The sequence below is a fragment of the Peromyscus californicus genome, unplaced genomic scaffold (assembly GCF_007827085.1).
Source record: "Peromyscus californicus insignis strain IS unplaced genomic scaffold, ASM782708v3 Scaffold_6__1_contigs__length_162567912, whole genome shotgun sequence".
Taxonomy (NCBI): domain Eukaryota; kingdom Metazoa; phylum Chordata; class Mammalia; order Rodentia; family Cricetidae; genus Peromyscus; species Peromyscus californicus.
This window is the reverse complement of record NW_026294584.1, coordinates 38664708-38808886: the sequence shown is the minus strand read 5'-3', so window position 1 is coordinate 38808886 and position 144179 is coordinate 38664708. Positions and strand designations below refer to the sequence as shown.

Genomic DNA, 144179 nt, shown 5'->3' with positions numbered 1-144179 from the left:
ACAGTGTTGTAATAGTGTAGTAATTTTTCTTTGAGGATCATTATAAAGATGTAAGGTACTTTTGTGGAATATGTATTTTGAACATGGTAAACTGACCTTTTTAGATTGTTTGGGTTGCCTATGTCACGAACTGCTGTACATGATTGAGGCATCATAGTTGACAGCCTTTCTTTAATGACAGTTTGGTAGTTTTCTATGATACCAGTGAATACTTTCCTATTACTTCTGAGATTAAAATGCTTTCACAAGAATTATTGTCAGGTGAACAGTTGCCTTGTGTCCATCTGTATTCATTCTGCTACCTCAGCATAATCCTCCTTTGCCCACCCTGTGTCATTACTTAAAAAGATAAGGCAGGGGCTGGAGAGATGGCTCAGAGGTTAAGAGCACTGGCTGTTCTTCCAGAGGTCCTGCATTCAATTCCCAGCAACCACATGGTGGCTCACAACCATCATTAATGAGATCTGGTGCCCTCTTCTGGCCTGCAGGCCTACACGCAAGCAGAACACTGTATACATAATAAATAAATAAATCTTTGAAAAAAAAAAGATAAGGCAGTTTTTCCTCCTTATTTTTTTTGTTTAGCACATCATTATTTCTGGGGGGATCTTATATGTTAGTGGATTATCTCTTCAATTACATATGTTAAAGATGCTTTTCTTAGCTATTGTGTACATTTTAGTTTTTTTCTGCTGATAGTGCCCGAGATGATATAGTTAATAGATCTGATCAGCAGTTTTTTGTTGTTTTATTGATGTTGTTTGGTTTTGAAAATTTAACCATTCAAGTTTAAAAAAATATAGAGAGTTTCCATTAGATTCGTACACACACACACACACACACACACACACACACACACACACACACACACACTGCTTTTATTGCAGTGAATAATGTGAGATGAATTAACGTTTTGTTGATAATTGACTTGTTTCAAAATCATTTGTTAGATAATACAGTGTTTAGTAGATTTATAAATGGTGATTTGATTAAGAAGAATGATTTGTTTTTAATAGGTGAAGGAATACAGTACAGTCTCATTCCTGTGCCCGGCCCTAGCAATCCAGTGATGCACATTGTCTTTCTGCAGGTTCTGGACTCTGCATATATATTCAGTGATAATCTGTGTGACCTTTAGCTCCTGGCTTTGACTTAGGAGAATAATGATTCTGAGGTCAATCTGTATTATAGAATGTATCAATGTTGTGTGTGTGTGTGTATATGTAGCAGGATGCATATGCCACAGCACATGTGCAGAAAACAAAGGACAGCTTACTGGAGTTGGTTTCCTTCTACCTTGTGGGGTCTGTGAAACAAACTTATGCCATCAGGCCTTGCAGCATAAGCCATCTCACTGCCAGCTCTCTTTTTTTATTTTTATTTTTGCTGAATATCCACTGTCTGGTTAATTTAAAAATTATTGTTGTTTGCTGCATTCAAGGATATTGTACTTAAAAGAAACATTACTGGTCTTAGTGTAGTTGTCTACAGGTTTGATAGGTGTGTCATCTGTGCTCTTTGGTTGTCTGTTGAATAGTATAAAAGATAATGATATAACTACTCCATTCATAGCCTTCATCTTGAGACAAATTTGTTACTATGTCATATGCCTAGGACAGTGAGGTATTTACACATCTCTTCTACTTTCCATGTCCTCTTGCAGTATAATTAAGACATGAAGGGCGATTATATGACTGCATACCAGAATAATTAAAGAAAATGTTCTTCTTTATACATTGTATAGTAAGTTTGCTGGTAAAGGAGGAAGATTTCCACATATAATGGGTTCTTTAGCCAGTGATTTTCCTTCAAAACTTTTATTTGAGTTTTTCCATAATAAGCTTGTATTTTGATGGCTGAATGCTGCTGAAATATTTATGGCATAAAAAAACAGTATTATAGATAAAAAGGAAATGAAAGTGCATTTGCAGAGGAATATTTCATGGATTATGTAATTTATGTATGCTTGCTTCTCTGATTAAAGACCTTCTTAGATAAGCTACCATCTTTCCCTTACAATAAAACTCCAAGGCAATTTACACTTAGTCATGCTGAGGAAATTGTATGAATTGCTCAAGATTGCAGAATAAAGAGCTTAATTCATCATTTGTTATCTTTTCAGATTTATGTCAAGTTATGTAAAATATTACTAAAGTGTAAAACTGGTTAAATACCTTCTCATCATTTTGAATCTGAAGTATTCCTGAAGTATTTAAGCATATACATATGTGTAATATATCCATGCATACTTGTGCTGTGTACTGCTTAAGTAAAGGAAACTAATGTGAAGTTCTTTCTGCTCTCTTCATCTTTCCTTCTGATGCCAGGTGCCAAGGCAGCAAACTATTAAATTACCTTTAATTCCATGTTTACACTTGGAAAAGATTAAAAAATAACAATAGGACCAATAAATATGTTTATTATTCTAGTTAATTTGTTTTGTTGTTTGGTAAGTCATTTCCTTAGAGCAATTATCAAAGCCTGTGAAGGCAGGCTCCTTGCTGGTCTTATCTGGTACACTTAGTCTTGAGTTGAAAGTGAGATATTAGATCTTTCTGGCCCTTGATTAACTTTTTGCTCCAACAGGATTGCCTTATTTTGTGTCGTTGACATTTTAATTTACTTTTTGAATAAGGTTAAATGGTTATTTTCTACCCTCAGTTCTTCTAGAAACTTCCTTTATATTCATAGTGAATTTTCTTTTCAGTGAGGTTAGCAGCTAACTAAAAGCAGCTAATTGAGATACCAATGAAAACTGAATGACATTCCTTTGTCATCTTTTAGTCTGTGCTTTCACAGTTGTGTGCCAGTTCTCTTTGTCTTGGCAGAATATTTTTAGTAGTAGGTTTATCTTCCTAAGATAGTGTCTTAGTTTGAGCTTCTATTGCTGGGACAAAACACCATGACCAAGCAACCTGGGGAGGAAAGGGATTATTTAACTTACATTCCATAGCACTGTTCATCATCAAAGGCAGTCAGGACAGGAACTCAAACGGCAGGAAACTGGAGGCAGGAGCTGATGTAGCAGGGCCATGGAGGAGTGCTGCTTATTGGCTTGCTCAGCCTGCTTTCTTATAGAACCCAGGACTACCAACCCAGAGATGGAATCACCTACAATGGGCTATTCTGTCCCTCATGAATCACTAATTAAGAAATGCCCTGCAGGCTTTCATAGAGCCTAATCTTATGAAGGCATTTTCATTTTTTTCTTTTGTCACATGATTTTTTTTATCTTTTATTGATTCTTTGTGGATTTCACATCATGCATGCCCATCCCACTTATCTCCCCAACTCCTTGCTTCTGCCCTCTGCCCTTGCAACCTCCCCCTGAAAACAAAATTTAAAAGAAATACCAAACCAAAAAAGAGAGAAGAATCACATTGTGAAAGCTGTAGTGTGGCCCATTGAGTCATACGGTTTAACCTTTAGCCCATTAATCTTGACTTGCAAGTGTTCATTGCCATAAGTCATTGGTTTAGCTGGAGGTATCTCAGTTTTGCCACACTATCACTAATGGGCTCTCTGGGACTTCTCTTGCATGTCCTGTTGTTGTCCTGTGTCATGAAGATCCTGTAGCTTTGGATCTGTAGATTCTTCTCCTTCATATGCTCCAACAGTTCATAATTCATAGATGAGGTAGATGTTGGGGTGGGCTAACTCATAGCCCTGGTTCTGAGCCTGGGTGTAGGTAAGAGTTTCTCTGTCCCAGTCAGCTCTATATGGCCAGCAAGCTTCCAAATAACCACATAGAGATTTACTGTTAATTATAAATGATTGGCCAATAGCTTAGACTTATTACTAACTACCTCTTACAACTTAAATTAACCCATATTTCTCATCTAAGCTCTACCACATGGCGGTACCTTTTTTCACCATGATATGTTCATCTGCTTCCTTTACGTCTGGCTGGCAACTCTCATAACCTGCCCTTCCCAGCCTCTTCTCGTTTGGCTTTTCATGCCAAACCTATCCCACCTAGCTATTGGCCACTCAGCTCTTCTATTAAGCCAATCAGAAGGCATCTTGGCAAAGACACATCTTCACAGTGTACAAAAAGATTGTTCTGTAACACCTGGGTAATAGCTGGGTTGGTCAGCCCACCAGCTTTCTTTCATCGCCAATAGCTGGAGAAGCTCTCCAACACTGCTTTGACTAGCTCACCCAATCCAGCCTACAGGAAGGAGCAGGACCAGTTCTCCTCTCAGATCTTCAGAGCTGGTTGTGGTGGAGGCATTTTCTGAATTGAGGTTCCCTTCTCTCAGATGACTTTAGCTTGTGTCAAGTTGACATAAAACTATCTAGCACAGACCGATTATAAGAGCATATGTAGGTTTACAAGAAAAGTGTGTCATGAGAAGCAGTAGTTGCTGTTTTGGCTGCCACTCCTTGCTAGCACTTAGGTAATACATTTTAATTATTAATTTTCATTTTATGTGTACAGGTGCTTTGCCTGCATATATATTTGTGTACCAGTTGTCTGCCTGGTGGCCACTGAGGCCAAAAGAGGCTGTCAGATCCCCTGGAGTTGGAATTACAGATGATTATTAGCCTTTATGTGTGGGTGCTGGGAAACAAATCCAAAGCAGTGAGCCATCTCTTCAGCTCTCTTTTAAATATTTTATTATTCCTTTGTATCACGTATATATTGTGGATATGTTCATGTGGGTGCCATTGTCCCCAAAGGCCACAGGTGTTATAGGCCATCTGGAGTTATAGGCCACTGTGAGTCATATGACTTGGGTGCCAGGAATTGAACTGTGGTACTCTGGAGGAAGAGTATGCTCTTTTACCACCGAGCCATCTCTCCATCACCACTAATGTAGCACTTAAGCATGTCAGCTACATGTAGTACTTATTTACTTGTCACAACAATCCTTTGATTTGAATACCTTCTTTTTCTGTTTGTTTTTCTTCAAGACAGGGTCTCACTATGTGGCTCTGGCCATCTTAGAACTCAGTATGTAGATCAGGCTGGCCCTGAACTCACAGAGTTCTTCTTGCCCCTGCCTCCTGAGTGTTGAAGTTAAAGATGTGCACCATTATGCCTGCCTCTTGGGATACCTTTATTACCCTATTTTTCCATATAAGAAAATTGAGGCAAAGCAACAATAAGTGTTTTTCAATGTCTTCCCTAGGCATCAGAGAGGGAGAAATTTTACAACTGCCTTATGCTTGTTGTAGGTAAAAAAACATGAGTTAATTTTATAAATTCTATGAACTGAGAAGACTTAATGTTAAATCTAATAGCCTATCTGTGTTTTCTCACCAAAATGTGTCTGCTTCCTGAACTCTTGATATTTCTCAGGAATCTTCTGTATGCAGTCACCACCCTGAAAAATATTCACTGCATTCTCTTAGACCATAAGTACATCATGTATGCATGTATAGCTTATTTTAGTAACATATCAGGCATCTTCACACAACTAAGGTATTCAAGTCAGAAACTTCTTTACCATCCTCTCATCTATAGAAACCTGGTAATGAGTACTTTGTCATCCTAAACTCTCAAATCTAGGAATTGATCAGTTGATCAGTGTTCCTGTTCTTCTGTGTAGAAGAATTGGACTTGTACAGCTTCATCTTTTCATAAGTCACATAGCTTAATTAACATTGTGTAAGCTGCTGAGTATGAAAGCAGTATTTATGACAACTAAGTTGAATGCTTTGCAAAGGTAATAAGCAAGCAACAGGCCATGTCTTTTCCACAGACCACCGTGCTAACATCTTCTTCCCCTTGACACTCATCACTCCTATCAAGTCCTGGAGAACTAGTCTTGCACTTAATAACCTACATCCTCTTTGTATTTCCTGTAGAATTTTACTTTTTTTCAGATGCCTCGTGAGACACCCCTTTGTTGATTCTTACCCTTTTTTGTTATATTAGCTTTTGAATCATTGGTATTGCAGTGTTTAGTAACAGTTTCAGAAGAATAAATTGAGTTTGTAATGATATTCTTTATTCTAAATTTATAGGTGAAACTTCATATTCTTCTGCAGTAAATTTACTGTATTTCCTATTTCCTGTCAGATTCATGAAATAGTAAATACTATAACACCATGGAGATCCAGCATAATTCATCTAGCTGAAAAAGGTTTGAAGCCTCCCTCACAGTTTTAAATTTTCTTTCTGTACGATTATTATGTTCTTAAAAGCATGCTTCATGGAGACATGAGCTGAATAGGCTAAGTGCCTCTCAGCTCTATCACCTACACGGTACTATGGCTTGGACACCTTACCTAGCAAGCATGAGAAATTGGGTTTCCTTGTTTCAAAATTAGAAGCAGTACTCTCTGCTGCATGCAGTTATATAGGAATTCAAGATTCTATGATTATATATGTATCTGTATATTGCTTAGCCTGTTGCCTTGTACATAATGAGCTCTTGATAATATTAACCCCTAAGTAATATAGGTTTTGCTCAAGTGGAGCCCTGGTTATAAGATGCATTGCTTAACATAAATAATGTTTTCATATCTGAGAAGTAGCAAATACTCAACTTCTGTACTTTGGAATATTATCAACTATGTATTTTATATTTTACTAGTTTTTATTTAGTTCTCTAAATCTATTTACTAGTGTCTAGTTTGCCCTGATAATTATTTTGCTCTGGACAAACTAGATTCAGTGGTCAAAATCTAACCCAATGCCTTTCTGCTCTCTGATTCTCGAACCTCAACTGGTCTCAAGTTTGTAAACAAGCAACCTTGTTTTTGTCACTTCTCTATAACTATGAGTGCTTAATTAATTCCTGTTTTAGGTTCTGTCCATGTGTGCCAAACTCAAATGTCAGCTCCCATTTATTTAGGAAAATGTCACACACATCATTAGTTTTGTCTTCCATTGTGATGAGTCATTGCCTGTGCACAGAGTGTAAATGCTGCACAGGGCGAGTACTGATGTAGAGTAGCCCTGCAGTGAGCACTGGAACCCTGGTTATTCCACGAAAAGAAACCAGCATGAGAAAAGTTTAAACTTTGTGGATGAGGCACCAGTCAGTCCTTATTTAGTATTCTCATTAAATGATGAGTGAAAAGTACTAGTTAGGTTCACTTAAATACTATTTTTAGAAAGTTGACTGGAACACTGTGAAGCAAAGCTATGCAATTATCACTGTGGAATACTAAATACTGACTACCATAATGGAATTTTACACAGTGAAGGAGAATGGAGAACATTCCTAAAGAAATTTAAATTTCACGTAGACTTACACAAACTATGCAAGGAAAGATGTTCCGTAAATGTTTAAGGCTGCATAGAGTGCGTTGTACTCCTATCATGATTTCAGAATTAAGACAATTTTACATGCCTGTGAGTTATTACTTATGAATATGTATGTACAGAGATAGAGGTAGGTTTTCATGTTTTGCTTTCAAGGGAGCTCTTGCTTTATGTAAAGAATTTTTCCTTCCTCTTTCTGGCCTTCCTATGTATAATAACAAAATCATGTCTGTAAAGTATTTAAGCACATGGAATGCCTCTTTCTTCACACTGTGACTAGAAGTCATAGGTAGTTGTCGTTATAAAAGAGAAACTGCACACCATGTTGGGAACAAGGACTTAGCATGCTGGTGGAGAAGATATACAGCACATGCTATACTCTACGCAGATATTGTCATTTAGGTGAGGCACACACATGGAGAGATTTCAGGCCTTTGGCCAAGTCTGTTGCTGCTAGAGAGTTTCTCTCTGACGTAAACCTGTCCCAGCTTATATAGCCATCTGTTTATAGGACTCGGGGCATACAGATAAAGTTTCCCTGTCACTTAGACATTCCCCAATCCTCAGTCCTGTACCAGACCTCCTATAGCAGCCTGTCTTCCCTATCTTCCTCCATTCCCTGTGGACTCCACAGATTCCTTCACAGACCCAGATATCCTCCCTCCTGTGGACCCCCTCAACACCCCTCTTCTATCCCATCTCCACCCCTAGGTGTCAGCTCCCAATACCTAGAAAGAAGTTCTGGCTGGGACCCCCCAGTGGCCACACCTTTTAAGGACTCAGCACTCCATACCATGCAATCCACTGTCAGTACATTCTTCTAAGATGTAGAGATCCAGAGAGGGCAAGAAAAATCAAGGAATGGAAAAATCCACTCAACAAAGACAAGACCAGATAATCAGTACGTAGAATTATAATTATCTCAGATGATTCTAATCATACCAAATACTTAGACACCAGTATAAAATACAGGACAGTATGTCTCCCCTAAAATTCAGCAGCCCTACTACAGTATACCCTAAGTTTTGCAACATAGCTTAAACAAAAGATAAGTGCTTCAAAATAGCATTTAAGTTTATATTCAAGAACCTTAAAGAGGATATGAATAAATTCATTAATGTAATCTTTGAAGACACAAACCAACATTGGAATGAAATGAAGAAAACAGTTCAAGACATGAAAATGGAAATTGAATTATTAACAAAAACCCAAACTGAGGTAAAACTGAAAATGAATAATTTAGGGTGCCAAATAAAATCTTAGAGGCAAGCTTCATCAACAGAATACAAAAGATGAAAGAGAGAATCTTAGGCATTGAAGTTAGAAGAAATGGATCCCTTGGTCAAAGAAAATGTTAAATCTAAAAATATATTAGAAGTTGTAAGGGAAAAAGACTGAGTAACATATAAAGGCAGACCTATTAGATTAACACTTAGCTTTTCAATGGAGACTCTAAAAGCCAGAAGGATAGATGTTCCACAAACTAAGACACTATAGATGCCAGCCCAGATTTCTATACCCAGCAAACACTAGATGGAGAAAGACATTACACAGTTAACACAAAAATTAAGCATTAATTTGGATCTACAAATCCAGCTATACAGAAGACACTAGAAGGAAAACTTCAACCTGAAGAAGTTAACCACATCCAAGAAAACAAGAAATAAATAATCTCGGACCAGTGAATGGGGGTAGAGGGAGGTTGAATTACATCACAACAGCAAAATAACAGAAATCAACAAGTACTACTCATTGATAACTCTCAACATCAATGGTCTCACTTCCACAATAAAAAGGCATGGAATAACAGATAAGATTAGAAAACAGGATCCATCCTGCAAGAAATACCTTAACATCAAGGATGTACATCATCCTAGAGTAAATGGATAGGAAAAAAAATGTTGCAAACTAAAGAACCCAAGAGGAAAACCAGTGTAGCTGTTTTAATATCTAAAAAGCAAAACTAATCAGAAGAAACAGGAAAAGACACTGTATATTCATCAAAGGGAAAATCCACCAAGAGGATATTGCAGTTCTAAACATCTATGGACCAAACACAAGGGCACCCAAGTTCATAAAAGAAACACTACTTGCAACTAAAATGACATACTAACCCTCACAAGTGATAGTGGATGACTTCAATACCTCATTCTTGCCAATAGACAGATCACCCAGACAAAATCTAAACAGAGAAATGCTGGAGCTAAATGACATCATAAACCAAATGGACCTAAGAAATATTTATAGAACTTTTGTCATAGATGCAAAAGAATGAACCTTTCCATCAGCTCATAGAACTTTCTCCAAAACTAACATGATATTTGAACACAAAGTACGCCTAAATAGATACAAGAGAATTGAAAGAATATTCTGCATCCTATCAGGCCAGCACAGATAAAAGCTGGATATCAATAACAGAAAACGTAGAAACACATGGAAACTGAAGAACTCACTACTGAATGAAAAATAGGTCACAATACAAAAAGAAATTTAAAATGTTTTAAAATTGAATGAAAGTGAAAACAACTAAGCATATCTAAACTTATGGGACACAATGAAGGCATGCTCATAATCAGTCAGTAGTTCTTAACCTTCCTAATACTGTGACACTTTAATACAGTCTCTCATGTGTTGGTGATACCCCAACCAAAAAATTATTTCTTTGCTACTTCATAACTGTAATTTTGCTATGGTTATGAATCATAATGTAAGTATCTGATATGTAGAATACCTGATATATAACCCCAGTGAAAGGATCATTTGACCTCCAGGGGGTCACAACCCACAGGTTGAGAACCACTGGGTTAAGTGCTTACATAATAAGGTTGGTGAGATCTTACTTTAGAGAATGAACTTCACACTGTGAAGCTCTATAGAACGGAAACAAGAAACAAAACAAAGAAAAGGGAGAACATCCAAAAGCAGTGGACAGCAAGAAATAATCAAACTCAGAGCTGAAGTCAACAAAATAGAAAACGGGAAACAAAAAAACATCACAAAGAATCCAGGAAACAAAAAGTTGGTTCTTATAGAAAAATCAATAGAAACAGTTAACCAAATTAACTAAAACATATAGAACATCCAAGTACACAAAATTGGAGATGAAAGGGGGTGGTATTAATAACAGACACTAAGGAAATTGAGAGACATACTTTAAACACCTATACTCCACAAAATGGAAAAATCTAAAAGAAATCAATAATTTTCATGATATATACCATGCACTAAAGTTAAATCAAGATCAGATAAGTCATTTTAACAGACCTATAACTTCTAATGAAATAGAAGCAATCATTAATATTTCCTATACCAAAAAAGTCCAGGTCCAGATGGTTTTCGGGCAAAATTCTACCAGGCATTCAAAGAAGAATTAATGCTGATGCTCCTCAAATTATTCTACAGAATAGAAACAGAAGGAGCATCTTCCAATTCATTTTACAAGGCCACAGTTAACCTGTTACCTAAGCCACACAAAGTCCCAACAAAGAATCATAAAGCAGTTTCCCTTATAGATGTAAACATAGAACATAGATGTAAAAATTTTCAGTAAAATACTTACAATCTGAATCCAAGAACACATCAAAAAAGTCATCCAGCATGATCAAGTAGGCTTCAGTCCAGAGATTTAAAGATGGTTCAATATACATAAATCAATAAATATAATCCACCTTGTAAATAGACTGATAGACAAAAAACACATCTCATTAGATGCAGAAAAGTCCTTTGACAAAACCCAACACCCCTTCCTCATAAAAGTTCTAGAGAGACTAGGGATACAAGGGACCTAACCTAAACTTAAGAAAGACAATTTACCAAAAGCCCACAGACATCATTAGATGGGAAGAAGTTCAAAGCATTTTCACTAAAATCAGGAACAAGACTATTCACTCTATCCATATCTATTCAATATTATACTTTAAACCTAAGGTAGAGCAATAAGAAATCTGTAGGAGACCAAGAGGATACATGTCTTAGTCAATATTCTATTGCTGTGAAGAGACACAATGACAACTCTTATAAAGGAATCGTTTTATTAGGGCTCACTTACAGTTTTAGTGCTTTAGTCCATTATAGCCATAGCAAGAAGTATGACTGTATCCAGACAGACATGGTGCTGGAGAGGTAGCTGAGGTTCTACATCCAGATTGGCAGGCAGCAGGAAGAGAGAGCTACTTAGCAAAGCCCAGCTCTGTGACACTCTTCCTTCACAAGCCCACACCTCCTAATCTCTCAAGTACTACCACTCCCTAATGACCAAGCATTCAAATATCTGAGCATATGGAGGCCATTCCTGTTCAAACCACCATAATATATATAGGAAGGGCACAGTCAAAATGTCTTTATTTGTACATGATATGATTATAAAGATAAGTAACCCTAAAAATTTCACTAGGAAACTGTTAGAGCTAATAAACACATTCAGCAAAATGACATAAAAGTCAGGAGCCTTCTTATACGCAATTGACAGATTGAGAAGGACGGAAAAAATCAGGGCAGCAATACCTTTCATTTTACCCTCAATAAACAAAAATAAAAGAAAGAAAAGAAATCTTGATGTAATTAGCCAATCAAGTCAAAGACATTGAAGAAAGAAATTGAAGATATCAGAAGATAGAAAGATCTCTTGATGCTTATGGGTTGGTAGGATTATAATAGTAAATATGGCTATCCCACCAAGAAATCTACAGATTTAATGCAATTCCCATCAAAGTTCCAGGACAATTCACATCATTTGAAAGGTAAATTTTCCCCTTCATAATGGAAACACAAAAGACCCAGGATAACTAAAACAGTTCTGGACAATAAAAAATTAATAGAGGTATCACCATCCCTGATTTCAAGTTGTGCTATGGAGTTAAAGTAATAAAAATCAGAGAAAAAACAACAAAACCCAGCATTATATGAAAACAAAGTGTTGATGGATGGACTCAGATGAAGACCCAGACATAAACCCAAACACATGTGGACACCTGATTTTTGATAAGCTAGAAATACACACTGGATAAAAAGATAAGATCTTCAACAAATGGTACTGGTCAAATTGGATACCTGCATGTAGAAGAATGGAAATAGATCCATATTCATCACCCTGAACAAAACTCAATTCCCAGTAAATCAAAGTCCTAAACCTAAATCCAGGTACACTGAATTTGATAGAAGGGAAAGAAGGAAATAATCTTGAACTGATTGGAACAGGAAAAGACTGAATAGAACACTGATAGCACATGTACTAAGAACAACAAGTAATAAATGGGATGTCATGAAACTGAAAAGCTATCAGTGTCAAAGAACACTGTCATTTAGACAAATCAACAGGTTACAGTATAAGAAAAAATGTTTACTAATTATACATCTAATGGAGGACTATCTCATATCTAAAATATATAAAGAATTGTAAAACCTTAACATCAGGAAAACAACCAAATTTAAAAATAGAGTACAGACCTAAACAGAAATTCCAAAAGAATACAAATGGCTAAGAAACACTTAACAAAACGTTTAGCATCTGTAGTCATCAGGAAAATGCAAATCAAAACCACCTTGCGATTTCATCTTAACCAGTCAGAATGGTCAAGGTAAAACCATTAAACAAAATCATCAGCTCATGCTGATGAGGATATGGAATAAGGGGAATACTCATCCAATACTTGTGAGAGTGCAAACATGTACAACCACTGTGGGAATCAATATGGTGATTCCTCATGAAACTGGATATAGATCTGCTGGAAGATCCAGATATACCACTCTTGGGTGTATACCCAGAGGACTCTACATTCTGCTACAGAGAAGCTTGGTCATCCATGTTCATTGCTGCTCTGTTCATAATAGCCAGAAATTGGAGACAGGCTACATGCCTATGAATGGATAATAAAAATGTGCTACATTTACACAATGGTACATTGCTCAGCTGTTAAATAAAATGAAACCATGAAATTCACAGGAAAATGGATGGAGCGAGAAAAATTATCTCAGTGACTTAATCCAGACTCCCAAAGACAAATATGGCATATTTTCACTTAAAGTGGCTGTTAGCCATTAAGCCTTTGACAAGCTACAATCCAAATAACCACAGAAGTTAGGTATAGAGCAAGGTACTAGAGGTGAGGATTTGATCTCCCTAAGAAGTGAACTAGAATAGATAGTTAGGGATGAACAAGGTGGGATCAAATTGGGTGGGGTTGATGTGAATGGGGCTGAGAGGGTGAATACTGGAAGAGACAACTAAAACTAAGGGCTATTTGAGGGGGTGTATGGAAACTTCATACAATAGAAGCCTCTTAAAATATATAAATATATGAAGGTGATCTAAATGGAGTTACCAAATGTCTTAGTTATGGTTCTATTGCTGTGAAGAGACACAAAGACCACAACTCTTACAAAGGAAAACATTTCATTGGGGCTGGCTTACAAATGAGAGGTTTAGTCCATTATCATCATGATGAGAAGCAAGGTGGCATGCAGGCAGACAATGGGCTGGAGAGATAGTGGAGAGTTTTTAGTGTGACAGTTTCTTGTCTACAGTTTTAAATATCAGCAATATTAAAGTTGTGTTTTTCTGTAAGCACCAATATTATTAATATTTCCAAATTAAAATGCCATTATTCCTCTTGACCCATTTATTGGTATATAATTTTATATATAATTTTATACAACTTGTGCATTTGTATTATATGTTTACTTTGACAGGCTGGGTTTGTAAACTGTCTGATCATGCATCTGTACAGTACAGATCTGACTTTTCATGTTTTCTGCATTTATATTTTTGGTTTCTCTCTGTCTCGTAACACTGAGGATTAAACCCAGGGCCTTGCTCATGTTAGGCAAACCTTGTTATTCCCAACTATATTTGTTTTACAAATCTTACATTATCTGAGTATATTCATCTCTTTCATGAACTTTGAAACACAAAAGTTATTTCTTCTCCAGAAAAATTATGTAGAATCTTCTACTTTGTTTCCCTGTATGTCTTTAAGGTTAATTTTTGTGGAACATGTCTTTAGATTAATTTGGCAGTGGTATAGAAAGCCAAAAACATGCCTGTATCTAATTTTTTTTCCTTAGAAAACTTAACAATATAGAAGAGTAAAATTTGTTTGGTATTTTTAAATAAGCAATTCTTATTTTATCAAATGCTTTAAAATACTTTAATTTTTTGTTTCCCAGATTATTGCTCAGTAGTAACAATTGTGGACCAGACAAATGTGAAGTTAACGTGCATGCTCTTTAGTGGAAACTATGAAGCCCTTCCGATCATTTATAAAGTTGGAGACATTGTTCGCTTTCACAGGCTAAAGGTATAATTCATACTTTCTGCAATCTGCATTTATTAGACAAGAAGTCTGTATTGTTCACTAATCGTAGTTAGTACTAATTATATGGCTGCCTTGTCAAAAAGTGACATTAAGCATTTCAAGAGATAAGAAATATAAATAGTATCAGGCTTCAATTAGTAACTAGACCCCTCTTCATTTAAATAAATTTTCTTTCCTCTTTCTCTAGATGAACATTAGAAGCCTTGATTCCAGCTGGTTTCAGTTTGTCCTGTCTCTTCCAAATATTGTTGATATTGTCATGTTTGCATATAGCATTTGGAAGGGATAGGATACATCTTTGTAACTTCTTTTTAATTAATTTTATTTAAGACTGGCTTCTTACTGTGTTGTGTAGCTGAAGTTTTTCTGTGTCCCGCCTGGCCCACGGTCATGACAAGTCTTTCCCACTTGCTCCCCCAAGTAAACACACAGAGGCTTATATTAATTAAAACTGCTCAGTCATTAGCTCAGGCCTACCACTGAATAGCTCTTACACTTAAACTCAGCCCATTTCTGTTAATCTATATATCACCACATTTTCCGTGGCTTTACCTGTGTGCCATTACATGCTGCTCCCTGGACGGCAGGCTGGCATCTCCTGACTCAGCCTTCCTTTCTCCAGAATTCTCCTTGTCTGTTTATCCTGCCTATACTTCCTGCCTGGCTACTGGTCAATCAGCATTTTATTTATCAAGCAATTAGAGCAGCACATTCACAGCATACAGAGTGATATCACCCATCATTGTTGCTCTGACTAGCTTCAGACTACTAAAGAAATGAGTTATTAGTCCTGGTAAGCTGAGGAAGGGAATACTGAAACTTATCTCAGTTAAAAGAACTTAACCAATATCTGAGTGTTTAAAGCCCACTCCATGAGATGGATCCCATCCCTGAGACTAGATAGGCTAGGAACCGAAGAGAAAGCCAAATACTAATGTTCTGCTATACTCATAGATTTTGCTCAGCCATCATCAGAATGTCTTTCTCATTCATCATCAGAGAAGCTTTCTCTTGCAGTAGATGGAAACAAATACAGAGACCCACAGCTGGACAGTGTGTGAAGAGTGAGAGACCTTGTAACACTCAGTCCTAAATGGGATGTCTCCATCAAATCCCTCACTCAGGGCTCAGGGAACTCTGGAAGAGTAAGGTGAAAGAACATACACAGCCATAACAATAATGTTATATAGAGAGTGAATGTGTACTCTGACTATCAGAAAAATACACACTAAATAAATATCAAGAATCAGAATGTGCTACCTACAAAATGCACTTTAAATGTGAAAACAAAAGCAAATTGGAAAACTATGAGACAGAAATTTTATAAGGCAACCAGAAAATGAGACAGTTATTTTACTATCAGACTTAAAGTATTACTAGAGATTTTAAAGGGGAGGAGCATTTCATATGAACAAATCAGTTCATGAAGACAATATTAAGACTAGATATTTGATAGGTGTACATTTGTAGATGAGCCCACAGACTTACACAGTAAAAGTCCTCACAGCGTGGTTCAGCACACTCGGTCATAAAGATGCCTTAACCTCCGATGTATTCATTACTTTACACATTTGTGTGTTCAGGATTTGACTAAATCACATAGATAACTGTCACATAATCTTTCCCCTTTTGAAAATGATGAGTAATAAAAACTCATAAATATAGAAATGCAAGTTTGATAGAAGTTGGATACTATTACTTTTTCAAAGTATAAATTTCTTTTAGTGTTTTACAATTTATATAATATGTATCTTACCATAGCATCAGTTGAATTGATTGCATTGTTTATAAACTACTTTGATAATAAATACTAAAGAATTACTCTGTTATTTATACCAGAAAAATTTGTCATTTCCAGTTCCTTTAATTCCTCAATTTTTTATCCTTAAGTATCTTAGTCACAGTTCTATTCTTGTGAAGAGACACAACGATCAAGGCAACTTTTATAAGGAAAAGCATTTGATTAGGGGCTGGCTTTCAGTTTCAGAGGTTTAGTCTATTTTCATGATGGTAGGGAGCTTAACAGCAAGCATAGCAGGCATGGTGCTGGAGAAGTAGCTGAGAGTTCTACATTCTGATCCACAGGCAGAGAGAGACACTGGGCCTGGCATGGCATTTTGAAACCTCAGAGCTCACCCCCAGTGACATACTTCCTCCAACAAGGCTACACCTCCTAATCCTTATAATCCTATCAGAGTTCTACTCCCTGGTTACTAAGCATTCAAATATATGAGCCTATGGGGCCATTCGTACTCAAACACCACAGTAAGCTGTTTTCTACTTTATCTCACTTTCTTAGATCCAAGTCTATAAAAATGAGCTTCAGGGAATCAACAGCTCTGGTTTTGCATCTCTGACATTTGAAGGAACTTTAGGGACTCCTGTCACAGCACGTACTTCAAGCAAACAGTTCAACTTCACTGCTGAGGACCAAAAAATGGTAGAAGCCTTGCGGGTTTGGGCATCCACGCACATCTCCGCTTCTTCAACTCTGGTGCAGCTGTGTGATGTTCAACCCATGCAGTATTATGACCTGACTTGTCAGCTCCTGGGCAAAGCAGAAGTGGATGGAACAGCCTTTCTTCTAAAGGTATAATTTAAATATTTGAAATCATGATTTAGTGCCATATAGCTGTCAATAAGGAGCCTGCAGCAGTCTGCTGCAGTGTTTGTAGACTCCATTTTACACTGAGTTAAATTTCACATACTGTTCTTGAAACACCCCCGCCCCCCCTTTTACTTACTCCTACTCCTGCATATTTCTGTGCTTTGCCTCCAGAGAAAAACAGTATTTACCAGGTATGAATTTCAGAAACAGTGTGACATTCATTTATTTTAATAACATTCAGAATTCTGTCTTTCGTGACACTTCTGTGTGAATATTTGTGCTGCTTTGTGAAAGTCAATTACGTTGTCACCCTTTCACTTTCTGGGTCTATTGCTATGAAGTTCTGTCCCCATGTCTTTCACTGTCTGGCTCATGAGAGTAGGTGTAAGTAACTTTGAAATGTTTGTTGTTATTTTTGTTTTGTTTTTAAGTCACCTAGAAAAAAATATAGTCACATAAACATTATGCAATCTTCATTTACTCCTACCCCACGAATAACCTGGGGAAGGTAGTTATTTAATCATTTTCCTTGCTTGACCATATTATAGAGGATTTTTTAGCAGTACTGCTTTAGCAAAGATCCTGTGCTTAAGTCTCTCTTGTCTATTTGGAATAATTAGACAAGAAATGGAATGCCATGGTACTTAGATAAGACAGGGCTTAGCATTACTGTTGCTGGCACATTTTAAAGGAACACTGAAAAATAGAAATCACTGGATAAAATACCAAGGTTTTGGAGTTGAAAGTAGCAACTTTATGTCAACATAGAGCTTAGAAAGTAAATATTTATTTTAAGGAAAGTTAAGTAAGTCAAGTAAAGCCAAGCTAAACCAAAGAAATATAAAATCATTGAGGGTTAGACAGAATCTTAGATAAGTAACTTATGTTTCCTGGCCAATGTGACATCCTTAACACATAGGACTACTTGTTAACTTTTGAACGTTACCAGGGACAAAGATGCTGGCTCTTTGCAGATAGCATCTGCTAACTGTTACCATGCTAGAAAAAACTGCAGTTCTGAGATAAAGCCTGCTGCCCTGTAGCTGATAGAGTCAAACTACTTTCTCTCTCTGAAGAACCCATGTAGGCCTATAACTTAGTTTACTAGATACCCTGTTTCCAGATAAGTCAGCCTTGGAGAAAGAGTTTATTTATTGTCTTTTAAAATTTGTTCTTTGAGAATTTAATAAATGTGTACTGTGAAATGTGATCATATCCACTTCCTGTTCCCCCCTCATCTTCCCCTCACTTATCCCCACAAAGCATCCCACTCCCACCTTCCTGTCCTTCCTTTCCTCATTAAGCCTGTTTAGTGCTGCCCATACGTGCTTGATCGGGAGTCCATTCACTGGGGCATGGCCACCCTCTCAGTGACCACACTCCCAAAGAAACATGATTCCTCCACCTCTAGAAGCTATTCACTGCCAATAGATCCTCAGTTAGGTGTGAAGCCTGGGTAGCACCTCCCACTTCAGGCCTGGACCTTAGCCGGGCTGAATAAGGTCAAGGAACTTAGTTGAAAATTCAGCACTGAGAAATAAAAATAAGAAAACTAATAAGACTTTTTGAGGACAGCTTGATAGATAGATTAAAAGTTTTTGAAAATCATTTAACAATTTATTTTTATGAATTTCCTTTATTGAAATAATTTTAAATGTATGAAAAAGTATACTTGAAATAATACTTTATTTCCAGGTCAAAACCTGGAAGAAAAAAAAGTGATTATTTGATTGCAGGAACTCTTCGTTTGTGATAGAATGTATTATGACTATATAATGAAATTGTAGACCTTAACTTGTTGAAATAAACTCTAACTATAGTCTGCTTATTAATATGTCTTCATTTATATACTAAAAATGTTCCTACAGTAGCAAATATATTTCGGGAAATATATATGGCAATGTTTTACTCTTAAGTACTTCAAAGGAATAAAATTATGATTGATTTTTTTTCTGATGTTGATTTTCTCATGTATCAGAAGTAACTTTTAATTAAACATTCAAAACAGGAAAATAGACATTAGTCTAAGTGATGCCTATTAGTATGCAAAGTATTTTTCCTTTTTCAACCTGAGCACAATGTAATGTTGGCCCCTTTTTCATATTCATGATATATCCATCTCAGTAGCAATGTGTTCTAGTATCATTTCTGTGGCTTTGAGAAGACACTTTGACCAAAATCAACTTAGGAAAGAGAAGGGTTATTTGACTTATACCTCCAGATCACAGTCCAGATGGAAGTCAGTATCAGCACTCAAGCAAGAACTTTCAAGTGTCCCTTTACAGCCACGTTATTTCTAAATGTAGAACTCATACACAGTCAAGGAAGTATGGCAGAAGTCAGAAAGGGCACTATTTGTTTGCTAGCTTATAGACCACCTTATACACAGTTAACTTTCTTACTTGGTTCAAGACCACCTGCCTGAGAATGATGTTGCTCTCAGTGGACTGGGCCCTCCTGCATCAATCAACAGTCAAAAACAAATCCCCCACATGCTGCAGACCGCAAGAATATGAAACAGAGACTCAACTGTATATGATAAAGCTATACCTTGAAGGATCAAGGAATATCAAGGAATATTCGATGTATTCGGCTTTTAATATATCAGCTGTTTCCTGCTATCAATTTCCTGTGCGCTCATATTCCTAGGCCATAATGGCAAACCTTATAAGCTTCTCAGAACTACTGCTGATCTAGGTAACACCCCTGCAGAGACAACACCTATTTCCTTGGCCTAGAAGATAGGTAGATGTGTAAATGCATAGCTTTGTTTCTTGTGCAAATGAAGCTCAGACCCTCCTTCCCCTCACAAGTCAAAAGGCATTCCAGAGCAATTGACTCAGAAAAAAAAAAAAAGGGCTTTTTGCATACCAGGTGAAGGAGGGTTGAGGGAGAATTCCTAGTCCCAGCAGAGTCTCATGGCCAGAGAAGAAAGTACAAGACAGAGTCTTTGCAGATGGTAGGGGTTGGATTAGGTGAGGAGAGTAGGAAAGGAAGGAGTGAACATGGCTGGAGGAACTGAGGGCGAAGATGAGATCGATAACAGAAGAGCTTAATTAGGGCTGTGAGAGGACAGGAAGTAAAGGGACAGAGAAGAGCTAAGCATGAGGGCAGAAAAGCTATGTAGAGAGAGAACTGACGCAGAAGAATAGTGTATGGACTAAAGAGGTTTGTGTCTTAGTTTCATTTATTATTGTCAAAGATTAGATATTCAGCTGGTTGTAGACTCTTCCCGGACCCTGGGAGAGGGCTATGGAGGGGCTGGAGCTCCCCGCCCCATAGTCCGCTGTACCCACAGACATGCCCATAGGCCAGTCTAAACTAGGCAGCTCCACAGTTGATGCCTTCCTCTCAGATGACTCTAGGCTATGCCAACACCATTTACCATTTAAACCATAATTAAATAAATCTTTTCTTAAGAATGCATTTATTTTTTAATTACATATGTATGTGTATGTAAGTGCCTGAGAAGTCCAGAAAAGTGTCTTAGTTCCCCTAAAGGTGGAATTACAGGAAGCTGTAAGATAGTTGACATGGGTGCTGGAAACCAAACTCATTCCTTCTTCAAGAGGGTATACATTATCAATTGCTGAGCCATCTCCCCAGACCTCCACTTTTCCCTATTACTCTATTCATACAATGTAGATGCTGAGAAATACTTTTAAGTTTAACTTTCCTTAAGCTTATTCTAGTTTCTTGATACTCAGTTTGAAGCAGGCATAATCTCATTGTTTTAATGTTTTGATTTTGTCTCATATCTTTGTTTTTTGTAGTAACCAGAAGTTATATATACCCAGAGATGAGGAGTGTAGATGGGGAGATAAAGAGAAGGAAAGGTGGATGGGGGAAAAACAGGTGGTATTTGAACACAGAATAGAAAAAGTCAGTGTACAGCTCCTTAATGTTTTGTTTGGTATCATAAAGTGACGTTTTATTTTTATATCTTTCTCCACTTTTTCTGCATATCACCAGTAGTTCACATTTAGCCTTTTTGCGGTCCCAGAATGGTACACATCACATTTAAAAGTATTAAAGATACTCAGCAGCATACATCAATTCATTTTTAGGCTTGCTTCGGTGTTATTGTATAAAGCTCATTAAGCCTGTCTTTACTGTCCCACGGCAGGTATGGGATGGGACAATAACGGTGTTTCCCTCTTGGAGAGTCTCCATTCAAGATCTTCCTTTTGAAGGTGATTTAAATAACATTCTACAGCTACGGACTCTGGTGATAGATGTTCTGGTCTATGATAACCATGTTCAAGTGGCAAAATCCCTGAAGGTGATGTTGAATAAAAGATGCTATTTGTTATTTTGTTTTTATATTCTTTCTAGCTTTGTAATTTTTGCACATATATTGTTTGTAGGTGGTATTTTGGGTCTAGAAATTAACCAGATTTGTCTTCAAGTTTAAAGTTATAAAATGTGTGTCTAAATTACATTTAAACCTCTGAATGTATTTTGTATATACATACATTTAAAATTACTTTTTATTTGAGAATATAACTACATCACTAACCTCTTTCCCTTTCCTCCCTTCCTGCACAGCCTCCCATGTACTCCTCATACCTTGGTTTCTTTCAAATTGCATTGCCTCCCTCTCTCTCTCTCTCTCTCTCTCTCTCTCTCTCTCTCTCTCTCTCTCTCTCTCTCTCTCTCTCTCCTAAATACGTAAACGGAACCTATTCACTTCTTATGTTACTTGTACGTGGTATTAGATAACCAGTTGGTGTGTTCTTCCCTGGGGAAGACTGTTTCTCCTGCCCTCAGCATGGTGCCTTCTGCCTGGGGGGGACAACAGCAGTAACCAGTGTTTTAGATGTCTCTCAAACAACCCTGACCAACAGCTCAAAAGAGGACTTCTCATGTGTTGGGCGTGTTTTAATCTATGGCTTCATGCATATTTTTTTCTAGAAATAGTAAAGAAAATTTGTGATGTGAGAAATGTTATTTTTAAACAAACAAAGATGCAAAAAATTATTAGCAACTTTTTAAAAAGAAATTTCAACTTTAATGAGGGATAAAAATAATAATATAGTTTTAACCACCAGAAAGCCATCAGTAAAGCAATATTTATCTTCACCACAGTAATAATGACAAATTATTTTATTTAAATGGGTGGCATTTGAACAACATGCATATGTAAAACTACTTCTGGTTTTTATTTGCAAAATCCACTTATAAGTAACTTAGAAGGCTAGAAACAGTGGAAATGTGTGACAACATGTATGATGCAAAATATTTGCCTTTGATAAAGTTTTCAAGTCATTATACAAAACAAAATTTCATGTTCAATAAACGAAAATCTTTAGGTAGTATATGTTCTTTAGAATCTCCGTGTATTCTTTTTTTATTTTTTCCAAAAGTAGATCTTGAGTTATTGGTTTATGCTGGAGCAGAATCTGAGAATCCGGAAGCAGATTCTGGAGCAGCTGCTCTGGCTCCTACTCGTGCTATTCTGCAGCTTCTATTCAATTAGCCACCATGCCAAGTTTCAGATGGCCAGAAAGAAGTCTCTATTCCTCATGGTTGTGGGAAAGCACAGGCTGAGGTCCAGAATCACCATAGGTCATGGTCTGTCCAGGGAGAATAAGGCACCTACCTCACAGCTGTTCCAGGTGAAGTTGTTCTCTGGATGGACATGTGACTGAGGTTCTAGCCTGGTTCCAGCACTCTGACTTTTTTTTTTGGTTTTTCGAGACAGGGTTTCTCTGTGTAGCTTTGTGCCTTTCCTGGAACTCGCTTTGTAGACCAGGCTGGCCTCGAACTCACAGAGATTCGCCTGCCTCTGCCTCCCGAGTGCTGGGATTAAAGGCGTGCACCAACACCACCGCCCGGCACACTCTGACTTCTTATCTTGAAACTCTGAATTGTTTTGATAGAGTGTAGACTTAACTTTCTGCATATTACTTTGAGAAAGTATTGTACCACCTCTAGTGTGCATAGTACTTTGGGTATGTTTGTGTGTATTGTATTGACCTTGTTTACTATCTAGGGAAATTTGGCAGTTCTTATGAAATTTAGACTTACAAATGGTAGAGAATAGTTTTTCTTCAATTTTATCCACATTTTTTTTGAAAGTTTCTTATAGCTGATACTGTTGTCATGAATAGCAGTACCCAGAGTAACATTTGTGAGGCACTGGAGCTATTTTGGATATTATCCCAAGAGAGAAGCACTGGCCTCATTCCATTTTATACGAGAAAGAGAGACATTCAGAAGTTAAATCCATACTTTTTCTGGGTCTAATAAATGTTGAAATGAAATGATCTTTGCTGTAGATCATTTCAGTCTATTTATAAGAAGAGAAAACACAGAAATAAAACTGCATATGTGCAGATTAGTGCTGCTCCCTTCTAGTACACAAATATCATAGAGCAGAAAACACTTCCACTCTTATTGTGTTACAAATTATCTTAGCTGACTTAGATCAATAACTGTGAAGGAGAGGGCCGGGGGTAGTGACAGTACTCTCTTATTCTCTATAAATGTGTGTACATTTAGGCACCTGTACTTGGCAAAAAAAATACTTTTAAAGATAGACTTTTGGAATTTTCTCTGGTGATGCTGTGTACACTAATTGATTTGCTTTGGAAACAAAAATAATGATAAGTTCAAATTTGAAAGAACTTTCATAATGTACAGGAAGGACTCTTTAATGAGGAGAAAGGATGTACACTTTTACTCAGCACTGTAATCTACTTTGACTGTTTGTATATTTGAATTCTCTTCTCTTTCCCTGTGCTAATGTCCTAAGTAGGCATGTTCTCTCCACCTATTCTGCTTCTGTTCCCTGAATCCTAAACAGCACATTCCAAAGGAGCTCAGGGCAATGAGGATTAAAGAATATCAGCTGGTTAGGGAGTCCAAGAATGCTATCTGTGAATGGGTTTTCAGCAATTTTAATGTTGCCAGATCCTCTGCATTGTCCACTAGAGGGTGACGTTAGCACACATAATTAAGAAAAAATGACATGTCATTTCTCTCAGACGTCATAGCATTATATATTATTTGCAGAGCAATAGGAAGATGCAAAGAATTCTCTTTGAGTGTGATATAACTTTACATTACTTACTATTCCTTAATACCACTTTTATTTTCTGACAACCTCGGAAACATTGACAATAGGAAACCTTCAGTCACATGTCATTGATGCAAATACCTTCTTCTCAGCACTTCAAGACAGATGTTCAGATTTGCATTTTAATATTAGCATGCATGAGATAATTGCATAATTTGTTGTGTAGAATCAGAAAAAATGTTTTTTAAATAATGACAATAGTTAATGAAATTGTAAGGCATATTATCAACTTCCATAAGTAATATACTCTTATCCTGCTGTAATTCTAAAAGTATAAAACATACATAGTCATAATCACATTTTGGCATTTAGTGACCCAATAACTGTAGTTAGCTATAGGGGAAAATAAAAACACTGTAGCTGTTTTTTGTTGTTGTTAATTGGAGAATAATTTTTCTAGAGGCATAGTGACTTCTTTCTAGGCGTATATTTTTAATGGTTATCTATTGATTAGACCTTCATAACAGATTAAAATACAGCTATCTTTTTATTGTAATGTCTTATCTTGTAGATTTGGAATCTTATTGCATTACTAACAAGACTAAACAATTTTATATATATATTAGAGCATCGGGCACATTTCATATTTACTCAAGCTTTACAAAATACAATGCTGCCTCCAGAAGGCATTTTTGGTAATAACAATTTGTCATCTTTCCTCTGTGATCTGCTCAGAGAGAGAAATAAGCTTTATGCTGGCCTGTACATTTTATTTACTAGTGCAGTGTAGTGAAGGAAACACATAGTAAGTTCCATGCATTCATCATTTACACTTTCTCCTGAAGATTGTACCACATTTATTTCAGATTGCTCTGCAATAAAGCTGTGCATGGGACCTTCTCAAGTCCTGGCTGTTCTCAGTCTCCTGCATTTCAAGTTCTCTTACTCTAGCACGTAGCTGTGCTCCCTACTCCTTAGGGTATATGTTATACTTTTGTCTTGCCCCACATGCTGCTTTTCAGAACAGTCTTGACCTTTTTCTTCCATACATATTTTCAGAATAAGTTTTCAGATGTCATAAATGACAGACACTGAAGTTTCTAGCTGAAATTAAAATGCAATGTAAAAGAAATTAAGCTTCATGTAGCTAAGCTGTTGTCTACTAATGGAGGTCTTTTTCCTGTTTCTGCTTTCTTTCTAATCCGTTGACAGTTATAGACATCTGCTATACTGATGTATAATCAAAAAGTAATAAACATTACAACAAGCATACAAAACAGACATTTTAGTACTTATTATTTCTAGCATCTCACTTTGGAGTCCTCTTGGAAAGTGTGTATTTACCTTGTGTTTTTACATGTTTTCCCTGAACCTCTGCATTCCCTTCTCCACCTCTGATGTAAAAGCAGGTAAAGGCTGCTGGAAGAGAATAGGCTGGGTACCTCCATCTGCCTGTCCTCAGAAACCCCGCAAGGACCAGGAAGAAATACCCTTGGAAGTAAAGTAGTAGTGCTGGGAATGTAGCTTTTTCTCCCTGACTTCCTCCCAACTCTTCCTGCTCCCCAGAGCTAAAGATTAACAAGGAGCTTCAAGAGTAGAACCTTGGTTTGCTTGTTGTCTCTCTCTCTCCCTCTTTCCCTCTCTCCCTCACTGTCTCCATTCTTCACCTTTCCTACCCCAGTCTTCCTCTCTGCTTCCCTCCTTACCCCCATCTCTACACCCTCCTACCCTCTCTCCCTCCCTACCCCCATCTCTACATCATTCTCCCCCCCCCACCCCTCCCCCCACCCCCATCTCCCTCCCTGCCTCTTTCCCTGCCTACACCTTCACCTCCCTCTCTCTCCCTCCCTGCCTCTTCCCTACCCCTTCTCTCCCTCCCTGCCTCTGTCCCTACCTGTCATAATATTGTGTTCCTCAGTATATTGTGCACCCTAATAAACTTATCTGGGGTCACAGAACAGACAGCCACTAGATATAGAGGCCAGAAAATGGTGGCACACATGCCTTTAATCCTAGCATTCTGGAGGCAGAGAACCATCTGGATCTCTGTGAGTTCAAAGTCACACTGGAAACAGCCAGGCATGGTGACACATGCCATTAATCCCAGGAAGTGAAGGCAGGAAGCAGAAAGGTATATAAGGCGTGAGGACCAGGAACTAGAGCCTGGTTAAGCTTTTAGGCTTTTAGCAGCAGTTCAGCTGAGATTCATTCTAGATGATGGTTCAGAGGCTTCCAGTTTGAGGAAACAGGATCAGCTGAGGAGTTGGCAAGGTGAGGTGGCTGTGGCCTGTTCTGTCTCTCTTATCTTTTAGCATTCACCCCAGTACCTGGCTCCGGGTTTGTTTTTATTAGTAAGAGCTTTGAAGATTCATGCTACACCTACCCCCATCTCTACACCCTCCCTACCCTCTCTCTCCCTCACTGCCTCCCTCTGTACCCCCATCTCTACACCATTGCTACCCCCTGTCTCCCTCCCTGCTTCCCTCCCTCCCTCCTCCCATCTCTACCTACCCCTCTCCATCCCTTTGGTGCTTTTCTAATACATTATGTTACCACAATTATACTGAATTTGTAGGGAAAGGAGAAAGGTAGCTTCTCACTCATCCAACACTCAGGAATGTTCTTTATATGCAGTTAAGTTAAACTGCCTTGTTTATTTTGTTTCATCCCATTTTGCTTATAAGTCTACATAAAAAGACATGCAGTTCATATTATATAGTGTGTTCCTTTGGGTAGATGACAGTGTCTTTATTTTATTAAAATGGAGTTGCTTGGGCTGGGTTTGAATGTGTGGGCACAAACTGTCTTCCCTCATAGCTGGTACTAGAGGCTCATACAACAGCACTTGGCACTAAATGTTAGTGTCTTTGAATACCCTACTGTGCTTTCTCATTTGTAATCTTCATCGAAAAAAATCTTAAATTCTCTAATTAAAGATGTTTTAGGCTAATTTTAGAAAAATAGCTGAGATTGACTATAGAATAGTTTGTTCAAAATTCTGGTTCAGTTCTATATTTGAATTTACAGAATGTCACCAGATTGTGATAAAAGTACAAATGCTATATTAAAACTTTTTTCCCATGAAATTTGTGGGATAAGGGAAAACAGATGGTGGCACAGATGTATAATACCAGCAATCAGAGGGCAAAGGCAGGAGCATTTCTGTGGCTAGCAAGAAAATTAACCTGTAAAATAAATCTGGCCATTGTGTTATTTTGATTAAACTAGATGATTAATTTTTTTCTAATGTCTCATAGGGGATTTTATGCCTCATTTTTAATATTTTAGACTAGTGCAAACAAGTTCTTTTCAGAATATTATCAAATAGAATTTCATTTAGGTCTTGGATTCCTTCACTATTATTTTATAGATGGACCTCTGAAATGGGCCTGCTTATGTTACATACTGTGCCCATGGGTATGTGCATACACATCATCCTGTACATGTGTGTCAAATGTGATATGGAATCCATGCTGCTGATATCAGGCACAGTGCTGTCTGTTTCCAGTATCCTCTGTGGTTGAACAGTATCCTTGGTTGTGTCTTTGGTTACTGCCTCATATTGATTGTGAAATTTTTAAATATCAGAAATTGTTTCAATCCCTTTTTTCTGAATAATATTCTTACTATTCTTTTAGGTCGGAAGCTTTCTTAGAATATATAGCCTCCATACCAAACTTCAGTCTGTTAATTCAGAAACCAACAGTTCATCTTTAAGGTTGGAGTTTCATCTCCATGGAGGGACCAGTTATGGTCGGGGAATAAGGGTTTTGCCAGAAACTAGCTCTTGTGTGGATCAGCTGAAAAAGTGAGTATATTTTAATCATATATAATATATATATTTTAATCATATTCTTTTCCCTTTCCTTACTCCCAGATCCTCCCCCACATCCCTACCCATTTACCTTCATGTCCTCTCTGTTTATCAAGAAAAAAGGAAAACAAATCAAAACAAACTAAAAAAGAAAACCAGTAAGACAAAAAACAATAACAACAGAACAAACAGAAACAAAACATGGAGGCCATTTTGTATTGGACTGTTATGAGTATACGGCCTGTCCTGGGGTGGGTGATATACTCAGTGTCACTCTTGGACAAACAGATTTTCCCTTTCTCAGGGGTTATTAGTTGCAAATAACTTTTTGGTTAGGGGTAGAACTTCCCCTTCTCAGTGCTGGGATTTTGTCTGGTTGAACCTGTGTAGGTCTTGTGCATGTTGTGACAGTGTCTGTGAGTCCATGTGTGTGTGTCAGTCCTTTTGTGTTGGGAAGATTCCATTTCTTTGGAATCATCACCTCCTCTGGCTTTTGCAGGCTATATGCCTCCTCTCTTGCATTGATCCCTGAGCCTTGAGAGAAACAGTTTGATAAAGACATCCCATTTAGTGATTTTTTTTAAAGACTCTGCACTTTGTCTGGCTGTGGATCACTTTGTTCACTACCATCTACTGTAAGAAGATGATGCTGAGTGATGCTCAGCCTTAAATCCAGTTTCTAATAATGGTTGGTTACTCCTTTAACGTATGTGCTGCTGCTGCACCAGTATATATTGGAGGAAGGTTTCTCTTGTAGGTGGCACCGGTGGTAGTTGGGTGAAATTGACTCTAATTCTGAGCTTGATTATTTTTCTCATCTCTTCTTTTTGAGTATTATTTCTTCTAGTTTTTCTAGAGCTTTCAAGTGTGTCATTACCTTATTTATGCAAGATTTCTCCAGTGTTTTGATATAGGCACTTAGTGCTATGAACTTACCACTTAGGACTGCCCTTATTGTGTTTGCAAGACCTGAAATTCTTGTTTTGATTTTTTTAATCTGTTGCTGACACTTACCTCTGAAGTTTTTGTTCAGCTTCTTTAGGTTTTCATTTCCAGTTTTATTCGGTTTGGGTTTTTTTTCTCTCTCTTTTTTTTTTTTTTAAAGTGATTCTATTTCTTTGTTAAACTCTACTTTCATGTCTTGAAATATTTTCATTATTTCATTCAGCTGTTTGTATTTTCATGATCTTCATTTAGGAATTCATTCATATTCCCTTTAAGGTCTTTGAGCACATTCATAACTGCTATTTTTAAGTCCTTGATTTGTGCTTTGACTTAATTGCTGTTCCCAAGGCCTATTATAATAGACTTACTGGCTTCTGGAGGAGGTATGTTATCTTGTTCTTCCTTCTTGTGTTTTTGTTCTGTGATATAGGAATCTGTAGTTATGACATTTGAAGTGTTTCTTGGTATAGATATCTGCTCTTATCTTTGTTAGAGGAGTTTCTGTTCTTTGGTTGCTTTTGCTTAGTCTGGTTCCTAGCCAAATATGGTAGCTGTGGTTTTGCTACTAAAGAGCTGTTCTGGATTACAACAAAGTGGTGGGTCTGGATCTGTGATAGAGGGCTGTTCTGCTGGTTGGTCACAAAGGAATGGAGATGCATAGAAGGAAAGGCTGAGAGAAGTGACTGAGAAGAATTAGAGAGACCCTGGATCTGCACCAAGATGTTGAGTCTCAAGGGAGTGGTTGTGACCTGGGAGGAGGGAATCAAACAAGCAGGCTGCAGCAGGACTAAGGGTAAGTGTGGAGAGACTAGATTGGAACACAGGAAGAAGAGTGAAGGCCCCCTACCTGAGTACCAGGCTAATGTGGCAGCAGTGGATCCCTGTAAGAAAGAGGTTCTTTGGGTCACGAAGTAGAGTCACAAAGCAGTGAACATGGATGGGCTTCAATGGAAGGCTGAAGGGGACTGTCAGTTAGAACTAGAGAGACCCTGTGTCCACATCTAGAGTCTTAGTCCCAGGAGACTGAGCTTATTGTTCCAATATTGAGTGACATTGTAACTGATAACATTAACCATTACATTCCCAGGTTTGTTCGTTTTTAGTAGTATTTCATTGATTGACTGTTATTCGTATCTTTCCGACCTCCTCGGCTATTTGAGGGCTTTGGAGCTCTCAGATAGTCTGATAAAAGCTCCAGATGATTGACTGGAATCATACCAAATTTATAATTTAATGAACTCCTGGATTTTGTGAGTAAAGGTAAAACTTACTCTGTTGACTTTGTTACACAATTTGGTTTCTATTCTTTAATTTTAGAGATTTAAAATGTGCAGAATTGGCAATCAATCAGCCCTCAAATGGTATCTGTCAATCAGAGAATGAGGACAACTTTTCATTTTCAAGTAAGGATAATTTATAACATTGATATTTTACTTTCTTGTAATTTAGAAGCACAATTGTCTTTTTCAGTGTTCTCTTCCCTGTGTCTTTTTTTTCCGTTCGTATACCTAAATGGTATGTATATGTATATGTATTAAAGTAACACCTTAACATTTATCTGTCCTGTGTACAACAAGCTTGGTTCACACTTAAATTTATAATCACATTTTCAAGCTTAGAGTGACAGTGTTTATTTGATTTATGATGTATGTGTACTGTTTTGTATTCATTAAAAAATCTATATGAATTTCCTAAACAACTGTTTTGCTTGTCAGTTTCTGGAAGGAACAAAAGGTATTGATGCTCCTTTATGTTAGTTAACCAGCCCAAGTTGTTTTGTTTCTATGTGTATTGGGTGTCTGATGTATAAACGTGAGTCATCCAAATCTCTCGAAGCTATTCTTATGTTGAACTGAATGGAACTGCTTTTGTACATACTGTGTTCTGAGAGTCCTCTGTCCTGGAACGTGTGTCAGTAGCTCGTTTCTCAATGCAGAGAGAAGTGGTGAGAAGGAGACCTGCAGTGGAAGCACTCTGTTTTCTCTTCATGTAGAGACTTTGGTATCTACCAAAACATCAAGTAACTGTGGTTTATTGGAGGCTTCCCGTGTATCACTTATTAGTATATGTCTAATGATGTACTCTCTTATTAATAATTTCTAGTGGTTGCAAAGCACTGTAGTCTCTGTGAATGACTTTCCTTCCTTTGTCAACAGTCAAATCAAAATGTGGGTTAATTTCCAAGCTTTCCTTGTTTTCTTGGTTTGTTAGTCTTTCTGTCAATACCGTAGTTTCTTGATTGCTATGCCTTGAAGTCAAGTAGTATAAATTCACTAAAGTTCCTCCCTGTCAAGATCTTATTCAGTATTCTAAATTCTTTATATTTCTCCTCAAAGAAATGAGAAAAATTGCCTTTCAATTTTTGTAATTAAGCCTGTTATTTTTGTTAAGAGTATCTGAATCTGCAAATAAATTTGAGGAAAATAGACATTTCAACATTTATTTAGGCTTTCCTCAGTTTCTCTGGACAGTGTTCTAGATTTTAAATTTTACATTAAGTTTCTAATGGACATTTTAATGAGCTATGTTATTGTGTGATTTCCTCTTCTCTTCCTATAGACTCCGGATCAGGATCAGTATCACTGTATGAGGTAGAGCGATGTCAACAAGTCTCTGCTACAAGTAAGACCACTTTCAGTACAGTAACCAGCATGCAGATGCCTTTGGTTACACTCTCCAACTAATGCCTTTGTACCATCGTTGACAGTAGATCTTCATTGTAGATGAAATTCTAAACGGTCTTATTAAAAAAGAAACACAAAGCCAAATACAGAGTTAAAAGTGATTTCCTCGTCACTGCCTGTCTGTTCAGACCTCCAGGTCTCTATGGTTCATACTGGGATTAAAAATTAGGGTTACTGCTTGGCTGTGTTTGTCTGTGCAGAGACTCTGCCTGCCATGTGATTGGGATTAAGGGCGTGTGCCACCAATGTTGAACTTCTGCTAAATGGCTTGCTTTTAGCTCTGATCACCAGGCAACTTTATTTATTAACATACAAATAAAGTCACATTTCAGCACATACTTCATGGGGCAGTCAGTATTTGTGTTTAACATTGATTCCCCAGCTTCATCCTACAGTGCTATAAAATAGACCCATGCAATAGCCCTATGTGGAATATGCATTTTAAGTTATGTATCAATACAATTTATAAATTTTATTACATTGTGTTTAGTTTAATGATATAAATTATACTCTGACATTAATTCAATAAAATTGTACGATGTATTTAACTCTACACACTTAAGAAACTCTATACTATGCTCCCAAATTTTAATATCAACAGTGATAGTGTACATCTACCACATACACTCCTGTTATTTTAACTAACTGGAAAAAAAAACTTTAATTCAGAAAAAGAAATCTGTAAGCAGAAGTAAGTTGTTTTTTTTTGGGGGGGGGTTTGGTCATTTCTCTTTGGGGGGCCCACCACCCAGTTCACAAATAAATCACACACAGAGGTTTGGTCTTAATGATAAATGCCTGTGGCCTTAGCTTACTTGTTTCTTGCCAGCTTTTCTTAACTTAAATTATCCCATCTACTTTTTGCCTCAGGGCTTTTCCCCTTCTCTTACTTCTGTAAATCTTACTTTTACTCCATGGTGTGCTGTGTAGCTGGGTGGCTGGCCCCTGGAGTCTTCCTCCTTCTCTGGCTACTTCTTCCTTCACTCCTTCGCTTTTCTTCTTCCTCCTCCCGGATTTCTCCTTCTATATATCTTCTCTGCCTGCCAGCCCTGCCTATTTCTCTCTCCTGCCTTGCTATTGGTCATTCAGTTCTTCATTAGACCATCAGGTGTTTTAGACAGGCACAGTATCACAGCTTCACAGAGTTAAAAAAATGCAACATAAACAAAAGTAACACACCGTAAAATAATATTCTACTACAGAAGTACATTAAATAATTCATTAAGTAGTTCATTAAATGTATAGTGCTGTAAAATAGGAGTTTCTCTTCTTGGAAGGACTATAAGTATGGGATGGGAGACTAAAGACATGTTTTAGTAGAACTGAAGATGCCCTGTACTCAGACTTTAGATGCCTGTATGGATACCATTACAGGTATTGCCATGCAGAGGCAATGACCTCTGGAAGCAATAAGCATATGTAATGCACAGACAGATGTTGACCTATAAAAAAATTCCTAGTATCTTTGGAGAAAAGGCACATTTGAAAATTAAGATGAGGAAATGAGGGATAAATCAAGAACATCTTGAATTGCTAAAAAATAAAGAAATTCTCAGCGAATAAAAAATATCAAATCTGGGACAATGTGATCATCAAAATAAAGGTTAATGATGGGTTAGAATTCATTGAGTAAAACTGGAATGTATGAACTTGGGTTGCTAATAAAAGTGATAGAAAACTCTTAAAAGCTAGAATGACACCTAATAAATGAAAAGAAATGATGTTTTTAAAAATTACCATTTTGCAAACATGATGCTAATTATTGGTTTAATTGTGAATCAGTCTGTTTTAAACTATTGGATTCTATGTTACCCCCTTATAATTACAATAGTGGGAAATTGGTTCAGAGTAGAGAGATGCTGAACATTCTTTACCCAGCTGCACAATTTCCCTCCTCTGGAGGGCCAGGTCCTCTCTCAGACCACTTCATAGGATGCATTGAGAACCAATGTCACATGTGCAGTCTCTGTGGCAGAAGTGCACGCTCTGAACCTGAATGTGAGGAAATACCACCCATACCTAAAATGATGCTTGCTCAGCAGAGTTTTTCCTTCTCAAGTCAGTGTCATGAAGCAAACACAGATAGGCTGGGGATCATTTGCATTTGGAATGTGAATGCTTGAAAGACAAATTTTCTGCATTGTTAGGGTTTGAGCAAAAAGGTAAAGACAGTTAAAGAGATTTGAGTATCTGATAATCCTTTAATAGTGTTAAAACCATGTCAATTGTCTTTGAAACAGACATTAGCTATGTCAGTGAGACAAACTGTTTTCATGAAATAATTGTTAGGAGAAAACAGGACATAATGTCTGGAAGCTGTTGCCAGTAATTCATTAAAAACTTAAAAGGAGAGAGAGATAATGGTAGATCAGAAAAACAGTATTTTACAATTGATACATCTTTTTAAAGCATATCTAGGATGTCTTTATGTTGTTCTCACAATTTTTCTTTAGGTTTGGAAGTAACACAAAGTTGAAATATTTTCAAACATTCCCTCACAGTGTGAAGTGAGGCAAGTGTTTTCCTTTAAAGTGATCAGGTCTACACACAGCACACGTGTTTCATTACAAAGCTTAGCCACTTACCACATGAAGGAAAATGTATTCCTTGAGAGTCTGGTTGCATTAAATCTAAGTACAAAAGTAATTCTCCTGATGGTTTGGGGTTTGAAGGGCTTGTGCCTCAGTTCTGTTTTCTAAATATATCATAGAATATCTAAGGAGCCGAGGAAGGGCTGTTTAATGTGAACTCATTCCAGCTATCCCAAACCTTCCATTTTTTTTTTGTTTCCCAGGCATTTCCTCCTACTGTTCTTTTCTTCTTTTGTAACTCTAATTGCTTCCTTTCTTCTACCCCCTCCTCTTCCTTCTCTCTCATTTCCCTTTTCTACTTAGAAAATGAATTCCTTTTCTTTCACACACTGTGCATGACTGTGATAATTGGGTTCCCCTAATAACCATTTCCATTCTCACATTCTGGCTCTTAAATGAAGGAGAGTTCAATAAAGTCTTGAATTTGAGATACCCAGGGTAAGAGCCTAGGTGGCAGATCATTTTTAGCAAATATGTTTTGTTAATATCTGTTTGGTGAAATCTAGTTGGAATGTAAGCTGTTGCCTAGTGAGTTGTCTCCAAGGTTGGCAGTGAACTGTTTCACATTTTATACAGGTAACATTTGTTTTCTTGTTGAAATAAACCTTCCCGTTTTCCATGAATTAGAAGTTTCCTGGAAATGTCTATTAGTTCCATATAAAAATGCATAAGGTACAGTGTTTAACGGTATAAAGGTGTGTAATCACATAGTATATAGTTAAGTCACATCTTGCCCCAGTTACTCAGCATTTGTTTTGTAAGTTTGTTGGGTACCTGCTCTGTACCTAGCACAGAGTCCATGGACCTTAGGTGCATACCTAGAAATACTAACTGTAGCTGAGAATGATTTTATAGTATATCTTTGCTTCAGGGAGACTCATACCAAACACAGCTAAGACACCCATACATTATTTACTCTGATTTAATGTAAAAATTGTTTACAGTACTTACAGATCACCAATATTTAAAGAAAACACCAGTGTGTGCCATTTTGAAGCAAAAGGCTCCTCAACAGTATCGAATCCGTGCAAAACTAAGATCGTACATGCCCAAAAGACTTTTCCAGGCTGTTAAACTTCTTTGTCCTCAATGTCACTCGTTGTAAGTATTTCCCAAGATTAAAAAATAAGTTATCATGCCATATTGTTTATGGTTCATATATATGTATGCCTCTGTGTGTGTGTGTGTGTGTGTGTGTGTGTGTGTGTGTGTGTAAAACGAGTTAATTATGATTTAATTGGTAGTGTTTTAAAGAATGCTGATGACTTAAAGGGAAAGTACTGAATTCCTACAAAGAAAATCCTTTTGAGTCATTCTTAGTAATAATAACTAAAAATAGATGCTATTTTCAGACTTGAAATTCAGCTTTTAGTAGGTGTGATGCACACAACTGAAAATTTTCTGTCATGCTTAATAATGGTAATGTAGTAAGTGCCGTGTCTTCATTGCAAACACCAGTTGTTATGTGACTATATAAATACATAGGACTTTTTGTAATCTTATTAATATGTATTTGAATAAAAAAAAGAAAGAAAAGGGAAAAGAAAGGACATGACTGCTCCTAGGTATGGTGGAGGAGAAAGTTTATTATAGGTATGTGGGAGAGCATAGCCAGAGGCAGGGACATCTGGGAGAGTCCAGAGTGGGCATGACCACATTGAGCTGGGCCATGGGAGAGAGAGAGGAAAAGGGAGAAGGGAACCGGTGCAGCAGCCAGTAGGCCGAAGGTCCACAAAGGGCAAGTGACCCAAACATCCGAATTAAATAGGGAAGAACCACTCAGGGGAGGGCAGCCCTGGGCTGGAGAATTCAGCTTAGAGGGCTAGAAGGTAGGGTATGTGAGTCACACCCTGTGGCAGGGAGGCACTGAGGGATGCTAGGAGAACCTGGCTGCCAGGTCTAGCCTTGATATTAAATGGACGGGTCTAGCCTTGATATTAAATGGACGCCTCAGCCATTTGTCCCAGGTTAGAAACATATATAGATAATGAGTTTTATCTCCTATTAGCCTTTTCAATATAATGTACCATCTTCCCTCAAAATAGAGAAAACGATACTTTGGAAAGTATAGGGAGTGCATGAACATGTACATTGGGATAGCATTCATGAGCCTGAAACTCTAGTACACTGTCATGTATAAAACACATGTACATGTCCACATAATTTGTGTTTGCATATTGTTTGCTAATATCTCTGTAGAACAATATATGCATGTTTTTCCTTACAAAAGCTGAGATTACTATAGTGTTTGTGAAGAAATTTGATCCTTTAATCTTATTTCATAAAACTCAAGGAGTCTGTTTTCTACCTACATAATCTTGAACTAAAGCCTCTTAGAGAACACAAGATGGCCTGACCTCACACTCAGCTGAGGACAGAGTCAGGACAAGGACTTGACCTTTTGATTCTGAGCTATGTCATGTCTACTCTGAGAACTTACGTGACTTGTATGATTTACTATTAAAGAGGTACCCTGTGGCAGTGGGATTAGATAGAGCTAATGGTAGAGGACAACAGATTGGCACTGGGAATAACTGTAACCTCAGACTCTAAACCAAGTATGGGCCAAGGAAATAGGTCAGTAGGTAAAGATGCCTGCTACCCAGCCTGATGATCTGAGTGCCCATGTGGTGGGAAATTGTCCTCTGACTTCTACACATGGCATGTGTTTGTCAACACAGGTACAGTCCATCTCTATTTAAAATAAGGATTTACCTAGTCATACAATGTTAAATATCTATTGAATAAAATGCATTAAATCTGTGACCTGTCTTCTGAATTTAAGAAAGCTTAGCTGATTTAATCTTCATATAAAATCGTTTTTTAAATTTGTTCTTATTTTATGTGTAGGAGTGTTGTACCTGCATGTGTGTATGTGCTCCATGTGTGTGCCTGGTGCCCACAGAATTCAGGACTGGAGTTATGGGTGGTTGTGCGACTCCATGTGGGTGCTGGGAAATAAACCTGGGTATATGTGACAGTAGCAAGTGCTTTTAACCACTGAACAGCCCCTAAAGTATTTTTTTTACTTGGAAAAATTTATTAACTTGGAATTTTGAGGAATATCCATATATTATTTTCTGATACTTCATTACCAATGATCTTAGGCAAGAAGTTCCGTATGAGGACAACGTGGATAAAATTTTGCAAGACGCTACAACTAAAGCTCCAGATAGCAAGCTGCAAGATACGGCACTGTACGACTCAGAAGTCTGGTCCACTGAAGGCCAAGGAGGACGGCAGGTCGCTGTTCACTTTGTGAAAAATGGTGGCATTCTCCCTATTTCAAGTGAATGTCTAATTTTGGTAGAAGGTGAGAAACTTGTTGTTAGGTTTTTAGACCGTTGTTTTGCACATTAGTCACTGTTGACAGTATCTTATGGGCACCTAGTGAAATACTGTTTATTTAAATTTCCCAAACCAGTACATCAGCTAGATTCAAATATGTATGAGCAAACACATTCACCTGAATTGCATTTGCAGATGCTGAATAACATTTGTGTTTATCTACCTTGTTGGATTCCTGTCTCTAATCGTGTTGGCTCTGAGCAGAATAGAAAGGCAGATTGCTCATGTGCAGCTGATACAGTCTTGGCCTCTGGATGTCACTGTTGTTTCATAAAAGTGGGATGAAAGTCCTCTGCTAATACCTAAATCAATGAAAAGAGCCCTGATAATGACAACTTTAAAGAATGGAACTGTACTATTTTTATTTCCTGTTTTTTATCTCATTTTTATGTAATAATTTTTTTATCCTGCCAAGTTTTTTTTTCTTCTAAATTTATAACTCCCTTTTCTTTGTCATTCTTTGTAGAATTTGCTATGTCTCATGTGTTATGTATATCCCATGCCTTTCTCTGATTATATTTGTGTTATTGAAGAATTTATTTTTTTAAAGGAGGAAGGCTCTGTGAAGTCTCTAAACTATCAAGCAAGTTTCACAGTGTTATTCCTGTGAGGTCCGGCCCTGAGGACCTGGAGCTGCTAGACCTTTCAGCACCATTCCTCATACAAGGAAAAGTGTATCACTATGGGTATGTGTTCAGCTCAAGATCTGGGTATTACAACTATGTCTTTATTGGTTATCCCCTGGGCTACTGTATTTTCAGTAGGTACTTAATATAGTTAGAACAGTTCCTGAGCTACGATTGTGTTAGAATTGTACAGATGATGCACAGGTTCAATAAACTGTTCTTTGAATTTTGAGTTTTGATCTTTCCTGAGAGTGGGTTGTGGTACAATACTCATGTGCTAGGGAGAGATCGCAAATTCAAGCTTTCAGTGCACAGCAGGATCATTAGGGTTAGCAACAGTGTGCTGAGCACTATATTCAGTAGGTTAGATTGAATTGAGGCAACCCCATTGTGGGTTCAAGAGTATCCATACTAAATTTTTTTTGTATATTTCTATTCTAGAATACACAGGTATTCACAGTGTGTGTGCATGGTAATGCACAGTGGGTGTAAGAATTTTAATATTTTCTTCCTGGGTCATAGGCTAAGCTTGTTTCTTTCACAGAATTTAGATGCTAGCTAAAGGGACAGTTTAGAGTTGCAAATCCAGTGAATTCCACAACTGCTGAGCCATTACCTTGTAGAGTTGCTGCCACTGAAAACTGGCGGAGAGTTGGGGGTCTGTAGATTCTGACCTGAAAGGAAGATGAAGTAAACACCTGTACTTCTGCAGAAACAGTCACCCTGAAAATGCTCCACCTTGAGAAGCCTTGTTCTGCAGCCATGATAGATCTTGTCTCATCTTCCCTGTCCTTCTCCCAGTGTGTAGCATTTGCTACTTGTAATTACTAATGAAACTAAACTTTGACTTTCATTAAAAAATTACTTCCTGCATTACCATACCTACCTGATTGTGGTCCTTAAAGTGACTAGGGCTTTGCCCTTGGTTTTGTTTAAGACACAATGGATGAAAACCTTCAGCAATGAAGTAAAATGAATTAGTAGCTGTTTTTGCTCTGACGCCCCCAGTGTCTTCATATCTTTTAATCTTATGCAATATTTATATACCACTTAATTGAACTATCCAAGCCCATCATATTCTGTGCTCATGTGAATCCAGCCATAGTTCAGACTTTATTTCTGACATGATCATCCTTTGCTCTTTTTCCTTCCTGCTTTCCATCTTGTCTTCCTAGTACAGTGTTCATTGTCAGTCTGAGTCAGGAAAGCAACAAGTAGCCATCAGATATTGCTAATGGAGCCTTAAATTCAAAGAGTTCCTGCAACTTCTCTCCTGTGTCTTTTCATTTTGCCAAGAAAATTCACAACCAAATTAATTTTGTCTAGAGTCTAATTCCTGATTTTTAACTTATTCTGAAGCCCATTGTCTTAGTTATTGTTTTGTTACTGTAAAGAGACACCATGATCAAGCAACTTTAAAAGAAAGCATTGAGTTTGGGGCTTGTGTATAGTTTACAGGGTGAGTCCATGACCATCACAATGGGAGCATGGCAGCATGGCAGCAGGCATGGCATTGAAGCAGTAGCTGAGGGCTTCCTTACATCTTACCTGCAAGGTGGTGTTAGAAAGAGCAAAATTGGACCTGCTGTGGACTTATGAGATTTCAAAGCCCACCCCCAGTGACACACCTCTTTCAACAAGGCCACACCTCCTAATCCTTTCTAAACAGTCCACCAACTAGGATTCAAACATTCATATATATATATATATATATATATATATATATATATATATATATATATATATGTATATATATATATATAAGGCTATTGGGCCTTTCTCATTCAGGCCACCACACCTATCATATCTTTTATTGCTTTTGTGTAGCAACTTAATCATAATTCTCTTGAAACAAGCACATTATAGTATAGGCAGTGTTATGCCCTTCTGTTTAATAATTGACTTTCAAAAACTGTCCCTACTTGAACAGTATGTAATAATTAAGTGGTTTGATTATATTTAAGTATTTACTGTTTTTTCACTTATTCATTTCAGATGTAAACAGTGTTCAAGATTGAAATCTATACAAAACCTAAATTCCCTTGTTACTGAAGGACTATGGATTCCTTCTGCTGTGGCAAAAGGTTAGCTAAATTTCAGTTGTCTCTGTCATTTCACCAATTTCTTCTTTAATATTTATGGATATTTTGACAGAACTAGCCTAACTTTCCTAAATGAAATCTGTTTACAATAATTATATTGAAAGATGAGGACTAAATATTTAAAATGTGTCTTAGTTAGGGTTTCTATTGCTGTGAAGAGACAACGTGACCATGGCAGCTCTTATAAAGTAAAACCTTCAGTTGAGGTGGCTTACAGTTGAGGTTATGTCCATTATCATCATGGCAGGGAGCATGGCAGGAGGCAAGCATGGTGCTGACTACATCTTGATCAGAAGGCAACAGGAAGTGCACTGTCTCACTGGGAGTAGCTTGAGCATAAGAGACCTTAAAGCCCACCCCCACAGTGATACACTTCCTCCAACAAAGCCACACCTCCTAATAGTGCTGTTCCTTTATGGGGGGCATAACTCTTACCTTAGCATTGGAAAAGGTATTGAGATGCCTTTTACTTTCCTCCCAGGTCTTTAGTTGGGACAAAGGAGTCTTTATCTTTTACACATATAACTATCACCTAGCCTTTGTTTACAGCTTCCAGGAGCAGGGCACAGCTTGCATTGTAAGGCATGCACTTAAAACTGTTCCATTAATTTTTAGATAGTTCTTAATATTGAAGCCAAGTCTGCTCTGTACAACTCTCATGGACCACATTCTGTCTGCTGGAGTTATTAAGTGTGTATGTCCATTTCTTCTTCTGTAAAAGGAGCTTGGTAGTTGGACAGTGTCTACTGTGCCTGCACTGCACTGTAGTTTCAAGCTGGCACTCTCCCTTCTTCTTCCTTGGTCTCTCTCAGTAAACATTCCACTTTGCCAGTCTTTTCTCAGAGTTTACCCTTCACAGACAACCAGAATAGGGTAAAAAAATACTATTTTTATGAAACTAATCACCCAGCTTTTGTCTACTAGATGGAAATTTTGTTATGTAAACATGTTTGTGTATGTGTGCACATGTGTATGTACCTGTGTGTGTGTGTCTCTTTTTCTTTTTTTCTTCCTAAATCTAGCTTTGTGATTTGACTATGTAATACCTTGAAGTCCAGTGAGATCCTGTGTTACTTTGGGCTGAGTAGTGCCATTTTGTGTTCTATGGCATAGTTTTTAAGTTCACCCTTCTTGGTCTTAGTTCTTGTAACCCCTTGAGATCTTTTGAAGCCCAAAACTCGGTTCCTGCCTTTCTTTCTTTCTTCCTTCCTTCCTTCCTTCCTTCCTTCCTTCCTTCCTTCCTTCCTTCCTTCCTTCCTTTCTTTCTTTCTTCCTTCCTTCCTTTCTCCCTCCCTCCCTCCCTCCCACCCTCTCTCTCTCTCTCTCTCTCTCTCTCTCTCTCTCTCTCTCTCTCTCCCTCTCCCCCTCCCTCCCTCCCTCTCTCCCTTCCTCCCTCTCCCTCTCTTTCTTTCATTATTTATTTATTTATTTTGGGGGGAGGTGGTCGACACTGGGTTTCTCTATGTAACAGTTGTGGCTGTCCTGGAACTCATTCTGTAGACCAGGCTGGCCTTGAACTCACAGAGAACCACCTGGCTCTGTCTCCCAAGTCCTGGGATTAAAGGCGTGCGCCACCACTGTCCAGTTTCTGTTCTTGTCTTATTGCTCTTGAATACTAAAATTTTGTCTGTGCCCAATTTGTTCTTCTGACTTTGCCTGCTTAATTAATTCTCCTACTGGAATAATGACTGCATGGATAGAAGGTAATATAGCATTCTGTACATCTATGCAGTGTCTTCAACTTCTGAGAAAAGGATGGTCACCTTAATGGTGAATTCTCAGTGATTTGATATATCCAATTTATTCATTCTTCTTCATCTTAGCCAATTATAGAATCTGAGTTTTGTTCTTTGAACCAAATAACATCTCTTAAAAAAATAAGGGACACTCCATACTCATAATACAAAGAGGAATAAACTTTTAAAAATATTGACCTGCATCTTGCTTTTTAGAATATTCTGTAATTTTGGTTTTACTTTTCATATGATTAGCATGTAACTTGTTAACATTTTATTAATCACTTTTTGTACTGTCTATCAAGTATTAGGATTAAGTTACTTACGTCATGAGTCTAACCCTGTATAAATACAGTGACCTGCTGTATGACTTTAATAAATTGATCCTGGAGAAGGAAGTTCCTATGTACACGTTTTCTTTCTGCTGTAAATAGTCCTAGTAAATGTCATTTGCAGCTGCATGCTAGAATAAAACACTTTCAACATTTCCTTATAAAAATATCTGTCTCGTATACTGTGCTCTTTTCCCTCACTAGTTCTGGGCATTGTACCTCTACAGTATGTGTTTGTTATGACTTTCACTCTGGATGATGGAACTGGAGTACTGGACACTTACCTCAAGGATTCTGTAAGTAACAGAACTGGTAGGGATATTTAATTAAAAACTTATATTTAAATTTCTTAATATAGTCATACTTCCTAGTTTTACTTCAGTGTAACTTATTTCTCAATAAGTTTTGAAGCCTAAAACTCAGTTCCTCCGTATTTTTCTCTTTAAAGGATTTAAAATAACTTAAAGTATATAAAAAGAATATAGCCACATAAATCTAATATTATATGTCTTTAGATTTTTTATTATAAATCATTTTTAAAAATGTAAAGTCGAGGAATCAAAGTCAGGAGTCATTCTCCCGGTCATGCAGAGATCCCGTAGCTGGATGAAGAAGCAGGTTTTCAGCCACACTATTGCCGTCTTCCTGTACTTAGTAAGCTGTACGCTTTCATCTTAAAGGAAATGAAGTTACTTGATAAACAAATATTGTTGTGTAAGCTGTAGAGAAGCCCAGAAGAATGCTGTCATTTCTGACATTCATAGGTGTCCATTGACTAGTCATTGGGGCCACCTTAGCTTTGGTCATTTGCAGTCTTCCTCTCCCTATAAGCAGAGACTGTCACTTTCCCTGCACTGTGCATTATAGAGTGCATGGAGTCTTGAAGCTCACCCTAGGCCCTGATGTGATTTCTTCACATATGTTGTCTTTCATAACTGACTGCCCATTTGGCTGATGGCTCTCTTCCTGAAGTCAGGCTAATGCTGCATGTCCCAAACTCTTCAACCTCAGATGACCTTGTTAGATGTTCCAGAATAACCCACAGTTCCAGTAGGCATAGTCAAGTCACTGGCTCTCATAGACATGAAATAGTAAAAACTAAGAGGAAGGCCAGCCATTTGTTGGGGTAAGAGGTTTGTTTTTTTTGGGGGGGGGGGGTTGTTTTTATTTTAACTTACACAAATTGGAAGACAATCCAAGTTGAGGTTAAGAGATTTTTTTTTCTTCTGGTTTCCACAGTTCACCCAACCACTTACTAAATGAATATTTACTGGGAAGCTGCTGTGTGCCTTGTGTGTTGAAGACAGAATAGCTAGCAAAGCCAGAAAAATCTCTGCTGGAACTTAAAGTAGAACGGGAAGAAATCCAATGGTTTCTTAATGTTACATCCTTTCATACCTAGTAGATTTACTTTTCAGGGTACAAAAGTATTATCAGCCTTGCTGCCTGATCTTACTGTGTATGTGTGTACATCTCAAAGCTGTTTTACAGTTCCAGCAGTGAACTGGTTTTAGCTTAGACCAGTATTCCAGTTTGTGGATTCCACAGCCTTAATAGACCGATGTATATAATATGTCATTTTAGATATATGTCAGATAATATGTCAAAGTAGATATTGAAATTGTGTGCTTGAAGCTTTGTCTTTTTTTAATTTTTTTTAAATTTTGTACCTTTATTTTTTATTGTATGGATGTTTTGCCTACATATATGTCTATTCACCGTGTGTGTCTGGTCCCTATGGAAATCAGAAGAGGACATCAGATCCCCTGGAATAGGAGTGCTGCTGTGATCACTTTGTGTGTGCTGTGACTCTGACCTGGGTCATCTGCAAGAGCAGCCAGTGTCTTTAATCCCTGAGCCATCTTTCCAGCCCCATGTTGAAGCTTTTTCAAATGATAAATATTTCCTCTATTTATTTTTAGGAGAACTTTTTCAAGATCCCAGCATCGGAAGTCCTCACTGATGATGACCTTCAGAGAAGTCTGGAAACAATCATGAATGTGATGTGTCCTCCAGGAATAAAAATTGGTAAGTAATATTCAAAAGATGCCTCTCTTTTCTTTCTTTGGGAAAAACACCTGGAGTGTTTCTAATCTGTAGATTGTAAAAGTAAGCAAACCATGAGTCCATGTAAATTACTATGTTGTGAATGGTAACTATACCCATCTTTTGATGAGGTAGTGGCTGAGACAAATATAAGTCAAGGAATTTTAAAATGTTTACAAGTACACTTAAAGCATAGCAGTTTTGGTCACAGCACATTTGACTCTGAGTTTACACATACAGCATACAGACATTAAGTATGTAATTAATCCAAAAAGATGTAATTTCCATAAAAAACATGTCCTAAAAATAAACTGCATTTGTCTTGTTGGACTCATTGATGGGTTTTCTTTTCAGTGTTAATGGACTTCAGAATTTTCAGTTTTTACTTTTCAGAGTTTATGAACTCTGGTTGTTTCTGCACCAACACTGGCTTGTCAACGTGCCCCTGCCCAGAAGAAGTTGTACCAGTTATAGCTGGCACCATGTTCTTCGGTGGCCAGTGATTCTTTTTCTCTTGGAACCTGCAGATTAAGAATCTTATTCTTCCAGTAATTGTTCTCAGTGACAAACCTTCTCTTTGTTGCTTATCTGTTGCTGACCTGACTGTTAGAGATGCTTCTGGTGAGGGTGTGTTCTGCCAGTCAGTCTGTGTTGTAGCATCAGTTCCCAAGAGATGGGAATGCTTGCTCATCTGGAGAAAAGTTTAATTTGGATACGTTTGCTTTAAGTTTTAATTTGTGTTGGCTATTGGAATGACCATGAGTAGATTTCCAAAATGAAAAGTCTCTGGGCATGGTGACTTTTGATATACACAGTCAAGTTATTTTTTAAAATACTTTACAATGTACAGTTCTACCAGCAACGCACAGAAGTGCCTTGCTTTACGTTGCCTGGCTTGAGGGCTGTACCAGATGCCATTCAAACCATCCGGAGCCTTCTGTTGCTGTTAGAAATAGGTCTGACCTGCTCTCAAAGTGTGGAGATGTCATCAGTGCTGCCAGTATGGCAGGGTTCTGTAGGTGCTTCCTGCAGAGCAGGTCCCATGTGATGCTTAGCTTAGGCTGATCTCAAGTTCAGGTTCCATCTCTTTCCAACTCATTTAAGCAAAAGCCAGGGAGGCCCATAAACAGTCAGCACGGGAAGAGGGGTAAATGTGCCAAGGTGATCGACTAGTTCTGCTGTCAGGTGTTCTATAAACCCAATCACTTTCATCTGTGGTTGGGAAAAAAATGCAGATAGGTCAGCATTACCAGTGATGTGCTTACTTGAATGGTTAAATGATGTTTCCTGTGGTCTGTAGATACATACCCATGGCTGGAGTGCCTCATCAAGTCCTACAGAGTCAACATCGGAACAGAGCAACGAATTTGTTACCAGATCTTTGACACCACAGTTGCAGAAGACATCATCTAGTGCTGCCATTCAGTGCAGTGTGTTTGGGATTTTATAATTTTAGAAAAAGTTACAACTCTGAGATTATCAGAAGACACTTTACTATTGTCAAATTCACTAAACGACTAGTGTCATTTTCACTATAGCTTAGTACTTTTGTACAGAAAAACATTTTATTGTTATTTATGCCTTCTTGTGAACATGTTAAAAATGCCTTGTTGATCAAGTACAGTATGAGGCTATAGCACTGGAGAACCAGGCTTTCTTGGCTCCTGTTTATAAAACACTGGTGGCTACATTTCATTTGTCTACAGAAGAATCCCCTTAACAACCCCACCCTGCTGAAAGAAGTTTGGGGCTTCTATGTACGAGTATATGGTTAGCTGGGTTCCAATTGAACAAATGCTTATCTGAGTGAGTCTCACTATGCTAAAAGGAGTGTTTCTTTAAGCAGACATGGCAGAATTTTGTTTTGTTTTGTTTTGCTGATGTTGCTTATAGGATGAATGTTTCTATAAAAACAAATAGTATATCTGACTTCCCACTTCTCTTTGTAAACTAGAAGTTTATCCTATTCTATACCAGCTAATAAACTATTGAAATTTGTAATTTTTGTGGGTCATATGTATTTTATCTTTTCAGTAGTCTTGTGTAAAATATTTCTATATTGCAAATATTGAGTTCTTAACTCAATTAAATGGTCTTTTTATTCAACAGTATTTGTCAATTTATGGGATGTTTTTCTGGAAAGAAAATTGTATAATATATTCTGATTACATTTTACCCTTCTTAACTTTTCTCTGATATTCCCCACATACCCAAGTCTATGAACTTTCTTTTTCTCTCTTTGGAAAACAGATAAACAAAACAAAGAAGCCATAATTTAAAAAAAAGAAAAACACAAGAAATATACATACACACACCCCACAGACACACACAAAAAAATCCTTAAAATACAAAATCAGAAACCATAATAAATAATCAAAAGGCCAATATGACCAAAAAGAGGGGGCTCCAAATAATACAATATGAGACAAAAAGTCTATAAAAATACCATTGAGTTTGTTTTATATTGCCCGTTTACTTCTGGGCATAGGGCCTGTCCTTAAGTGTGGTTAATATACCTAATGAGTGTATTGGTGAAAACTAATTTTTCCTTGGCAAATTAAAGATCGCTTCTTGGGTTACTGATGGGGGCCTGTGTCCAGCTCCTCCCCAACACTGGGACCTCTTTCTGACTTGCATGTATATAGGCCTTGTATATGCTGTCACAGTCTCTGAGTTCATGTGTGTGTCAGTCCTGAGTGTCTACAAGATCTTGTTTCCTTAGTATCTTCCATCCCCCGCCTTTTTCTACCTCCTCTTCTGCATAGTTCCCTGAGCCTTGAGGGGAGAAGTTTGATGAAAAATATCCCATTTAGGGAACCCATGCCCGACACTGCCTGGAGGCCAGGAACCAGAGATTGGAGAGTTCAGAGACCTAGGGTAGAACTAAATATGACTGGCAAAAAGGAAAAAGTGATTCCTAACAATAGTCTATTGTACTCATAGATCAGTGCCTTGTCCAGTCATCATCAGAGAGGTTTCCAATGATGGGAACTGTTGCAGAGACCCAGAGCCAAACATGCACAGAGAGAGTCTAAATTGGAGTCTCCATCGGATCTCTCCTCGGCACTCCAGGAACCCTGTAGAAGTGGTAGAAAGATTGTAGGAGTTGGGATGAAGGACACCAGCAGAACATTGCCCACTGAATCAGCTAAGCAGGGATCATGGTCTCACAGAGACCGGAGTAGCAAGCATGGGACCTGAATGAGTCTGCACCAGATCCTCCTTGTATATGATATGGCTGTTAGCTTGGTGGTTTTGTGAGACTCCTAACAGTGGGAGTGGGTGTTGTTTTTGACTCTTTTGCCTGCTCTTGGGACTCTTCCTCATACTGGATTGCCTTGTCCATCCTCAGTATGAGAGCTTTTGCCTTGTTTTATGATTGCTGTCTCTTAGAGGCCTGCTCTTTCCTGAAGGGAAATGGAAGGAAAGTGGATCTGGGGGAGAGGAGAAGTACAGAGGGGTGGATGAGCTGGGAGGATTGGAGGGAGGCAAAACAGGATGTATTGTATGAGAGAAGATTCTATTTTCAAGAAAGAAAAATTTGGTTTAGGACTAAGTGTTCCAAAATACCTCACTGTATGCATACTGTACAGTTGTGGGTCTGTGTTAGTTCCTTTGTACTACAAGAGGAAGCTTCTCTGATGATGACTGAGTGAGGCACTGATCTATATGGTGTGATGGTATTCTAGATTGTCAACCTGACTACATCTGGAACTAAAACCCTGAAGTGGAGGGTACACTTATGAGGGATTTTTGCTTAATTTATGAAGTAGGAAGATCCACTTCTAATCTGGATCTTTGAGGTAGGAAGACACACCTTTAATCCAGATCTGGATCATGCCATTTGCTGGAAGCCTGTACAAGGACATGGAAGAAGGAAGCTTTTGTTCTTTGCCTGGTTGCTCGTGCCTTGCCAGCAAGTCCTTTCCTTCACTAGCATTGGAGCCTACTGTTTTAGTATTGCAGAATATACTGAAGACCCAGCTGAGACATCCAGCCTTGCGAACTGAACAACTTCTGGATTCTTGGACTCTCCAGTCACAGCCAGCCATTGCTGGATTATCTGGCCTGCAAGTCACTCTGATAAATTTCCTTTCTATATATGGAGATTGATTCTATAAGTTCTGTTACTCTGAAGAACTGTGACCACTTCATATAGATGTAGCCGAATGTTGTTAGGGGTCATTTCGTTGCTGTGTCCCTTTAGCAGAACAATAGTGTTTGGTTTTCCCGTAGGCCTGTGACCTACAGCATCTGGTTCTTGGCCAACTGAGAAGTGTCAGGCATACATAGGTTTTATCTCATGGAATAGGCCTTAAATTCAATCAGATTGTTTGGTTTTCCCACAATATTTGTTCCATTATTACACCAGGGTATCATGAAGCAGGTCACAGTTGTAGATCATGGGGGTTGTAGCTGTCTTGGTGTTTACCTTCCTCATCTAGTAGCAGAGTTCATTCCAGTATAACTGAGAACTAGTCAGATAAGATGAAAGCTCTATTTTGCACCAGCTTGACTTTCCCATGTTCAATGAGATATATAAGTGTTAACCGTTTACTCTAGGGGCTTACCATCATTTTGTGGAGAACAACCAATAGCCTTGGCAATAACCCGAGGTGTCTGGAGGTTTCCATGGGTCACCTTTGACCAGTAAATCATTAGATGTAACCCATTTCTGGCACTGTAGGTTTCATTTGATGATGAGAGATGTCAAATTAGGGCATTATTTCCCCCATTATTTGATTACTCCACTTAGATTTCTATCATATATGTATATATTCTAAGAAGCTTCTACTGCAGTAGGTTTCCTTATTACCCCTCAAATGGCCCTTAGTGTTAGATGTCCCTTCCATTATTCCTTTCCTTACCTCATACTTCCTTCCCCCTCGCCATTTGACCCTCCCACATCAATCTTCCCACTGTCTCTCCATAACTATGTATTCTATTCCCCTTCCCTGAGAGACCCCCCTCCCCCAGTCACTTACTCTATACCTAACCTGTGGTTATGTGGATTATAGCGTGCCTATCAAATGCCTCAAGCTAACATCCACATATAAACAAATACATAACCATATTTGTCTTTTGGGGTCTGAGTTACCTCAGGATGATTTTTTTATAGGTCCATTGACTTACTGCAAATTTTTTTTTTTTTTTTTTGTTTTGTTTTTCGAGACAGGGTTTCTCTGTGTAGCTTTGCGCCTTTCCTGGGACTCACGTGGTAGCCCAGGCTGGCCTCGAACTCACAGAGATCCACCTGGCTCTGCCTCCCGAGTGCTGGGATTGAAGGCGTGCGCCACCACCGCCCGGCGACTTACTGCAAATTTTATGATTTCGATTTTTTAATGGCAAAATAATATTCCATTGTGTAAATGTGCCACATTTTTATTATCCATCCATCTGTTAATGGACATCTAGGCTGTTCTTAGTTTCTGGTTATTATGAATAGACTAGCAATGAACATGGATGAGCAAGTGTCTCTGTAGTAGTATAAAGCATCCTTTGGATATATGCCCCAGAGTGGTATAGCTGGATCTTGAGATAGGTATATTCCTACCTCCCAGAAGAACCCACACACTGATTTTTACAGTGGCTGTGCAAGTTTGCAGTCCCAGCAGCAAAGGATGAGTGTTCTCCTTATACCACATCCTACCCAATAAGAACTGTCATTTGTTTTATTGATCTTGGCTATTCTGACTGCTGTAAGATGAAATCTCAAAGTACTTTTGATTTGCATTTTCCTGATAACTTAGGTTGTTGAACATTTCTTTAAGTTCCTGGCCATTTGTGTTTTATCTTTTGAGAACTCTGTTTAGTTCTGTATTCTTTGGGGAGGCAGTATTTGTTTTCTTGTTGTTCAGTTTTGTTTTTAGTTCTTTGTATATTTTAGATATTAATCCTCTATTGGATGTGCAGTTGGTAAAGGCCTTTTCCTATTCTGTAACCTGATGCTTTATCCAAATGTTGATATCCTTTGCTGTTTCTTGAGGACCGATTTGTTAATATTTTGTCTTAGTGCTTGTGCTAATGGTGTTCTGTGCAGAAAAATCTTTTCTGGTGTCAATGTTTTCAAGTCTATTCCCCACTTTCTCTTCTATCAGATTGAGTATATCTGGCTTATGTTTAGGTCTTACATTGGGTCTATTTACATTCTTCTACATGCAGCCATCCAGTTTGACCAACACCAATTGTTGAAGATACCGTCCTTTTCTCAGTGTATTGTTTGGTTTCCTTAACAAAAATCAATTGTCTATACGTTTCTGGACTCAAGTCTGGGTCTTCAGTTCACATTGATCAACATTTCAGTTTTATGCCAATACCATACTGTTTTTATTACTGTAGTTCTGTAGTACAACTTAAAATCTGGGATGGTGATACCTTTGGCAGTTCTTTTATTATTCAGACTGTTTTAGTTCTGTGTTTTGTGTGTGTGTGTGTGTGTGTTTCCATATGAAGGTAAAAGTTGTCCTTTCATGTTCTGTAAAGACTTTCATTGGAATTTTGAGGGGATTGCATTGAATATGTAGGTTGCTTTTGGTAGGGTGGCTGTTTTTACTATCCTGCCACTCTGGATAGGGCATAGGAGATCTTTGAACCCTCAGATTCTCAAGGGTTTGTCTCACCCTCAGCAGAAGATGTACTCCCATCCTCACCCCTGAAATATTGCCTTTTCTGCCTTTAACTGGGGAAACTAATCCTCCATTGTCTGCTAAACCAACTGTGACTTTCCCTGAAGGATATCAAGGCAAGGCACTACTGATGACCCACCAATAGTTGCTTCTACACCTGTAACCAGATTTAAGGCTAAGCAGGCTCCTAGAAGGGAGGTACCAAGTGTATTCCACCAGGAAGTACACTACACTGCTAAAGGGCTTAATGAGTTTGCCAATTCGTTCTAGCAGAAGTCTGGGGAATATGTGTGAGAATGGATTTTAATGCTGTGAGATAATAGTGGAAGGAACATAAAACTGGATCAAGCTGAATGTATTGATATGGACCCATTGAGTGGAGATTCTATATTTAATATGGAAGATTGCACAGTTTTAAAAAGTGTCAAAGTTTTGTTTGAATGGTTGACTGAAGAAGCATTTGTCAGAAGATGGCCTACGGAAAAGGAGTTTGAGATCCTTCGGCTTAGTTTTAATGAAGGGATTTTAGGATTGCAGGAAACTGCAATGCTAGAGTATAGACTATTTGTAAAACCTGACTCTCCACAATGGGAAGGCCCCTTCACCAATCCTATAAGATGCAAAATGGGGAGGCGGCGGGTACCACCACATTTAAAGAGTTATATTGTTCCTTGTGCCAGACCTCAGGGTTGAAGACACCGATATTCACTCAGATGAATTGAAAAATTGGTTTATTGAGCCTCAAAATAGCAGGGGTCAGGTGGCAGCATTGAATCACCAAAGGCAATGTGATCATAGTTATCAGAATTGGCAACATAGACAAAACATTGTCCATGATGATCTGACCCATATTAAACAGCACAGGCAAAGTGATTTTTATGGGGAAAAGACTCGTATGAACCTTTGATACTGGTTAATCATCATGTTTCCAGGCATGAAATGGATAAGAAGAAGCCCACTGCATTTTTGTCCGATCTGTATATACAGAAAAGTTCTCAAATGAAAGAAAGGCTACCTTGGATCATGGCAAAAGGGAATCTTGGGCCCATGAACCAATTTCCAGACTTGAATCAGTTTTCAGACCCAGAAATCCTTGAATGAAAGGAAAGGCAGGTTTCACTGAGGAAGGGCCTTGATAAAAATACCTAAGAGTTCTACTGTTGTTAGCCTTTCTCCTGTTTTTTTCTAGAGGGACTTAGATTTTTTACAAAGGTAACTGTACACTGGTGAAATGGAAACAGTCAGACTTTCCAGGGTCTATTGGATACTGCTTCTGAATTGATGCTCATTCTGGGAGACTTCAAGAAACAGTGTAACCATTTAAAGTAGGGGCTTATGCATCAGGTGATTAATGGAGTTTTGGCTGAAGTCTGACTCACAGTAGGTCCAGTGAATCCCCAGACTCATCCTGCAGTTATTTCCCCACTCCTAGAATGTATAATTGGGATAGGTATACTTAGAAGTTGGCTTAGAAGCTGTGTATCTTTTTATTAGGAAATTGAGACCATTAATATCAAAAGTTATCAATGAGTAATATTTATCGTTTCCTGTTATATTGTCATGGTGTGGGTCTCCGCTTTGGATTTACTGATCTGGGGATTATTTATCCGTTTTGGAGTCTTGCATGTGGTTAACCTCTTAAGACTGAAGTTTTCCTTCTTGTGCCTTCTGTAGGACTGGATTTGTAGATAGATATCGCTTAAATTTGGTGTTATCTTGGAATGTTTTTCTTTTTCCATTTATTGTGATGAAAATTTTGCTGGATAATGTAGTCTGGGCTGGCATCTGTGGCCTCTTAGAGTTTATAGAGCCTCTGCCCAGGGCCTTTTGGCTTCTAGCATCTCCACTGAGAAATCAGGTATTGTTCTCATGGGTCTTCCCTTATATGTTATTTGGTCTTTTTTGTCTTGCAGATTTGAATATTCTTCCTTTGTTCTGTAAGTTTAGTGTTTGAATTATTATTAAGTGTCAGGGGGAGTTTCTTTTCTGGTCTAATTTACCCAGCATTCTGTATGCTTCCTATACCCTGATAGGCATGTCCTAAACTAGGGTGTCAGAAACTTTTTATAGTGCAGGAAAACCATTAATTCTTTTAGAATTTACTTCAGCTATTTTTACAATTTACTTCAGCTATTTACTTGAGCTAAGTCTGTGAAAACACAGTTTAATGAAATAATGAAAACAATTTATTACATGAAAGTCGAATTTAATAAAGAATTAGAATTACTAAAGAAAATCCAAACTGAAAGAAAACTGGAATAATAAATTTAAGAACTCAAATAAAAATCTCAGAAGTAAGCTTAACCAAAAGATGAAAGGACATGGAAGAGAGTCTCAGGTGTTGAAAACAAGGTAGCAGAAATGGACAACTGAGTCAAAGAAAATGCTTAATCTAAAAAAAAATCCAGGCACAAAAAAAGATCCAGGAAATCTAGGACACTATGAAAAGACCAAATCGAAGGAAGCATAATAGGAATACAGGAAGGAGAAGAAACCCAGATCAAAGGCACAGGAAATATTTTCAACAAAATCATGGAGGAAAATTTCACCAATTTAAATTTCACTAGGTGTTCAGGATCCCAGTGTATCCCCCATCCTTTTTCAGGGTAACCTTTTAAGCACAAACCACATCCTGCATTGACGAACCTCAGTTAGGAAAAGCAGCCAGAAGCAGAAGTACAGAAGCCAAAACGCAAGATTAGTACATTTACAGACTTTCCCAGATCTATGGACGTTGATGAATTAGGTCTTTGTTTTTATTTTGGCAAGTGGTGCTGCCATATTCTGAGTGTTATGGCCTGGATGATTATTTCCATCATGGCATCAGTTGTGCTAACGTCTAGGTGCCCATTACCCTTGCCCAGTGATGTTGTGTATGCACACATATATAAATATAACCTGCTGAGTCTGTTTTTGTTGTTCATATGTGTGTAGTTTCAGGCATAAGCATTTTGTATTAGATAACCAATTAGGGGACTTATCCCTGGGAGAGGCTAATTCTGCTCTTTAAGCAGTCATTGGTTGCCTATAGTTCCTTGTCTAGAGCCCATGAGATTTTCCTTCTTCTGCAATAACATAGATACTGATATTGCCATTGTTCTGGTCTTATTTATGCAGCCATTTCTAGGAGAGACTGCCACACCAGACTTACCAGTACTCTGGCTTTTCTAATCTCTCTGCTTTTCAGTGATATGTCTGAGTCATAGATGCAGGAGCTGTGATGTAGATTTGTTAATGAGGCTGGGCTCCCCACAACCTTTTGATCTCCGTATTGTGTCTAGTTGTGGCTTTCTGTGATAGTCTACATTTCCTGTAAGAGAAGCAAGCATCTTTGATAAAGGGTAATAACTACACTTACCTGTGGGTATAAGGATAAGATTAGTTTATATTTACCTAAAATTACAATGCATATAAGCCAATATATATCCATATTATATACATAAATAACATACTAATCTTAAAGGAAATTGTGCCTCTTCGTCTGACAATGCTTTCCACAAGAACTGTAGACTAACAATAAATACTAAGCACAGGAAAATTCCTTTGGAATGTGTGGCCAGGGTAGTCCAGTTGACTCTCAATACAATATAGACTAATGTTGTTGCCTTTGGCTGCTTCTTAGAAACTGAAGATAAGCTCCTATTGCTGAAGACACCACATAGTGAAGACAAAGGGCTCAGATTATTTGAGCTTAATCTAACCTGAAAGTGGCTTTTCTTCATTCTAGTTTCCATGGTACCATGAAATACTGTGCAGGCTGCCATGGGAAGGAAGCAATTGATAGTCCTACCCAGCTGTGACATTTGTGAACCACCATAGCATGGTAAGATACCTGTAAAGTTGCATTAGTGGTACTCACTTGTCATTGTAACCAACAGCTCCTCTAATTGGACTTAGGGCCTCCTAAATCATGCCTAGTACTAAGAACCTAACCAAATTCATGGTGCTGATAAGATCATGTTTCTTACACAAAAGAATCTGTTTCTGCCACTTTGTTAGACCAATGTATTTCCTAACTACATTCTAAATCTTACCCTCATAGCCATAGTTAATAGAATTAAGATATACCATTGAGAGTTTTAAACAACAGAGTATATGTGAAATAATTACTACCGAATTAACTATTATCCCAGAGGAGATCACTTTAGTTTGCTATACAGTTTTCCAGATTCTTTCCCTGAGAGCATGTTGTAATCTTTTGAAATAGAATTATGTTGCAAATACAGTACTCTAATTTTTCTTTTGTCACCTTCTATGATAGACTTACTTCTCATGTCCATGTTCAGAGAGGAAGAAGCCCATTGCTTATAATTTCCCAACCCAAGTCCCTTTAGTTGGTAATTTTGTGATTATTTTGCTTTGATGCCTGTTGTGGTTTCTCCCAAATATCTTATTTCTTGTTACTTAATTTTGAATTTTTATAAGAACACGTCTGTGGTGATATTGTGTTCCCCAAAATATTGTGCACCCTAATAAACTTATCTGGGGTCAAAGAACAGAACAGCCACTAGATATAGAGGCCAGAAAATGCTGGCACATAGGCCTTTAATCCTAGCATTCTGGAGGCAGAGGTCCATCTGGATCTCTGTGAGTTCAAGGCCACACTGGAAACAGCCAGGCATGGTAACAGGAGCCTTTGATCCCAGGAAGTGATGGCAGAAAGCAGAAAGGTATTTAAGGCGTGAGGACGAGTAACTACAGCTGGTTAGACTTACAGGTTTTTGAGCAGCAGTTCAGCTGAGATCCATTTGGATGAGGACTCAGAGGTTTCCAGTCTGAGGAAACAGAATCAGCTGAGGAACTGGCGAGATGAGGTGGCTGTGGCTTGTTCTGTTTCTCTGATCTTCCAGCGTTCACCCCAATACCTTGCTCCAGGTTTATTTTCATTAATAAGACCTTTTAAGATTCACGCTACACACGTCCTTGTTTCTGTGTTGTTAACCCTATAACTTTGTAGCTAATCATGTTCTTTAATTATTATTATTTTAATCTGTCTTTTGTTTCCCCTACAAATACAGCCAGAGATCCTGACCTGATTTCACCATACCCTCTACCCTGTAGAGTCTACAGGGTTTTAGGTGATGAGTACTTTGGAGAGTTGCCGAAAACAGAACAGAACTGCTGTGGCACGGTTCTCTGGAGATACTTTTCATGCTTTGACAGATTCACAGGGACAGAGAACTAATGGAGGGAAGGACACCTTCTGTGTGCTATTCACTAGGAATTTCAAGCTTGATTAAGACTATGAGGACTCACCCTAAAGACCTAGAATATCATTTTGGGGAAAATAAAGGATATGTTCCCCTGCTGTTGCCTTGGGATCTCTAGATGGTTTATAATCTATCCTCATCCATCAGGAAAATAGGGATTTCAACAGCTAGTCAAATCTAGTTGGAACAATCTGTCTTTTGCCTCTGTGTCCTGGGAACTTAGGAGCACTCGTATATAACATGTCTACACTGAGGTCAGGAAGTTGTTCAGGAATGCTGTGTATTATTTTTCCCTGTAGTATTGTGATTAGAACTCTTAGGAAATTTGAGATGAGTTCAAGTTTCAAAGTGCAGCTCTTCTTACAAAGAGATAAATGTCCCTTCCAGTTAAATGTGCATTTGATGGTTGCAAAGTCTCCACCCTGCATTACCATTACAGAGGTAAGGATAAAGTATCTCAAACTGTCAGCTCTTTAGACAGTCAGAGACTGTACTGCTTTTAGACTGTGGCAGCATTTTAATGAAAGGCTGCTTGTGTTTTGTGCTTGAAATGTGGATCACAAAGTCACACGTGGGGAAAAAGAAGACACAGACTGTGTGTGGAAGTATTTGTATAGAGAACCCTATTCTGTCTTGATTTGTTACACATGCTGTATTGTTGTTTACCTGACAATCACCAGAGAAAGCTGTTTGTATCTTGTGTGGGTTTCTTTTATTTTATCTACTTGTTAACAGTATTTTCAAAATTTTGGCTCATGTATCTGTTGAAAACCTTAACCTCCCTATCATCTAGTGGCAAAGGTATTTCTTTAAATATTGTTGCAGTTTCTACAAGCATCTAAATTTGTAATTTTTTTTTGTTTTAGAAAAGCTTGTCTTTTCTATGAAATCAAATGAATTCCCAGAGGAAAATCAATAGGTTTTACATAGTCTCTATTTTCAGCTGATTTTTAACTTCCATTTAGAAGGCAATTTTAAAACTTAGTATTTTGCTAATGTTAGCTGCTTCATAAGTAATTTTCTGTCCCAAGCTTCTGTGACGATTAATAAAAGTATGCATGTGTAGCTAATACCAGTTTCTTGTAGCACTATAGGGAAGATAAAACTTCGGTTTGGTTTTTTGTGAGGATCTCACACCCCAAGGTTTTCTCACAAGTACTAGGATTGTAGGCATTTACTGCCCTCAAGCTCCTTTGGAGTCAGGTGAAAACAGTTCACAGTAGATAGACACTATTTTTTTAAAGAAAGTCTTAATGTGCTTAACCCTTATTAGATAAGTTTCTACAAAGGTAAATTTGTCCTCAAATGTTGAAATCACTGCTACATATTTCTACACAATGAACAAAGCATAAAGGAGGTTAAGATAAAGAATACAATGTGCAAAATAGGTATTTGAAGGTCAGCTTATAAATTTATATTCAGTTATTACTCACACAGGTTGTACCTGAAAATGACTTGACACAGTTTGGGGGAAAAAACAAGTGGAAGCATGCCTTTAGAAAAGAACAAGAATGAGGCCAGGCATGGTGCCACAGTCCTGGAATCCCAGAACTTGGGAAGTGGGGGCAGGACCAGCAGTTCAGGGGCAGTGTTGGGTACATAACAAGCTCAAGGTGTCTCTGCTACTGGGTCTGAACATTTCAAAAGTAAAGAAAGGAACTCGGGCAAGAAAATATGTACCGTATAAAGAGGACTAGGCAAACTACACAACCAATTCTAAGGAATGCTAATAGGCTTAAACAAAATTTATACATGAAGAGTGCATACGAGGAAATACGAGGAAGTTATATTGCTCTTACTGAATAAAATGTGTGTGTGTATATATATATATGTATATATATATATATCGTATGTATTATTAGGTTATGCAAACTGTATTTTAGTCTCACTAGTGACTATGTAGTTTATGCAAATCTACAAGTAGCAGAATGTATTGTTTTAACGAGAGTAGTTGAAGTGCAGAAACTTAATAAGAATAGTAGAAAGTACTTTTGAAGATGGAACAAGGTCTACATATTTTAAAACCATTACAAGCAGTAGTAAGTTACTATGTCAAAATCATGGGAGTTTTTAAAACTGGAAGAGTTATTCTCTACTGATAGGAATGACCTTGAGGAGACAGGCTCGTTTTTCTCCCTGAGTCTAGATGCTGGCATGCTTTGCATGCCATGCTTCATGTCAGGAATAACATGAGTTTAAATAAATTATTGTCATTTGGACTATGCATTAGAGTTTTTTACCTCCATGAAGATGGTTCTTTGGTTAGAAGGTTAACAGGCTTCACATAGATGACAACTGGGAGTTTGATGGGAGAGGAATTGATCTACAGCAAACTTACTAAGTTCCAAATTCACAAACATTAGGTCTAGCCACCCTCTTTTTTTCTTTGTATTACGTTCAATTCATTAGAAAAATGTTGATGCAGTATTCTTTAATTTTGTACTTACCCTTCCCTTACTACTGTGCTGCTCATGCTAGACTAATGTCTTCTCTTGCCTGGACTGTAAACATAGCCTTTTTCTGGTCTTCCTGCTGCCACAGTTTCCTCACAGGACTCCCTCTGCAGCCAAGATGATTTGTTAAAATGTGAAGCAGATGTTGGTGTTTTCTAGTCTCATATAGTGACACTGTAATGGCCTTTACCAACCAATGTGCTCCTTTTCCCTTTCTGTGCCTCTGGTGTCTTCTATTGTCATGATTCTCTTCTCTTATCCAAACACTGCTCTTTGTTCTTCAGCACACAGATAAACAAAATCTCCACCAAGGATTTGGTAATTAATGTTCTAGGGTTTACTTCCCTGTAGGTGGAAGTTTTCCTGTGTCCCTCCCAGTCCTGCATCTGCTCAGTCCCAAGTAAACATACAGAGGCTTATATTAATTAGAAACTGTATGGCCTATGGCTCAGGCTTCTTGCTAGCTAGATCTTATAACTTAACCCATTCCTATTTATGTGTTGCCATGTGGCCACAGTGTTACCAATCTGCTGGTGTCTTGTTGCCCCTTGGCGGGCTGGCATCTCTCCTGACTCCACCCTTCTCCATCTCAGTCTTCAGTTTGAATGTACCGCCTACCCTTATTCTGCCTCACCATTGGCCAAATCACTTTATTTATCAACCAATGAGAGCAACACATTCACAGCATACAGAAAGACATCCCACAGCACTCCCCAACATCTTTGGTACTGAAGTAACTGTCAGACAATCCTGATGTTATAACATTCACCCTGTCCTTTCACATTTACTCACCTGGCACCTTATTTTTCTCCTTTGCACTTATCCATTGGCTTATTTATCTGTTTATTTTGTTTTCTTTTCCCAACAGAAAATGGGTGCTTTAGAAGCCAGGACTGAGCTCTGTTTATTATTCAGGACCCAGAGTCTAGAAATTGTTGACATGCAATAGGTGGTCTCTAATGTCCCTAATATGAAAGGATCCTATCACATTAGAGAGTCCTGTCCTCAAATCAGAGCACTAGCATGTATTAGCACTGCCAGTGATTTTAAACCAGTAATTAGCTGAAAGCCAGACATTTGCATTCAAATCTGAACCGTATGCCATTGTGATGCAGAGTGAACAAGGAGTCTTTGCAGCTGATGCCCAGTAATTTTTGTTGTTAGTCGTGTTCTCTGGTAAAATACTCAGACTCAATTTTACAAGTTATGTGACTATAGTGCCTACGTCTATTCAGGCTTTTACTGCTTGACTCAGAAAGCATTTGAGTAGAAGCATCTCTCCCTAGAATTTGCAACATAGTGGTACTTAACTCTGGCTTCCTGATACACTTAGCTTTAAGTGGCAGATTCTAAGGTGCTGCCATAAATTTTGGCTCAGGGCTGCATGGATTCAACATGTGGCCGCATGGCTGAAGCAAGCTGGGAGTCTTTTGAAACCTGGAAGTTGAAATAATGCTCACATCAAAGTGTTAGGGAGAGTGGAGGACTAAATGAAACAATGCACTGAAATGCTTAGAATTGAGTACAGAGAACTCTCACAAAGGCTTCAGTGGTGTTACACTTAGTGCTGCTCTCTTAGAAAGACTTCATTTTATTCTACTCTTTATTTTTCTCATGTCTCAACAGCCTTCTAAGCCCTTCTACAGTGGTGACATATGGAAAAAACTGTACAGTCACTTAGTTTGAGGACAATTAGAGCCAGAATATTGTAAACAACGAAATGGAGGAATCACTGAACTAACTGACATTACTTGGATAATTTCCTTTTTATTTCAAACCCTATTTTCTTAATACCTCATTCCTATCATGAAAAAGATAAATACAACAGAAAGACAAACCTCAAATAGCAGAAATCACTATGTGTTTGTTGGGCTGATATTTAACAGAGGGGCTAATTTGACTAAAGTCACCACTGACGAAGGATTTGAGAATGGAGCAGAAGCATTGAGAATGAACACTTTTTCTTTTTGTAATTAAAGGTCAACTGTGGGGAATAAGTGGAATATGAAGTGTCTCCCATCCCCACAAAAAGCTGCTGTTAGTGGCATGATTGCCAGTTGAAGGCCTTTTAGAAAGTTATGGATAAGGAGTCTGGTCAAGCCAATAGATTAATTTATTGCTGGATTTATCACTGAATGGATTACTAGGAGGTGGCAGAAACTGAGTAGTATGACGAGATTGGACAAATCTGTTCTCTGGAATCATGCTCTTGAAAGGTATTTCTTTTCCCCCATTTCTTGGCTTCCTGAACAACAGGACCTAACGTGAGCATTTTCAATCTACCATGCCCTTGTGGCATGATTCCATCTTGCCATGCATCTGAACGTTATATGGACCCATGAGCTGAAAACTGAGACCCTAAGCTAGAATAAATTCTGCCTCCCTTATGTTTGCTTAGGAATCCCATGAGGCTGACCAAAAGCTAGTTAACATGGTGCCTTTCCATTCAAAGAGCAGATTTCATTGAGTTCTTACCTGTGTTCAGAGCTGAGAGAATTCAAGAGATAGCAGTCAGTAAGCCATCAGTGCCTGCAAAAAATAATAGCAGAATGAATCAGGCTGCTGCTGGTAGTGCTGAACTTGTTTATAGGATTTTGGTGTCTTTCATGGTTTGGGACCATCTCTAGTTTTCTGGATATGTAAGTGTCTTAGCTAGGATTTCTATTGCTGTGACAAAACACCATGATCAAAAAGCAAGTGCAGGGAGTGCTTATTGGCTTGCACTTCAACTTTGCTGTTCATCATTGAAGGAAATCAGGGCAGGGTCCTAGAGGCATGAGCCGATGCAGAGGCTCTGGAGGGGAGCTGCTTACTGGCTTGCTTCTGATGGCTTGCTCAACTTGATTTCTTATAGAACCCAGGACCACCAGCCCAGGGATGGCACCACCCACAAGGCGCTGGGTCCTCCTCCATTGATAAATTGAGAAAATGCCTTACAGCTGAATCTCATGGAGGCCATTCCTCAACTGAACCTCCTTCCTCTGTGATGACTCTAGCTTGTGTCAAGTTGACAAATGAAACTAGCCAGTACAGTAAGCTAGTGTAATTTTGTAATAATGTGTTTCTCATTTTAGTGACTGAAAGAATGAGAAATCATCCCACCAGAATTTATTTGTTTTCCTGTTTTGTTTTGTTAGTTTAGTTTAGTTTAGTTTAGTTTAGTTTTGAGACAGAATCTCACTCATAGCCCAAGCTACCCTGGAACTGTGTAGCCCAGGCTGCCCTGAAACTATGTAGTCCAGGCTGCCCTGGAACTATGTAGCCTAGGCTGTCCTGGAACTATGCAACCCAGGCTGCCAGGGAACTGTGTAGCCCAGGCTTTCTTGGCACTGACAGTAGCCTTGCCTTAGCCTTCCAGTGCTAAGACTATAAGCATGAGCTACCACACCTAGTTAAGTGTTTTTCTCAAGCAAGGCTGTATAAATCAGTGTCGTTACGGTAGCACTTTTGATCGTCTTCGCATGTCACTGGGCTCAAGAACACTTGGGAGAACAGTAAAAGAGTGCACTAATTTATGGTATCCCCTTCTTCAGTTAAGAAAGGCATCAGTCAGTGTTCCCAAGGAGCATCCAAAACACAAATGCAGAACTCTACTTTGTCTGTTGTGGTACTAGAGCTGCTGTTACTCGGAATTTGTGCAAAAGCATCTGATGTAACACATAGTCAAGACAGCAGAATGCCATGTCTGAGTCATTGTTTTACTCATATAGAAATTCTGTTAGAATATTTCGCTATACTATGGGAAATGTCCATTTGTAATTGTCATTGGCAAAAACATTGGATTCCACTGAATGTCTGGGTGAATATACCATCAGAAAAGGCCATTGATTATTTTAAGATACCATATAAACAAGCTTTCTATGTTTCTCAGCCTCTCATGAGGCAGAACTCATTTTTTCTCATTTTCATTATGGTAAGTTTAGCTTTTAAGACTATAAGCAAATAGAAGTTCAGGCTAACTCTAAGAAACTTGACAGAAGATTCATGCTGCCTTTTCCTAGCTATGAAACGGGCAATGATTTTAATGGTCAAATTTGTCTGTATCTTTAATAGACACAAATGATATACAGAGAAATTTTCACACTTGAAATAACCAAAGGAATTCTAACTTCTGCTGGCAATAGGCCGTTGAAGACTCATAATTAATTGATGTGTGTCATTGACTTCCCTTCAGTGATTTTGGATTGGATGGGAAATAATCTAAATGATACATATTTTCTGTAATACTCAGTATTTTTCTATTTCATTCACTTTGAGGAAATGTGATTTGTTTGGACCTGTTTATTCTTCTGTCAAATTCTTTTGAAATTTCTTTTCAAAAGGAAAAGGAGAAGAGCTTATGAATGCTAAAGAAATGGCCCATGTGTATTGACAAAGATGTGCTGTAGACTTCCCCAGGATTCAGGGAGACTGTCAGAATGTTGGTTTTGTTGTGCAACCACCGTCCCTATCTTTATAACGAGCAACAACTTTTGATCTGGAATAAATAAGGCTATCAGAGTGAAGCTCTGTAAGATGAATATCATAATGCTAAAAAAGAACCAAATGTCCCCACATACTTTTCTTTTCTTATAGACAAAAAACCATTAAGCTAAAATCCAAAGAAGGGCTTGTCATCACACACCTGCACTCCTAGTACTATGAGGCAGAGACAGAAGCATCAAGGGTTCGAAGCCAGTCCTGGCTCTGTAGCTTAGTTGAAGTCAATCTAAGCTAAGTGAGTCCCTATCTCAAAAAAGAAAAAGAAAAAGAAATTAAAAGCCAGAGAATTTGGGTGAATTTAGGACCCTTTGATCCCACAGTTTGTACTTTCAGGAAAGTTGTATAAAACAGTCCATTTTAACTGTTAGCCACATGGTTTAGGACAGGCTTGCTGAACCAGGCAAGGGTCTGATACATCCATCGCTACACACCTGCTGCTTCCAATGTAGTCACTTCCAGCTTCTGCACTGTAAAAAGCATGCTCCCAGGCCTGTTGACCAACATCACCACAGAGATTGAAGGACAACTCTAATCTATTCTCGAATAGAGGTTTTTGAAGTATGACCTGATGATTCTCTGGATTTCCTCAATGTCTGTTGTTATGTCCCCCTTTTCATTTCTGATTTTGTTGATTTGGATGCTCTCTCTCTGTCTTTTGGTTAGTTTGGATAAGGGCTTGTCTATCTTGTTGATTTTCTCAAAGAACCAACTCTTTGTTTCATTAATTTTTTGTATTGTTCTCTTTGTTTCTATTTTATTGATTTCAGCTCTCACTTTGATAATTTCCTGGCGTCTATTTTTCCTGGGAGACTGTGCTTCTTCTTGTTCTAGAGCTTTCAGGTATGCTGTTAAGTCTCTAGTGTGAGATTTCTCCAACTTATTTATGTGGGCATTTAGTGCTATGAATTTCCCTCTTAGTACTGCTTTCATAGTGTCCCATAAATTTGGATATGTGGTGTCTTCATTTTCATTGATCTCTAGGAAGTCTTTAATTTCTTTCTTTATTTCTTCCTTAACCCATTGGTGATTCAGTTGGGTATTATTCAGTTTCCATGAGATTGCAGGTTTTCTGTAGTTTTTGTTGTTGTTGAAATCCAACTTTAGACCATGGTGGTCTGATAGAACACAGGAGGTTATTCCAATTGTTTTGTATCTGTTTAGATTTGTTTTGTGGCCAAGTATGTGGTCAATTTTAGAGAAGGTTCCATGGGGTGCTGAGAAGAAGGTATATTCTTTTTTGTTAGGATGGAATGTTCTGTAGATATCGATTAAGTCCATTTGAGTCATGACATCAGTTAAGTCCTTTATTTCTCTGTTAAGTTTCAATTTGGGAGATCTGTCCAGTGGTGAAAGTGGGGTGTTGAGGTCTCCCACTATTAATGTGTGGGGTTTTATATGTGATTTAAGCTTTAGTAATGTTTCTTTTACATATGTGGGTGCCCTTGTGTTTGGGGCATAAATATTCAGAATTGAGACTTCATCTTGGTGGATCTTTCCTGTGATGAGTATGTAATGCCCTTCTTGATCTCTTTTGATTGATTTTAGTTTGAAGTCTATTTTGCTGGATATCAGGATGGCTACACCCGCTTGTTTTTTAAGACCGTTTGATTGGAAAGTCTTTTCCCAGCCTTTTATTTTTAGGTAGTGTCTATCTTTGAATTTGAGATGTGTTTCTTGTATGCAGCAGAAAGATGGGTCCTGCTTTCGTATCCATTCTGTAAGCCTATGTCTTTTTATAGGTGAATTAAGTCCATTGATATTGAGGGAAATTAATGACCAGTGATTGTTCATTCCTGTTATTTTTTGGTGGTGATGTGTGTGTACTTCTCTTCGTTGGGGTTTACTGCTGTGGCTTTATCTGTTGCCTGTGTTTTCGAGGGTGTATCTGACTTCCTTAGGTTGGAATTTTCCTTCTAGTGCTTTCTGTAGGGCTGGGTTTGTGGATAAGTATTGTTTAAATCTGGCTTTGTCATGGAATGTCTTGTTCACTCCATCTATGGTGATTGAAAGTTTTGCTGGGTATATTAGTCTAGGTTGACATCCATGGTCTCTTAGTGTCTGCATTACATCTGTCCAGGTTCTTCTGGCTTTCAAAGTCTCCATTGAGAAATCGGGTGTTATTCTGATGGGTTTGCCTTTATATGTCACTTGGCCTTTTTCCTTTGCTGCTCTTAATATTCTTTCTTTATTCTGTACGTTTAGCTGTTTAACTATTATGTGGCGAGGGGACTTTTTTTTGGGGGTCTAGTCTGTTTGGTGTTCTATAAGCTTCTTGTATCTTCATAGGCATTTCCTTCTTTAAGTTGGGAAAGTTTTCTTCTATGATCTTGTTGAATATATTTTCTGTGCCCTTGAGTTGGTATTCTTCTCCTTCTTCGACCCCTATTATTCTTAGGTTTGGTCTTTTCATGGTGTCCCAAATTTCTTGGACATTTTGGTTCATGACTTTGTTGGCTTTAGTGTTTTCTTTGACTGATGAATGTATTTCTTCTACTGTATCTTCAACGCTAGAGATCCTCTCTTCCATCTCTTGCATTCTGTTGATTATACTTGCATCTGAAGTTCCCAATCGTTTTCTCAGATTTTCTATTTCCAGCATTCCCTCTGTTTGTGTCTTCTTCATTTTTTCTATTTCCCTTTTCAGGTCTTGGACTGTTTCCTGCATTTGTTTCATTGATTTTTCTTGATTTTCTCTCAGTATTTTATTGTTTTCTTCCAGGACTTTATTGATTTCTTCTAATTTGTTTGCCCTTTCCTCTAGTTGTTTACAGCGTTCTTCACATTTTTTTGTCTTTTCCTCTACACAAGCCTCTAGCTTCTTCATGATGTCATTCATAAGGCTGTTTTCTTCTGCTTCTTCCAATTTCTGATGTTCAGGTCTAGGTGTTGGAGGAGGGCTAGGGCCTGGTGATGCTGTATTGCTATTCATTTTGTTGTATATGTTTCTGCCTTGACGTCTGCCCATCTCCTTGTGGTTTGTTCTTGGCCTTATCCGCACACTTGGTTCAGACAGACCAGTGTTCCAAAAGGGAAGTCAGTGTTCCAAAAGGGAAGTCCGGAGCAAGATGGGAGCTGGGGGCCGGCCTCTAAGTCTCAGGAAGAGGCTTGGGGCTCAGGCGGATGGGCGTGGGGGCAGGGCGTGGAGACTGCAGGGTCTGCCAGGGGTCTTGGAGAAGGGGATCCTTCCCGGTGGGGCTAGCAGGGAACCTGCCCGGTGGCCAGAACCTGGGGCCAAGTTGGGGAGGTCTTCCCTGGAGTGGCTGGTGCCCAGGGATGGGGTCTGGGGCAAGGAAGCCTAATCTATTCTCAAAGTGAAGCGGGCAGCTCTTTTCAGTATAGTCCAGACTAAAGTTTGCTCATTCAGTTTCAGAGTTGAAATGATTGACAGGCTCCCAGTGACCTGGCTGCAGAGCCTCCTGGAGCCTACCACCTGCTATTTCCTCTGCAGGCCTGCTGTTCCTTTTATTCCAGTAACCTGATACCAAATACCTTCCTTGAGGCTTCTTCTGATTTGTTTTCCTTAAGCCAAAAACTCTCTTCCAATAACTCCCCCAATGGCTTCCTCACTGCTGAGTGTGTGTTTCCATGGCTCTCCCACTGAGCTAAGTCCCTACCCTTATTTCTCTCATGCTCTGCATTCTTAATCTGTTTGATCTTTTCCATAGAACTGTTCACTACCAACATTGACTTACGTATTTATATTTTCTGTGTCCTGTTTTCACTAGAATTTCAATGAACTAAAGACAGGGAATTTTGTCTGTCTTCATTGTTGCCCTGAGGAGGAGTTTTGTCAGCACATGGAAGTTGCTCAGCGATGACATGTTTCGTAAAAACAGGCCTCAGCCCACCAGGAGGGCAGTTCTGCTACCATTGATATGGGTTAAATTCCGTTAACCTCCCTCCACCCCCAAAGAAGTTATGAAATCTGAGCAATGTAGTGAAGATCCTGAAGAATGCTTCAAAACAGAATGCCAGCCCAGGTGTCGAGACACTGCGCTCTTCTTCCCTTTTCACCCTAGTTTGAACAGTCACAAGGTGGCAAGACTAAAGTGCAAAGCTGCGGTAGTTTTTGAGTTGAAAAGCCAAGGGGCAGAAGTAAGGGATGTCTACATGGCTCAGAATTTACCCTCAGTAGGAAAGAATTACAGAGATGGAGGATCACAGAGTAAATATCAGCTTTCTGCAAAACCCTGGAGAGCCCAAGCCTTTCAGTTGAATGCAAGAGCTTATATATTTGAGGGGCTCAGTGGAGATTTTGGCTACTGCCTGTGTTAGAGAAGACCCGTATTTGGAGTATGAACTGTAACAAGTCAGGATGCTTGATGAATATCTTCTTCTGTGGGAAATGGGTGAAGTCTTGAGTGAATATTCATTAATGACATAACATTAGCCATGTCAAGGACCCCAATGCCTCAGACCCCTAGAAAGAGCAAAACCTTCCCCAGGTCAGGCTCAGAGGAATAGCAAGGCCTTTAACTGATCCAAATACTAATGTTGACAAACTGTTGATCTTTATCTAAAACCAGTGTGTACAGAAACTATTGACCACAGATTCCTCCTCCCAGATTACTGCGACCTGATGCAGTTCCTGTACCAAGATTCCCTACCCCACTGCTTTCTTCTCCTGGTTCCTGCTATATATAATAAATGTACTGAGTTTATGGGTTGTTGTTGGTGTATCTCCATCAGAACACACCGTCTACCTGATCCAGGCTTTTCTACATGTGTGTCTGTTATTTTTTCACTCCCTATTAACTCAATTAAATCAGTCCCTAAGCCATTCTCATGGTAATTTTCCACTTAAATATTATTACCTTATATTAAAGACTATATCACAGTGTTTAATTTCTGAGATTTTTCTTAATTAATAAACAATCTAAAAATACCCATGTTTTAACAATGTATAAAAAGCAAAACCACAAATTAAAGAAGAGCAATTAATAATTTGATAATCATCTAGGGAAACATCAATAATACTAAGAGAACAATAACAGAATCCAACACCTCCCCAAAAGTGTGTTCTACCATTTGTAAACAATAATAATTTTTAAATATACAGAATAAAGCTATGACCCTTGGGTCAAGAAAAGAAGCAGTGCAGTTGAAACAAATCAACAAATTCAAAGATGAATAGATTTTCAAACCACTATTATAATTCTGTTTAAGGACCAAAAATGGGCATATTGAAAAACATGTAGAGAATATTAGCATAAAATGTAAACTTTAAATTAGTAAATAGTGTACATTCTTTTTTAAATTTATATATTTTACATCCCAACTGCGGTTTCCCTTACCCCCTCTCTTCCCAGTCCCTCCCCCACTTCTGCTCTGCCCCCACCCAGTCCTCTCCTCCTTTCTATCAGAAAAGGGCAGATCAACAAAACATGGCATAGCAAATTGCACTAAGACTAAGCACCTCCCATTATATTAGAGGTTGGGCAAGGCAAGGCAATAAGAGGAATGGGGTCTTAAAAGCCAGCAAAAGAGTCAGAGACAGCCTCTCTTCCCACTGTTAGGATTCCCACAAGAAGACCAAGCTATCCAACTGTCAGATATATGCAGAGGGCCGGTCAGTCCCATGCAGATTCACTGGTTGTTGGGTTAGTCTCTGTGAGCTCCTATGAACCCAGATTGGTTGATTCTGTGAGTTTTCTTGTGATGTTCTTGACCCCTCTGGCTCCTATAACCCTTCCTTCTTCTCTTCAGCAGGATTCCCTGAGCTCAGCCTAATGTTTGGCTCTGGATCTCTGCATCTGTTTCTATCAGTTGCTGGATGAAACTTCTCTAATGACAGTTGAGCTAGGTACTAGTCTATGAATAAAACAGAATATCATTAAGAATCATTACACTGACTTTATTTTATTTTTGCCAGCAGTGTTTGTTTCTATCCTAGGACTCTGAGCCATTCAGACTCTAAGTCCTGGTGATCCAGGCAGTGTCAGGGATGGGCTTACTCTTGTGGAATGGGTCTGACACTGGACCAGTCATTGATTGGCTACTCCTACAATCTCTGTGCCACCCTTACCCCAGCACATCCCATAGGGAGGACAGACTGTAGGTCAAAGGTTATGTGCCTGAGTTGTTATCCTGATCCCTTCACTGGAAGTCTTCTGTGGTCACAGGTCAGTTCAGGTTATATATCCACTGTTGTTAGGAGTCTTCACTGAGATCATTCTTATAGATGGCCGGGAGTTTTCCTTGCACCAGGGTTCTACCTGACCCCCAAATGCCTCCCATTTTCTAGTCATTTTCAGTATTCTCCCCCTTCATCCACTGCCTAACATGCTTCTCCATGTTCCCATTCCCATCTGCCCCAAGTCTACCTACAAAATCTCTTCTATTTCCAGAGTATCCCCTCCTTTAGCCTCTCTGGGTCTGTGGATTATAGAATGGTTATTCTTTACTTTACTGCTAATATCCACTTATAATTGAGTACATACCATGTTTGTCTTTCTGGATCTCACTCACTCAGGATGATTTTTTTTTTCAGTTCCATCCATCCATTTGCCTTCGAATTTCATGACATCATTATTTTTAAAAGCTGAGTAATACTCCATTGTGTAAATGCACCACATTTCCTTTATTATACATTCTTTGGTTGAGGGAAATGTAGGTTGCTTCTAGGTTCTGGCTATTATGAATAAAGCTGCTATGAATATAGTTGAGCAAGTATCCTTGTGAAATGATTGGGCATCTTTGGGTATATGCCCAAGAGTGGTATAGCTGGGTCTTGGGGTGGATTGATTCCCAATTTTCGAAGAAACCACCATATTGATTTCCAAAGTGACTGTACGACACTCCCACCAGCAATGAAGGAGTGTTCCCTTTGTTCCATATCCTCTCCAGCATGAGATGTCACTTGTATTTTTGATCTTAACCAGTTTGACAGGTGTAAGATGGAATCTTAGATCATTTTGATTTGCGTTTCCCTGATGGCTAAGGATGTTGACATTTCTTTAGGTGTTTCTCAGCCATTTGAGATTCTTCTGTTGAGAATTCTCCATTTAGATCTGAGCCCCATTTTTTAATTGGATTATATGGTTTTTTTGTGTCTAGTTTCTTGAGTTCTTTATATATTTTGGAGATCAGCTCTCTGTCAGGTGTGGGGTTGGTGAAGATCTTTTCCTATTCTGTAGGCTGCTGTTTTGTCCTATTGGCAATGTCCTTTGCCTTTCAGAAGCTTTCAGTTTAATGAGGTATCATTTGTTGTCAATCTTAGTGCCTGTGCTATTGGTGTTCCACTCAGGAAGTTGTCTCCTGTATCATTACATTCAAGGATATTCCCCACTTTCTCTTCTATCAGGTTCAGTGTATCTGGATTTATGTTGAAGTCTCTGATCCACTTGGACTTAAGTTTTGTGCAGGGTAATAGATAAGAATCTATCATTTGCATTCCTCTACATGGGGACATCCAGTTATATCAACACCACTTGTTGAAGATGCTTTCTTTTTTCCTTTGTAAAATTTGGCTTCTTTGTCAAAAATAGGGTGTCCACAGGTGTGTGGATTTATGTCTGGGTCTTCAGTTCCATTCCATTGATCCACCTGTCTGTTTTTATGCCAATACCATGTGATTTTTATTACAATAGCTCTGTAGTAGAGCTTGAAATCAGGAATGGTGATACCAGAAGTTTTTTTTATTGTACAGGATTGTTTTAGCAATCCTGGGGTTTTGTTTTTCCATATGAAGTTGAGTGTTGCTCTTTTTAAGTCTGTAAGGAATTGTGTTGATATTTTCATAGGGATTGCATTGAACTTGTAGATTGCTTTCAGTAAGATGGCCATTTTTACTGTGTTAATCCTACAAGTCCATGAGCATGGGAGATATTTCCATTTTCTGATATCTTCTCTAATTTCTTTCTTCAAAGACTTGAAGTTCTTGTCATGTAGATCTTTCACTTGCTTGGTTAGAGTTACATTAAGATGTTTCATATTACTTGTGAGTATTGTGAAGGATGTTGTTTCCCTGATTTCTTTCTCTGCCTGCTTATTGTTTGTATATAGGAGGGCTACTGATTTTTTTTGGTTAACCTTGTATGCAGCCACTTCACTAAAGGTGTTTATCAGCTGTAGGAGTGAGATCCCTGGTAGAATTTTGAGGGTTGCTTATATATTCTAGCATATCACCTGCAAATAATGATACTTGACTTCCTCCTTTCCAATTTGTATCCCCTTGATTTCCTTTAGTTGTCTTATTGCTTTAGCTAGAACTTCAAGTACTATATTGAATAGATATGGAGAGAGTGGACAACCCTGTCTTGTTCCTGATTTTAGTGGAATTCATTTGTGTTTCTCTCCATTTAACTTGATGTTGGCTATTAACTTGCTGTATATTCAGTATGTCTCTTGTATCCCTGATCTCTCCAAGACTTTTATCATGAAGTGGTGTTGTTGGATTTTTGTCAAAGACTTTTACAGCATCTAATGAGATGATCGTGTGTTTTTTTTTAGTTTGTTTATATGAGAAATTTCTGTATGTCAAATCATCCCTGCATCTCTGAGATGAAGCCTACTTGATCATAGTGGATGATCTTTTTTATTTGTTCTTGGATTTGGTTTATCAGTATTTTATTGAGTATTTTTGCATCAATGTTCATGAGGAAAATTAATCTGTAACTCTCTTTCTTTGTTGAGTCTTTGTGTGGTTTGGGTATCAGGTTGACTGTAGCCTCATAAAAAGAATTTTGTGATGTTCCTTCTATTTCTATTTTGTGAAATAATTTCTGATTTTATTAATTTGGATATTCTTTCTGTGTCCTTTGGTTAACTTGGATAAGGGTTTGACTTTCTTGTTGTTTTTCTCAAACAACCAACTTTTTGTTTCATTGATTCTTTGTATTGTTCTGTGTTTCTGTTTTATTGATTTCAGCTCTCAGTTTGATTATTTCCTGAAATCTACTCCTCTTGGGTTTGTTTGCTTCTTTTTATTCTAGAGTTTTGGTGTGCTGATAACTTGCTAGTATAAAATCTCTCCAAATTGCTATGAACTTTCCTCTTAGCACAGTTTTCATTTTGTCCCATGAGTTTGAGTATGTTGTACTGTAGCTAGAGTTTTCCTGCCTGGCCCACAGTTAGGACAAATCTCTGTCACCCGCCAGTTCCACAGCAGCTCAGACCCGACCAAGTAAACACAGAGACTTATATTGGTTACAAACTGTATGGCCGTGGCAGACTTCTTGCTAACTGTTCTTATAGCTTAAATTAATCCATTTCTATTCATCTGTACCTTGCCACATGGCTCGTGGCTTACCAGCATCTTCACATGCTGTTTGTCATCATGGCGGCTGGCAGTGTCTCTCTGACTCAGCCTTCCACTTCCCAGTTTTTTCTCCTCCTTGCCCCGCCTACACTTCCTGCCTAGCCAATGGCCAATCAGTGTTTTATTTATTGACTAATCAGCAACACATTTGCCATACAGAACATCCCACAGCACTTCCCCCATTTTTTTTTTCCAAAAGGAAGGTTTTAACCTTAACAAAGTAAAATTACATATAATTTGGGAATTTGGGCGTAGCTTCTCTTACTACTTCCTGCTGGAGGGGGGCGCTGTATCTTATGGGGACACAAAGAAAATTTAAGGATCATGCAGTAGTCCGTGAATTTTACTGTCTCTTTAAAGACTTTATTTTTAAAACTATGTATTTGTTTCTATAACTGTATATATCACCTTTTTTGTCTCTTTCAAGCCTATGTATATTTTACACACATTGTAAACTATTACATCTGAATCTGTCTTATTGTGAATCTATTGCTTTAAGCTGCAGCAGCTGTGGCTGCTGGCTCCACCCAGCTCAGCTTCCCAACATGGCGGTGGTTTACTGCCAGCTCTGGGAGCTATCATGGGTCTATGCTTTTAGCCAAGCAGCGTGTAGCCCAGAAACCTCTTTTTTTTTTTTTTTTTTTGTTTTGTACTAGCAAAGTCTAAATCCACCATGCAGCTTAATGTGCCACTTGCAGAGGTCTCATTCCCGCCATATGGCAGGTCGAGTGCGCAGCTAGGAACCCACCAGTAGCTCAAACCGGCAGCTGTCGCTCATTTGAGAGAAACAATTAGGAACTGTTTTTAGCTCCGTTTTAGAATCTTTTTTCTCAGTTTTTAGGTGGAAACTCTTGCCACCACATTGGATGCCATTTGTAGCTAATGTTTTCCTGCCTGGCCCACAGTTAGGACAAATCTCTGTCACCCGCCAGTTCCACAGCAGCTCAGACCCGACCAAGTAAACACAGAGACTTATATTGGTTACAAACTGTATGGCCGTGGCAGACTTCTTGCTAACTGTTCTTATAGCTTAAATTAATCCATTTCTATTCATCTGTACCTTGCCACATGGCTCGTGGCTTACCAGCATCTTCACATGCTGTTTGTCATCATGGCGGCTGGCAGTGTCTCTCTGACTCAGCCTTCCACTTCCCAGTTTTTTCTCCTCCTTGTCCCGCCTACACTTCCTGCCTAGCCAATGGCCAATCAGTGTTTTATTTATTGACTAATCAGCAACACATTTGCCATACAGAGCATCCCACAGCATTGTACATTCATTTTTATTGAATTCTAGGAAGTCTTAAATTTCGTTTTTTATTTCTTCCTTGACTCATTGGTAATTCAGTAAAAAGTTGTTTAGTTTCCATGAGTTGGTAGGCTTTCTGTTGTTTCTGTTATTGTTGAAATCCAGATTTAATCAGTGGTGGTCTAATAGGATGTAGGGAATTATTTCAATTTTCTTGCATCTGTTGAGACTTGCTTTGTGATGGAGTATGTGGTCAATTTTAGAGAAATTTCCATGAGTTGCTGAGAAGAAGGTATATTCTTTTGTATTTGGGTGAAATGTCCTGTAGATACCTGTGAGATCCATGTGTTTCATAAGTGTGTTAGCTCCAGTATTTCTCTGTTTAGATTTTGTCTGGATGACATGTCCATTGGGGAGAGTGGGGTATTGAAGGCCCCCACTATCAATGTGTGAGAGTCAATGTGTGATTTTAGCTGTAGTGGTGTTTCCTTTACAAAAAAAAGAGGGGGGTTGCCCTTGTGTTTAGGGCATAGATGTTGAGATTTAAGATGTCATTTTCAGTGGATTTTTCCTTTGATGAGTATTAAGTGTCCTTCCCCATTTTTTTTTTTATTAATTATGGTTTGAAGTCTATTTTGTTAGATATTATAATAGCTACACCAGCTTGATTCTTGGAGCCATTTGCTTAGAAAATCTTTTTCCAGTGCTTTATTCTGAGGTCTATCTTGGAGGTGTGTTTCTTGTATGCAGAAGAAGGATGAATCTTGTTTTTGCATCCATTCTGTTAATCTTTTATTGAGGAATTGAATCCATTGATTTGAGATATATCAATGACAAATTATTTTTATTTTCTGTCATTTTGTTGTAGTTGTTTGCAGTTGAAAGGTTTCTCTGGTTCTGCCCGGCCTTGCGGTCAGGACGAATCTTTCTATCCGTGTCCCTCAGCTGATAAAATAATCACTTAGAGTCTTAATATTATTTACAAATTGTATGGGTTATGGCAGGCCTCTTGCTAGCTAGCTCATATAACTAAACTCAGCCTATTTCTATTAATCTGTATGTTGCCACATGTTCCATTGCTTTACCTGTGTGCCATTACATGCTGCTCCCTGGACGGCCAGATGACATCTCTTCCCTCTGCTTTTCTTCCTGTCTCTCTCTTCAATTTCCTGCCTAGCTATAACCTGACTTGCCATAGGCCAAATGGCTTTATTTATCAACTAATCAGAGCAACACATATTCATAGCATAGAAAGACATCCCACAGCAGTTGGTGGTGGTGGTATTAATGTGCATGTGTGTTTTCCTTCTTTGGATTATGCTGGTGTGCAATTATTGCCTATGTTTTTTTGTGGATATAGTTAACCTTGGGTTGGAGTTCTCCTTCTGATACCTTCTGTAGGGCTGAATTTGTGGGTAGATATTATTTAAATTTAACTGTATCATGGAATATTTAATTTTCTCCACCTATGGTGATTGAAAGTTTTGCTGGATATAACAGTCTGAGCTCACAATTGTGGTCTTTTAGAGTCTGCAAAACATCTCTCCTGACCTTTATGACTTTTAGTAGAGTCTCCATTAGGTGTAATTCTAATAGGTCTGTCTTTATATGTTGTTTGGCCCTTTTCTCTTGCAGCTTTTAATATTCTTTCTTTGTTCTGTGTGTTTAGTATTTTATTATGCAACGAGAGGTCTTTCTAATCTGGTCCAATCTATTTGGTGTTCTGTAGGCTTTTGTACCTTTATAGGCATCTCTTTCTTTAGGTTATGAAAAATTGTTTTCTGTGATTTTGCTGAACATATTTTCTATGCCTTTGAGTTGGAATTTTTTCCTTCTTCTTTTCCCATTATTCTTTATGTTTGGTCTTTTTATAGTGTCCCAGATTTCCTGGATATTTTGTGTTAGGAATTTTTTAGATTTAACATTTTCTTTGATCTATGTATCTATTTCTTCTATCATGTCTTCAGCACCTGAGATTCCCTCTTCCATTTCCTATATTCTGTTGGTGATGCTTGCATCTGCACTTCCTGCCACTTTACCTAGATTTTCCATTTCCAGAACCCCTCAGTTTGTGTTTTCTTTATTGCTTCTCTTTCCATTTTCAGGTCTTGAACTGTTATTTTTCATTTCCTTCAATTGTTTGTTTGCTTTTTTTTCTTGGTGTTATTGGCATTGTTTAGGAGATTTATTGATTTCCTCCAGTTGTTTTGATTGTCTTTTCCTTGATTTCTTTAAGGGATTTATTCATTTCCTCTTTAAGAACCTCTATCATAATAAAATTGGTTTTATGGTTGTTTTCTCATGCTTCTTCTGTGTCGGAATATTCAGAGCTTGCTCTAGTAAGATGGTGGGCCTCTGGTGGTGACATATTGCCCTGGCTGTTGTTGTTTGTGTTCTTACACAATTTGGATTTGGAGTGATTATACGTCTAGGTGCCAATTTCTGGGTTTGCCCTTGTTGAATGGGTGTTTTCTTCCTTGATTTCTGTTTCTTCTCTGGTCTCCTGGCTGTCATTGTCTGTGATTGAGTAGAGGGTCTCTACCCACATTTGGGGCTGGATTTCTGATGGCATGGATGGCCTCTGGTCCAGCAGGGGTTTGCTGTTCAAATTTGAGACTGTGTGTGTGGTTTCTGATATGGGTGGGCATCCTCTGGGGTTCAGGATCCTGCCTTGGCTTTTGGTGAGGTAGGAGGTTTCTGCCTTGTTTCCAGGGAGTTCGCCTAGTCTCTGGGGTTCAGTATGCTGGCCTGGCCTCTGATGGGTGGAACGCTCCCATGGAGGTGTGAGCCAGGATGAGGTGACAAGGAGAGGAGGGGCACTTGGGGTTAAGCTGGGTGGATGCAGGCAGGGCAGGGAGGGGAGGTGGCTTACCAGGTTTTCTGGGAATTGGCCTGGCTTCTGGTGGTATGGAAGGCTTCCGCCAGATATATGAGCCAAGATATGGTGATCTAATGTAAATTCTTGAGCTGGAAATTAAACAGTGTCATGTGATGTGTTTATGAGTATATTGGAAATGATGAAGACATAGTTGAACCAGGGTTAGGGATATAGATCAGTGGTAGAATACTTGCCAACCATTTGCAAGGCCCAGTGGTTTGTTGCCCAGAACCACCAAAGCAGAGAAGAGAACAGGAATGGAGAGGAGGCAAGGGAAAGAAGGGGAAAAAAGGAAAGAGTGCAAGAAGTGGGCATGGGGAAGGAAACGGAGAAAATGTTGAACGTGAGATACAGCAGTGCGATTTGAAGAAGAAAATGATTAAAGATAAGGTACGGGCTTTCATAGATCTGAGGACTGATACCAGGCTGTCTGATATAGATATTATGTGGTCTCTCAGCTGACAAAGAGCAAGAAAATAGAAAAAAGAATATGCTGAAAATATATGGAATTTCTCAAATTTCCTGAAAAACAAGCTCATGTTTAAAAATGTGAGAGGAAATTCAGCTAAATGAATACACAGGAAGCCATAAGTGTATACATTATAAAACATTATAACATTATGACTAAGAAAAGAAAATCTTGAAAGCCAGAGAATTTTGTGTGTGAGTTGGGGATGAAGGAGATAGAATATTATGTACAGGGAAATGGTGTTTCAAAGATGATTGATTTCTCACTAAATACACTAAAGGCAAGGAGAGCCAACAAAGTAAATTCCTAATAATGCTGAAAGAAAATCCTTTCCACTGGAATTTTGTCTCCAGAAAGAGTACATTTTTACAAAGAAAGACAAGACAGACTTCTCAGATAATAACAACTGATGATCTGCTGCTAGCAGACCAGAAGCACAAAGGAATCCAAAGGAATTTTCTATGTGTTGAGAATCCTCCAAACTTGAAAACTCAGATCTACAGGGAGGCATCAAGACCAAAACAAAAGGTAAATACACAGGTGCATGTAAAAGAATGTCTTCTTGTGTATATGTGTGTATATGTGTATGTGTTGTGTGCATGTGTGTGAGTACAATATGTGCCTTGTATATACACATGTGTACAGGTGTGGGCTTCCACATGTGTGCATAGAAGTCACTGAAAGTGCTGGGTGTTCTCTTCTGTCACACTCCACTTTAATCCCTGTGAGAAAGGCTTTGATTGAATCTAGCTAGCTAATCTGGGGGCTATAAAGCCCAGCCATCCTCCTGTCTCCACCTTAGACCATGCTGGAGTTAAAGGTGAGCACAGTTACATCCAGGTTTTTATGTGAATTCTAGAGATTTGAACTTATTTCTCAAGCTTTTGTGAGTTGCCACTGTACCTGGGTGGACTTTGGTAACGTAGCTGTCTTCTTTGAATCACCCATGCATGTTTCAGTAAGGGAGCCTGGTGAACCATTGCTTCACTGTATTAGACCTGGGTGAATCCAGTCTGTCCTCAGTGCTCTACTGGGGTAAATAGACATGTGTTGACATCTCCCCAGGAAAAGTCTAACAGCAGTGTATAATCCCAAGCCCTGAGATGCTGAAATGGTTCCAATGAGTTCAAGGTCAGGCTGAGCTATGCTGTAAGCCCTTATCTCAAAGCAATAGCAACAAGAATACAAAGGAAAAATGAACAAAAAATTGCCTAATGGGTCAGAATATTGGGAGTTGGACTCAGCAACTTATATTTTGTGTCACATATTCCTCTAATTGTTATTCTCCCCAGGGTTGAAGCTACCAGCATAGATATGCCTCACCAACTCTCCTGTGTTGTGAAAGTGCAAGGCCTTCATGAGTATACTTTCTTCAAATAGCCACATCTGTCTGCCAGGGCAGCAGGACTTCTTTCCCTTCAGCGGCAAGGAGCTGGATTTAGTGTAATGGTCTTCAAGGATGGTGTTATCAAAGTGCCATCAGTTATGAAAGCCTAGTGTTTTTCTTCTATTCTTACATGTCTCTTGCTAACTTTTATGTTCCCCTAATTTGCCTGCAATTTTAGGCATTGGATGGAGACAGAATTATCATCATCTGACACTTCCTCTTTTATGAAGAGACCCGCAGAGGAATGAATAGCCCTGCTCTCAGTCAACTCACACATTTGTGGCATGAGAAATTTGGTAGTGAGGTTTTATGAAGAACAAGTCTGTGGCACAGACTACATTTATATAAAGCCAATGCTGTGCTGAAGGCAGAGAGTCTGTCAGAAAATGTTAGAAGACTAACAGAAGCTCTAGTGCATTGTCAGGCCAAGTCATGGGGGATTTAAGAGAAGCCAGTTCCCTCTCTCTGAAAGTCACCTTCCATTACATTGAGACAAAAGAAGGAAACTCTTCAAAGAGAAGCTGATGTGAAATCAGGAAATTAATTTTCAATACAGAGAGTAGAGATTACATGTGCATAACTTTTTAAAAGTATATAATTTGTACCTTTCAAATATTTAATTAAAGTAATATACATAAAAATTCTATATGAATTTTATAAATACTTTTCTAATAACTTTCTAGGATGGCGAATAAGGCTCCATCATGAATAAATACCCTAGTTTCATAATGAGTATCCTAATTTGAGACTATGAATCTTTAATTTATCCACATCTAACTCGTTTTCATTAATTTTAAACATTGAGTTATTTATTGAATAGTGGCTGTGGTTCAGGCTCTGAACAGCTGCTGCCCCAGTCTTTGCATATCTTAGTCTAGTGAGGTGCCCAGGACTACAGTGACAGTTGTGAGATACTGTACAGCACAGTGATGTGCAAGTCCAAGCATCTTGGGAGTAACCCAGACCTGGAGGTTACGGAAAGCTTTCTGAGAGATGCGATTGCAAAATCAGTACAAAGGATGCTCAGGGTTGGGGAACTGATGGGGGAAGGTGGAGAACAAGACTCCTCTGAGAGGAGGAGCTGACAGGCGCAGAAGTCAGAGGAGAGAGAGAAGATGTGCCACGCTGAATGAACCCAGAGTGACCCAGTCATCCTGAAATGTGGGAGTAATGTACGGTGCAAAGGTTAAGAAAGAAGTCTGTGAGGGAAGCAGATACATTTATTTCATGGGAAATCTTTAAGGTTAGAAGTCAGTTGTTTTCAAAGTAGGAATGGTTTGGTCAGATACTACATTACTGAATGATCGTTCTCGTTGCTGTGCAGAGAATGAATTGAAAAGTAAGTTTGAAACCATAGGGTCGGTAAAAGCAGAATATTGATATTGTTGAAGTATTCTGTGTAATGGAAACATTGGTTAAACTGGGGTGGTATTGATGGAGATGGAGAGAAGGGTGTCCACTGATGTAATTAAGAGGTGGAATCCAAGATTCTCACAGCAAGGTAGGATCTAAACTCAGTTGTGAATGTATGAACATCAAAAAGAGTTCATAGATGCGGACTCTAGAGAACTCAGGTGCCTGTGACGAATAATCGTATGGAAGTCACAGTGTTAGAAAGCTGGAAGAGTGAGGCTTTGCTCACAAAGATCAGGACTTTGGAGCTGGGGTTTCAGAGGTGAAATGTCAGAGCACACAAAGCCCGGAATGTGACCTGGGAAGTAGATGACTGACCCTGAGTGGACCACAGGGAGGAACGACGGAAAACCAAGCTAGCAAGGGGGAGAGCTATGCCAGATGCCCACGGGTTTCTGTTTTATGAGTCAGACACTGAAGGCTTCAGTAAATGCCAGGGACACCACCAGGAAGACAGTTGACGACAGAGGTAAAGATAAGAAGTTAGTATAGACTAAATTGTATCATGAAGTGGCCTTGCCCACCTTTCTCACAAGCAGGGAGAAGAGGAGTTTCTTTCATGAATGTTTTCTTGTAGCTTTTCAAGCCTGCTGGGTGGGGATGGATAAGCTTGATGGCCGTTCTTACTTCCTAGTCCCATCTTTGACCTTTGCTGATTCATCAGGATATTATCCCTTAGAACTCCAGTTATATGATCCCTTTGCCCTCCAGTATTTCTGGGGTCCTTCCATAATGGTTTCTTTGATTCTAATAGTCCTAATTACTTGAACATATGGGCTAACATGTTTACACATATAAATATGTGTATTTGTCTGTGTGTGCCTATGGGTGTGCACAGTGGTATAAGGTAAAGGTTATTCTACTTATTTAATATTTGACTACCAATTTTGGCTCATAAAATGATGATCATTTGAATCTGCAGAAATATAAGGCAGTTTATGCTAAGAGATCAACTATCCAAGCCCAGGGGTGTTTATGGTATTACAATAGACGTACACAAACACTTGAAGATTGAGAACTTGAGAAATCACAAGGTCACAAAGAGAAGCAGCATGGGGGATGATTACTTGCTACTCTGTTTTGGTGTCTGCTGTGTGTTAAGTCCTGGATTTATTATTTTCTATTTTTCTTTTATTGAAAATAGATTTTTTTTCATATGTTATATTTCGATTACAGTTTCCCCTCCTTCAACTCCTCCAAGATCCTCCCTACCTGCCCTCCCAACCAAGTCTACCCCCTTCCTGTTTCTCATTATAAAATAAACAGAAGGCATATAAATAATAATAATAATCGTAGTAAGAATAATAATAAAATAAGATAAGCAAAAACAAACAAATCAGAATAGGACAAAACAGAAGAAAAGGAGACAAAGAAAAACCACAAGAAACACATGTTGACACAGAGACACACACATTCCCATGTCCTGGATTTTTAAGATGTCCCTGAAGCCAGAATAAAATGTTATGTCTGCAGGTATCACTATTTCCACTAACAACAACATAAGGGACTTACAGGAACAATGTTCATGCAGACCTCCTATTCCAAAGAAAATGGTACAAAGAAAAGCAAGAAGTGTTCATTTTCTATCTGAAAATCATGGAAACTATGGCTAATCTACTCATTGTCTTCAATCACCTGTGAACAGTTTTATTATACTCTTATTTATTTTTGTGTGCATGAGGAGAGGTAGGGATGGGGTCAGGAGTGTGAATGTGCCATGGCATGCCTGTGGATGTCAGAGGACGGCTTTCAGAACTCTGTTCTCACCTTCCACCATGTGTGTCTGTATTAGTTGTTTTTCTATTGCTGTGATAAAACGCCGTGACCAAGGTGACTTACAGAAGAGAGTTTACATTATGTCTATGGTTTCAGAGGGTTAGGGATCGCGATGGTGGAGACAGCCCACAGCAGACATGTAACCTGGAACTGGAAGCTGAGAGCTAACATCCCAAACCAACATAAAATGGAAAGCTTTAACTGGGAATGGTGAGTGGTTTTTGAAACCTCAAAGCGGGGCCCTATTAACATACTTCCTCCAGCAAGATCACAGCCCCTAAGACTCCTCAAACAGCACCGGCAACTGGGACCAAGTGTTCAAACGCTTCAAAGATGTGGGGACATCTCATTCAAACCACCTTAGGGTCTCTGTACTCAAACTCAGGTCACCAGCTTGGGTGGGCCTTTAACCACTTAAATGTCTCACTGCCCCTTTATCTGTAAAATTTCTATTGTGTTTTCAGAAACTACCATTTATGGTTTTGGGGAGACACTGGGAACCCTGGGACTAGATGTGGATGTGCCTTACCAGGTCTGAAGAGCCTTTAGCTATCATCTCTTCAGTGTCTCTGCTGTTCTTCCCAGAACTCGGAAGAGCCGCGTCCTCCCTCATTCTGCTCTTCCACTGTCTTATGTATGCTTCCACACTATTAATAACTTCTTTTCTCTCTGGACCTGACACATTTCTTTCAGGTATGTACATGTCTTTATAACCCTGTCATTACATACTGGATTTTGCTTTTTTGAAAATAATTTTTGAGAATTTCATTTATGAGTACTGCTTTTTGAATAATTCCCACATCTTCCCTCCCTGCTGCAACTCTCTTCCCATGTTCTCCCTGTGACCTCTCAAATTCATGACCTCCTCTTTAATTATTATTCTCTCTCTCTCTCTCTCTCTCTCTCTCTCTCTCTCTCTCTCTCTCTCTCTCTCTCTCTCACACACACACACACACACACACACACACACACACACACACATACACACACACACACACACACACACACACACACACACACACACACACACAAATCACACTTCACACACAAATAAAGCTCCCGTTTAGTGTTGATCATTTTGTATATTTGTTTAAGACTGACCACTTGGAATTATATAAATGATCAGGGATTTAATATCCCTGGAAAACACTAATTCTTCCTCTCTCAGCAGCCCTCAATTGCCTACAGCTCTGTGTCTAGAGGTGAGTCCTGGGAACTTTCCCCAGTCCTTCTTGGTATGTCAGTCTGGTTTTTATTAACTTTAATATTTTGCTTTCTTTTAACTAAAGCCAACACTACTTAAACTTCAAATCACCACCCACATTTTTTTCACACGACAATAGTGATAATTTGAATGAAAGATCCCGTGGAAAAACTTGCTAATGGTCAGAAGCATACAGAGGGACACCAACTTCCAGACAGACAAATTTCTTTGAAATCCTCACTTAACTCGAGTGAGAAGATTTCTTTCTCACCTTGTCTTTGAAGATTTGATACTCTGGGTCCCATGCCGCAATCAGGAATTAGCTATTTTAGTAATTATTTTAATCAAAGCTAATTTAGTCACTTACCTTCTTGTGTTCTTAATTTTATTTCAATTTTAAATTCCATATTCCTGTCTTTCATGCTAGATAGGCTAGGCATTTCAGAATAGTTTTGGTAGTAAACCAGCCTTGTTGTTGTTTGAAGAGGAGAACCATTCAGGATTTCTATCTTGTAAAACTTTGTTTTCATCATGGAATTCAACTTTGAGTCAGAAAACGTATTTGGACTCCCTGTGAGATCTGGTTTAAAAGTTTCTGGGAGCAGTAGGAGTGAGGAGTGTCACCTAGAATACTGAAGTCATACAGGATGAGGCAAAACCTAGTCTTAGATAATCTTAGAGGTATGACTAAGGCAACAGTGATAAAAGAGAAGGCTGCCCTGCTGTCTTAGTTAGGGTTTTTATTGCTTTTATAAATACCATAACACTAAACAGTTTGGGGAGGAAAGGGACTATTTTGTTTACACTTTCACATCATAGTTCAATATCCAAGGAAGTTTGGGCAGGAGCTCATGGCAGAAACTTGGAGGCAGGAACAGATGCAGAGGCTATAGAAGAGTGCTTCCTATGAGCTTGCTCACTCATGGCTTGCTCAACATGCTTTCTTATTACCCAGGGTTAATTAAACAAGGGTAGTACCACCCACAGTAAGTTGGGCCATCCCACATCAATCTTCAATCAAGAAAATGCCCCAGAGACTGCCTACAGGCCATTCCTGTGAAATAATTTTCTCAATTTAAGACCACCGTCTTCCTAGGTAACCCTAGTTTATGTTCAGTTGGCATAAATCTAGCAAATACAACCTGTGCTAAAGAAGCGTGATGTGTGCCTCTGAGTGAGACTACATTTTATACTACAATGAAGAAAAAGTTGCTATCATTTGCAATAGATAAGTTGCTCTGCTCCAAAATGCAAAACTAAAGAGAATGAGTACAGAGGAAAGTCGGATAATAGGTGACCAGGATTCTGTAAAGGGAAATGTGTGCCACAGTACAGTGTGGTGATGATAGTTTATGACAACTCATCTTTTCTTTATGCAGAAGTAGATGAAAGGAGTCCAAAGGCCCCAAACATGAAATTATAAACGTCTACAGCTGCTAGTTATCTTGATTTGATCATTACATTTTGCAGAAGTGAACTAAATTATCATGGTTTATATGAGAGACATGTACAATTGTTATGCGTTGTTCAAGAAGTGAAAATGAAATTGGAAGTAGAATGGCAGATAATATTGGGGACAAAAAAATGGCAAATGTCAGATACAGTTAGAAAGAGACATCCGGAAGACAACAAACAATGAAGATGCTTAAAACACCAAGAGATTACCTGCAGGGGAGAAAAAAAAATCAAAAAACGATATAGAAACATGGACCAGAAAATTAGGAAGGAAGCAAGCTCACAGGAGAGATGAGCTAGAAGCCTGAGAAAGGAAGGAAGCACACACAGTACAATCAGGTATGTCTTTGTCTCTTGTTTAGTTGGGAGGCTGGAGATGCAGGACTCTGAGGAAATGATTTCCAGCCCTTTGGCACATGCTAATTCCCGCCCACAGGGAGCCTCTATGTTTCTTTCTTACTAACTTAGAACAAGGTGCAAAGATAGCAAGAGCAATGTTCCGTGATCGAGGAAATCAACCTTCATTGTCAATGTTTGCTTGTAACAGTTCAGTTTTTTTTTTTAAATGGCATTTGACTTTCTCCTGAAAAATTTTAAGAAGATTTAAAAAACAAGATATCTTGAAGGGAATGTAATTTTAATAAATAGCCAAAGACCAGTTTTCCTACTCTTCTTTAGAATCAGTCAGAGGTACTGAGAACCCACTACACTGAGATCCTTGAACAAGAAGTTCAGACAGTTTTCAGTTAAATTTACAGTGCAGGAAGACAGAAATCTCAGAGTGCTTGTGCGACAGCAGTGGAGTTCCCAGTGCACAGTCTGATTCTAGCATTGACAAAGTGCACACTCAGGAGCATTTTGGTATGTATATGTTCTGTGTTTGCAAATGTGTAAAAGGTAATTGAGATGATTTCTCACAAGTAGTTCTTAGTTTTGAAAGAATTAGATTTTGATTCTTGAAGATACATGAAGATGGACCTCCAAAAGTCACTTAGATTTATGCTGATAACATCAACATCCATCTGATTTCTTTCTTGTAGATTTCCAGTGAATTACTCAACATCTATCCTGCCAAAATCACATGAAAAGGAAGAACCCCTTCACCAGTACAGTTATATAAGGACTAGTGACAGTATTTTTCAGAAGCACTGAAATTCCTACTGCATCTGGAGCAAACAGAAGAAAAATGAAGGAAGGGCAGACGTGATCTGGCACCTCATAGCAAGCATGTCAGGGGAGGAATGCTATTGCTGTACTTGGCATCATCAGCGTTTCTCAAATGCCAGTGTGTTAAAGCCATGATCCCATGATGATGCTATTGAGAGACTGTGTTGGTCTGGGCGTTACACAAATATTGAGGATGAGGCCACCAAAGTTAGATGAGTAGAAGCAACTTTATTCCATCATCGCAGGATATAAAATCTTCTAACTAGTTACAGCCACAGGCAGGTATCTGGCTCTGTGACCCCAAGAAGGGGCCATAAGCATCTTCTTATAGCAAAAGACTGTGGGACCTTGGTCGCCTTCTTCTGTTCCCTAGATCATGATGTAAGCAATTTCCACTCTGCCAAGCATTCCTGCCAGGATGTGACTCAACACCACAGACTCAAATCAACAGAACAAGTTGATTACGGATTGGACCCCAACCACTGGGAGCCCAAATTCACTTTTTGTGTTCATTATCCTAGGTATTTTCTTATACCAATGAAACACTATTCTTAAAAAAAAATCTTTGGTGATGTGTGCATGGATAATCTAGGATCTTATCTGGGACCAAAGCCATAGTAAGTATTTTCATATGCCATATTTAATTATGTGGGACATAACTGTAAATCAGACAGAAACATTAGGATCATTTATCTGAAGGAACATGAAGATCTTGGTTTACAATTAAGTGCTTACATTAATACAGTACTACAAATGGAACAATAAATAAGATATACTCATATTTGATTGTACGTACACATATATGCACATGTGTGTGCACACAACTTCATCCTAATTAATTTCTGGCTACAATGAAAGAAAATGCACTTCCAAAGAAAACATGTTCACTCCCTCACTTTCTCTAGCTGTCTTCTCTTTAGGCTGGTTAAATAAATGTACAAACTAATTTATCCCCTTCCTCTTCTTTTGGATCACAAAGATTCAGACAGGGATGTTACAATGTCTAGCAGGCCCTACTAATAAGGCTTCTTTATATGGTAAAATGAACAGAAACAGAAGAGGTCATTATCAAATACACAAAAGTGTCTTCTAATTTGCAAGCAAAACACAAATATTAGCCTATTAAAATGAGTGCACTGTACAGCGGGAAAATTTAGAAAATATTTTCTATTTAATTCAACAAATATGTGAGATATTGTAACCAGAAGCATCATAAAGAGTATTTCTAATTTAGCAAACAAATGACATCTCTTCAGAGTAATCTAAATATCTATCTCTATTTTCTCCTTTCCCATCTAAGCTTAAATATGTGGCAGCCAGCAATCACAAGATGTTGCTTCTAGTTTGGGCTCTTCTGTCAGCTAAATGTTATCTGAAATGTGCTTGCCATTCTAATTTATAAAAATGAGAGACAGTATTCTATGAAACGTTTGGATCAGTTAATGTGAAGCTTACACAGAGTGTCCTGTATAAAAATATCTACTTCCTGGAAGAGTCTAACCACATTTTAGTTTCTTTTCTTTCATTTCCCTCTGATTTTTTCTCTGTACATTCTCTTCTCTTTGTCTATTTTCATTTTTCCCTACTTCATAGCTACATTTCTGTAACATGCATGCTGTATTTTCTCATTGCAATTCCATTCTCTACTTCACACTGCAGTAGCTCACTGAAGCCCTATCACTTGTTAAATTATTCTCTGCCCAGATCACTTTTCTTTCCTCCTTCTTTTTCTTCATTTGTGTTATGAGACAGGAGCTCACGTATAGCTATGGTTGGCCTTGATATTGTAGAGCTGGCTCCACCTCAGAGATCTTGTTTCGGCACACCCAGTTTCAGGTTACCCCTCCTCCCTTTTGAATTTTCATTATTTGTAATATCAAGATAGTATTTGTCCTTAAGGAAGTCATTATTGTAGAGAGGGAGTGCTTGTGGGTGCTACCGTAAAGTGCAACATCACACTCATAAACCATTAATCTTCCAAGAAAATGGCAAGGAAGTGTGAAGAAAGCAAGTGTGAAAAGAAAGTGAATGATTCCCTCTGAAACAGGTTTCACATAGTGTTTCTTCCCATGGGGTCTGGAGCCCCACCTGGTTTACAAACAGGGCTCTCTACTTTCAGGCACTTTGAGGTTGACCAGGTTCACTCTCTTAACCTCAGTTTGTCACATTTTCTAGAAATACTGAGATTTAAAGAGGATAATGGATGTGAGACAATTAGCATAATGCCTAATTGGGCTTCTGAGGCGATGCTAATTCACATTACTTTCAGGATCTCCCAAAGGAGTGATGGGAATTAAAAAGCCCAACTGATGGATACAACTGAAAATTCCTTCCATTACCTATACACTTACCTTTTATCTCAGGCTTATTCACAACTCGTTTTCTTCTTTAGGAACCTTGTGAAGTTCCTAACAAAGGTAATATGAACTTCCCTTTTGGCATTCAGAAACTGTAGTACATTTTAACATTTATGAAGAGAAAATTCAGGATTGTCATTTAAGCAGACTCGTTTTAATTCTGAATGCATGTCTAAAATCTTTAGTTACTGAAATGAATAACATACCAGCATCTTGCGAATAGAGGTGACAGGTGAGGTTGAAGTACAAGAGTGAGGACTGAGTTCATGTTGCACCTGTTACCAACAAGAAAAATGTATTAATCTGGTAACTATTAATTAAATTTTTATTTCAGTGTTTCTGTGAGTAAGACAGCTTTTCTCTGTAGTATGTTTTTTTTTTTTTTTTTTTTTTTTTTTTTGGTTTTTCGAGACAGGGTTTCTCTGTGTAGCTTTGCACCTTTTCCTGGAACTCACTTGGTAGTCCAGGCTGGCCTCGAACTCACAGAGATCCGCCTGGCTCTGCCTTCCGAGTGCTGGGATTAAAGTCGTGTGCCACCACCGCCTGGCCTGTAGTATGTATTTTTTTCATTGCAAGACTAATGCCTTAAATTTTGATATTTAGTATTCTTACATATGTCAAAATGCATTCTAAATGATATAGAAACATATCATTTACATGCTGATTAACTGTCACAATTTTCTCTTAATGAGCTCATAACTGAAAGTGCACATAAATTAACAACTGCACAGATTTCTACTCATACCCAAAGTTAATGTAAAATAATAATTTTTTTCTGAAGAAAATCTTAGCCAGTGTGCAAGTTACACATTTTGTTTAAACATGAAATTTATAATGGATGTTCAATTGTGAATTTATTTATACACAGATCTCAGATTGTCAGATGAAGACTGTAAATACAGAAAGTTCCAGGCAATCTGAAGTGCCAACTCAGTGTCATCAAATCAAACACTTTGGAAGCCTGAAGCTAGAAACCGCACTGTGGCATTACCGACGCTGAGGCAGGTGAGGGAGCTCTTTCTCACAGGATTCTGAACTGATCTAGAAATAAATTGAAAGTGAGACATCAGGCATCAGCTCACAAACTCTTTCAGCAACTCTGCAAACGTGTGTTCAGAGACCTCCAGAAACTTAACTGGCTCTGTCACAGCTGCTGGTGTTCAAGCCCATTCTAATCCCCTGCAAAGTTTCAGAGGCTCCAAAACATTCTGGAGGAATGCTATAATTACAATGTCCTCTCAAAACTATGCAAGAGTGGAATTCAGCTCTGAAAACTATCCAAGGAGATGCTTAGTCTGTATGTTCAAGTGTGCCTAGGGGTACCTATGCTGATCTGGTAATTCAACACCCTCTCATTAGAATCCCAGGGCAACTAAAGCTCCAGAATTGCAGCCTTCATTCTCCAAGAAGCAGCTCCTAATGTACAAGGGAGTTTAACTTTGGAGTCTGGACTCTTTCATTCACATATTTAAAAAAACAAAAGTTCTTAATACAGCTGGCAAGATGGCTCAGCAGATAATAACACTTTCTGCCAAGACTGATGACCTGAGTTTAATCCTCAGGGTACACATGATAGAAGAACAGAATGAACACCAGCAAGTTGTCCTCTGACAGCCACACAGATGGCACAAGCACACTTACCCCTCCCCCAACACATAAAGTAAATAAATGCTTTATAAAGTTCATAGTCATTGGAAATTTGAAACTTTGAAATATCTCATTAAAGAGTAATGTTGCATGTGTATTAATAGGGACTTACAGAATCTTCCTACCTTCTTTTATTCTGTTTTAATTTGTACTAATTGCCCCTAGTCTCTTCTCTTTATCAAAAACATTATTGATATCATAGACACTTACTCATTTTGGTTAACAATGAGAGTCTACACTACCCACTCACCAGCATTATCTAGCTACAATGTGACTGTATTAGCAACATGAGTACCTTTGTCAAAGAATTGTCTTTCTTAACTGTATTCTGATGAGTTAGTATTGTGTGTCATACTCTAGAGCCTTTGAGGTGGTCATTGTTGAAGTCACTGTCTGTAATCCCCAAGTAAAAGTGAAGTGAGAATCCACAGAAGTCTGGTCAATAATTTACTAAGAGATAAAATGGGAACAACACTCATGAATACAGAATGAAGCTGCACCGCTGCCTCCTCATCCACCAGGGAAGGATGGGGAAGGCTCCGTACCAGCTCACTGAACCATGGCATCAGGAAACCTTCCAAGTTCCAGAGAGAGCATGACCCTCCTCCTCAGTCCTTATCTGGTCACATATCTAGACAAGACCACGCCCTAGGGCTAGTCAACCCAATACCATTGGCTGAATGGATCGAATTCCCACAACATAGAAGCATTATGTTATTCTGTTTAGTAAACCTATGGCATTTCTTAGTTTCTGCAATGAGCTGAAAATTTTTTAAAAAGTCAATAGTGACTTATGATAGAATGAACTACATAGTTCATATTGAATTTGGCTTCAGACATAAGTAAGAACAACATCTGTAAATACATTATCACATTGAAATGATGACATCACTCTGTATAGGTTTCTAGCATTTGTGAAATAACCAGGAAAGAATTTCATGGGTTTGTTGTTGTTGTTGTTGAGTTTTATGTTTTTAAGAAAAAGAAAAGTGGAATACAAATGAAATTTTACTGACACATTGCTGTTTTTCTGTTCTTCAACTAAAATCTTCAGTTAGGGAAGCAGTTTTCAAGTTAGAGAAAAGAGGCTGAAGAGACCTGGACCCTGCATCCATTACTCATGGCCATAGCAATGCACTGTTCCTTTCCTATGTGACTCTCGGGCTAGAGTTGTCAAAGGCACAGGATCAGGCATAGCAGATGTGTGCAAAGACCATTGGAGAACTCAGTAGTATTCAAACTTACATAATGTTCAATAGAAAAAAAAGTGAAAGTGTATGTATCAATAGTTGTATCAATACAGAAAACATCTGCTGATAATGATTATATACATATACAGGGTCACATAAGACAATGTGGGAAACAGGGAATGAATGTTACAGAAGATAAAAACAATTTATGAGTGATGGATAGTAATAATTCTCTTTTCATTTTCTTCATGGTAAAATTGCTTCCAAGTTTTTGAATTAAAATTAAATTAAATGCAATACACACATGTATATTTGTTCCATGGAACATACTTTTGTTCATTTATAAATTAAATGAAGAACATTTGTAACAAGTCATAGAGTCAGATAATTTTCTCAGCTGAAATACATATTTTATTGAGAATTGTACTCAGCATTTAAAAAAATTACACCATGCAGCTTTGTCTACAGCTTGAGCAGCTCCCAATGACTAGTGCACTTACAGTCTGATTCCAGGGACAAAGCTTTGCTGCCTCCTTCCCCTCTGCCTCCCTTTCCTCCATCTTCTCCCATTTTTCTGCAGGCCACCCTGTTTTTTAATACCTGGACATTTCTTGATCCATTTATCTGTCATATGTATATGCTTTTTTATTTTTCTCTCAGCCTTCCATATTTCATTTTTTCCTTCCTGATTTCTCTTTCTTTCTCCTTCACTGGAAGGAGTGTGTGTGTGTGTGTATGTGTGTGTGTGTGTGTGTGTGTGTATGTGTGTGTGTGTTTCTTGTCTCACTCTAAAAGTGGATATTTTTAATTGTATGTATGACTAAAAAAAAAAAAATCAAACCAAAATGGGTATAAGAGTGATGTGTAGATGGATGTGCTGGTGTATGTGAGTACATGTCACACCTGTGTTTTGTCTCTCTGATAGCTGGTTAGGTCAGTGCAGTAGCCTAAGATAATGCCAGCTATCTCCTGTCTACCCAACCAGATCCACTTTCCACTCTTCTGTAGTGTATGCACTCTGTCAATGGACAGGTGACAGACACACTTGTTACCTTCTTTGTGATGAGGTCACGTTAGCATGTACGTGTGTTTAAATCCATTGAATTGTTCCCATCAAACAGCATCCCTTAAATATGTGAGGTTTATATATCAGATAAATCTTCATCATGCTATTGAGAAAAAGCAAACAGCAGAGTAGAGAGCTTGTGTCTTTAGGTTTAGGCTTTAGCAAGTGGAGCCAAGGAAAGGTATAGGAGGAAGACTGTTCCTCTGTGAAAATGGGTCTCCTTTTCCCTCCAGAATCCTGGTAACCTCTATTTCCTTCATCTGTGTCTTGGGTTCCCATTTGGTCACTTGACTTTTCCAGACACCTTGCTTTCTACTTATATCTGTGATAAACTAACTTTCCTCCAATCATCATAATTTGAGTATATGTTTTCCATTAGAGTCTTGGTGTACACAGCAATATTAATTTCACTCATTCATTCGTTTGACTATAGCTAGAGTTTTCCTGCCTGGCCCACAGTCAGGACAAATCTTTGTCACCTGCCAGTCCCACAGCCACTCAGACCCAACCAAGTAAACACAGAGACTTATATTGCTTACAAACTGTATGGCCATGGCAGGCTTCTTGCTAACTTTTCTTACAGCTTAAATTAATTCATTTCCATTAATCTATACCTTGCCACATGGCTCGTGGCTTACCGGCATCTTCACATGCTGTTTGTCATCGTGGTGGCTGGCAGTGTCTCTCTGACTCAGCCTTCCACTTCCCAGCTTTATTCTCCTCCTTGTCCTGCCTATACTTCCTGCCTGGCCACTGACCAATCAGTGATTTATTTATTGACCGATCAGAGCAACACATTTGCCATACAGAACATCCCACAGCATTTGACAAACAGCCCTTCAATATAAGCAGCCGGAATGAAACCAGAATGGAGCATATGTAGAGTGGTCATAAACTATCATACCCTTTGATCTCAAAGAGATTAAAATTTAGAGTATAACAGTCTACCCTGGTGGGTGAGCAATTTGAATGATATGTTCATTTTTAAAAATGATGTATTTGATCTATCTAGCTCAAGCTTAATATAAATGTCACCCCAAGCATTGTGCATGATTGCCTTTTCTTCTTAATATACTTTATAACAGACATTTTGCTGAAGAACACATGGGAGTAGCAGGTGCAGATATTTTCAGATAAGAACGTAGTAATTAGCCCCTAATAAGTTCCACCTGGCTAGAGGCACCAGCCAGTTCTCTAGAAACTCTTTCCAAGCAGATTAGTCCAAAAGTGTGCACACATCATAGTGTGGGACTTTCATTGGAGGTGTCTATTTTTGTCATCATTTCTTTGCAAGGATTTCGTGTTTCAATGTGTGTACATCTAACAAATTGCCGTCATCAGAGAAAATAAGTCCACACAAATTTGCTTAAAACTTAAGGAACATTACAAAATTTATACACATCAAATATTTAACTGATCCTAGCTACAACCATCATAGGTTCCCTCATTACCCTCAGGATAGTTGCTGAGTGGAAAAATGTGATGAAACTAGATTGTTGGTGAGAAAGGATAGTGACTCTCCTCCAATTGGGGGAAAAAAAACCCATAAAATTACCATATGGCCCAGCCATTCTAATTCTGGTTACACATCCCAAAATACTGAAAGCAACACAACAAGGCAATATTTACAATGCCATATCCATAGGACCACTATTAACAACAGCCAAGAGGTAGAAGTAGCCCATATGTCTATGGACGGATGAAAAGCTAAAACATAATATGGTGTACAAACACAATGGAGTATTATCATCCTGAAAAAGAAACATGCATATTGCATGTTAAAACATGGCTGAGCCTTGAGGACATGCTAAGTGAATAAAGACAGTTACAAAAAACACAAATACTGTATGACTCAATGCAGATTGACCACCCATGATAGTCTAATTCATAGAAAAAGTAAGTACAATGGCAGTTTCTAGAAATAAAGGGGTGATAAGGGTTGTTTTTAATATGTATATGCAGTTATGCAAGAAGAAAAAGTTCTGAGGTAGATTGCAGAATAACAGGAATTACTTAAACACTTGATTTAAACGTATACTTTAATAGGGTAAAACAATAAATTTTTTATATATATTTTAAAACAATTAAAATGTGCTTTGTATGTGTATGAATGATTACATACATACATTTCCAGTTTTATATATTATATCTTGCAACCTTAACTAGGAGTTTCTAATTTTGAAATGCTTAGTAATTAATGTCATGGTTGGGAAAGAAGTATATGACAGAAATTGTATCTGACCTTGGTGCCTTTGTTTCTCACTGATAGTCAGAAGGAAAATTTTCATAAGAGACAAGAAACTGTAATTTCAAAGTTTCCCTAGGTAGAATGGAAAGTTTCTGCATCTTTTATAACCTGTTGAGTATAACTCATTTTAAGTTTAAGGTCATTCAAGAAGTTTAGCTTCTTTAAAAAACAAAAACAAGAAAACATGCTTAAAGAAGAAAGAGTGAAAGAGCCAAAGGGGACACCAAGGACACCAGGCCTTCTAAGCACAGCAGGACTGATGCGTACGAACTCTTAGACTGGCAGCATGCACAGGGTCTCTATGGGTGTGCTGCACATGAGGCCCCGGTGCTGAGAGAAGTATATCCAATTCGACATCACTAACCCAGACACCATCTTCAACTGATAACCACTTGCAAATTAAAAATTAGTTTTCTCCGAGGGAGTCGAACTGGGAAAAGAAACCACTCTTGAGGGTAGGCCGTATGCCCACCACTAGATGACCAGTACAAAACAAACTCAAAGGCATCTTTGGAGGTTCCTTGTCTCATAACGTTGTGTCAGAACATTCTTTTTTTTTTAACCTTATAGGTCCTTTATATAAATATTTCATTGTATATTATATATGACACAATATAATATATATTATATGTGTATTTCCTGTGTATTCAAATGTGTGTCTCTACATCTATATGTGTTTCTTGTGCTTTTTCTCTGTTTTACTTATTTGTTTGTTTTTTTCCTATCCTGATTTTTTTGTTTTTGCTTTACTTTCCTTCATTATTTTTCTTTAGATGCCTGTTTGATTGCTAAGGAGAAACAGAAAAGGTGTAGATCCAGATGAGAGAGGAGGTGGGGAAGAACTGGCAATGGAGGGGGTGAGGAAACCATAATCAGAATGTATTGTGTGAAAAAATATATATTCAATAAAAAAACATACTTAGCTTATAGAGAATTTTTTTTTATAATTCTTAACCATCATCAAAATAGTACAGTTTATTTTTTCTTTTTTTATTAAATTTTTTTATTCATTTTACATACCAACCACAGATCCCTCTCTCATCCCTCCTCTTGTTCCCCCTTGGGTCCCCCCCATGCCTACTCCCACCCTCGACCCACCCCTCATCTCCTCCTCCAAAAGGATGAGTTCTCCCATGGGGGGATAGGAAAGCCTGGTACATTCAGTTGAGGCAGAACCCAGGCCCTCCCCGCTGCATCAAGGGTGAGCAAGGTGTTCAACCATAGGTAATGGGATCCAAGAAGCCAGCTATTGCACCAGGGATGGATCCTGATCACACTGCTAGGGGCCCCTCAAACAGACCCAGCTACACAACTGTCTCCTTGCAGAGTGTCTAGTCCGATTCCATGAAGGTTCCACAGCTGTTGGTCTAAAGTTCATGAGTTCCTATGAGCTTGCTTCAGTTGTCTCTGTAGATTTCCTCATCATGATCTTGACATCCCTTGTTCATATAATCTCTCTTCCTTCTTTTCTCCTGGACTCCCAGAGCTCAGCCTCTTGCTTGGCTATGGATCTCTTCATCTGCTTCCATCAGTTACTGGATGAAGGCTCTATGATAGGGTATTCACCATTTTGATTACAGAGTAGGCCAGTTCAGGCACTCTCACCACTATTGCTAGTAGTCTAATCTAGGGTCATCCTTGTGGATTCCTGGGAATTCCCTAGCACCAGGTTTCTCCCTTCCCCTCTATCAAGATATCAGAGAAATTTTCTAATGATTGCAATCCTAAGCATTTTGTTGATGCCAGGGCAAATATCACAGCATACATTCGGCATATCTGGACATACAGCACTGCCTTTGGAGGCTGTCAGTCTCCCTGTATTCCTGCTGTATGAACAGGTTATAAGGTCACTGTTTTGTCCTTGACCCCTATGGCTCCTACAACTCACAGAATCAACTGACCAGGGCTCATAGAGGCTCACAGAGACTGAACCAATAATCAGGGAGCCAGTATGGTTCTGACCTAGGTCCTCTGCATATGTTATAGTTGTGTAACTTGGTGTTCTGGTGGGACTCCTAGAGGTGGGGGCAGGAGATGTCTCTGACTCTTGTCTGCTTTGGGGACCCCTTTTCTTCTACTGGTTTATCTTGTCCAGTCTTAATATGAGGTGAGGTGCCTACTCTTATTGCAACATGATATACCATGGTAGTTGATATTCCTGAGGGGGCGTGCCCCTTTATGAAGGGAAGTAGAGGAGGAGCGGATCTTGGGAAGAGGGGATGTGGGGGGAGGGACTGGGAGAAGAGAAGTGAGGCGAAACAGTCAGGGTGTAATATATGAGAGAAGAATAAAAGAAATCACTGTTTTGGATAGAGAAACATCAAACTTCATTTGCTACTACCACAGACCTCATTCAAAATCAAATATTCATAATATTAAATTTTTCATATCAAAGATAAAGCATCAGGGACAAAGATTTGCTATTGATTCTAAACTTCCAGATGTCCAAGTTAAAAGGAGAAGTGTGTTGTATTTCTTTGGCTAATAGTAGAAAGAGGCAAACAAGTTATGCCATCATTAATGTGCAGGTGTTGATTATTGTGCCATTTTCTACATGTCCCATGTATTTTGGCTCTCTTCTCATGCATGAGTCTCAACTGAGAACATTTGCCTGGTTTTCCTGGTTCATTCTTTATGTACATATGTTCTTGTACATGATTTCTCTCTCCTTACCTACCCTAATCTAGTTCTTCCATCTGTTGTACCTCCTTACCAACCACAACTTTTTAGTTTCTATGTGTGCCACATGTGACCTTATGAGCACTGTGTCTTAATTAGGGTTTCTATTGTTGCGAAGAGACACCATGACCATAGCAACTCTTATAAAGGAAAAATATTTTATTGCGGCGGCTTACATTTACAGAGGCTTAGTCCATTATCATCATGGTGTGACATAGTAGTATGCAGGCAGATGTGGTGCTAGAGAAGTAGCCAAGTGTCTTACATTCTTGACTTGCAGGCAACAGGAAGTGATCTGAGACACTGGGTGGTATCTTAAGCATATATAAGACTTCAAAGCCCTCCTCCACATGACACACTTCCTCCAATAAGATCACACCTAATCCAACAGGGCACACCTCTTGAGTGCTACTTTCTTTGGGGGGCATTTTCTTTCAAAGCACCACACACTCTTTCTAACCTGACAATAATTCTTTTAAGATATATCATCACCCTTATTTTAAAGACAAGAAGTCTGTGACCAATCTATAGAAGGCCCCTAATAAATGCTTTTCATTAGTCATTTGCACAGAAATGTTCTTGCTCTAGAGATTTCTGAAAGTACTTTGCTCATTTTTATGTTTTGCTTTTTTTAGTGATGCATCAACTACCTGCTCTACATAAATGAGAAGAAGCCAAGAACCAGAATGCTGTCACTCCATTCCACAGTTTATCAGCCCCTAGAATAGTGCCTGCAGCTAGCACAGATGCCAGCATGTATTGGATAAATGAGTCCCTGAATCAAGCCGTGAATAAAATCCAATAAAAAGTAGAGTGCATGGCCCTTGACTTTCCTACCCCATGCTTTTTCTACTCCATTTTGATGGACTGCACGCTACTGAATATTATACACAGTGAAGCACAGTCGAAAAAGGTAATGCCAATAATGACTTGGGATTTCCTGAACCCCCAAACCCAGAAAACAGAATTCAGAGGTTATTTAAATAGAGAAAGGTATTTATTTTAATGGATTAGCTCAAAACATAATTAGCCTGCCACATTCACAGTCTGCAGGATAGACTAACAGACTCTGGAGCCAAAGAATAAGCTGGTGTCACAGCTGAAGTCCAGCATGCAAGATTGAGAAGCCTTAGACTGTTGCTAGAGTCAGACTTTTGCTTCAGTCAGGCCTTCAGCTCACTGAAGTGGCCCGCTTGCATTATGGAAGGCATATAGATTAACCTAAGTGCACAGGCTTAAATGTAAGTTTCACTTAGAAATACCATCACAAAATACTTCTTATAGTATCTTCCCATGAAACTGAATATCACAGTTTCACCTTAGTGAAATAACTTACATCAGAAGGCATTTTGGAATGTAGCGATATAAATGTTCAGTGGATGTCACAGCTCTTTGTTTGCCATTAGTCTTAGTGAGGTTAGTAAAGTAAATAGACTACCAAAATCACTGAGCTTATTCACATGCATGCTGTATAGGCATGCATAATACCACATTGATACTTTCATGTATAACATGGAAAGACCACCCCAGCCTTGACATTCAGTGCCACAATTGCACATATGTGGGTACAATATATTTCTCAATCAGGCTCCATTCTCTCTTACAAGGTTGGAATTTTCCAGAACACAGAGGAGTTTTGCAGAATCTCTTTAATTTGAATGAGTAGATGTAATGTCCAGAGCCTCAGTTTCTTTATTTCTGAAACTAGTGTAATAGTATTCCAAGCTGTCACAATGGGATAGTGATGTGATTGACAGGGTGAAATGAAACTTCAAGGGCAAGTGGTGACAAAATTCAGAGTCTGAAAAAAGAGAACAGTTACACAAAGCAGGGGGTAATACAGTGAATTTAGGAGGCAGCTCTGACCTTGCATACTGTGGAATGATACAACCTAAAGAGAGTAAGGATATAATCAGGTGGGGGAAGCTTCCTCTACTATCATTAAAGGACACACACACACCACTAACCTGGCTGGTCTGGAGATTCTGGCTTCATGCCTGACTCCTCACAGGTGCAAATAGCTAACACAAAATAAAATTATCGCCTTCTTGAGTATTTACATGGGGTGGGATGAATCGAGGTTCTGTCATGCAGGATCAGGCTTCAAACTTAATGAGCGTGCCTCCTACGGGCAATGTTCACAAAAATACAACATGGAGATGCCTTGAACATAACTGACATTATTTATATTTCTGTAGGTATATTACTGGATTTCCTTTATTGGAATGTTCTACAAAACATATTCTCATTGCTAATAATAGTACACCATTATTACTCTGTATATCATTAATATTATTCAATGTACTCTGCACAGTGTATGTTTAGAGTTTTCATATTCCCAATCTTTTGCACATTCGTTATATTCAACATTATAAAGGAATACTATTCACTTTTGCATGTAACTAATGTTTGCAGTTACAGAATATTTTACTATACACTCAGAAGCAATACTAACAGCCTTAAAGTTGATGGTTTGCATATTTGATTTGGTTTTAGAACAAGATTTCTCTTTGTTCTTTTCATGTTAAGAATATCAAATCATACCATTTCTAAACAAAAATCCTACATGCTATCCATACATTAACCAACATTGGTACACACATTAAAAGATGCAAAACTTTGAGCTGTATTTTTATGCATATGTGTCTTTAACACTTCCTTATATATGATGCCACATTTTTGCTTTCCACACTATATGTAAAAGAGCTTTATATCTGTTTCCCCAACCACAACCGCCTAGAGCCCATCACTGTGCACTGGAGTGGTAGAAATCTGATAAATATTTGTAAAATGGATGAATGAAAATGAACCATGTGCAAAATCATGTAATGTCAGCCATGTAGTTATACTACTGGATCATCGGAAGAAATATAGATGACTTTTTAATGTATCTCTGTGGAATTTTTAAATCAAAAGATTCCAGTGGATGTTCTTTCCCATCTGGGTTTCTTAGGGCACTTACTAATTCACCAAATGCCTTCAATGAAAATGTTAGCATTTTCTTTGACATTGTGTCTTTTCTTACTACCCTTGGGGAGAAGAATGGCCAGCCTGACTCTCTCTGACAGATCTACCATGGCATGTCTACTCTGATAGAAAATTCTTCTCCCCAAAGGCTTTGCCTCTCCTGCAGAGAAAGCTCATGAGCAAATGCTGTCATCAGCAGCCGTGCATTGGTGAAGACACACAGTGAGAGAAGATCCCAGGCTTTGTTTCAACTCAGGGATTTTAGCAGAAACCCAAGAAGACTATTCAGAATATTGTCTCTCAACAAAAACAATAACCTTTCCCCTACATCCCGAGGCTGCCCTTGTCATTGTGATTTTCTTATTTATTCTTGACTCTCTATTGAAGAGCAACTGATTTTTCTCTTGTCAAGAATGCATTCATGTGATAGGGATATTTAAAGCTATGTTATGGGATTTCGTGTCTCTTTATACACAGCCTGTTTCTTACCTCTTGGTTTAAAATGATTAAAAGAAACTTTTCCTGTAACTAGGACAATAGGCAGATCAAGCTTCTTTATATAACCATTTTTGTTTTGCTTTTTATATACACAGAAGCACTACTATATAAAAATACTCAACATTTTTAATGAATGAATCTAATACTATATATTGTATGTTCATCACAAACCACACAGGAGACAGTAATATTTGAGTTTTTAAATGTATAAAACAATAAACTGTGACAATAAAGCTATTTTCTGCCTGAGAATCCCAAAATTGAGATAATGTAATTATTTGACCATGTAGTGAATTCACCTTGAACATGACAAGAATTAGAACAGTGAGATTATTGAACATGTGTGAATGACACACCCAGGAAAATGTTTTTGAGGGTGTTGTAATTTGTGGATACCTGTGCCTTTTTGGTAATTAAAGGATTTAGAAAGGAAGGACGTTTTGAAGATCAAATATAAGAATCAGTAAGCTAGGTACCATGAAATGATAGATATGCTGCCATCAGTGTAAAAAAGCTGTCATAGGAACTCTATTCTATTTTGCTTAGAACTTGTAACCATTATTTAACTGGAGGGCAATTGTTTTAAAAGTGGTTAATATATACCTTAAACATTTTTTTGAAATTAAAACATATAAATGCTTATTCATTAATCTTTGTATAGGTGGCCAAGAACATGGGTTCCACTGCTGAATCAAGCACCTCATTCTCTTTCTTTCTTCTTGGTGTGCGCACGATGTGTGTGTGTGTGTGTGTGTGTGTGTGTGTGTGTGTGTGTGTGTGTATTAGTGCACATATGTGAATTTGTGTTTATATACACGTGTATGTTTGTCTCTGTCCACACATGTGTGCATGTGTGTATGCACATGCATGTATGTGTGTGTGTGTGTGTGTGTGTGTGTGTGTGTGTGTGTGTGTGTGTGTGTGTGTATGTCTGTTTGTGTGTGTGTGAATGCCAGAAGTTAAAGTCTTTCTTTATGTATCTACACCTCATTTACTTTTTGAGGCAGGATCTCTCACTGAACCTGTAGCAAACTGATTTGGCATTGTGAGCTAGCTAGCCAGTTCCAGTCTTCCTCCTGTTTCTGTCCCTCCAGCACTAGAAGATCACAGGAGCCCACTGGGCTTACCTTTTTACATGGCACTGGGGGGTCCAAACTCAGATCCTCATGCTTATACAGAAAATATTTTACTGATTAACCCTTCTACTCAGTCCCCTCCATTCTTTTTCTTATACAAGCGATAACCATAACACGTTGTTTACACTTCCAGTTTGAATCTCACTAGAGTGAGAACTTAACACTGGTGAAGGAACATGGAGACATAAATGTTTGAACTTCTTACAATATTTTGTCATCATCTCACATACAATTTAAAACATTTTGAATTGACTTTATAAAATGCTCAAAGCAAATAGTTCTTTCTCAGTCACATCTCATTTCTTTATATAATGGTTACTTACATAACTATAGTGACAAGTACAACTGGATTTCACAGATAAGGAAACAGATTTTCAGGCAAAACAAGCCAGTGCTAAAAAGACAAATACAGCATGTTTCCTTTCATATGTGAAGTCTAGATTTAACAACAACAGAAAGGCATGGGAGTAGATTATTTAAAAATAGGGAAGGGACAAAGAAGATGTGAGAGGGAATGTGAGGGAGTAGTGGAAGGATGAATAGAACTAAGGTACTTTAGTACATATACATATATACTTATGAAAATATTGTAATAGCATCCATTATTTAGTAAGATTAAGTGAGAATGAATGGGAAGAAAGTGGGATGGGAATAAGATGATTGACATTATGAAGCAACCAAGTTCCAGTTGATAGTGTCAACAAAAATGTCCCAGTCTATTGCTGAGTAGCTCACCAGTGATGTGGCAGGCCATATTATATGGGTGGAATGAAGAGCAATGGGGAGTCCTGGTATAGAAAATGTAGAATATAAATGTGATAGGGTGAAAGGGTAGATTAATGAACCTACTTTTAATGAGCAAAAACTTGTTTTAAAATGGTTTACATTGTTATGGATTTTAGCTTATTGATACAAATTTAGAAGAAATTTTTTTATACTATATATATATTTATACTCTTGTTTAAGGTATTATGTTTATGTATCTTATTTAGATTGTGATGGATAATTAGGAAATACAGATTAATAATTAGTCTTCTATGATAGTCAAACTCATAGTCATGTTAAGTTTTCTAGGTATACATAGATATAATTCAATTAGGTAGGTAATCTTCAAACACTTCAAAGACTTACAGAATATGGCATTGAAAATGTTTTAAAAACTTAGACTTTCTGGACAGTGAGACATGTCTGCTCCTGGTAGCACCAATTTACTTCAAAAAGAAAGATGGGCATCGAAGACACTCCATATGGAGTTTATCTTCTTCTTGGCAAAAATAGCCATTTGGGCAAGAAACTATTCTTGCCTGGACTACTTAACAAAACGTTGTGTCGACTGGACATGCAGGACCCATGGGAAGGTGACTACTGAACTTTGCAAGTCGAGATGGTCCTTCAGGTTCCTGCTTCACAGAGGAAACTACCAAACATTCTCCAGGATGCAGAGAGAAATGACTGAGAGACTCTAGCCCTGTAGGCTGAAAAATGGATGCCCCAACATTGCAGAAGAACTTTGGGTAACTGTCCAAATGACAGGCAGCTGTTTCTGTCATTCTAGATTTTTTGAAGTTGCTTACAATGCCCTTCCTATTTACTTAGGTAGCATTATATCCTTCTGGGGTCTTTAATGTAGTTAAAGACTAGATAGTTATAATTATGGTTATGGTTATAATTATGGTTTGCCTTGGTTATGATAAGAGATAAGGTAGATATTAAACCCTAGACTCACAAATATATGATATATAGAATATTTTCTTTAATTTTGCCAAATACAAATAGACTACATATTATAACTGTAATTCTTGCTTGATAACTGTTTGTTATATATAATTTATATGTTAAAGTTAAACCCTTCCTTTTTTTTAAATGTAGGGTTTTTTTTGTTACAGTAACATTTTATTTTTTTTCTTTTATAATTTAATTTAATTTTACATATCAGCCATGGATTCCCCTGTCCTACCCCCTCCCGGCCTCCCCTCCTCGCCTTCCCTCCAGCCCACCCCCCATTCCCATCTCCTCCAGGGCAAAGACTCCCCTGAGGATTGAGTTCAACCTGGTAGATTCAGTCCAGGCAGGTCCAGTTCCCTCCTCCCAGGCTGAGCCAAGTGTCCGTGTATAAGCCCCAGGTTTCAAACAGCCAACTCATGCACTGAGTACAGGACCTGATCCCACTGCCTGGATGCCTCCCAAGCAGATCAAGCTAATCAATTGTCTCACTTATCCAGAGGGCCTGATCCAGTTGGGGGCTCCTCAGCCATTGGTTCATAGTTCATGTGTTTCCATACGCTTGGCTATTGTCCCTGTGCTTTATCCAACCTTGGTCTCAACAATTCTCGCTCGTACAAACCCTCCTCTTTCTCACCAATTGGACTCCACCTGGGACCTGTCCATGGATCTCTGCATCTGGTTCCCTCAATCATTGGATGGGGGTTCCAGCATGACAATTAGGGTGTTTGGCCATCCTATCACCAGAGTAGGTCAGTTCGGGCTGTGTCTCGACCATTGCCAGTAGTCTATTGTGGGGGTATCTTTGTGGATTTCTGTGGACCTCTCTAGCACTTTGCTTCTTCCTATTCTCATGTGTTCTTCATTTACCATGGTCTTTTATTCCTTGTTCTCCCTCTCTGTTGTTGATCCAGCTGGGATCTCCTGCTCCCCCAAGCTCTCTTTCTCTCGACCCTCACCCTTCATTACCCCAACTCACGTCCATGTTGTTCATGTAGATCTCATCCATTTCTCTGTCATTGGGCAATCCCTATGTCTTTCTTGGGGTCCTGTTTTAAATAACAGAAAAGGGGAGGTGCTGTGGGATGTTCTGTATGCTGTGAATGTGTTGCTCTGATTGGTTGATAAATAAAAAGCTGATTAGCTAGTAGCCAGGCAGGAAGTATAGGCAGGATAAAAAGACAAAGAGAATTCTGGGAAGAGGAAGGCTGAGTCAGGAGATGCTAGCCCGCCATCTAGGGAGCAGCATGTAATGACGCACAGGTAAAGCCATTGAACACATGGCGACATATAGATGAAAAGAAATGGGTCAAGTTTAAATGTAAGAGCTAGTCAGTAGTTGGCCTGAGGTAATGGCCAAGCAGTTTTAATTAACATAAGCCTCTATGTTTACTTAGGTCTGAGCTGATGCAGGACTGGCAGGTGAGAGAGGTTTGTCCTGACTGCCAGCCAGCCGGGACACAGAAAAACTTTCAGCTACAGAGTCCACCAATTGCTTAATTCTGACTATGCAATTTTCTTTAAAACATTTATGTATTTTTGGTTTCAGGGATAGTATATTTATTATAGATATATAAAAATATACACACAATGTACCACTTAGAAAATTACTACAAAAATTTAAACATTTGTAAAGTATTTCTAAGTATGTAGTCTTTTAGGGGGATGGAGAAATGGCTCATCACTTAAGAACACTTCCTATTCTTGCAGAGGACCAAAGTTTGTTCCCCAGCATCAATACCTGGTAGCTCACATCCACCTGTAAGTTCAGTACTGAGTGACTGAGTGATCCAACACTTTCTGAACTCTACAGATGCCTGCATTCAGGTGCTCTCTCCCTCTCCCTCCCCCCTCTCTCTCTGCATATATATATATATATATATATATATATATATATATATATATATATATATATATTTGTCTCTCTCTCACACACACACTCATATTCACATAATGATAAAATAAAATAATAATAAAAGAACAAGTTGGTTTTCATAGTCTTTTATGAATGGATCAGTACAACACAATCATTTAAGCACAGTTCATGTTAGTATCTAATAATGTATACATCATATAAAAATAGGACAGTATACATTTATAAGGAGACATTTTTATAACTCTTAAGTGTCTGAATCAATATAAAATCTATAGGTAGATCTCTGGGCCATCGAGTCTCTGGGTCCTAGCACTCCAGCCAATGTCAGGGGTGGACTCACTCTCATGGCATGGGTCTGAGGCTGGATCAGTCATTGGTTGGCCACTCCCATAACCTCTCTGTCACCCTTACCCCAGCACATCCCATAGGCAGGACAGACTGTAGGTTGAAGTTTATGTGGCTGGGTTGTTTTCCCAATCTCTCCACTGGAAGTCTTGCCTGGTCACAGGAGATGGCCACTTATGCTATGTATCTCTATGTATCTACTATTGCTAGGAGTCTTAGCTGGGGTCATTCTTGTAGATTTCTGGGAGTTTCCTTTGCACCAGGTTTCTATCTGACCCCAAAATGCACCCCCTTTCTTGTCATCTTTTTCAGTACTCTTCCCCTCCATTCACTCCCATTGTGATTCCTCATGTTTCCATCTCTACCCACCCCCAATCCACCCAGGAGATATCTTCTTTTTTCACTTTCCAGGGAGGTCTGAGCATCCCCGCTTGAGCCTCTCTGGGTCTGTGCATTGTAGCATGGTTATCCCTTACTTTACAGCTAATAACCACTTAGAAGTGAGTACATATCACGTTTGTCTTTCTGGGTCTGAGTTACTTCACTTGGGATGATTTTTTTTCTCTTCTATCTATCCATTTGTCTTCAAAATTCATGATGTCATTGTTGAGTAATACTCCATTGAGTAAATGTAACACATTTTCTTTATCCATTTTTTTTTTCATTGAGGGACATCTAGGTTGTTTCCAGGTTCTGACTCTTATGAATAAAGCTGCTAAGAACATAGTTGAGCAAGTGCCTTTGTGATATGATTAAGCATGCTTTGGGTATATGCCCAAGAGTGGTATAGCTGGAGCTTGAGGTAGACCAATTCCTAATTTTCTGAGAAACCATCATATTGATTTCCAAAATAGCTATACAAGTTTGCATTCCCACCAGCAATGGAGGAATGTTCCCCTTGTTCCACATCCTCCCTAGCATAAGCTGTCAATTGTGGTTTTGATCTTAGTCATTCTGATGGGTGTAATGGAAGGTCTAGGATAGAACCAAATGCTATTTGAGAAAAAAAGTCAACATAATGACGCCTTAGGATATTCTGCTATACAAAAAGATTGGTGTCTAGCCCAATTGTCATCAGAGAGGCTTCATCTAGCAAATGATGGAAACAGACACAGAGACATAGACCCACAACCAAACATTAGGCTGAGCTTGGAAGATGCTATTACTAAAGAGAGGGAGAAAGGATTGTAGGAGCCAGAGGAGACAAGGAAATCACAAGAAACCCCACAGAATCAACTAACCTGTGTTCATAGGAGCACACAGAATCTGAACTGACCTCCAGGGAGCCTACATGGGACCAACCTAGGTCTTCTACATATATGTGAAGCTTGTATAACTTGGTCTATTTGTGGAACTCCTAACAGTGGGAGCAGGGGTTGTCTTTCACTCTTTTGCTGCCTTTTGGAACCTCTTATTGGGTTGCCTTGTTCAACCTTAATACAATAGGAAGTGCTTAGTCTTACTGTAACTTGATATGCCATGCTTTGTTTGCATCCATGGGAGGCCTGCCTCTTTCTGAATAGAAAAGGAGAAGGAGTAGATGGTGGGGGGGGACAGAGTGGAAGTGGGGGAGGGAATGGGAGAAGAGGAGGGATGGGAAACTGTAATTGGGATGTAAAATAAATAAATATTTAATTAATAAAAATGTTTCTATAGGTAAATATCTAGATGTTGTTCTTTTGAATAAATGAACAAAAGATAAATTGTAATAAACAATATGTGAAAAACATGCAAACCATGTAGGTATTTAAATAATTATTTACCAGCACATGGTTTATTGCTCTTTCAACAGTTTCCAAATGAGGATATATTAGTGTGAAAAGATTAGAGAGGCGCTGAAGTTTAACTCTATGATCTAACTCACAATATAACTCAAGATAGAAAACTCACAACTATTACTGAAGTCTGCCCTGTGTTGTCTAGTACTTACTGGTACTACATTAGAGAATACTCAGTTAGACCTAAGTAGTGGTTTGAGGATATAGTTTTCTTCTGAAATTTTCTTCAGAATGAAAACATCAAATTTCATACATTTAGTGTTAAATATGTAATATAACATTAAATATATTTTCTGACAATAGTTTCAGATTGTGGCAATTTCTTTACAAACCACTACAAAATAGCAAGGACCTACCTTGGAATAAAACAAAAAACTCTGCATGAACTACAGAACTTGCTAGAAATAAAAAGGTAATATTTTTGGTCTATCTTGTCTCCAAAATTCTGGGTATAATTTAGAAAATGATGAACTTCTTTGATACAGAAAGACAAGCTGCACATGACCTCACTCATCTATGTCACCTAAAAATGCAAATCTCATGGACATTAAGGGTAGGATTGTGATAACAGATGGGGAAGAGCTGGTCAGTGAGTTATGCATGTGTAAGGAGGTGGTGAGGGCAGTGATCCTGGAAACCAGAAGAGGGCGTCTGATCCCCTGGAGCTGGAGTTACTGGCTACTATGATCCACTGGCAGATGGGTGCTGAAATTCAAGTCCATGGAAAAATGGTACTGGGCTCTTAACTGCTGAGCCATCTCCCCAGCAACCAGTCAGTGAGTTCTAATTCATTGTTAAAAGGAGGTAAGAAGTTCCAGTGTGCCAGGTCACAATAAGGCAATATAGATGATAATGCCCAGAAAATTAGGAGGGGGGACCCTAAGTCAGAGGATTTCCAGCAAGATCTCAAAAGATAGGTGTTTACCTAAATTTGAATTCAATACATTGTATACATGCATTGAAAGTTCTTAAGTATGAACAGGGTTTAGCTGGGCATAGTGATGCCTGTTTTATTCCTAGTACTTGAGAGGTTGAGACAGGAGCATCAAGCATTCAAGTACTGAGTCACATAGCAAATTCTCTGCCAATCTGGGCTATAGTTTGAAACCTGCCAAAACAAATGAGTAGATAAAATCTTCTATTAAGTTGACAATATAGATTGAAAAATGAACAGCCTTGGCTTGGCTTGCCTTCTGGTATCAGCACAGAATCTCACACAAATGGGATACGTGAGGATGTTCTGGTTCACAGTCTTTGGTCATTGTTTTTTTTTTTGTGTGATCTCTAAGTCTTTCCTAAATACTACACTTGCTTCATTCCTCTTCAACTCAAGCTCAGAGAGGAGACATGCTTTTTGTACCTGCCTCCCATCCTCTATTCTAGACTCAGATAAACAAAGCCCAGGCCACAGGTTTTCTCCTGTTGTATGTACCTCCTGGGAAATGGGACAAATATATCTTCCCTTGCTAGGACAGCTACATAGAGGGCATCACCTCTAACTGGGCTCTGATGATTCACATGGTCCAGGTGAGAAGGGATTATGATGTCTTTTTACTCTTCTTCCTTGAGTCTATGGATGCAATCTGTTTATGTACCAAACCCTGTACCGGGAGCAGACACCACATATTCTTGCTTGTTGATGAAAAGTCAAGAGAAAAAAAAAAAAACTTTTATTCAGTCAGGTGGTGGTGGCACACACCTTTAATCCCAGCACTCAGAAGGAGGCAGAGGCAGAGAAATCTCTGTGAATTTGGGGCCAACCTGGTCTGCAAAGTAATTACAGGACAGCCATAGCTGTTAAACAGAGAAACTCAGTCTCAAAAAAAAGGGAGAGAGAAAGTGAGGGAGAGAGATAGATAGATGAGAGAGAGAGAGAGAGAGAGAGAAGAAAGAAAAAAGAAACAAAAACACCCCCCAAAACAAACCCCCGACCCCCCCCCAAAAAAAACCATTTTTATCCAGATTTAACAATCCAGGATCAGGAAAAGGTATTTTGTACAAACCCCACTGTTATTTAAGGCCACAACTGCTGTATACCTGCTGCATACATCGCTGTATGTATTTCACATGCGTTACCTTTTCCCTTTTCTATTATCAGGACAGCATTTAGAGTGAAGGAAGTGGATGTGCCTTTTCTTGCTCAGAGCTCCTTCTCAGGGGAAGAGCCTCCCAATATCTCTGTATGTGAATGTGTTTCTCTGCATAGCACAGCTGTGACAGAGCCACACAAGCCGCGTGCAGCTTCACCTTGCACATCTCCAACTACACAAGAAAAGTCCAGGGATGCATTGAGCCCGTTACTGGAATATTAGACCTAAATAATTAGGTCATTCTCTTTCTTTTATGACTACCTTTCTCAAATCTTAAATAAAGAAGTGTTGGCAGGTGTATTTTGTCCCACGCAGGATGTACAAAGGAATGCAGGAAGAAAGAGCAACGGTGTATCAAGAAGGAGAGACAAAGGATGGTTTGGGGACCAAATATTTTCCTATACCCCCTGCTGCGCTCTCCTGCTGTAGGGACCTCTGTGGGACCTCCTGTGGGGCCCTGCTCTGGGTTGAAAATGGGCACTTTGCGAGTTCATTCCCAAAGGCCCTTTAAGACTCTCTGCCGCCTCTGCCTCTATTCCAAGCCCCACTGTACCCTTGCCACGTTGTCAGCTTTATCCTGTCATCTGTGTATCCAATTGCTTTCTCTCTTTCTTCCCTCCCATTGCCATCTGCTCTTAGAATTCCCGGTTTAAAATCCTCTTCTTCACGGACATCAGTACGTGCTGGCCTCCCGTCTCTGTAAGACAATTCTGTTGTCTTCCCAGAGTTCCTTATCCTACTCTGCGCTAATTTTTCAAATGGCATCTTCTAAGGAAGGGCCCATGCTTTTACGAGTTCTGTTTCTTCAGGAGATCCCGGAGGATTCTGGCCACAATGGCTTTGTTCACGACTCACTGACGAATGTGGAGCCTATATCGCACAGTACCTCACTGGACTGAATACCTCGTTGTACTGACTACCTCGCTGTATTGAGTACCTCACTGTACTGAGTACCTCACTGTACTGAGGTAGATAGTAAATACTGTTGAATTAAAAGATCCATGTCAGTGTAAAGGTCATCAGATTTAGCCCAACTGGGTGTCTAATTTAAACAATGACCTTAAGTAGTGTCCTAATTAACAACTCCGCGGAAATTAAAATGTTAACTTTTCTTAAAGGATAAGAATTCTCTTACAAGATTCCTAACAATGTTAGGTTCCATGTGCTTCACCTTTTGTTTGCCCAGTCTTTTCTGGATCAATCCTTCTTCCCTCAATGTCAATAACAGACTAGAAAAATAATTTTAATTGTAGAAGGACTTGATTGTAAATGAAATTACATGGGCTTCTCCCCCTTCCACTTCAATATCTAGCTCTATGCACCTTCTGCAGGAAGTCTCCATGACTTCTGATGACTTCACTCTCAACACCTTGGTGGTTTTTTAGTGGTTTCCTTCCTTCTTTCTTTCTTTCTTTCTTTCTTTCTTTCTTTCTTTCTTTCTTTCTTTCTTTCTTTCCTTCCTTCCTTCCTTCCTTCCTTCCTTCCTTCCTTCCTTCCTTTTTGTTCGACTGGCACTATTAACGATTAAGAAGTTAACCCCATATACTTGGCTCTCAGTTTCCTTATCTTAGAAATGAATAGGCTATACTATCGTATTGATTTTTAATTTCTTTTAGCTAAATTCCTTTCTCAAATATGCTCCTTTATGTTAACATTGGTGGACATTTATGATAGATAAAATCAATCAAGTATCTCTCTCTCTCTCTCTCTCTCTCTCTCTCTCTCTCTCTCTCTCTCTCTCTCTCCTTTTTCCTTTCCCTCTGTCTTCCATTAAACTAACAAGGACTTTGGAATCTGGGAGAGGAAAGTGCTCTCCACTACACTTCCCAGACAGGCCACTCTCTGGATACCCTGAAATCATCAGGACAATTTCTTTAAAGGATCGAATGCCTTGGGATCATTTGTCATATGTCTAGTCTGACTAGGTGTATAGTCTGACACTGTTGCTAGAGTTTTCCTGCCTGGCCCACAGTCAGGACAAATCTCTCTCACCCGCCAGTCCCAAGCCGCTCAAACCCGACCAAGTAAACACAGAGACTTATATTGGTTACAAACTGTATGGCCGTGACAGGCTTCTTGCTAACTGTTCCTACAGCTTAAATTAATCCATTTCTATTAATCTATACCTTGCCACATGGCTTGTGGCTTACCGGTACTTTACATCTTCCTTGTCCTGATGGCGGCTGGCAGTGTCTCCTCTCAGCCTTCCACTTCCCAGCTCTATTTTCCTCCTTGTCCCGCCTATACTTCCTGCCTGGCCACGGGCCAATCAGTGATTTATTTATTGACCAATCAGCAACACATTTGACATACAGACCATCCCACAGTATGACACAGAAGGAGAAGGCCATTTCTTTGCTACAGTCAAGTCTTCTCAGGAAGGCTACTGAGTTCCTGAAGGGGGACACATGACAAAAGAATCCCAAGAACCAATTTAAAAGCCTTTTATAGAGAAATCTAAAAATCGAAAAAAAAAAGTTGCCTTAAGTATCTACATGAATATGAAAATAGTTATCTTAATTATCTTAATCTGATCACATTTGGCCAAACTTGGAAAATTTAAATTTAATATTCAAAATTTCTGTGATCGGTCAATTTGTTGTCATTTATACTATCCAGTTGTTTGCTTTCCATATCTTGAGTGGATTAAAATGTAGTATAAAGCAGATCTACCCACCATGAGAACTTGCCAGGAATGCCCCTCTTTGGATATTGACTCCAACAGACAACATATTCTGGGTTGAAAGCCTAGTAAACTTGAGATCAAGTCAGTTTATTGAATGTACCTTTCTGTTCTTGATCTACCTTTTGAATAGGGTTTTACAACTCTCACAAGCAAGCCTCATTCTAGTACCATTTATATTTCAACTATGAAGCAAGAAAATAATTGCTAGAAGTGTCAAGATGCAAGGCTTAGGTGTGTACATTGAATTGATTTCTTTGCCATAGCTAAAATTTAATAGGCTGCCAAGAGATCCAAGTCACTGGTGTATTCACATTTCAGTTCTGTGCCAGCTTGCCTCACTCTTTGGCTTTTCATACACAAATGCATGCCTGTCCTCACTAACTCAGTATATGAAGATTACTACCTTCCAGTCAGATTGCTGAAGATTCAAAGTAGCCAGGCATTTGTTGTTTTACACAATGACTCTCGCTTCTGCAGTTTGACTTACGTTGCCTTTGAACTTACATACTATCAACTCACTTAAGCAAAATGCTTTGTAGAGACAGAGCAACAGAATAAGAAAATGATTTGTTTTGAAAAGTCTTGAGAATAATCTTATTGACAGAACCTATACTTGGACCCACATAGAAGAAGAAAGAAATAAAATGTATTTGATATTGCAATTCTTCTGGATAATTCTTGCAAAATCCTATTTATAATGATATTCATAAGGACTAAAACTAAAGTAATGTAATTGCTAAAGATAATCCATTGCTTGTGCAACCATGACAGAATGAAGCCTGAGATGCTCTGGGTTCCTGTTTAGATGATGATTGGTTCAAGGCTGAGTAAGTATCAAATTATGTGTTTCTCTTTGAATTTTCAGTGAGAAAAGAGGCCGTGTCTCTTGAGCAATTGCATCTATAACAAAAGTTGGAAACATTTGATCATACACGTATTAATTCATCTTCAATATTGCTTCCTTTTGCACTCTCGGCTTTTCACATAGTGTAGTATTGTGGGACAAAGCCATTTTATATAGTCCAGGAGCTACATTGTTTTTCTGCCATAAAAGATAATTTTCATTAAAAAATGTTTTATTTTCTTTCATTTTCCTTTTGAGACAGGGTCTTATGTACCTCAAGATGCCCCAAATACAAACACTTTAATTTTGATTTTTAAAATATAGGTATAACTATATTGATGTTATAGCTCTAACAAAACTACTTTACTATTAATTCTAATTAAGCTTTCATATGTGAAAAATAACAATGGATAGAATAATATGAGTGAACGAAGCCTTCCAAAGTAATAACTGATAACTAAGGCCAGAAAGAATTTAAATCACAAATAGTCAAAATCAAAATAGGACAGTTGAATCTCAGATAATGATCTATTGGTAACATGTTAAAAGTCCTCTTGTGGATGTAGTGTTTTATTAATTATTTGAAGGGAAGAAAAGTTATTTGAAAAGTGAGTTGGCCACTGCATAAATTATCTTCTGTTCAATGTTGTATCTTAAAACTTGAAATGGTAATTAACTTTAATACGTTTTATTTCAGCACACCAAATTCTAAATGGAGTGTAATAGATTGTTTAGAAATACCAAGACATATAGTAATTTATGTGTACTCTTTTTTTAAAAATAAAAATCAATACTATGTAATACAAAGCTTGTGGAATGCATGACATGGAAAATACCCATGACCAAAAACAGTCCTTTATGTAAAGATAAATGACCTCAGCTTTAATTCAGACCCTGAGTAGCTAACTTCCTTTCTGATATTTACTTCTGAAGTAGAAACTACAGAAATAGATGAGCTGTGACTATTCCTATTTTTAAAATTATAGCAACAGCTGAGAGAAGCTTTGGGAAAGGATTTGAAAGGCATTTGTTTTACTTCTTTTTTGAATGCATTCTAAACTTTCTTAGAAAATAAACCCATTAACTCAAACTTTTATGTATCAAACACATTACCCATTAAGGCTTATATATTCCTAATGGTTTTTAAATTTTGCTAAGAATTACAACTACCTGGACTATCAGTGACATTGAAATTTTACATTTTATACAGTTCTTTCATATCCATTTAATCAACATAATAAATTGTGTGAGCAGATCTGAAAGCAGTTGTTTGCATCCTTGTATTTCAGAAGAAAAATTACATTTTTCTGAAAAGTTAAATAATTGATGTTGTGCCTGGATCCAATAGAGCTTCCATGTTTTTTTTTTTTTTTTTTTTTTTTTCACAGTCACTGTGAAACTTAAGGAGGTGGGATATGGCATCCATCCAAACAGGAAGGCGTCATTGTTGAGGAGGGGATGCTTAGGGAAAAGGAGGCAGCAGGCAGATGCACACAAGCAGCCCTCCAGTGCTTTCGTAAGCCACAGAAGCATAAGCTGTCTGCTTGGGAGCTGTGTTCTGCCACTTTAACAATACTGGCTGGAGCTTCCAGGAAGGACGTAAAGGGGTTTTCTCCCTATAGTTCAGCCTCTATTCCTTTCTGAGTGCTATGAAAACAAGTGGCACATTTAAGTGATCCAGAGGAAGAAGACTCGAAAAATTGTTTACATATAAAACCCAAACTTTAAGGCTCATTTAAGGGGGAAAACAGTACTACAGAGTTCATTTTGGTATACTCCCCCCCCCCCCCCCCCCCCCCCATATTCTACAATTAACCCTGTTCTTGTTTTGGAATTATTTTTTTAAAAAACAAAATACTTTAATTGCTATAGAAGATTTTTCACATTACATCCCTATTCATCTGTTTTTGAAGAGACTAATAATCCAAAGAGGGTGTGTTCTTTTTATCTACCTATCTTATAATATGCATAATTCAGTTGGTGGCACAGTATAGCAAACCTATTGAATTCTGATCCCTTTCTCTTATATTCATGGTTTGTGGATCTGTCGGGTTGATATGGCACACATGTCTAGTTTGTTTTTATTACATATACTCTAACGAAAACGTCCATTCCTATCTTGGTTGCCATTTACATTGTTTCCATAGGATTCTGGTTGTTGTTGTTGCTCATAGAAATAAGTGGGAGGAATCTTTGTAGATATACAAGGGCTCCACAAGGGTTTATTCTCCATCTTGTAGTTTGGACTCTTAGGATAAAATCTGTAATATTTTAAGGTATTGACAAATTACTTTCTCCTTCAACAGCAGCATGTGAGTTCTCATTTCTTTCCAGCCTCTCAAATGGGATTGTCTTCCTTTTTCATTTTTTTTACATTTTAAAAGAAGTATATTTTTATCTGTATTTCTACTCGCTGTTATCCAACAAGCTCATGTTGAACACTTTCTCCACTATGACTTGCCATTGGGACTTACCTTTTGTGAAATCCTCATTTTATTTCTTGATCATCTGTAGCTAGAGTTTTCCTGGTCCTGCCTGGCCCACAGTCAGGACAAATCTCTCTCACCCGCCAGTCCCACAGCTACTCAGACCCCGCCAAGTAAACACACAGAGACTTATATTACTTATAAACTGTATGGCTGTGGCAGGCTTCTTGCTAACTGTTCTTATATCTTAAATCAACCCATTTCTATTAATCTATAAGTTGCCATGTGGCTCGTGGCTTACCGGTATCTTAACATCTTCTCATGGTGGCAGCTGGCAGCATCTCTCTGCCTCAGCCTTCCACTTCCCAGAATTCTCTTCTCTCCTTGTCCTGCCTATACTTCCTGCCTGGCTACTGGCCAATCAGTGTTTTATTTATTAACCAATCAGAGCAACACATTTAACATACAGAACATCCCACAGCAACCATCTTTTTTTTCAGTCAAGGTCTTTTCCCCCTTATCACTTTTGCTTGTTGGGGCCGTTGGCTACAAGTCTTCCTGTCTGAGCCTCAACACAAGAATAAAATTATGAAGAGCTTCATAGGGTGTCATCTTTTAAAGAAAATGCAGAAACGTAGATAACAATGTAACAGCATTCCCAGGCCATGCTATGACACTTGCTCCTCTTAGTCCCAAGGTAAACTTCAAAAATTATTAAAACACTTTTCCACTGGATGCAGGACCTGTAAGGACCTTCTTTCACAGTCTCTTTAGGAGACTTATCAATATATGCTATATTGGTCACTTTTCTCAATGCTGTGACAACATACATGAGAAAAACATCTAACAGAGTTGGAGTTTATCTTGGCTCACAGTTTAGAGGGGAGACAGTTTATCATGGCAGGGAATGAGGTCCCAGGCACATTGTGTCTGCAGGCAGAAGGCAGGGAAAAAGGAACCTTGATGCTCAGCTGGGTTCTTCCTCTTTATCCAGCCCCAAACAGCAACCCACTAAATGGTACTGCTTACATTCAGGGTTATTCTCTCCTCTTCACTTAAACCTTTCTGGAAATATCCTCACACAGAGTTTCTACTGGATTTCTCATGGCAACTGTGATCTTGCACCATAGATGTGCTTCTGCCTCACAAGACAAACTAAAGCCAGGCTTTTCTTTACCTGATCCACAGAGTGAGATCTCCCTAATACTCCCAAACACATAGAACTCCAACCTCTGGCTGGATAGATCGTGGCCCTACCTATTCAGAAACGGGGAAACCCTGAGGTAGTCATATTTATCATTATATTCTTTTATTCTATTGAGTTTAACAAAGCTATTTTTACTCTGATGGGGTAATGACATTGTCTTAACTATCCTCCTCTAAGCCTTAAATCCTTACTTTTGTGTTGAAGTCTTTAATCTGAAGAGGGTTTTATAGGCAGCACAAGGAAGGAAAAGGAGAAGTCAATGTTGACTTCTTCAAAGATTCCTACTGCTTGTTATGCTAGTGCTCATCAAATTCCTATACACGCTTATGCGTGCCTCTCTGTTTACTGTTCCCCTGGGTTATTGACTATCTTGTGACAATTTATGCTACTTTTAACACTGATGCTTTGCTTGCCATCTAGGAAGGGACACCTAGATCCTATGCATCTATTGAGTGCTGCCCTTTTCTAGCTACAACTCTATTTCCCTAGTCTTCTTTTCTCCATAGCATGCAGTCCAACATAAAACACAATGCATGGTACTTATTTGTTTATCATGTCTTTACCAAAAGAATATAAATTCAATAAGAAAATAAGTTTATTTTGTTCACTGATCTGCTCTAATTAACTTATCCAGAATATTTTGTTCACTACTTAACAACTTTGAGACAATTAACATGTATAAATGGATCGATGAATGTGATGGATCCTATAGGTTCTAATTTGGAATTTGTTTCTCACTACCTGGTATTGACTAATTATAAAGTTATTGTGACTTCAAAGAAGAACTGGATATATTTCAGACATTTTGCACAAATGTACATTCAGTCCTTAGACTATGTTAAGGCCCAGAACTTTCTCATGTGTAAATATTGATCAGTGATTGGGTCTCTTTTATGTGATGACTTTACTGTTTCTGCAGTTTTTATTTCCCTTGAGCTATTTTGTGGAGTTTGTATTTTTTTTTCTGTAAAATTCACTCTGTTGCTTATATTTTCAGATTGATTTGCCCATTAGTATCACTGTTCTGAAAATAAATGCAAGGGTAAAATGCAAAAATGGGTCCCAGAAGTCAGAGGTAGAAATTGGTGGGGGGCGGGGGCAGCATATTTGTGACCCTTATCCCAGTTCTCATTCTTGAAGCCTTGTGGTCTGGTTTCATCTTCTCATTTCTGCCCATTCTTTTGACCTTTCTCTTCTTGGGTCCCGTTGTAACGCACCACTTTATAACCTATGACACTCTTTCCATCTCCAGATATTTAACTGAATCTCATTGCCGAGTCCCGTTTGCCATGCAAACACATATTCACAAACGCAAGTGCTTAGGATGCAAAGAATTTGTGGCTCTTTACCACAATTATCATATTTTCTCTTGTATCCTTAGGTAGTCCTTCTGTCGTTGTCTTTGTCTCCTTTTCACAATGTTAACCCCCCTCTTTTTATTTTTTTTCGGATATTGGTCTGTTTTATTAGCTATACCATGATGGCTATACAGGGTTGTGGACATATAAAGGTTGGAAAGGCCTGGGCAGCGTGCTGGGAGTTTGGTCTCCCTCTGCTGTCAGTTTTCAGTTCTCAGCTCATCAAGGATGCTGCTCTCCTTCTGCTCCAATGATTTGCCCTAACTCCCACCTCCGGGCAGGATGCTTTCAAAGTCGATGTTAAAGGCAACGGGGCACCTGGAGCCTGCTCACGTTACACCCCTCTTTCTCACTGAGTGAATGAAACCTATGAACTCTCTTTCTCTTCTGCCTCTGCTCTGGGGAATCTAAGGCTGTGAATGTGTCACTATTCCCTGGGGTAGTCTGAGGCCTGAGCATGCGCACCGGCTGCTACCAATTGTTGCAGATCGCATGAGTCTCGCCCTTTCTACGTTCTCCAGAGATCCCCGCCCGCACCCCGGGTCCTGAGATCCTCCCCTCTCCTGGGTGGTGACTGGTTAGGTCGGGCTGGTTGGAATACCTAGGGAAATAACCCACGGAGTTCACGTCCTTGGCTCTAGCCGCGCAGGCTCGGCATCGCCGCCGCCCTTGTTCTCTGGTCGCTCCCAGCTTCCGAGTGAAAGCCGCTGCGAACGGCTTGAATGAAACGTGTGTGGGTTTAGTGTGTGGTAAAACCACCAGGGGATCCCGTCTCTCCACAAACCAGAAGCTCTGTTAGAAGGAGGACGAGAGGGAGGAGGCCCGGAGCGAAGCGCGCACAGTGGCTGAGCGGCTGGGAGAGGCCGGGCCACCTCCCCTGGCGACCACGCACCGCTCCGCCCGCCTGCGGCGGTTCCAGGCACCACGCTCTCCGCCGGGGCTGCGATGGTGGTGGCAGGGACAAGCTCCTGCACCCCACAGCACTGTGCACAAACCAGCAGCGCCCTCTCCTCCCTCTCCCTCCACCCCACGCTTTCTCCGCCTGTGCACTACGCACAGCCGTCGGCGCCATCCCCTTGTCAACTTTGAGCTGAAGGAGCAGCAACTTTGACAGCGGCCGCGGGTTTCGAATCTGGCTTCTCTTTGGCAACAGTAGCCTCGAAAGTGGCCGGAGTTAGACCAGGCAAGAGTTTCCTCTGAGCATCAGCGGTTGCCTCTGTTTGCAACGGGTTCCCTGTCAGCCGGGAGTGGGATTGTGACAGACAGTCCCCTGGTGGAGGGGACTTGTTTTTCTTTCTCTCTAGAGACCTCGACTAGCTACTGGATAAAGCTGTACCAAAAGGATGTAAATAGCAGAGCAACTGTTACCAAGAAGGCAGCCACCACCCAAAGGAAGGGAGGAACGCGGGGCTTCCTCCAGGCTGCGCCCAGTCGCAACATTAGGCAACAATCAGGTGGTGTTCGCAACTTTTCAAGGTCAGCCTGGTGGATCAGTTATTTCCCTCGGAACCTTCGGGTGCACAGAGCTTGGATTAGATTTGGCTGCGAAATGCACAGGACGCCAAACGTGGAAGGATTGTAGGGGGTGTGTTGATCACCCCCCCCCCCCCCAGCTCTGTTCTCTGCTCTCCCAGAAATCTTCAGCTTCCCTCCACTACCCAGTGGTGAGTATGTGACATGTGTCTAACTCTCTGCACCAAGTTTGGCAGCAGGTGTCGGTGCTAAGCGAGAGCGGGGCTACTAGGTGCGCCCTCGCCGAGCCATGCCGGCCCGGGGCGCGCCTCTCTCGCGTACATCGCGGCTGCTGCTCCTCCTGCTACTGAAGGTTTCTGTCTCTGCTGCCCTGAGCTTTGTCCCTGAGGCCAGGAATGGAACTTGTCTTGGGGAGAGCTGTTCCCCACTGCTCCAACGCCGCAGCAGGGATGCCCGGGGACCAGGAAATTCTGCGAGAGACTTTCTGCGAGTCCGTGTGCCCAGGGAGAAACTGGAAGCAGAGGTGAGAGGGGCGACCTCCTGGGACCTCCCACCGGCCAGGGGCAGCAAGACAGGTGTGAGTGAAGAGGCGGCAGGTGCGGCAGCTGCTGGGCCCTTGGGTTCTCCAACCAAGCCACCTGGTGCCTGGAGGTGGAAAGGTGCCCAGGGTAAAGAGCCATTCGGAAATTTGGGGAGAAAGGATCCTACGGACCTCCAACTCTTCCTTCAGACTTCGGAGAGGGAAGAGATGAATCCCAGGGGCGCTGGCATTCCCCGGAGCAACCAGGAGCAGAGTGTGAAAACGGAATCTGAACCCAGAGATCTTTTTTACTGGCCACGGAGAACTGGACCACTCCAGGGTTCTCACCCAAAGCCTCCAGCGGGGCACGAAGGGAGAACCATTGCTCCCCCAGGCAGGGCACTACCGCAAAACGGGTCTGTAGATGACTGGGTCCCTGACCAAGGCGGTCCACGCCGTGGAAACAGTACAAGCAGGCGCATGAGACTGAAGAACCCTTTCTACCCCCTGACCCAGGAGTCCTATGGAGCCTATGCAGTCATGTGCTTATCTGTGGTGATCTTTGGGACCGGCATCATTGGTAACTTGGCAGTGATGTGCATTGTATGTCACAATTACTACATGAGGAGCATCTCCAATTCTCTCTTGGCGAACCTGGCCTTCTGGGACTTTCTCATCATCTTCTTCTGCCTACCCCTGGTCATCTTCCATGAGTTGACCAAGAAGTGGCTTTTGGAAGATTTCTCTTGCAAGATCGTGCCCTATATTGAGGTAATACCTTCTAGCTACCGCCTTTATCGGTTTCCGGAATTACAGTAAAAGAACAGCGGCTGGATGTACCCACCTGGTGGGACCCCTTGCTTCTTTCTCTGAATGTCTTCTCTTTGCCTCAGTCACTTATGCATGTGTGTATATGAAAGAAAGCAGCTTGGCTAAGTCACCTTCGAACTCCTCTGCCCCTGGCCCGTGGGGGAAAAAAAAGGTGGTCCTATATATAACGTGTACAACTGTGCTCTGGATATGGCGATATTTCTGACTTAGCACCCATCAGAGAGCCCAGGGTTAAGTAAGGGCCCTCCCACCCATGGCTGTCCTTATTGGATCCTAGTAAAGGGGGGTGGGGGGAGTCCTTAGCATTTATTTACTAAAGTGTTTCATTGTGACTTCTCCGACTTCCCATCCCCCGGGGAGACTACTGAGCATTTTCTAAACTACCAAAGCTGAAGTTATATTTTATATATAAAAGGAAATCAATCTTCGTTTTCTCAGTTGGTCTCGTGATAAATTAGGAACCTCCCGAATTAGTTTAAGTTGGCTAATCTGCCTATTCTACTATTTCTTCTAAGTTCTTATGTCTTCCTTGTTTCTCTGTGGATCCTTCTTAACTTTTAAAGACGATTCATTCTTCTGAATGAACTTAAACAAAAACTAGACAGTAGCATCCATCCCTGGTAATCTAACATTTACAGAGTATATGATACAAATTTGCTACTACTATGACTGTGAAGAATAGGCTATTTTTAAGAGATTTACTTTTAAGATAAAAACATTTCTGAAGAAAACAGTTACCTTCCAAACTTTGGAAATGAAAGTTATTTGAGTAAGGAAAGGTTTTACTGCTTCATGTTAAAACTATTGTACCAGTCATTGCTCTGGTAGTGGGAATTTGCTCTGTAAATTGGCCTCTCTTTAAACACCAGCTCTTGGAACCTGCCCAAGTATTTGGCTGCCAGTTGTGGTTTTAGCCAGCTGGGCCTTGATTTTCTCCATTCAGTCTGTTCATTTCATTTATGGAAACACAAGAAGGGAAACTGTAAATATTCCAGAGCCTCTGATCTGTCTGGCACCAGGGCCAGTTGACACTATGTTCAACATTGTCTAAGGCTTAAAACTCCAGGGTAAGTAAACAGAAAACAGTGCCTACTTAGAAGGTCTAAAGCCAGAGATAGTCAATAAGACCCTCTGTTACTCTGCCTGGGCTCAGATGTAGGACCATCCATGACTGTGAAATCAGCTGTTGCTACTTACGGGGATCCAGGGCCTCTTTTGTTGCCAACCATGGAGCGACTTTGAAACACTGTCTTTTATTGAGGAGACAGTTTCCTTTTAATTTGAGAGGGCCTAGGTAAATTATATAAAAGAATATGTGTCGACTTACAATTTTCTTTTCAAAGTCAGTTTTAGTTTAAGCTTTCTCTGGTTCTTATTTTTAATAATGCAAAAGACTTAGGCAAGAAGGAGAGTTAAGAAATAAAGTGTGGAGTTCAATAGGAGAGGCAACCCACAAGCAGGAACTGTGTTGGCTTGCCTCAGTGGGAACTGAAGGGTTGGGCCAGGGGTCCATTTTTCTACATTGGGCATAAAAGTAATAAAGAAGGTAGAAAAAAAGACAAGGGAAAGAAACAAACGGCCAAAGTCACTGAAGGAAAACCACAAGTGGAAAGTGAAATTGTATCAAACAGAAGAAAGACTATAAAAACTTAGGTTAGGTTAGTTTTTACAGTCTTTCTCCTGTTTGATACCATTTCTATAAAAACTTAGGTTAGTTTAATAAGACCTAACTTTTCTAAGTAATGGTGTTTCTTTTGCATTTAAATTTCTTTCTCACTAATTCTGAAGTTTGTATTTTGCTTTGAGTTTTTTGAAACTGGGTATCATGTAATGGAAGCTGGACTCAGACTTACTGTGTAGCTGAGGATGTTCTTGAACTCCTGATCACTTCTGGAGTATGGGGATTACAGGCATGCTTCACCTGGGAGTTTACAAACATATAGTAACACTTTGTTTTTTTCAACTTGGTTTCCTCATTAAGACTTTTGCCGGGAAAAAAAAAGAAAAGGCAGGTAGTGTTGGCAAGCCTTTAATCCCAGCACTCGGGAGGCAGAGACAGGCGGATCTCTGTGAGTTCAAGGCCAGCCTGGGCTACAGAGTGAGTTCCAGGAAAGGCTCCAAAGCTACACAGAGAAACCCTGTCTCGAAAAAAAAAAAAAAAAAAAGGCTTTTGTGAAAGCCTCTTTTCGTGTTAGGAAAAGTCTTCCCTTTCTGTAGTTTTGCTTAGTTTTTGCTATTTTTATAGCCTAATAATCTCTTTTCCATTATGGATATTTGATTTTATTTTTCTAGAGAAATAAGTACTTGCTAGAAAATATTTACTTAAAACAATGGTTTCTATTACATATTTGTGGATTATATACTTTTACTATTACAGTATACATGGCAATCAACATATCACTACATTTCATTCCTTTGAAATAATTTTATAATACTTTAGCATGTTTTATAAAATAATTATTGAACCATGGTGTCAGCTTCATAATTTCCAGTTTCTAAGTATAAAAGCTACAGTTCAAAACTCAAATACAGCATTTTTACTATTTTCAAAGAAGGAAAAAGGATTTGGTCACTCTCCCAAGTCAGATTGTTGAATATACAGACCCTGAGATGGAGCTTTTGTGTGTATGGTTTGGGGTCAGGGAGGGGATGAAGTCTGTTGGGGCATGATCAGGTTCCACATTTGTTTGGTATTGAAGTGGAACTGGGAAGAGAGAGAATTTGTACTATTTATGAAGTTGCCACAAAGACCTCAGCTGACACCAGGGGCACTTCCAGTGTTAGGGTGGTCATGAAGAGAAGTACTGAATTGAGTAAGAAGGACTTTGTAGTCTGTAATGAACCTATCATTGGATAGAAACTGCTTTCAGAAATGGGGCATAACCTTGAGTTCAATGAATCTCTTTAGTGAAGAGCAGTTCTAGAGAGGGCTGCAGTCCATGGCTATTAGACACCCATACTACGTTATCCAGAGGAAGCAATGTTTCATCCCTGAAGGAAGAGTCAGTAGCAACCTGGGTAGAGGGCTACAATATCCACTACACTGGCTTTACACTTTCCAAATTAAATCAGATACAGCACTCTTGGTTCTGTCTTCATTTTAAGGATGAAGGAAGGCATTTAGCAAATGTACCTAGGCAGAGGTATCCAGACCCACAGACTCAGCAGTCTGGGTTGCTTTTTCCTGGTTAGAAAATCATTTATAAAGCAAAGTTATAACTAAAGATTTTATTTCTACTTCTTCGCATCTTCTGAAAAATACCCCTGTATCAATTAGATAAGAAAATGTAATAAGGCCAGTTAACACCATTCAGTATGTGAACTTCATAGCTTTTGCTATTCATAAGTTTTCATCCTGTTTCTGCAATAAATTCCATGGTTTCTAGCTGATTTTTTTAAATTATAATAACCATGGCTGGGCTTAAAACTAATAAAAATGAAGGGAAATAGAATGATAGGAAAATGGAGGTGGGAAAGAAGGTGGGGAAAAACTTGGATGGATTTGGGAGCTATCGTCATTGACACATCAGTTTAAGTTGGCCTATCACATAGACACCAGGGAAAACAGTATCAGAGAAATAGATATAGTGTCTTCATGTGGTGGAGGCTTGGGTTTGGGTTGTAGAAGGAGAATGGTATGAGAGTTTCCTACCATCCTAGCTACTCAAAGATGGAACATGTGTTTAAAGCCAAATGATTCAGACACTGAATATGGCAAGCAGAACAGCTCTTTGCTCATTAGTTGATGGATGGAAGCCAGTCAGAGCCAGTGTATCAGATGATCCCTGACCATTGCCAAACAATTATTTCTGTTTAGATGTTAATTATGGGTTTCAAATGATATAAGTTGCCCTGTAGTTTAAAGGACCCACGCTTTCATGGAAGGGCAAAAGTCTTTCAGTAAGTCTCAGGTCATCACAGATTTTACTATTTTATTTTCCTGGGATTCTGGACTTGTGTATAGAGATAAAAGGTGACTCAAGGGAACACATCTCACCAGGAATTCTGGTAGAAATAATTTGTGATAAATCTAGAATATTTTCTCATGGAGAGAGATTTCCAATGGCTCTGGAAATATTGATTTTAAACTATGTAAAACAAATGATTCCTTCATTGCTTTAGCTTGTACTCAACACCAACAAGTGAAGAAAGGAAGGGGTGACTGGATGCTGAAAGTGGCATGGCCAATGAGTGTGCAATTCTACACAGAGTTTCCTAAACCCCACATTCAAGTAATAGCACATTTATCACAGCAGATGCTAAATTTGCTTTAATGGCGGATTAGCTATTAGGTATTCTGATGGACTTTTAAGTGGAAACATGCAGTTTTATGAGCAATTTGAAAGTTACTAATAATATTCTCTGGGAAAATGGACTCAGTCTGTGAGAATGGTACTTAACAAATATTTTATGACTTCCCATTAATCCTGTTGTAATGCTTTTCTACATTTCCAAGCATGAGAACATATTTAGCTGGAGATTCCAGCAGGAAAGAGAATCAGTTTCCCCAGATTGTGCTTTCATTTACACCTCTATCCTGGAATAGTATATGGTGAAGCTAACTGAATTTGGAGTTTAATAAATAAAGAATATAGTAATCAAATTTCAGCTTCAAATAACTGACAAGATTGTTGTGAAAATGAGACCTTTTTGGAATCTCATCAGTGGTGCATGCATAGGGAAATGTATTTTTCTTTCTTTCCTAGAATTATTATCTGACATTAAGCTCTTAAGGTTTGTGTATAAAACAATAGCACCTGATGACTAAGAACAGTCTGAATAATTCATTGGTGTCTATGAGCCTTTTCCATATATGCTGTCAGGCTTCCATTGATCCACCGAGTATTCATCCATTACACATTTATTAGGCTTCTCTTCAGTGAAAGGCAATGAGTTAGGAGAGATGGGAGGAGGAAAAGGTGTACAACTTTCTAAAGACAAATATCACAGGTAGGCTATGGTTATTAAAGTTTCGAAAGAATAATATAATGTTTTAAAGCATAACTAATATGTATTTTAAGGAAGCATTGGGGAAGTTCTGGAATGGTCTCAGATGGACCATTCTACAATCATAATAAATTATGACCCAAAATGGAGAAATTCAGTTGAAAACTCTGCTTCCTATAATGTTCTGTTAAATTACGTTATCACTACTAACTTAAATTCTTCCACTGCTTAGATCCATGTTGAAAAGTCATAATTATGAAAATCTTTTAATTCTTGTTTTCATAATGTCATTAACTTTCTCGATACATAAAATGAAAAGAAATTAAAAAAATAAGACAGAGGAAAGAAAGGGACTAGAAATTTTTTTTAAAATGCAAAAATTATATAGATGGCAAAAGAACTATCTTTACTTAATAACTATCAGTTCTGTTCATCTGTACAAACATTAACTAATTGAAATTGTATTTAGTAATGAAATAATACATTAAATTGGGTCATTTTTTGATAACCTCAAAGCCATGCAATTACATTTAATAGGACCTTAGAGAAACTAAGACTGAAGACTGACAAAGGAGATTCTTTGCACACTATTATAAAACTGGAAAAAGGAAGCATAAAAATGGAATTATGAAAGAACTGAGTTAATTTGTGGAGTGTCCACTCTGAGACTTTGAGTTCCTGAGAAGTTCCAAGGTATCCTGAATCTGTCAGCACAGTGTCTCTTAACAAAGAAAAGGAACCAACTATGGCCACAAAACAAAAATAAAAACAAAGAAAAAAAACTTTTGATCTTCTGAATATAACCAAGGGTGGAGCTGTTTATGCTAATGTGTGGACCTTGATGGTGTTACAACCATATTTACTTCTGTTACTTTGGAAGCACATAGACCTGCATCTGAGATGTAGATTGTGGAAGGCAAGAGATGGACACGCATCTATTCACCAAGGTTTGTCTTTGATGTTGTAGTCATGTTCCCATTCTTCAAGGGTACTTTCTCATTTTATCTCTCAAGAACTTATCTGACAAGGTCCTATAATTAACCCAACCTTGTTGCCAAGACTTTCTTTTAAGTATCCTCATTAAAATATTATTCTTTGTGCCAGAAAAGATGATGTCATATAAAATTTCATGGTAGAGAATCAAATTATTACAGCTTCAAACTCTGGGGTCTTTCTCTTTGCAAAGTGGGTATTGATTTTTGAGATCATTTCCATAAAAGACAAGCTATAATCTTAGTACCAATCTTACTATAAAGAGCAGATACTTTCTGCTTGTGAGTTTATTTTGTTTTCAATATCATTTTTTCTACATACTTGGATGGTCCATAGCTTTAATGAGGTCTAGATCACTGATTTCTTCCTTGCCTAGAATGCCTTACTTTCATTGGGTCTACGACTCTTTTAACAGCTGCTACTTTGTTGCAAAATAGCCCTGTCTTAGCTTGCCCCACCTTCCTGTCCTCTTACCTATTCTGTCTTATGTCTTGTCCTTTGTTCAAATATCTTTCTTACAGGACAGACGATCTGATAATTTACTTCAAGATGTCAGCATTGCAAATGTTTGCCTTTTTTAAAGAAGATGGAATAAAGAAAGGCTATTCTTTATCAGATTACCAATATTAGAATTTTAGTTAAAAGCTAAGAAATTTCATGTTAAATGCTTTTTTCAGTATTATTATAAATGGCAGAAATATTAAACTGCAAGTAATTCTGTTTTTAGTTTATATTCACTATCATACAAATAGATTTAAGTAATGACAAGAGAAAGAAGTTGAAAATCTGTTGCTTATCCTTGGATACATACCCAGCTGCAATTCCAGGGCCCATTAAGTTGGGAGGAAAGTCTCATAATGGTAGCAAGAATTGTAAACTACACTGTGAACTTGGGAAAATGACATTTTGAAACAGTTTTCTAATTATTGGGAATAAATGTGGGATAGAAAAATTATCTTTTAATTAGTTCATTTGAAATGGTAGCTTGTATTTTTTTTTTTTTTTTTTTTTTTTTTTGGTTTTTCGAGACAGGGTTTCTCTGTGTAGCTTTGCGCCTCTCCTGGAACTCACTTGGTAGCCCAGGGTGGCCTCGAACTCACAGAGATCCGCCTGGCTCTGCCTCCCGAGTGCTGGGATTAAAGGCGTGCGCCACCACTTATTTGATTTTTAAATAAAGTGAATTTTGTTCAGAACATTTGTTGCTGAAACAACAGCAAAATATGCAAGAGGAGGCTAAAGCGTCAGTCAGCAGTTGATGTCTTACGTATACTTTTCTCAGTGACATTAGAAATCACATATACATAAAATAGGGTAGACGTGAGAGACTGACTTTGGTTTGTGCTAGATGCTGAAGTGTTAAATTAAGTATTGAAAGGGCAAGAAACCTTCTCTTTCTGGACTTATGGTTGTGAAGAACCCTTTGATTTTGGAGCTGTATGCACACATAAGGAGCAAGGCTTATTTCTCCATTGGTACCTTTTGGTTTTAGGAACTCTAATCAAAGCATGTTCCTGCCAGAGTTATCATCTGTACTCACTCTAAAATGAAGACCTTTTTGATAAAGGTCATCTTATTTACAGCAGTCTGATCAACAACAGTTCTATTGAATGTTCTCTCCCATGGTGTGCAGTATCCTTTTCCTGGGGAAGTTGCCCTGAAGTGTTGCAAGGATGAAGATTATGGAAAATGCAAGAAAAAGCCAAAAGCATGCAAGTTCCAGCCATTTACAGCTTGAAAGGAAAGTACCCTGTGCTCATCCTGCCCCTTCCTGACTGGGTGTTATTCCTATAACCACTGACTTATAATAGATTGCCATTCATGGCCCAAATGAATGGGTTTTCTCAACAGTAATGCCCTTGTTCTCTAGGGTTACTTGTAAACAAAAGATGCTATATAAATAGATGTATTGAACATTTTAGATATGAAAGCAAAGTTAGAATACAGTTTTCATGACCTTGGTTAGAAATTTCCCTATTTAGTTACTTAAGCAAGTAGATTCAGTTTCACATGAAGGAAACTGCTTAGAACTACACCGATCTTTCTCTGCAGTGGTATCAGATTCTAATGGAAGTTTTAGTAAAAGATGCTTTTTATTTCATAAGAGTTTTCCTTACTTTATGTGCTTTCTTGCATGTTTCACAACTTACTCTCCATCTTGATAGTTCCTTTACTCTTTATTCATAGTGAGCTTTGGTAAAAACCACCAACAGCTTACATAGGATCTCCACAGAACACCATTCTTGTAAAAGATTGACATGCTCTTTTATTTTTTGTTTTCATTTTATGGGTGTGAGAACCTGCATGTATTTATGTGCATCTCTAGTACCTGAAGAAGCCAAATGTGGGTATCAGATTCCCTGGAAATGGAATTACAGATGGTTGTGACCTGCCATGTGTATGCTAAGAATTGAACTCAGGTTTTCTCCAAGAGCAGAAAGTGCTCTTAACCACTGAGCTAACTCTCCAGCCCCATATGTTCTTTTGACATGGTTTTTCTAAAGATTAATTTCATAAATTACTGTACAATAAAATAGGTTCAACAGGGCATCTTCCTATATGTGCCTGTATACTTTATTCTCACTCATCGTTTCCTGCTACATCCAGTTCCCTTTCCTCCCCAGTCAATACCAACCTCTGCTTTCTTATCACATTTATTCTATTACTCTATTTCCCAACTCCCTTAAGATGACTTCCTCCCATCTTATGACCCTTTTCTAGTTTCATAACCTATAAACATACATAACAGACACACATGTGCATGTATATACTCACATATAGAATTTTAAATCTATGTTCTGCATATGAGAGAAAGCATGTGGTATTTGGTTTTTTGAATATAGCTTATTTTGCTTAACATTATAATTTCCAATTCCATTTATTTTTGTTTGGAGTTTTCTTTATGGTTGCATAAAACTCCACTGTGCACAACATTTTTTAGTTTATTCTTTCTCTGATAAATGTCTAGACTGGTTCCATTTCCTGGCTATTGTTAAAGTGCAAAACTAAACATAAATATTCAGATATCTATGTGGAAGTTAACTTGGATTTTATGACTGTATATCCAAGAGTGCCATAGCTGGATTTTATAGTAATTTTTTTCAGTTTGTATTTTTGAGGAATCTTCATACTGATTTCCATAGTGGCTTTACATGTGTAAGTTCTCACCAGCATTGAATGAAGTTCCCTTTCCACTCACACCCTTGCCACATTTGTTGTCCCCTCTTTCCTCTTCTGACTGGGGTACAAGGAATCTTAAAGAAGTTTTCATTTGCATTTCACCAATGGCTAAGCATGGTGCACACTTTTTAAAAATATCTATTGATTGTTTGTTATTTTTTCAAGAACTGTAAATTCAGTCCATTAGCTTGTCTATTGCTTAAATAATTTTTCAGTGTTTAGTATTTTCAATTCTTTATATACCCTGAATATTAACCCTTGTCTGATGGGCATTTGGCAAAACATCTTTCCGTATTTTGTAGACTGTATTTTTTCTCCCATTTTCTTTTTAACCTCTGTAGAGGATGCTTTTAACTTCATGAAACTTCATCTGTAAACCCCGAGGGTTGTTCCTGTGTTTTTGAAGTTCTTTCACGTGGTGTTCGGGAAGCTCTCTGCAGGGTTTAACATTCGCTGAACTAGATTCTTGAGCAATGAGGACAATGCATCCTGTTATATCTTGAATTATAAAGTGTGTCTTCTACTGTGAGCACTGTGATTACTGTTTTGCCTTGTTCTGTTGTGTTAAAAAAAAAAACTAGGAAACCATTGACCTTCAGAATCAACTTGTGATTGAAAGAGAAATCCTTTTTTGTTTTTATGCAAGAAGAGAGTTTCACGCTGAATCTTTCCTTAAGGACTTTGTCATCCACACCTTGTTCATGTAACTAACTCCTCAGTGGTGTAACATGGCTGTCTTAAATTGGTCATCAACAAGGCTGAGCAGAAATTTGGGACTCATGGTATCATAAACATAAATTCCCCTAGAAGAACAAGGCATTTGATAGTCGGAGCCTATCTATGAGTTTCATAATCATTCAGTTGAGTTTCTTTAGTTAAGTCTTGCCAGTGATAAGGGGTTTCCCAAAGAACATTGCAGTTTCTAGGCAGGGGACAATATCTGTGTTGTTTCATTATGAAGTATCTGTATTGATTTGGTTAGCTTCTATAATGAAATTTAGATGCAAGCTCTAGAAGCCATTCCTTAAATTAAGCCACTTCCATTCTAGTTTTAAAATTCTCTGTATTGCTTATGCTTCTTTTATTTCTTTGCTCTGGTATGACTTCCTAGAGTCCACAGTAAAGGGAAGAGTCTACACTACCCTTCTTCTTATCAAAGAGGGTCAAGGGGAGGATGATAACTTGTCTCTCCTGGTATTAGATGTGAACTGAACTATCTGGGTCATTAGCTCATATAAATTCTACCCTAACTATAATTGGGAATAAAACTTTTCATATGAATTCAAAATGGAGTCCAGTTTGGGTTAGTAGAACATTCAAAATATAAAATACCATGTAACTTTTCTAATGAGTGACTTCAATCTGGAGTATTCCTCCTCAAGCACTTAATAAATCTTCAAATTGGCAAATGTTATGAAAGCACCAGCTTCATCTCTAAAATATACTAGCATGTAAGAGAAAAGTCGAGTAACCATTCAGACATTAAATGGTCCTGTTAATGATGAAAGTGGCAGATGAAGTGATGACCTCTGTTCTGAGCTATTATTTTCCTAAAGAAGAGAAAATCTTTTCAACTTTATGAGGGTCACTGTACATGTCAGGAGCAACAAAAAGCATATTGAGAGCTAAATTCTGGGTGGTATTCAGAGTCTTTTGCCTGTATGCTTCATCCTTTCAGCATACTGAGTTAAATAAAAGCCTTAAGGTACAATTCATGACTATCTTGATTGTTAGCATGTAATTTGAAAAGGCCAATCCCAAATGTATCCTAATTTAATATCTTAAATAGGACATTGGTGTTATTTTCCAAGACATAGACCATAACCTTTGAAAATGTATAATATGGAAAGTTTTATTATTCAGTCAGTTTAGGAAACCAGTTAGACATCTGTAGCCATTTCCATAAGGGATATTTGGAACTTATGCTTCTCTTCCTTTCTCCTTGAGTTGACTCCTCAAGTGGATTCTAAAAAACATGAATCTATCCCAGAGTAAGGGTAGTCAAAGAAAACATGCTATAAATTGTGTAAAGTCAAGTCTATCCATCCAGTAGAGCCATTCCATACACAAGCCTACTTGCTAGATAGATAGCAGCAGGTAGGAGGTAATGAAGAAATTATACTGTTTGTTTGATGCCACTTGATGACAATATATATATATATATATATATATATATATATATATATTGATTTTTGCCAGGAAGCATGATATAACATGTATAGTTCTATAGGTATGTGTATATATACATTTGTATATGTGCATATGTGTGTGTGTGCCTGTGTGTGTGGACAAGCACTCATTTTTATAGTATTGAACTGATAAAACATTAACACTCTCTTTGCTACTAAAAATAGAATTCAATAAATCCATAATGATGCTGAAATTTTAACAGTCACATTGTAAGTTTAATAAAGGAGAGTTACCCTTAAGCCCATACTTTGGTACTGTATCTACAGCATCCCTGTGTCAATTCTCAGACTTGGACTATTGCTGCATCCCTCTGTCCCTTGGAGCCATGCTGTAGATGGCTACAGCTCTCTGAAGCCTCCATACACTGGATGATGACAGGGCAGGAGCTGAAGGAGCTTTATTGTTGCTCCTCTGGGATACAGAGAACAGCAGGACATTGTTGTTTGAAAGAAAGATCTTTGAGATTTTTATTTTGATTCTGTTGCCTTTTCTGAATTTTGATACCAATCCTGTAATGACTTGTTTCCCTAGTATTTAAAATTCTCTTCTTCTAGCTTTCCTCTACCCTCAAAAAATAGTCTTGTCTCTTGAAAATGTTTATCACTTCTGCTTTTGTTGCTGTTAATTATTCCCCTCATTCCTTTTAATTCATAAGAGACTACATATCACTCATCCCATCTCAGGGTGTTGCACCAAAGAACTATCTATCTAAGCCAACGCCTGACAGCTTTCCTCCCAAGAGCATGCTTCACAGTGATTTCAGCCATCAGATATGGTCATTACATGCAGAAGATCTAGAGTTCATGATACAGTTTTATAATTGCATATAATTGAACCATTCGTCTTCATGGAATTTTTAATAAGCTCTAGGTAAACAAGTGCATTTAAAATTGTGATAGTGATCTTTTCATGTTATCTTAACATTTAGGCACTTTTAATTACATGGGTAGATTTTATATATGAGTATGTAGAAACTGGGCCAATGCTCCTTATTCTGATGATTTTTATCAATTTGTCTCTGAGATAAACAGCTAAATCTTTACATGTGCTAAAGCCTCCTATAAATAGTCGGGGGAGTTACTTAGCAGAGCCCTTTGCACATTTCTTTTTCTTTCACATCATAAAATTTAGTGCATGAGTGAGTTTTCAGGAAATATCTGAAGTAATAGGGCTGCAGGTGGTGACAGCAGGGGAGCAACGGGGCCTAAGACTGACATTTGGGTTGCGGTTGCTGTTGGCAACTACGTTTCAAGGGCTATCAGCCTTTGGGATAGCACAGCTTTCCCCACTGTCTCCTTGAATAATTCTTCCTGATGCTCTTGTGACCTTTCTGGGTTCAAGGTATTTCTGCTGGGTCTCAGCTGTAGAGCATGCTATCAGAGAGAAGAATGATTTGTAAACAAGAAGCTTGATAGAGGAACTATGAATTTTTACATGAAAACTGGAATGATCTCTCATGATCTCTCAAGACAACTACAGAAGAAGATAGATGCATTTGGGATTCTAACCGGATACTGAAGCTTTGGGAATGTATCTGACTATCTTCCAATCAAATTACAGTAAAAGAAATAATGAGCAGAGAGTCAGAGCAAATGTAGATTTTGCTTAAAATTTGTCCTGATATTTGTTGTGAGATGAACTGTATGGAGTCTGGGAACCATTTTGCCTTTTTTTTTTTTCTAGTCAGGGAGCATGTTCTCATTAAGAGGCCACATCTACAGTCTCTGTAGCTGGCAATCTACCACTCCCATTTAATACTCATCTTCCCACATGCATTTGCTCTTACTTCTTATGAAATGCTCTGTAACTGACTCAGAGTTAGACAATAGCACTTGGAATATGTGACTGAGAGTTTAGAACTCTCTAAACTAGCAATCAGAATAAGGGAAAGAATTGCTATCCATTGCACATTGTGTGTTCTTTGTAAGTAATGAAAGAAAACTACCAACCAGTAGGTGTGCTGAGCCTCTAAGAGACTGCATCGTCTCAGTCTCTGGTCTCTGTATGCCTGAGAATCCTTTTATCACAAGCACTATTCATCATTTTAAAAAGATTTTCAGCATAGAGAAAACCCAGGGGCTTCATATTTGTGCATGGACTCTGATTATTAGCGACAGTGATGACAGGGAACCATGTATAAAACGTCTCCTTAGTGAGACTACACGGAGACTCTCGGGAGGATTGGCTGATACCTCAGCACATGAGGGTTTATTTATTTTACATTATTAAAGGAAACAAATCAAAACATGTCAAAAACCTTAAATACAAATACAAAATTTAAAAAATCTGTAAAGTATTGTAATTTCCACATGATATTGTTTGATGGAGGCCTTTAGATAATAACAATCCCTCTTAAAAGTCCCTCCATGTAAGGTTACTGACATTAAAAAAAATGCCAAACTAGAAAACAATAATGGAATGTGGACCTCAGTTGTAGAATTGTTTAGCATTTGAAGCAGAAATGAGAAGAAATATCCATCAAGAGGAATGACTCATTATTGTAAAAGTTAATTTTAATCTTTGTTATTTATTTCTAAATTGTTTGAGAAACTTATACGTGAGCATCTACGTTGCTCTTGACTCTCTGCCTCCCTCCAATCCTTCCCATATTAGAAAGTTAATTTTTATGAGGTGGCTTTTCATTTTCTCAACTGTGAAAGATGGATGTTTCTTATATGGATATTTGGGAGAATTTTGCAAAGAACTTGAAGAATTATGGCCATAAGCTCTATCATAAGCTCTTTATCTGGCTTGTTTAGAGCTCTATTGTAAATTTTTCTTGCCTTTTGCTTTTCATGCAGTTAAAATGTTATCATGTCCCATTTTAAGATTATTTTCACCAATAATAATAACAGTAGTCATGACATGGGCGATGACAATATTTTATATTGGAGCTTAGGGAAGCTGTGTGATGTGTCATGTGTGGGAAGAAGAAAGCATATTGAATAGAACCTACAAAGCAGGTTGGCATAGCTCTGGAGACATTGGCAGCTTGAATGTGGCAGATAAACAACAAATGTCATAGCATTAGAATGGTTTTGCCATCATGATCCCATCAGGTTCTAAAAAACTCATACTAACATTATACTTTTAATTTCCTTGCTTTTTTTTTTTTTTTTTTTTTTTTTTTGGTTTTTCGAGACAGGGTTTCTCTGTGTAGTTTTGGTGCCTGTCCTGAAGCTTGCTATGTAGACCAGGTTGGAGTTGAACCCACAGAGATCCGCCTGGCTCTGCCTCCTGAGTGCTGGGATTAAAAGCATGCACCACCACCACCCAGCTTGTAACTGTATTTTAAAACATTCTCATCAACAGACATGGGAAAAACTGCACTCAACTCTATTTCTGGGGCAAAGCCCAATGCATTTCATCTACCTGAAGACTTTTCTTTCTAAAGCATCATTAACATTTTTTATTTATTGTTCTTGTTTAAATCTATAAGAAGTTACCACATTCATTAAACTCTAAATTGCTTACATTTCCCAACAAGTATCTAGGTAAATTTTGTTTCAGGTGATATCAGTGACTTAGGATTACTCAATCACTCTTGAGTGACTGTGAACTTGAGGAACACCTGCTTGTTCCTATCTAAAAATCTTTAGTATCAAGCACAGTGCTTGGCTTAATGTTGGTATCAACAAATATGCACATGCGTTGGTTGTGTATTTCTGTGCTTCACTAGAATATGCATGATGCGTAAGGAATATTTTACAGACAAGTGACAGCCTGTATCTTTGTTCTTTTGGCATTGCTGTGACCAAAACTTTTTGACAGAAATGATTAGGGAAGGACTCATGGTTTCATAGGTTTGTTCTTAGGTGTTTGGGCAAAATATCACAGTGGAGGCTTAAGCAGAGCATCATGGTTACGGGGAGCCAATGTGGAGGCTTGGGGAGAGCATTCTTATTTCACCTCTTGACAGATGAAGCAAAGAAAGAAAGGTTAAGGAAGCACCTAGATGAGATAAAGCTCTAAGGACTTTTTCTCCAATGACTTACCCTCCCTCAACCAGGACCTTCCTCTCACCTTTCACCACCTGTCAACAAAGCCATCACATTATGAGCCCATCTAGGATTCAATGCATCATTAAGTTAGAGTCCTCAGAATCCAGCTGCCTAAATACAGACACAACCATGTGTGTGCTTCCAAGGTCCTGTTGGGTATTTCTTACCCATCCAAGTTGACACTCAAAATTAACTGTCACACTATTTTAAATTAGGAACATGTATTCCTGGAAAAGCCTTGCTGTGAATGACAGGAATACGTTTCTGATTAAGCTTCAACTATTGACTTACTTGGATATCTGACCATAAGCACACAAGAGCAGTGAATTTTGGATATGATATCCTATCTGTCAAATGCTTTCCCAATATGAGTATTTCCTGTGGTTAGAACAAGACACCTTTTTGGCTCATTTATGTATTTTTCATGGTTATTTTATGTGTATTTTTGCCTTATTTAAGCATTTCATATTTTTTTACATTTAATGGATATTTGCATTTGAGTATACTTTTTCATGACTAATGTATTTTTTGTTTTATTCTGTGCACATGAGCCCAAAGAGGTAGTTGTGTTTTGTATATTGTGATTTTGATTTTGTTAAATCATATTTCCTTTATGTGATTTCTCTGAGTCATTCAAGAGAATTTTTATACTTGTCTCTATCAGGAATCTTTAATGATTTTAAATTCTATTTTTAATTTTTCCATCCAACACAGTTAGTGCAAATTCTAGCCTTCATGTCATGTAAGTTGAACTCTTGGTTTCAATTTGACAACCTCACACCACCACCAATTTACCGTGATTCCCATGATGCCCATGTTATCATGTAGTTAAGTTTCTCCAATGTCTGTTGTTCCCCCACTTTACACCCTTAAAGGTGTCAGTATTGGAGGAATCTCAAACTCATAAAAGTCTTTGCTCCAATCCTTACCCACTTTTAAAAAGAAAATTATATTGCATTTATTTATTTATTTATTTGCTTATTTATCTAGTGTGTGTACACATGTGTGCCACAGAGTGCATATGAGCAGAAGTCAGAGTACCACTTGCAAATGTCAGGTCTCTCCTCACAGAAAGTGGGATCCGGGGATCAATCTGAGGTCATCAGGCTTGGCGGCAAGCAAGTACTCTGCTATCTTCCCAGTACCCTTACTTTCATTGGTCCTAAGTTTACTTTCTACCTGCATGCATCTGGACACCTAGCACCCAGCACCAAAATTGTCTGGAAACCCCATGGAGAAAGGAGGTGTTAATAACTGACTTGAAATTTATTTTCTCAATGATTTTGGTCGCTAGAGAATTTCTCTTTCTTGTTTTCCAGGAGTTTATGCCTTGGAAAAGATCAGAAAGGATCCTTTATTTTGTGTTTAGGAAACACTGGGGGGGAATATCTCCAGTCAAGGAGCTTGTGAGAAACAGTGAACTCAGAAGCAATGGCTGTGTGAGGCAATCCTGAGTCCACCTGGGAAAACATGACCATCCTTTGAAGTAATAAAAACGAGACATAAGCAAGTCTCTGCTGTTTATCTAGATGTCCTGATGGCTGGCATTTTCACAGTGACTGCAATTCTTCCAGCCTCCGGAGGTTCTTATCTGTGACAGAAAATTCACACAGGACTTGCTGACCTTTATAGATGCTCCCAAAATCTCTACTACAGCTCCTTGGTGTGTGTGTGTGTGTGTGTGTGTGTGTGTGTGTATACATCACCCCAGAAATACTACACTTGTTCTTTTTTTTTTGTTTTTTCGAGACAGGGTTTCTCTGTGTAGCTTTGCGCCTTTTCCTGGAACTCACTTGGTAGCCCAGGCTGGCCTCGAACTCACAGAGATCCTCCTGGCTCTGCCTCTCGAGTGCTGGGATTAAAGGCGTGCGCCACCACCGCCCGGCTCAACTTGTTCTTTTTATCATGCTCAAATAATTTACCTAAGCGATTGGCCCAGTTTTCCCCTTCCCTCCCCAATCTTCTTGTTCTTCCCCTGCTTTCAGATTCCCAACTCCAGTTCTCTGTCCCCCACTGCCCTGTTCCTCCTCCTCTCCTCCTCTGTCCTCTCTTTTCTTCCTCTCTCTCCTCCTCTCCCATGCTTTCTTCTACTTTGCCCTCCCCTCACCGCCCCTGCTGTCCTCTCCCGCCTGTTTTTTTTTTGTTTTGTTTTGTTTTTTAATTTTATTTTCCAGTGCTATGATCTCTCAGAACCTGTGCCTTCTGTCTCCCCCACAGGTGGCTTCTCTGGGCGTCACTACTTTCACCTTATGCGCACTGTGCATAGATCGCTTCCGCGCTGCCACCAACGTCCAGATGTACTATGAAATGATCGAAAACTGTTCTTCCACCACTGCCAAACTTGCAGTTATCTGGGTTGGCGCTTTGCTGTTGGCGCTTCCGGAAGTTGTCCTCCGCCAGTTGAGCAAGGAGGACTTGGGCTTTAGTGGCCAGGCTCCTGCAGAACGGTGTGTCATAAAGATCTCTCCCGATTTACCAGATACCATCTATGTTCTGGCCCTCACTTATGACGGCGCGAGGCTCTGGTGGTATTTTGGCTGCTACTTTTGTCTGCCCACACTTTTCACTATCACCTGCTCTCTAGTGACTGCGCGGAAGATCCGCAAGGCAGAGAAGGCCAGTACCCGTGGGAACAAGCGGCAGATCCATCTGGAGAGCCAAATGAACTGCACAGTGGTGGCCCTGACCATTTTATATGGGTTTTGCATCATCCCTGAGAATATTTGCAACATCGTCACTGCCTACATGGCCACGGGCGTTTCACAGCAGACCATGGACCTCCTCAACATCATCAGCCAGTTCCTCTTGTTCTTCAAGTCCTGTGTCACTCCTGTGCTCCTCTTCTGCCTCTGCAGACCCTTCAGCAGGGCCTTCATGGAGTGCTGCTGCTGCTGCTGTGAGGAGTGCATCCAGAAGTCTTCCACCGTGACCAGTGACGACAATGACAACGAGTATACCACGGAGCTGGAGCTGTCGCCCTTCAGCACGATCCGCAGGGAGATGTCCACCTTTGCTTCCGTGGGGACCCACTGCTGAAGCTCCCGGCTTGCTTAGCTCGGATTTCTTCCATTTTCATATCCTGTGAAAATTTTTACTCCATATTTTTTCCATACAGGGGAACGATGCAAACATTTTGAAAAGCAAGTAGAGGGAGACCTATTAACTACTCAAAACTGATTTTGCAAATTAATATTTGTGCTCTGGGAATAAAATGTTTCTATTTAGTTATGTAAGAAGAAGGTGGCCAACAGTCTCATCATTTTTCCTGCTATGGTGCTAATATTTTATTCAAAAGTTACTGCACCTTAACAATATTAATTGTTGGATTTCTTTCTTTCTTTCTTTTAAAAACATAATCATTGTATATTGAAGGTGGGCTTGTGATTTTGCTAGTTATTTTGTGTTTGAGTTGTGATTGAAAGTACATTGTATCTGAGATGATTTGTACTTTGAGCCATGCAAAGTAGTACCAAATAAACTCCCCATCCTTCTTTAACATGACTGTCAATCTACTTTTAATCAAGACTCAATAAATCTTTTAATTGCCTTAAACACACAATTACTAGTCTGATGCACAATTTGAAACTGGCCTTATTGTTTTATAATTATATCTTCCTGTAAGGCAGGTGATCACTATGTTATAAAGATGTTTTCCAAATAATACTATTTATATGCATAGCTTGTAAGACTGTATTGTACATTAAAATGAAACTATATATTTTAATATTCACACATAGCTGTAAAATCACCTCTGAATATTTTTAAAAATATGGACGACAGAAGAGTAGGTGGAGAGTTCTTTTTCCTTCTATAGATCTATTTTAAATCCACCTTTGAACTGGCACATGGAGGGACAGATTCTCCCCTGAGGAATTATGGGCAGATCAAGACTGGGAAACAATGTGCTTGTCATCTGATTTCCACTAAACAATAGCCTCTGAAGTTTCTGTGGCTCATATGTGAAGTGCTCTGAATTCTAATACTCCTTCTTAACTCTTTTATTTCATTTTTTAAATTTTTTTGAGAATTTTATAGAGTACTCTATTTAAACTATTTCCAACCCTTCCTTCCCCTTGCAACTCTTCCCATTTGACTCCCTCAAATTCAAACTTTAAAAAATGAACCTAATTAAATCTCTGTGACTTGAATTTTTATGTGTAATGAAATTACAGCCAAATATATATATGTATATATATTGATTAGAGTATACAAACACTCAAATACTACCTTTAAAGAGATGTTCAATAAATTCCCCCACCCCCAAACCCTGCCCATTCAGTTTATTGAGTCACATGGTGCTTGGCATGTGGGTCACATGTCTAGATGAGATGGCAGACTCTGGACTGGAAATAAAGTAATTTTTTTTAAAGCTCCAAGAAAAGATGGGTTATTAAATGCCAGTGCCTTCAGCAAAACAAAAGGATTAGGAGCCCAATTGTCTGTTTGGAAAGTGTTCTTCTAGTCAGTTTCTGTGCTTTTCAGCATGACCAAATCTGTGCCCATCTACTAGAAGGTAACTTGATGTTATTTAAACCACTGATATGCAGTAGTAGAGTTGACCCAAGCCATTTATGTCCCCGATAAAGCCCAGGTCAGCAAAAACATCTTTCTCTTATCTTCTCCTTTCCCTAGTCCAATTCTCCAGATGAGATTATTTCCCACACTGTCCAGGGAATTAAGGGAGGGTTAAAACAAGGGATAATTGTCTTCTAACAATTGTGGAAGTTCTTTGGGAAATTCCTCAAGAAGACATCTGAGGACATCTGGGCTTGGGTTGAAGAACTGACTGACAACTGATTCCATAGTACCTCTCTCAACACATAGGTGGCTTCAGAACCGAGAAACCCATTTTATAAAAGCCTCTATGCTACTGCTTGTGGTACTTTTGAGTAGAACTCATTCTCAGACTGGTCAAAAAACCAAGGAGAGGTGGGTGTGTAGAAAGAACCAAGAGAAAACATGAATGAGTACAATAAGAACTTAGGGCTGATGGGTACTGGACAGAATGGGTAAAGTTCTATCCATTCACAGGAAAGATGGGAGTCAGAGTTGAATAAAACAAGAAAGATTTTATGTGATAATTGATGGGCATGCCTGCATGAGGAGCGGATGGAAGAGTTGGTGAGTAGACAGTCCAAGTGGAGAGAGGTGATTTAAAAAGACTAGAATAAGAAATCACTGGGTGTGACTGAGGCATGAGTGAATGGTCTAGCTTAACGACCGCACTGCTCATATACAGAAACTGCTTTGATCTGGATTTGGTTTAAAGTTTTCTCTTAAAGCTTCTTGGACTAGAAGCTGGTCCTAGTGTAGGAATTGTTAGAGCAATTAGGAGGTAAGGCCTAGGGGTAAGTGAGCAGATCACTAAGGTAATACTGTCAGGACTAATGATGTTCATGAAAGTTCTAGTTCCCACAAGCCCAGATTAGCAATGAAAAATATGAATGTATTCTTACAAAAAAAAACCCTACATGACATGTTTGTTTTCTTCTGCTCAGAGTTTTTTCCCTTTTTCACTTTTCTGCCATGTCTTGCAGCAGCAAGGTAGCCTTATTAGGGATCAGACAGATGCACAAGTGAGCCTGATCTTGGACTTTTACCTTCCAAAACTGCAATCTGAATAAACCTCTTTACTTTATAAGTACTGAACCCCTGGAAATTTATTATAACAACAACAAAGAAGACTTGTGAGAAATCATGATGAATTTTCACTGACGCAGTCTACTAAGAATGCCGTTGTGATGGATAAATGTCAGAACTCTACAATAGGAAGATGTTTGTAAATAAGTAGACAGGCAGGGAAGGTTTGAATATGAAAAATTAACTAGATACAGGCGGGGCAGGTGGTGATGCACACCTTTAATCCCAACACTCGGGAGGCAGAGGCAGGCAGATCTCTGTGAGTTCGAGGCCAGCCTGGGCTACAGAGTGAGTTCCAGGAAAGGCGCAAAGCTACACAGAGAAACCCTGTCTTAAAAAAAAGAAAAGAAAAGAAAAGAAAAGAAAAATTAACTAGACAGTTATAACAGGTTATTGAACTGTAATGTAGGCAGTGGAACTAAAATTTACTTTTTCTTTTATGCTTGCCTTTTGATGACCAGTAGTCGATATATAGACCTTTTATTGCATTCTATCCTTGCCACTTTAGTATTAAAACTAAGCTGTCCTAAATAGAATTTGATTTGTATGTTTTCTCATAGACACATTTTCAACTGAAAGTAATTTCTAGAACATACATTTTGTTGCTAACTCTTTTTGTTATATTTTCCTCTACTCACTAAGAGAAAAAGAAACTTTACTCAAAATTTAGTCTAACAAAATCATCAGAACTCTAGGAATGGTGTTGGGTTATTTAAGTAGAGAATTTTGTGGTTTGACAATAGTTAATATAAATACTATCAAATATATCTATATTTACAACTATATATCACAGTAAAATAATGTAAGTTTTTTTGATGGTTTGTAATTCTGAAGCCTTAAAATTCATGACTTTAATCCTGAATACTTTGGTCATTTATATAACTTCGTACTTCATACAAGGTTAGGTAAGAGAAATCATTTGATTTCCTTTAACCTTTATATTTTTGCATTAAAAATAAAATTGAATGTGAAAAATGCAGTGTAGATTGTATAGAAAATGATGGAGTGACCACGGGAAGGTGAAAGTGTTGTTCCTCTCTCTGAGAGTCAGAGGCCAGATGGCAAAGAGACATTCACTTTTCTACTTCTTAAAAGCAAGTTGTTTCCTAAATCTAATTTTATTTGTGTTATCCTAGCAAAATTATGGTGCTTCTTTTTAAATATACCCCAACTAATTTGTCATTACTTGCCTAGTTTTCATAAAAGTAGAACTAAAATAAAACGTCCGGTTCTATACAAATTATGGTAAAATTAGCTTTAGCCTATCACAAAAGAATGTGAATGGTGTTAAGTAAAGATCACTGAGCTTAGTCCACTTATTGAACAGGTGTCAGTGAGGACTGTTATACATTACACACTCTGAGATGCATGTGATGAGGGCTGTAACCAAATCTATAAAAAATGTCTGCTTACTCTTGGTAGAAAAGATACCTATTAAACACAAATGAATAAACTGACAAATTACGTGTTTGATTGAAAAGTACCACAGAGGAAGTGAGATTACACCAGAGTTGATTATGAATATGCTATTTTCAAAGGTGACAGTGCAGTTAAGTCCAGAAGCAAAAGGAACTGCAGTACAAAGACTCTGAGGTGGGACTGTACTGAATAGGTTTTAGGGATGTGAAGTGTCCAGTGTCATTGGAGAAGACCAAGGTATGGGGAGGAAAAATAGTAGCTGAAATGAGAAAGCCGAAAAGGCATTCTGAGCTATTTTAATGGACTTTCCTTTTTATTTCAAATGAAAGACCTTTGTATATAATGACCCAATTTTCCCCCAAATAACATGTTTTATTTAATTTTAATATGTAATTTGCATAGAATAAATTCATGTCATTTAACATGTATCCCTAAGCATATGTAGTTATATAACCACTGTCACCAATACACAACAACTATCATTCCTGAAAATTTCTTATATTTCTTAGAGTCAATCTTATTCTACCTCAGTCAACTATTTTCTATTTTAAATTTTTTTGCCTTCTCAAAGTGGCCATATAGATGGTATGTATGCGGTATGTAGATGGTATGTAGGCAGTATGTGGCTTCAGTTCAGCTTTTTGCCTTGCACAATGCATTGCATACCGATTCATGTTGTTGATGTCATAGTACATCTTTCTATTTTTGAGCATTATTGCATTTTATAGATATATCACTATGTGTTCCTATATTTCATTCCTAATTGAGTTATGTATTAGTCAGCTTTCCACTACTGCACCAAAAACACTGAAAATAATCAACTTAAAAAGAGGCAATGCTTCTTTCAGTTCCCTGACAGAGATTCTAGTTCATGGTTGGCCCTGTTCCTCCTTGACCAATAGCACAGACTGTTATATGTCCATAGGAGACTTTCCACATCTGAACCATGATAAGAAGCCTTTGTGCCATTTCAAAATTTGATTATGAAATAATCAAATATCCATGGATAAATTTTTCATGTGAAAATGAGTTTTGCACCTCTGGCAAATAACTAGAAGTTAGCATTTGGAGGGATAGAATATATATGTATGCATTTTAACTTCGAAAAAGGTGGCACTGTTATCTGGTGATCCCATGAGCACTGTGTGAGAGCTCTGCTTTCTCCACATTGTCAGCAGCATTCAGCATGGATGACTCTGAGTTTTGCTAATCTAGTCTGTGTATGGTATCTAATCTTGGTGGTTGCAGCTCTCGAGCCAACTCTTTTTCTTTAAAGTTAAGTAACACAAAAGTTGAAGCACTAGACCAATAAAAGCATGTTTAGTGTTGTTTAGCTAAAACCACACTTTCGTTTACCCAGTTTCAACAGTTTGTTTTACTGTTTTCTCATTTGAAAAAAAAAAGCCACAGCAGACATTATTGATTCCTTACTTACAGACAAGTCAGCATGTTGTCTCA

At 38.6% G+C, this 144179-nt stretch overlaps 2 protein-coding genes and 1 long non-coding RNA gene across 8 annotated transcripts in view; all 3 read left to right on the top strand.

Annotated features, from left to right (window-relative positions):
- Pot1 (protection of telomeres 1) overlaps positions 1–46382 on the top strand; it is a 68686-nt gene extending 22304 nt beyond the window's left edge. For 3 of the 4 annotated variants that reach the window (XM_052720771.1, XM_052720773.1, XM_052720774.1), the window contains 13 exons: positions 14384–14514; positions 16832–17122; positions 21267–21422; positions 27800–27969; positions 30238–30323; positions 31480–31542; positions 35140–35296; positions 37303–37508; positions 38094–38229; positions 40165–40253; positions 42544–42635; positions 44262–44367; positions 45686–46382. In XM_052720771.1, coding sequence (XP_052576731.1) covers positions 14384–14514; positions 16832–17122; positions 21267–21422; positions 27800–27969; positions 30238–30323; positions 31480–31542; positions 35140–35296; positions 37303–37508; positions 38094–38229; positions 40165–40253; positions 42544–42635; positions 44262–44367; positions 45686–45798 — 1796 coding nt within the window. In that variant the 3' untranslated portion in view covers positions 45799–46382. Of the gene's footprint in view, positions 1–14383; positions 14515–16831; positions 17123–21266; positions 21423–27799; positions 27970–30237; positions 30324–31479; positions 31543–35139; positions 35297–37302; positions 37509–38093; positions 38230–40164; positions 40254–42543; positions 42636–44261; positions 44368–45685 lie in introns of those variants that run through there. The other variant, XM_052720775.1, reaches the window with a different exon arrangement.
- An 8301-nt stretch (positions 46383–54683) lies between these two features.
- LOC128099315 (uncharacterized) lies at positions 54684–100257 on the top strand. 3 transcript variants are annotated; one of them, XR_008214496.1, is made up of 7 exons: positions 54684–63996; positions 77362–81794; positions 82049–82277; positions 85284–86027; positions 88636–88772; positions 97233–97510; positions 99639–100257. It is a non-coding gene; the product is annotated as an uncharacterized LOC128099315 (long non-coding RNA). The 3 variants fall into 3 exon arrangements; XR_008214495.1 differs by lacking the exon at positions 54684–63996 and having other exon boundaries at positions 72763–81794; XR_008214497.1 differs by lacking the exons at positions 54684–63996; positions 99639–100257 and having other exon boundaries at positions 72763–81794; positions 97233–99487.
- A 17895-nt stretch (positions 100258–118152) lies between these two features.
- Positions 118153–139221, top strand: Gpr37 (G protein-coupled receptor 37). The gene is made up of 2 exons (XM_052720002.1): positions 118153–120294; positions 137880–139221. Exons 1-2 carry the CDS (start codon positions 119293–119295, stop codon positions 138696–138698), a joined length of 1821 nt encoding a protein of 606 aa, XP_052575962.1. The 5' UTR covers positions 118153–119292; the 3' UTR covers positions 138699–139221.
- Positions 139222–144179: the final 4958 nt, after the last annotated feature.

Excerpts from the sequence above, each read along its gene's own strand:
- Gpr37 (XM_052720002.1), top strand. The coding sequence starts at position 119,293 with ATGCCGGCCCGGGGCGCGCCTCTCTCGCGTACATCGCGGCTGCTGCTC. Across the intron at positions 120,295-137,879 it reads AGATCGTGCCCTATATTGAG|GTGGCTTCTCTGGGCGTCAC; the intron begins GTAATACCTTCT and ends TCTCCCCCACAG.